The sequence below is a fragment of the Cibotium barometz genome, chromosome 24 (genome assembly GCF_041138505.1).
Source record: "Cibotium barometz isolate CiBa-2024 chromosome 24, ASM4113850v1, whole genome shotgun sequence".
NCBI lineage: Eukaryota > Viridiplantae > Streptophyta > Polypodiopsida > Cyatheales > Cibotiaceae > Cibotium > Cibotium barometz.
Genome location: NC_141069.1, coordinates 15,580,966 through 15,725,144, shown reverse-complemented (window position 1 = coordinate 15,725,144; position 144,179 = coordinate 15,580,966). Strand labels below are relative to the sequence as shown.

The 144,179-nt window shown below is 42.9% G+C and overlaps 1 protein-coding gene across 6 annotated transcripts; it reads right to left on the bottom strand.

The window, feature by feature from the left end:
- Positions 1–67,161: 67,161 nt before the first annotated feature.
- On the bottom strand, positions 67,162–141,452 carry LOC147624929 (ABSCISIC ACID-INSENSITIVE 5-like protein 2). 6 transcript variants are annotated; one of them, XM_086818168.1, is made up of 5 exons: positions 140,808–141,452; positions 140,400–140,723; positions 140,240–140,311; positions 68,631–68,798; positions 67,162–67,424 (listed from the first exon to the last, which is right to left on the bottom strand). In XM_086818168.1, the coding sequence occupies exons 1-5, from the start codon at positions 141,282–141,284 to the stop codon at positions 67,239–67,241; spliced, it is 1,227 nt and encodes a 408-aa protein (XP_086674294.1). In that variant the 5' UTR covers positions 141,285–141,452; the 3' UTR covers positions 67,162–67,238. The 6 variants fall into 6 exon arrangements, with proteins under 6 accessions (XP_086674294.1, XP_086674291.1, XP_086674292.1 ...); XM_086818165.1 differs by having other exon boundaries at positions 67,166–67,424; positions 140,400–141,451; XM_086818166.1 differs by having other exon boundaries at positions 67,173–67,420; positions 140,400–141,451.
- Positions 141,453–144,179: the final 2,727 nt, after the last annotated feature.

The following is a 144,179-nucleotide window of genomic DNA, read 5'->3' as shown; positions in this document are numbered from 1 at the left end:
CAAAAAACTTACCTCTTGATATGCCTTTGAATTCAGGTTTGAAATTTGTCAAAAGGTTGATCTTACTCTAATTCCAAATAAATTCTAAGAGTGGTCAAGAGTCTTGAGTTTTCGGTCAACTTTTTCAAGATTTTAAGCCACTTCAATTTTGCAGGGCATTGAAGAATCTTGCGGAATGCTTTAATCTGATGAGGAGCTTGTGAAGATCGCTTTTGAATTTTTTACTTTAATCCCCTTTGGTAGCTTATGAGAGAATTTTTAAAGCTTAATAGAGTATAAGCTTTTAAGCTTATTAAAGATATAAGATTTTAGGCATATAAAGCTTAAATTTCAACTTTTTAAATCTTTTACTTTATCTCCTTCCACCCACCGTGTTAACGAATATACATGGGCTGATTTGCCACACCCGAATCAAATGGAAACTCATGGTTCTCCATAGAAGGAGACTCTTCCACCACCTCCTCATGGTAATCCACACAAGCATCCTCTATCACATCATCATTTTCAACTATGTCATTGTTGTGGGAGGTTGACAGAAACCCAAATTAGTGATTTTGCAATAATATAAAATATCAAGAATACATAGAATAAGGAATTACTCAAGACACAATATTGGGTCCAATTTACCTCCACACAAGAGTGAGCCCATGCTTCCTCTTGGTGTACTTAAATATATTTCTTGAGATGGCTTTTGGGACAGCTCAAAATAGTGTGCTTTATAAATATGTTGACTTTTTCAAGAATAGCTTGCTTCAAAAGTAGCTTGCTTTAAAAATAGCTTTCTTGAGCATGCAAGCTAAACTACTTTTAAAAATAGATGTGAGTCTAAAACCATATAAAAGTGTACATATCTTGAAAAAGTAAATATGCACAAGGAAGCTTTCGCATGCCCTAAATAATATGTACATTGCTAATAAATATGAATGGTGTCCAAATAAATTAATGGTGCTTGTTGTCACAAAATCAAATTAGTAGACCATGCAGACAATGGTCAAGCAAGAACACGGAAAGCTAAGGTGTGGAAATCTCTAGACAGGCTATGTTTAAAAGTTCTGTGTGACAAGAAAGTGTGGATAAAGAAGGACCATGAGATATTTCAAACAGTGCTAGATGAGTTCAAGAGCAATGATTGATGCATGGACGGATCAACACATCACCCACTATATGGTATTAGATTGATTATGCATTGAACTAGTTTTTAAACTGTATATTAAAAATATACTAATTAATGTATTCTTTTATTCTCTTGAAGCATATTATATACCATCATACCCTTGGTTTGCAAAGAAGTATGATAGTTTATCAATATGGTCAACCTAGGGAATGGAGAAAACACATTATCAAGCATGCTCTCTGGGTATTTCAATCATACAAGACATGGTGGAGGAGCAGAAAAAGCTAACAGATTAGAGGAATTACATCAGTGGACACATAGGAAGCTTGTAGATAAAGCAAAAAAGAAGCAGCAATTCAAAGCATCCGAAATTAATCAAGCAGTAAAACTTGTGAATAAAGAAAGATAACAAGTATATGGAGGAGATCTAATGCAAGTATTAAGCATGCAGAATGGCGAGGAACAAAACAAAGAAATGGAAAGATTTGGATACCCATAGATCCATAATTAACATTTCAAATTCAGAAATGATCATATACAAAAGTGTCATGACATTACACGAGAGAGAATATTATTACACAAGATATAGGAATATACTACTACTAAGGCTACTAACATCCTCGGGTGCATAAAGCCTTGCCCTTTTTGAAGATGGCTCTGCAACATCCTGTAACTGTAAAATTGGAGGAAACCTCGGTTTTGTCAATCTGAGAAGCTCACTTTTGCCATAATCACTTAGCATATTGGGATCCTTAACCCCACATGCCAATCCATAAGCAGTATAGGATTCACGCTAACTACTTCTCCAAAAGCATGACTTTGTCTGCATTCCACTTGACGGGATATGCCCCAAGGTAGCGTTTGCCTGCTCCGCACCCAAGAAACTCATCCTCAAACACAACCAACTGCGAAACAATGTTGTCGATGAGCCAACACAACAAATAGAATAAGTTACTCTCAGCACGATAAAAAGTCATTAACAAGTAAGCACACCTTTTGATTTTCGTCATTAACAAGTAAATCATCTGTCCATATATTAATTGTTGAGTTGGGGTCCTGGACCGCATGAGGACGCCCCTTCCCTTCCCATGTGTGAAATATTAAGTCTTTGCTGAATAGTCTGAAAATCCTCTTCGGTGGGAAGGTTGGATTCATAGCTTTTTGCGTCCTTGTACATCAAGGATAATGTGTCGGCACAGCAGAATGGAACTCACTGTCCTTGACATTTGAATTTAATAAGAGATATTTATCCAAATCTGGATCCACAAAATCTTCATCTTCCTCAAGATTCTGTGCAATGATGGCCAGACAGTACTCTTCCCTTATGTCAAACATAGCTTGAATATCTGTAAATAACAAATATTCTTTGTCACCAATAGGAAATGTGGAAAGGAGTGGGGTTGGAATGTCCCGTACTTTCTCTATCGTAGAGGGCTACTCGTCACCTGTAAACCAGTAAGGTGTTTTCTCTTCTGAGCGCGTCAATATCCAACTGCTCACTTAAGTCCCTCTCTAGCCAAGTTTATCTCCTCTGTAATCTCTTGAACTTCATCTTCTACTCTTGGAGGTTCCTCTGCCTTCTCCTCAATTTCTTCATTTGTAACTTTTTCATCTCAAGCAGAACATGCAGGTCGCAGATAAATCCAGTGGTAGGTGACGAGACAACACTTGCGATTGTGAATGGGGCACTTACTGTGTGTCTTCTTCTTATCATCTGAAACCTTTAAAACATCCCTGTTTAACTTTTATCTTAGGGTTGTTGAAGGCTTAATATCATTCACGTGCATGTACTAAACGCCGTTAAACATGACTGTACCACTTGAAGTGATCTACTGAAATTGCTTCTCTTTCTCCTCAAGATACGAACGTGCAGAAACGATTATGTCTTCGATGGAGAAATTGAAATTAAACATGCGTGAGATTTCAAGATGGTGATGATGTTGTCGAACTTTACAAAGGAAGTCGAACAACTTTTCATCTGGGGTTTTGAAGGCCAGTATCAGACTCGACCTCAATCCCGAAGGGATCCATGTACAAGCGAGGAAATATGTTACGACGACGAAAGTTTTGTGTAAGATAATAAAGGATTAGGCAAGATCAATATAACGCAATAAGCGTGGGAGAACTCTCACCGAGATCTCTAGTCGTGTTGTAGTGATTTGATGAAATATTAGTGAGAAAATGAAAATGCAAAGATAAATGTGCCAAAATCACTACAATGCGATATGTGTGGGAGAATTCCCACCGAGGCCTCTCTTCACGTTATAGTGATTTCATGCAATATTTCAAAGGCAATGGCGATTGTAAGAAAAACCACTATAAGGACGACAATAGGACAAATCACTATAACACGATATGGGTGGGAGAGTTCTCACCGAGTTCCCTCTTCGCGTTGCAATGATTTGATCAAATATTTGTAAGAAACAAATCAATTTCTTAAAAATTAAGATGCCAAAATGTTTCAAAGAGCAAAAAAAGAACGACAGTAGAATAAATCACTATAACGTGATATGGTTGAGAGAGTTTGCACCAAGATCTCTTCTCGCGTTGTAGTGATTTGAAGAAATATATGCAAGAAAAATACGATTGTGTAGGCAAAATCATAATAACGCGATATAGGTATGATAGTTCTCACCGAGATCCCTCTTCGTGTTGTAGTAATTTGATGAAATATTTGTGAGAAATAAATTAATTTCTTAAAAATCTAAAAGCAAAAATCTTTGATGGAATATTTATAAAATAATTATACATTTTCGACCAAATTGAAACGCAAAAATTATTTGAAAACATACCGTGAAATTCACTAGGAGAGCAAGAAGCAACCAACAAAGTTGACTGTACGAGAGCAAGAAGCAACGTGCCGGTCACACGACTGTGAGAAAAATTGCAGGAGAGCAAGAAGCAACGAATAATGAATGTGGGTCAGTTTCATCCACGAAAACTAACGGTTTGTACACGTGGCAGACATGCATGATGGTAGACCACGTGCTCTGCGCACGTATGATGACACGTGTCAAAAATGGATTGATCATAATCAGCATCTATTTAATGAGTATGGCCCCACGTCCTCCTTTGCACATGTGTCGTACTTCTCCGCACGTGTGTCGTACTTGTCCTCGGTAAATGTGGTACTTGTCAGGTGTCCTTGTCTTTTACCCCCGTTTCGTTTTGCCTCCTTCAGTTGCGTATATTCCTTTGTTGTGCTTCATCTACGCCATCTCTGCGATTCATCAAGCAAGTGTACATCTGTTCAACATTTTCCTTGCACATGATTCTTTGGTGAGTTATCAAGCAATCACTACTGGTCTTCAAAGAATGAATTACGATTTTTTCTTATGTAGCCATATCGCGTTATAGTGTTTTGGATATACTTTCTTGTCCTATACATTATTTTGTGTTGTGTATATTATCTATGACTTATTTTCATGACTTACTTTGTGAAATGAAACGCTTTGTGAGAGAAGTCACTACAACGTAAGTAGGGTATGACATTAGGTCTGATGTACCTATATCACGTTGTAGGATTTGAAGTTATTTTATCATCATAGGTATTGTTCATGTGTTATTTTGTCAAATGAAAGGGTCTGTGTGAGAAATCACTACAAAGCGAGGAGTTGATGTAGATTTTGTCTAATGTGCCCATATCGTGTTGTAGTGATTTGAAGCTATTTTGTTATCCAAGTTAACTTTTTCAATAGTTTTTGTATTATTTTGTGTTTTGAAGCGCTAAGCATGATAAATCACTACAACACGAGGATTGTGTTGTGATTGTATCTAATATGCCCTAATCGCGTTGTAGTGATTTGTTGTTATTTTATTGCCTATGTGTCCTATGTATTTATGAGAAAACTTATCATGTAAAATTATGACTATTTTCAGATGGCGCGTACGAAGAAGACCACAAGGCTCTCATCTACAAATGATCCTAAAGTAGGTAAAGAAGCTAGTTCGGGAAAGAAAATGTCTGCACTACGCTTAATGAGGAGATGCAGATACGACCAACATGACCCGTCCTTCTTGAACTAAGGTGGAGAAATATATGCATTGCGCGGTTCCAAAGTTGCCATTTCTTGTGTGTAGTCAGGTCGATATGCAAAATTTTTGGCATTAATATGCGTTGGCAGGCCTCTGCCCTAGGATGTTTGTAAGAGGCTGTGGAAGAATGGCTTGTCGAGTTTTTTCAGAGGGATATCTATGTCCTTGTCGCACATGCACACAGAATCACTGTGACACCGAAAGACATGAACTCGCTTCGTTTGCTCAAGTTCAGATATGATAGTATGCTAGAGCTCTCGTACTACTTAGTGACAAAAGAATGAAGGGAATTTTAGAAATCCCTCCTTTGACGAAGAAAGTTAAGATCACAGAAGTGACAAAGCCTAGTCATTCTTGTGACACAAGGCTCAACATAAGGCTCAATGCACAAAGGACTGGAGACTAAGCCAGGATGCAGGAGCTCCAAGAATTGCGATCGAAGAAAGCAGCTATTCGAGAAATGCATAAGTCGAATGTTAGAGCTTTGAGTTATTTTTCCCCCTCGTTTCACGTTGACTTCTAATGCGAGGCACTGTGCAATTTTTCCCTTTCAAGCGGAGGAGATTGATGTTTTATCCAATGTTTTAAGGGAGGTCAATGATAGAATTATGATAGCAGTTCTAAGGTTTGCTACGTCCTTGTCATCATCTTGATTGTAAAGTGGTTTGCTTGTCCAAAGTAACTAATATAATGTAATTTTCTTGTGCAGTTTGATTATATCAAATCTCCCATTCGATGTTCAAAATCATGTATGTAGATTCCCTCCTTTCCTCGGTTGCACAACATACTTCATTGGTTAATGTATGTCCATGGTTTAGTCATATAAATTTCGATGTAGCTCAAATAATTCTAATGGCATACAATGAAGAGTAAGTGACATGCAATCTCATTTATAGTCTTAGTATTGTAACCTAAATTTACTTTATATTTTTTATGTTACTTTTGATACTCCTAATTGCATGTTGTAGTTCACACTGGAGTTTGATCCTTTACGATATGGAATCCAAGACTTGTTACGTGGCCAATTCAGGTGAAGAATTCCATGGCACCGTGAGATAGTAAGTCCACATAATCATTATATATTGTAATAATGAGTTGGGGAGAGAGAGAGAGAGAGAGAGAGAGAGAGAGAGAGAGAGAGAGAGAGAGAGAGAGAGAGAGAGAGAGAGAGAAGTAGTTAGAGAACTTTTAGTATTGACAACAGTAATGTTTCATGCAGATCAATTAGAAAGCTAATAACTGGTCTCGAGGCCATAATCCAGCACACACTGCTAGAACACACAAGGACTGTGAGATGCAGAGTCCCGTAGCAACAGGATGGCCATAGTTGCGGTTAGAGGGTGTGCTACAACGCAAAGTTGCTGCTACACTTAGTTCTCTCATTGCCTGCAGAAAATGTAGGCATGCTCTTTTTTTTAAAATATCTTACTTTCCTTCCTCATTCTTTGACGGTACATGTCTATTTTTTGGCTTTTTGTAGAATCCACGATTATCAGAATACTCTGATGTGGATTTAGGGTTGTTCACGGGAGGAAGAGACCATTGAGCATATTATTATCAACATTCATAGCAGGCCGCCTAATATCCCTATTACGTTTGTGTCTCCTCCACCATGGCTACGACCAGGAGCACCGCCGACAGTATCCCTGAACACAAGTCAACAGGTTAGTTGTCGAGCTTCCAGAATCTGATGGATCTGAAGACGTCGATTTGGAAGCTTCGAGTTCCCGACAATAGCAAACTACGCAAATTCAAGCTTCAACTCCGCAAACAACAATAGCAAGCTTCTGTTCTCCAGAAGAGCAAGCTTCCCGTCCCCAAAAGCAACCACCCCAAGAGCATCCCAAAGAGAAAGCACCCCCTCAATGACAAGCTTCACTGCCCCAACAACAAGAATCTTCCCACACCCAAGAGCACACTTCATAGGAAAAAAAAAGAACATGCTATCAATGTTTTAAACATCCAATAAGAAAATGTAGAATATTTATCTTAGTTTCTATTGCTCTGAGACATACAAAATGTTGTCATAATTGATGTAACTATATGCTGTCAAAAATACATTTATCTCATGACTATCCAAGGTTCTTGGAGTGCTCCGATACATACTTAAACTTTATAACTTTAAACTTGTCTTACTCTACCTCTTAATCATCTCAATTTCAAAATAGGTTTGGTAACCTTCGGACATCATGCATGTCTAATTTGTGCACCATCACTTGTTTTGGAAAGACCCTCTACACTAAAGAAGGTGGTGTATGACAAACATCATCAATTTCTCCCTTCTTCACATCCCAAGTATGTGCCACATGATGTCTCACCAATTGTGAGAGGTAGAGATTGGTTTGAGGCATGGAGAAGCACCCCAAATCCATCACTCGATCTCAATCTTCTTTCGACTTCCATATTGGTGTGAGTTAAAGATTAATCATCTCCTTAGACCCTCAAAGATTTTTCAAGTCTCTTGGTGCTTAAGAGGCCATGGAAAATCCGGGGCCTTCCCCATACCATCGTACCCAAACATGCTTTGATGGCAAGCATGTGGGAGGGGCCCACCCCCACATATTTGCAAAGTTTGGTCACAATCGGAGAAGTTTGGATTGGTAATTAGCGGGCAGTGTAGATTTTTCAAGTCTCTTGGTGCTTAAGAGGCCATGGAAAATCCCGGCCTTCCCCATCGTACCCAAACATACTCCAATTGGGACCAAACTTTGCAAGCATGTGGGGGGGACCCACCCCCATATGCTTGCAAAGTTTGGTCACAATCCGAGCATGTTTGAATTGGTAATTAGCGCCCAGTGCGGATTTTTCAAGTCTCTTGGTGCTTAAGAGGCCATGGAAAATCCGGGACTTCCCCATACCATCATACCCAAACATGCTCCGATGGGGACCAAACTTTGCAAGCATGTGGGGGGGACCCACCCCCATATACTTGTAAAGTTTGGTCATAATCGGAGCATGTTTGAATTGGTAATTAGTACCCAGTGTGGATTTTTCAAGTCTCTTAGTGCTTAAGAGGCCATGGAAAATCCAGGCCTTCCCCATACCATCATACCCAAACATGCTCCGATGGGAACCAAACTTTGCAAGCATATGGGAGGGGCCCACTCCCACATGTTTGCAAAGTTTGGTCACAAAATCAGAGCATGTTTGGATTGGTAATTAGTGCCAAGTGTGGATTTTTCAAGTCTCTTGGTGCTTAAGAGGCCATGAAAAATCCGGGCCTTCCCCATACCATCGTACCCAAACATGCTCCGATGGGGACCAAACTTTGCAAGCATATGGGGGTGGGCCCCTCCCACATGCTTGCAAAGTTTGGTCATGGGGCCACCCCCATATGCTTGCAAAGTTTGGTCATGATCATAGTATGTTCGGGCTAGTAATTAGCGCCCAGTGCGGATTTTTCAAGTCTCTTGGTGGTGCTTAAGAGGCCATGGAAAATCCGGGCCTTACCCATACCATCGTACCCAAACATGCTCCGATGGAAACCAAACTTTGCAAGCATGTGGAAGGGGCCCACCCCCACATGCTTGCAAAGTTTGGTCATAATCACAGCATGTTTGGATTGGTAATTAGTGCCCAATGCGAATTTTTCAAGTCTCTTGGTGCTTAAGAGGCCATGGAAAATCCGGGCCTTCCCCATACCATCGTACCCAAACATGCTCCGATGGAGACCAAACTTTGCAAGCATGTGGTGGTGGGCCTCTCCCATATGCTTGCAAAGTTTGGTCATGATCGGAGCATGTTCGGGTTAGTAATTAGTGCCCACTGCCGATTTTTCAAGTCTCGGTGTGCTTAAGGGGCCATGGAAAATCCGGGCCTTCTCCATACCATCGTACCCAAACATGCTCCGATGGGAACCAAACTTTGCAAGCATGTGGGAGGGGCGGCCCACCTCCCACATGCTTGCAAAGTTTGGTCACAATCAGAGCATATTTGGATTGGTATTGTATGAATGCGGATATGGATGTGGATATGGATGTGTATGTATGAATGTGGATATGGGATGTGGATGTATAAATGAGGATGTGAAAATGGAGATAAGCATGTAGATGTGGATGTATGGATGTGAATGTGGATGTGGATGTGGATGTATGGATGTGGATATGGATGTGAATATATGATATGTGATGTGAAGGAATCTGAAGTGAAGAGATGGAAAATGATGTGATTGGATGAGTACACATATAAATGAAATGTGGAATAAGTAATGTGGATTGTATGAGGGATAATGTGGAAAAATGAGAGTTAATATAGAAATTGTATTTGTAAGCTGTTTGTAAATGCTGTTTGTAAATGGCTGTTTTATGTCAAGAATGCTGGGAAAGCATTTTGACCGTCTTGTGATTAAGGTCGTGGAGACCTAACTGATAAAGTTGCAACTGCTGACGGAGAGTCAATGGAGGACGTCTCGCGTAGCAAGGTCGGCCGAGGTCTTGACCAGCCTCGGTTCGATTAAAATGGTGAGCTTCCGGTACGGTGGATGAGGGACCAAGGAAGCGGCCTATGAGTGAAGCGCTAGGTCACCTGCGAAGGATCCTAGAGGGTGCTGACCATACGGTGCTCGGGCTCTGGGTCGCCCAGGATACCCACGCGTGCGTCGAGGAAGATATTGGAACAAGGAGTAAGAGTTGTTTTGTGAAATCGGGCATGGATCGGGTTGATTGACCTTGCTGGTCTTCAATGGATGAGTCCATGGCTCTTTATATGGATCTGTTGGTTGATCTTGCTGATCTTCAACGAGAGTCTATCTTGATTTTTATAAGTGATTATATTGCCGAGTATTATGGGCTAGGAACTATTGAAAAGGCCCCTGTGTGGACAGGTGGTGAGCGTTCTAGTTGCCAATGATGCCATAGATACTCTGATGAAGGAATGATTGGAAATTATGAATCAACCGGATAAATTGGAAGATTATGATCAGTGGTACTATGGTTTCATTAAAGGATTGTTTTAAGCTGATGCTAAGAAAAAGGCAATTTCATATTGGGTGTGTAAGTGGTGTGGCTAGTTTTATGTTTGCATGAACTTCCGGCTAGGGGGTCTTGGAACTCTTTTCCTTGGTACCCGGGACAAAACCTAACCAAATTCCAAAATTGGATCCCATCACTACAGTGGTTGGGCGGTTGGCTAACCCATGGGATCGGATGGGGTTAGGCTGGACTGATGGATCTGTAAATCGAGACTCAATTTCTGTTATTACGATAGATGAAGTAAGTCCCGGATAGTAATTGTTCTATGGATAGGAATCAACGGCTGTGCCTCTTAATGGGAAAAAAAGCGTTGATCCCAATGATCCAAGTGCAAGTTTCTTCCTTGATCTGACCGAGTATCTTTATAGGTGCAGTCGGATCAGTTTGATCACTATTAATGGTCTTGACTACGTTAGAGTAAAAAGTTATCCTAGTGGAATCGCCCGTGCTTTCCGGGTAAGGGAAGTTTTTCCGGGTTTGGTTTTGGAAAAACTGACGGATTAGTCTCTTGTCCGGATATCCGTGGACGAGGCCCCGAGTGTGGGACCCTGCCCCGCGCATGAAGTGCTACTTCCGCTGCTAGTACCCTGAATCCATTGCGCGGTGGGGACAGGGACCTCACAGTTGGTATCAGAGCGAATTGGTTAATAAAGATCAACTGAGAAGCCAAATATGTCAAAAATTTATCAAGAAGCACAAAAAGGTTGTAATTGTGTGATATAATTCATACAATTTGATATTCAAACTGAAATTCGTAATTTGGTAATTGGGTCTTCAGATGGAAGTACCGTAATTATATAGAATCCCTAACTTGCTTGAGGCCTAGACATGATGGTGTTTACCTTATAATTCCAAGGGCCGTGACTACCCGTATATACCGAGAGTATACTGCAGCTCTTTACTGACAGTATATACGAGTAAATCTAAGACTTGAAATTATAAGCGTTAATGCTATCCAGAGGATGATTTCGAATGTGGTTGATATGATTTTTAATTCTGTTTGAGAATTGATGAATTTATTTGGATTCTGATTGAAAAATGATGATCCCTGAAATTTGGTTGAAATGTAATAAGCTGAGCGAAACCTCAATGAGGATGAATGGGACAAGTCCCTGTGATGATATTCATAATTGGAATGATGATAATGATTTCAGCAAATCACTATGAGATTAGTGGATTGTGCTGTCAGATTGCTACTATTAATACTTGACCGTTAGATCAAGTTAAGGGATGACAAATTGAGAACTTACTTGACTGAAATTCTCGTGGAGGAATGTTCAGAAGGAAATTTTTCGGTCTAATGGACCATTATCATGTTAAAGATATGAATGATATGATCTGAATGAATTGTTGATGAGTTCTAAGGGATATTTATCCCAGTATTCTGTTGGGTTGACCAGAATATAAGGAACCCCAGAATAAAATTGGATCTTAAGAAAAAGAGTTATCCTCTACCTTACCTAAAAATGGTCAAAAATTCACCAAACTGATTTGGAAAATTCTAGAATCAGTTTGTTTGGTTAGGAGCTCAATTTTTCCTATAAATAGAAGCCTCCCCCTTGTTGAAAAATAGATAGTGTTTATGCATCGTTACTCTACTCCACCTAAGCCAAGAACTGTGAATTCATTTAATAATTCACTAGTTTTTGGAGCTTCCCTCTTTCTTCAATCCCCATTAGTGGCTCCATCAACATACTTAACCAATTGATTGGTTGGGGGCCTCTACCGTGAACAAAGAATCAAGCAATTTGTAAGGTAATTAGTGAATATTGATCTTTTCTATAATTTCTCAATGTTTCTCTCTTCTCAACCCCTCTCAAGCTTGAGAAGCTTAATTGGTATGGTTTTTTAAATGCTATTAAAGTTAATTGGTGAATAGTAGTGAAGAGTTACATAATTTAATAAATGCTATTGAAGTTAATTTTTATTTATGTTTAAATTCTAATGGTTTTTATGTAATTTCTCTCTCTCACTCAAGAAATGGTCATACTCATGACCCATTCTCAATCCAAATGAAGCTTTTTATAAAGCTTTTCCTTAATCCAAGATTAAGCTATGCTTGAGGCCAAATTAATGGCTTTTTTCTATGCTTTTAGTTTATGCATATTGATGATTCAATCCATTATAGATTAATGATCCAATTAGAGATCATTTTAATTATTTTCTTAATGATAAGCTTTATCCCTTAGAAAAAATTGAGATTTATCAGTCATAGCAGCGGAGCTATGGCAAAATTTTTATGAAAATTATGCATAAAATAATTTCATTCAAAGCATAAAAAGAGGACTTCCTACCATATTCTAGGAATTATCATCCTAGATTAATTGAAAGAATTTCATTATAATCATGGAGAAATTGAATTTTAATATCATGCATAAAGGATAATTTTTTTATATCAAAAGTGTTACTTTTATCATTTTTAATTTTCATGCATAGAAGTATGCATAAAGGAAAATTTTTTATATCAAAAGTGTTACTTTTATCATTTTTAATTTTCATGCATAGAAGTATGTATAAAGGATAATTTTTTTTTATATTAAAAGTGTTACTTTTATCATTTTGGATTTCATGCATAGAGGTATGCATAAAAGTTGAATATTTTATTATAAAAGTGTTACTTTTAGCATAATTGAATTTCATGCATAGAGGTATGCATAAAAGATATGGGAATTGATAAGATATGATAAGATACATGTGGATGTGGAAACGGATGTGTATGTATGAATGTGGATATGGGATGTGGATGTATAAATGAGGATGTGAAAATGGAGATAAGCATGTAGATGTGGATGTATGGATGTGAATGTGGATGTGGATGTGGATGTATGGATGTATGAATGTGGATGTATGGATGTGAATGAGGATGTAGATGTGGATGCATGGATGTAAATGTGGATGTGGATGTATGGATGTATGCATGTAGATGTGGATGCATGAATGTGGATGTATGGATGTGAATGAGCATATAGATGTGGATGTATGGATGTGAATGTGCATGTAGATATGGATGTATATATGTGAATGGGAATGTGAATGTGGATGTATGAATGTGGATGTGGATATGGATGTATGTATGCATGTGGATGTGGATATGGATGTGTATGTATGAATGTGGATATGGGATGTGGATGTATAAATGAGGATGTGAAAATGGAGATAAACATGTAGATGTGGATGCATGAATGTGGATGTATGGATGTGAATGAGGATATAGATGTGGATGTATGGATGTGAATGTGCATGTAGATATGGATGTATATATGTGAATGGGAATGAGGATGTGGATGTATGTATGCATGTGGATGTGGATATGGATGTGTATGTATGAATGTGGATATGGGATGTGGATGTATAAATGAGGATGTGAAAATGGAGATAAGCATGTAGATGTGGATGTATGGATGTGAATGTGGATGTGGATGTGGATGTATGGATGTGGATGTATGGATGTGGATGTATGGATGTGAATGAGGATGTGGATGTGGATGCATGGATGTAAATGTGGATGTGTATGTATGGATGTATGCATGTAGATGTGGATGCATGAATGTGGATGTATGGATGTGAATGAAGATATAGATGTGGATGTATGTATGTATGTGGATGTGGATGTATGAATGAGGACGTGATAATGAATGTATGCATGTGGATGTGGATATGGATGTGTGTATAAATGCGGATATGGATGTGGATATGGATGTGTATGTATGAATGTGGATATGGGATGTGGATGTATAAATGAGGATGTGAAAATGGAGATAAGCATGTAGATGTGGATGTATGGATGTGAATGTGGATGTGGATGTGGATGTATGGATGTGGATATGGATGTGAATATATGATATGTGATGTGAAGGAATCTGAAGTGAAGAGATGGAAAATGATGTGATTGGATGAGTACACATATAAATGAAATGTGGAATAAGTAATGTGGATTGTATGAGGGATAATGTGGAAAAATGAGAGTTAATATAGAAATTGTATTTGTAAGCTGTTTGTAAATGCTGTTTGTAAATGGCTGTTTTATGTCAAGAATGCTGGGAAAGCATTTTGACCGTCTTGTGATTAAGGTCGTGGAGACCTAACTGATAAAGTTGCAACTGCTGACGGAGAGTCAATGGAGGACGTCTCGCGTAGCAAGGTCGGCCGAGGTCTTGACCAGCCTCGGTTCGATTAAAATGGTGAGCTTCCGGTACGGTGGATGAGGGACCAAGGAAGCAGCCTATGAGTGAAGCGCTAGGTCACCTGCGAAGGATCCTAGAGGGTGCTGACCATACGGTGCTCGGGCTCTGGGTCGCCCAGGATACCCACGCGTGCGTCGAGGAAGATATTGGAACAAGGAGTAAGAGTTGTTTTGTGAAACCGGGCATGGATCTGGTTGATTGACCTTGCTGGTCTTCAATGGATGAGTCCATGGCTCTTTATATGGATCTGTTGGTTGATCTTGCTGATCTTCAACGAGAGTCCATCTTGATTTTTATAAGTGATTATATTGCCGAGTATTATGGGCTAGGAACTATTGAAAAGGCCCCTGTGTGGACAGGTGGTGAGCGTTCTAGTTGCCAATGATGCCATAGATACTCTGATGAAGGAATGATTGGAAATTATGAATCAACCGGATAAATTGGAAGATTATGATCAGTGGTACTATGGTTTCATTAAAGGATTGTTTTAAGCTGATGCTAAGAAAAAGGCAATTTCATATTGGGTGTGTAAGTGGTGTGGCTAGTTTTATGTTTGCATGAACTTCCGGCTAGGGGGTCTTGGAACTCTTTTCCTTGGTACCCGGGACAAAACCTAACCAAATTCCAAAATTGGATCCCATCACTACAGTGGTTGGGCGGTTGGCTAACCCATGGGATCGGATGGGGTTAGGCTGGACTGATGGATCTGTAAATCGAGACTCAATTTCTGTTATTACGATAGATGAAGTAAGTCCCGGATAGTAATTGTTCTATGGATAGGAATCAACGGCTGTGCCTCTTAATGGGAAAAAAAGCGTTGATCCCAATGATCCAAGTGCAAGTTTCTTCCTTGATCTGACCGAGTATCTTTATAGGTGCAGTCGGATCAGTTTGATCACTATTAATGGTCTTGACTACGTTAGAGTAAAAAGTTATCCTGGTGGAATCGCCCGTGCTTTCCGGGTAAGGGAAGTTTTTCCGGGTTTGGTTTTGGAAAAACCGACGGATTAGTCTCTTGTCCGGATATCCGTGGACGAGGCCCCGAGTGTGGGACCCTGCCCCGCGCATGAAGTGCTACTTCCGTTGCTAGTACCCTGAATCCATTGCGCGGTGGGGACAGGGACCTCACAGATTACATCCATGTATCTCAATCAAGATATGTGAACAATTGAGATCCTTGCCGCGTATCTCGATCGAGATATATGAACGGTTGAGATTGCATCATAGTAACTCGATCGAGATATGTCAAGTCGACATCACATTTTCATATCTTGTTTGAGATACATGGACAGTGAGATGGCATTAAAGTATCTCGTTGAGATATTTTTTAAACGGTTAGGATCATGAGGGGCATGGCTACATTGCATAGCATCACAGTACATGCTCAATGTACATCCAAGTGGGCAGTTATGCATTTGTCGATCGAGATCCCTTCTTGTGGCATTAACGTGGATCCCAATTGACTTAGTATCTTGATCGAGATATCCAAGTTGTGGGGTGGTGACATGTTTTAGTGATGTGGACTGGACTGTGATCGATATTCTAAGGTTGCTGGCATGCCAGTGGTTGGAATCTCGACATCTTGTTGATGCTATGTACCTACCTTGGACTTTACATACTTTTTCTATTTTATGTGATTTATATAATTTCTTAGTTTTTTGTGAATACCTTGCTTACATCGGTATTAGAGCCTTGATTTGATCAAGAGCAAGGAGAAAATGATAAAAATTTGAGTGATTTCACATGTTTTTTCCATAAATTCTTGAATCTGTGCACACAATTTTGGATTTCTTTAATTTTTAAATGAGAGTGCACCATTCCTTTTAAATTTTTGCTTGGCTTGAGGAAATTATGCATGATACGGGGTGTTATACTCCTTTTTGGGGAGTGTAGGAGGCTATGGTTTAAGCAAAGTTTTGGGAAAAAGGGAGGGAAAAATGTTTTCTTCCATTTTTAGGTTTTTTTCAAAAAAATGAGGAAAACTAAGTGTTTTGCTTCTTCCCCTTTTCCCCCTTTTGAAGCTTCCATGGTGGAGACCTTGAATGTGTGCTCTCTACTACCCATTTTACTCTTTCTTCTTTATGAGTATGGAAGCAATGAATCATTCTTTTCAAGAGCTACTCATAGGAACTCTGTCGATGAGAGGTGATTTTATGTTGGTAGGCTGCCTGCATGTGTGTCATGTTGAGAAAAAGCACATGGGAGGTCAACTACATGCCAAACTACAGGACATGGAAACTTTCTATCTACATGTAAGCTTCACTTTGATCTCTTCAATGCTTCATTTGGGGTTGACTTTAGGTCTGCTCCAAAATTAGGGTTTTGTGTCCATAATTTCTTAAAATCGATTAGCTTCTTCTTCTCCATCTCTCCCTCTTCTAATACATATGCTAGATCTTCAAGTTTTGGGCATGAGAAGCTCGGATTCTTGCCTTCTTTAGGGTTTCTTGCTTTCTTCCAAAAAATTAGGGTTTCCTGAAATTACCGTAGGCTTCTTTACACTCTCATGTACCCATCCAAGGATTGCTCATGGAAACTTACAAAGTGCATTATGGTTTTTTGAAGATTCTTGATTTTTGGCAAGAAATTGGGGTTTTAAGTCATTCTCACCAAATGAAGCCAAATTCTTTCATAATGGGATCAAGTTTATTTATATTAGCCCTAATCTATGCTTATGAGTGCAAAACTCCATTAATTTCTTTGAGAATTCAAGGCTTCTAAAAAATTGTGGTTTCAAGGATTTCTTTCAATAAGCTTTCCATATAAGCATTTCTTTGGGAATTTATGGTTTCTAAACAATTATGGTTTTAGGGATTCCTTTCAAATAAGCTTTCCATATAAGAATCTCTCATAGAGTCTAAATGGACTTAATCCATGCTTATGTGCTAAAGCTCTCATCATTTTCATCAAAAAATTAGGTTTTCTTAAAAATTAGGGTTTTTAAAATTTATGTTCATGATTGTCTTACTCAAGATTTTTCATCATGCTTCATTACATCCATGTCTTGAGTATTGTGGGAAAATTGCAAGTGGAAGATCTTGTTACATGATTTTGAATTGGTGGGAGAAGAGGAGATTGTTTGGGGTTCACTATCAATTTCTTTTGCATTGGTTGAATCCTCTCCATGGCCAACCAGCAAGCCAAAGGAGAGGCCAAGAAAGGTTTTCGACTCCATGGAAGACATGGATTATTTGAGTCCTCTCCATGGTGGGCAAGCCAAAGGGGAGGCCAAGAAAGGTTTCCCACTCCATTGGAAGACATGGAAGGTGAGGGAATGTAAGATCAAGAGCAAAACACCATGGAGTATGCTATGGATGCATTAGAAGAGCATGGTGATGCTTTGGGACAAGAAATTATCAAGAGAGCACGATGAAGAAGTTTATTTGCGAGGTGCTCAAAAGTCTACTTCTCGGAAGGACAATCCTCTTCCAACTATTTCCAAAGAATAAGGAGGATAGCCCCTTACTATTTCAAGGTGTTTGCATCCTCGTATATGGTGGCACATATCTATAGTCGATATGTTGTCACATATGGGAGAATGCCAAACAACCACCAAATCCCCATCTACTTTGCAAAGCAATTATACGTAGAGTTTGTCTTGGGAGAGTAGCTTGACTACATCAGCCACCATCAACCCACACGGTAGTGGTGCTGATCAAGGTCATCTCCATGACCGGGGGAGGCGGCCTCCACCAGCAGCCCTAAATACAGTTATTACATGTAAACCCACCATTTACACCTTTGTCTACTGTCAAGGTGCACTAGGCGCTCAAGTGGGGATTGACGTGCGCAGTACCACTTAGAGTGCATCTTTTTTCACGATCAATGCCGACCAACAGATGTTAAGGTATTTATACATATTCATTGCTTCTATAGGTTTTTCATAGTTGTTTGTTTTTTCTTTTACATCTTTATGTATACTTTTCTATATTTTTAAATTAATGGTGGTTGATTGTGTTATGTAAGCTCCCACATCGACAAGCGAGAGACTCATCAAGGATAGAGATTGATCGTCTTAGAGCAGCATTGCAAACGATAAAGGCAACCACTTACAGAGGTACGTTGGTGGGCGAGAGATATTGACATCAAGATAATAGGTCTCTCTTTTTGTAATTAAAATATTTATAATTAAGGTCTAAACTTATAAATTTCTTAAGTTATACCTAATTAGAGAGAATAATCAAATTTTTATATACTTTACTTTTTGAGCATGCTAGGCCAGAGGCAAAGAGTGTTAGATTTGAGGCAGAGTAGCATCGGATTATGGAGAGGATTGCCTAGCATAGGGCGGGGCAATTGATCTTGCATATCGGAGAGTTCCATAGGTCTCCTAACGTGGCAATGCCTTACCTGCCTTTATATTCACAGCCCGTTTTACGAAGGTTTTTTGTCTACCTATCTCTTGAGATGCACCATCATTTCTCTGTGAGGCTTGTTGCACTCTATGCCTCAAGGATATGGATGCGACTAGTGGATATGCTCTCGAATGTGGACATTTTTTCCATTTTTCCTACATCACTTAGGAGCTAGTACATTTTCTCGGCATGTCCCCATTATTGACATGGTGACATACAAAGTTCTCGGCATTGATGACCTCCACTGAGGCTTCACTTGTGTTGATGCTAGGATTGGCAGGCCTTTGGATTTTACATTAGGATTTGATGCCATGCAAGGATAGAGTTCAAGAGCCTGAGGTACCTCCAAAGATTGAATGGAGTACATATAAGTTTGATGGATATACCAAAGAGTACTTCAAGAAATCAAGCTCACAGCACACAATCATGTGGGTGGTGCTAGCCCAGCACCTCGGGCAATGGTGGTGGAAATAGTGCTACTTCACATGAGTTGCATGTCCTTACAATAGCAGAGGATCTTAAATGCACAGAGTGGTAGGCACGTACCGTAGTTGATTACAGATTTTGGGTTTATAGACAATCACCATTATTTATTGTACCTTGCATATATCCAACACAACTTAAAGATTATGAGTGTGTGTATTACATGGGCTCCCCAATGAGTTCCAAGACCTTTGCATTTAACAAGCATCATGATTTTGCCACATGAAAGAGTTTTGGCTAAGGGAAATAATACCTTTACTGATGAATAACATGCTAACCAAAGAAAAACAATACAAACTAATAAACATGTAACCATAATTCTTCTCCTTTCATAATTGAGCTACTGTCACTGGTTGATGTGCTTGTGTCTAATATAAAGATTAGTGAAGAGAAAAATGATTTTAAGTTCAAAATGTCGCTTAAAAATCAAATTACTCCATGTCATCCTTCTTACTCTCTTCAGGCTCATCTCCTATAGTAGGGATTTCTTGATTCTAAAGAATGTTTCAACCATTAATACACAAAATGGCGGGAAATGAGGAAACTAAGATTACAATTGAAAGATAGAGATGTTATAAGCAACAAAAAGAACATTACTCAAATTTTCAAATTTAAAATTCAAACAGAAGGGAAACTAGTTTTTACAAAAAAAACTTAAAAGAAATTGGAAAAGACTTACAAAAAGATTCTAAGAGAATAAATAATCTTTGGATAAAAGGAATTTCAAAACTTCTAAAATTTTTAAAATTCTAGATCCTGCGGACGTGAGAGGCAGCACTCCCAAATCCATAGCCACCATAGCCTCTTCCTAGCCACCTTAGCGGTGATGGATCTATGTGCCACAATCCCGTGCCCAAAAATTGATCACCCTCACCCTCTGCAAGATGCAGCCTCTAAAATCCTCCAAGGGAAGCTCTGATCTCTCTAGTCTGGCATGGGATCCAATAGAAAAAGTGAGCAGATCACTATCCTCATCTGCTCCGTGGACCGCCCGCCCGAGGATATCGTGTCTAGTAAACACTCCTAACCACACTAGCAGGTCAGTTTTGGAATAGTAGGCATCAATCACTCTTGAGGCCCTAGCTGAGTCAATGTCGATTATGAGCCTATCTCGACCCGAATCCCTGTTAGGCTCGCTCCTGCTCCTCCAGGGGTAACTGCCTGCAATCCAATCTCCAAGGGACCTGGCTGGTCCCATGCTCAAGGCTCCCCAAGATACATGCGATCAAGTCCCTAGCATGTAAACAAATCAAGGGGTTCTAGACCAAAGGCTATCGAGAGCCGCTCCTCTGAGAGGCAACATGAACTATCTGTCTGAGAGCTGGCCTGTGATGATCCCAAAGCTAGGCTAAAACCACGGGCTCGCATCTCTATGAATATACTCAGGTACTCTGCGGCCCCACGGGCCCCCAAGCCTCGAAGTGCGGGCTGAGATTCGGGCCAATAAGAAATCCTTCCAAGGCTCACCTCCCAGAAGGAGTCCTCTGACAATCAACTTGCCCAACAAGGCACGACTCTGAATAGCAGGATTGATGAGGCCAAGCCCCCCTTTGCTACATTGAATGATCACTCGCCCCACCATGCCGCCTTGGCTGGCCTCCCATCACTTCCGGCCCATAAAAAGTTTCAGATCAATCGTTGTACCTGGCCAATGCATGCCTGAGAAAAGGCCCAGCACAAAGTGATGTACCACATGGTGTCTAGAAGTACCTGTTCGCCCCACCACCACTCTGCCTGCTAGGGAGAGCCTCGTCGAGCTCCAATATAAAAGCTTCTTCCAAATACTCAGAAGAAGCAGAGTGAGCTATTGCTCGGGAGAGATATCAATGCCAACCTAGCAACCAAGATAGCAAATTGGAGTGCTCCTCGAGATCCACTGGAAAGCCTCAACTGGTCACCAAGTCGGGGGGCGGGTGCTGAACCTACCCAAAAACCACATGACTTGCCAGTATGCGCTCCTGATGCACACGGTAGAAAATCTCAATCGCCTTCATGAATCTCTAGAGATTCCCAACATCTCCTGAAAGGAAGGGTGTTGTGTCATTTGCAAACTCTGAATCAAGCAACTCTTGCGTATGGAGGGGAAGACGCAATCCATGGAGCCCAGGCTCTTGGGCAGAGAGAAAACTGCTCATAGCCTCGGTGACGAAAAGGAAGAGGTAAGGTGCCAATGGACATCGCTATCGAACCAAGTGAAAAAGGGGAAATTTTTCACCTCGGGCTCCTTGAATGAGGACCTAGCTATGCGAGGTTGAGTAGAGTCCTAAAATCCCATGAATGAGGACCTAGCTATGCGAGGTTGAGTAGAGTCCTAAAATCCCATGAATCCACTCCACAGGGAATCCCATCCGCTCATCGTGCCCTCCAAAAAGCTCCAATCCACGCTATCATATGCTTTCTCAAAATCTAGGAGAAGCACAATGAGATCCTACTGCTGCATTTGGCCGAAGCTGTCGCCTCCCAGAAGGTAAATATGTTGTCCATGATGCTCCTATCTTGAACAAAGCCAGTATGAGTGTAATGTATCAAGTCTAGGAGAAAAGGCTGAAGTCTCCTGTTGATGGCCTTGGCCAATATCTTCTAAGTTGTCCTCCTCCCAAGGAGAGTGATGGGTCTCCACTGCCGGATCTCCAATCTATCCCCACCCTCCTTAGGAATCAAGTGAATCAAGCCCTCTCTCTGACATGGTACCTGTAATCATAATTTCATTGAAGGCATCTTGAAATCCACCATCCATGAGGTCCTATGGGCGAAGAAAGAAGGAGATTGGAAGCCCGTCTGCCCTTGGGCATTTACCCCCCCTGGGAAGTGTCGTTAATGCCTTCGCGAGCTCCTCAGTAGAGTAAATAGTGAAAATTTTGGGGCACCAGTGAGAGGAGGGATCAAAAAAAGTATGTGGCGATGGCTCTCACCTAGGGGGAATCTGAAACAATAGCTTCATCTTGGCCATGCAACCTGCGAATACCATCTCTCCTTCTATGGGGTCCAGCTATCTCAAAGAAGTCCCTTATGACTCTATCGCCTGCCTTGTCCAGAAAGAGGCCCTAGCATGATACCTGTACTCCACCCTCCTCTCCTATATGGGTCTAATCTCTTTGGGTAGAGCGACGACGACCTGACTCTCGATCCACTAGCTATCCGGGGACCTCTCCTGAAGCCGCTGTAAAGAGGCAAGACGACTCCTCAAACTCCTCTCGGGCGGTTGCAAGATGAGGGTACTCACTTTCGTTCACTCTCTCTAAAATTGGGACATCCATGCATCTTGGGCGGAGTACCTCGATCGTGATATTGCCATCAATTAAAACACGACACGTGTCTCCCAAGCCTAAAACGACATATCTCGAACGAGATACCAACTAATGCCATGCTAGCAGGTCCGGGTTTCCAGTCATCATCCATGTCACCAATACAGGTCACTGCCACCACCACACTATTTCGATCGAGATATTCATGTTGCCACTCGGATCCACATCAATGCCACGGTGTATCCCCCTAGGCATATTTGACCAGCCCATCTCCACCATCAACATATCTCGAACGAGATATTGAAATAAAATCTCGACCATTCATTGAAATACCTCGTTTGAGGTATAGAGATGCAATCTCCACCGTCCACATATCTCGAATGAGATATTGAAATAAAATCTTGACCATTGAAATACCTCGTTCGAGGTATAGAGATGCAATCTCCACCGTTCACATATCTCGTTCAAGGTATAGAGATGCAATCTCCACCGTCCATTCACGCACATTGGAAGATGCAATCCCAGTCGTTTAAATATTTTGATCAAGGTATTAAATGAATCTCGACCGTCAAACATACCTCGATCGTGGTAATGACTTAAAATCTAAGCCGTCCATGTACCTCGAACGAGATACTAATTTCAAATCTCAGCCGCCATCGATCCTTCACCAACCCTAAAATTAAGTGTGTATCTTGGCCATTTGTCTCACTAACCCTAAAATCCAGAGCGTACATCTTGCAAACCCTAAAGTGCATGATGCCACCAAACCTTGTTTTTGAGGTTATAAAACGAGAAAACTTTTTTTTTGCCTCATTGTCAGAAGTCGTTTTCACTCTCCTTACTCTCTTGATTTGGATTAGCATTAGTGGGCCCATTAGCATTGTTTTATAGCTTCATTAGTGTTACTTAGCACTAAGCATTGGACCTTTCACATTGGACCTTTGTGTTAGGCTTAGGTTTTAGCATGGAGTCACGCGAGGAGGGCCGCTCGTCTATTGTGGACCTCATTGCGGAGATAGACCGTGAGTTAGCGGCTATCCGTAGGAGTGCTAGAGACACATCGTCTACATTACATATCGTGGCAGACTTGGAGGGCAATGCTTTTGTTCCTTCGTAGCCTTCACGATATTGTTTATGTAGATGAGTGGATAGCCCACCATCGCACTGCTCCTATGTCACATGGCCTGACATATCGTCAGGTCTGTGATCTTGGTCCGATTAGAGATGGAGCCTACTTAGATCTTTTCCTCGATAGTCGTGGGATGAGGCCTGGGGCGGGCAAGCCCCTTACTATTTCGCGATGTTCGCATCCTCGTATGGCGGCACATATCTATAGTCGATATGTTGCCGCATATGGGAGGATGTCGAACAACCGCCAGATTCCCATATACTTCACAAAGCAATTATATGCGGAGTTTGTCTTAGGGGAGGAGGTGGATTACACTAGCCATTGGCCGGGTGGTGATGCTGGCCGAGGCCGTCTCCAGGACCAGGGTAGGCGGCCTTCTCCAGCCCTTCGTGTAGCTCCTACAGATCCTTCATTTGTGCCTATGTTGACAGTCGAGGCTCTTGGCACCCAGGTTGGCATCGACGTACGCAGTACCACACGAAGAGCATCCAGCACGTGGTGCGCTTGTTCTCACGATCGATACCGATGACAGATGTCGAGGTATTTACATATTTATTACTTCTTAAGTTTTTTTAGTCATTTATTTACATGTTTATATGTACTTTTCTATATTTTTACATGAGCAGCATGGTTGATTGTGTCACGTAGGGTCCCACACCTACCACTAAGAGACTCACTCATCAGGAGTTGGTAGAGGCGAAAGCGGAGATTGACCGCCTTTGAGCTGCATTACAGCGGCAGAGGAGGCAGCTACTACAGAGGCACGTCATGTGAGAGAGTCTGACGTCCAGCAAGTAGGTTTCTCTTGCACGTAAAAGAGTTATAATTAAGGTCCTAAGTTATAAATTTCTTTAAGTAATACCTAATGAGAGAGACTAATCAATTATTTTTATGCTTTACTTTTTTGCGTAGGCTCAGAGTGAGGTAGAGAGTTCTAGAGCTGAGGCGCAGCATCACATGATTATGGAGTGGATTGCATAGCATAGGGCAGAGCAGTTGATGCTGCATGTTTGAGAGATTCGCAGATCCTCAGACGTGACAGTGCCCTACTTGCCTTTATATCCACGACCTACAGAGGTTTTTCGACGATCTCTCCCTCAGGATGTACCACCATTCCTCCGTGATGCCTGCTGCACTCTCTGTATATCGAGGACATTGACAGTACTGGTGGGTATGCTCTAGGATGTGGACATTTTTTCCATTTATCTTGCATCACCCACCACGAGCTAGTACGCTTCTCAGCATGTCCCTCCCTCTTGCCGTGCACGCGTCAACCTAGCGACATACAGCGACATACAGAGTTTTGGGCATTGATGATCTTCACCCAGGCTTTGCTCGAGTAGATGATGCTAGGACTGGCAGGCCTCTTGATTTTACCTTAGCTATTGACTTGGGACTCGACGCCGCGCCGATGATAGAGATCAGGAGCCTAAGATGCCTCTAGAGATTGACTGGAGTGCACATGAGTTTGATGCATACCAGAGAGTCCTTCACGAGAGCCGGATCATAGCATACGAGCGTGTGGGTGGTACTGGTCCTAGTGGCACCTCGGGTGATGGTGCTAGCAGCAGTGCTGCTTCTCATGAGCAGCGTCGTGTCCTTAAAGCAAAGGAGCTTACACGAGTAGAGTGGCAGACACGTACCATTGCTGATTATAGATTTTGGGTTTACAGAGACAGAGACGTCTTGCAATAGCACGACGTAGAGAGAGGAAGAGGCTATAGCAACTTATGGGACTCGTGAGCTCCCGAGTACACCGGCACCAGCTCATGATCCTGCCTTTGAGGCAGACCTCCCCGTAGATATTCGACGACCCCCGCAGGCGGCACAGTCTCCTCGACGTGCACAGCAGCCTCGATGCGCATGTCGACCAGCAGTCAGAGATGACGATTTTGATTGGGTTGCCGTTGACTAAACTCAGACTAGTTGGGTTAGCTTACTTACATTGTACTTAGATTTATGGATAGTGATTAGCCTCAGACTAGCTGGGGTTTCATTATTGAGTATCATTACATTTTAGTTTTGATGTTCTTGATTTTTTTAAAATTTTTAACACTTTGGCTATCATATTGTTTGTTGAAAATCTCCATGCCATCGTACCCAAACATGCTCCGATGGGGGGGACCAAACTTTGCAAGCATGTAGGGGGGAGCCATCCCACATGCTTGCAAAGTTTGGTCATGATCGGAGCATGTTTGGGTTAGTAATTAGCGCCCAGTGTGGATTTTTCAAGTCTCTTGGTGCTTAAGAGGCCATGGAAAATCCAGGCCTTCTCCATACCATCGTACCCAAACATGCTCCGATATATGGAAACCAAACTTTGCAAGCATGTGGGGGGAGCCCACCCCCACATGCATGCAAAGTTTGGTCATAATCGAAGCATGTTTGGATTGGTAATTAGTGCCCAGTGCAGACTTTTCAAGTCTCTTGGTGCTTAAGAGGCCATGGAAAATCCGGGCCTTCCCCATACCATCGTACCCAAACATGCTCCGATGGGAACCAAACTTTGCAAGCATGTGGGAGGGGCCCACCCCACATATTTGCAAAGTTTGGTCACAATCAGAGAAGTGTGGATTGGTAATTAGCGGGCAGTGTGGATTTTTCAAGTCTCTTGGTGCTTAAGAGGCCATGGAAAATCTGGGCCTTCCCCATACCATCGTACCCAAACATACTCCAATTGGGACCAAACTTTGCAAGCATGTGGGGGGGACCCACCCCCACATGCTTGCAAAGTTTGGTCACAATCCGAGTATGTTTGAATTGGTAATTAGCGCCCAGTGCGGATTTTTCAAGTCTCTTGGTGCTTAAGAGGCCATGGAAAATCCGGGACTTCCCCATACCATCATACCCAAACATGCTCCGATGGGGACCAAACTTTGCAAGCATGTGGGGGGGACCCACCCCCATATACTTGTAAAGTTTGGTCATAATTGGAGCATGTTTGAATTGGTAATTAGTGCCCAGTGTGGATTTTTCAAGTCTCTTAGTGCTTAAGAGGCCATCGAAAATCCAGGCCTTCCCCATACCATCATACCCAAACATGCTCCGATGGGAACCAAACTTTGCAAGCATATGGGAGGGGCCCACTCCCACATGTTTGCAAAGTTTGGTCACAATCAGAGCATGTTTGGATTAGTAATTAGTGCCAAGTGTGGATTTTTCAAGTCTCTTGGTGCTTAAGAGGCCATGAAAAATCCGGGCCTTCCCCATACCATCGTACCCAAACATGCTCCGATGGGGACCAAACTTTGCAAGCATATGGGGGTGGGCCCCTCCCACATGCTTGCAAAGTTTGGTCATGGGCCCACCCCCATATGCTTGCAAAGTTTGGTCATGATCGGAGTATGTTCGGGTTAGTAATTAGCGCCCAGTGCGGATTTTTCAAGTCTCTTGGTGGTGCTTAAGAGGCCATGGAAAATCCGGGCCTTACCCATACCATCGTACCCAAACATGCTCCGATGGGAACCAAACTCTGCAAGCATGTGGAAGGGGCCCACCCCCACATGCTTGCAAAGTTTGGTCACAATCGCAGCATGTTTGGATTGGTAATTAGTGCCCAATGCGGATTTTTCAAGGCCATGGAAAATCCGGGCCTTCCCCATACCATCGTACCCAAACATGCTCCGATAGAGACCAAACTTTGCAAGCATGTGGGGGTGGGCCTCTCCCATATGCTTGCAAAGTTTGGTCATGATCGGAGCATGTTCGGGTTAGTAATTAGTGCCCACTGCCGATTTTTCAAGTCTCGGTGTGCTTAAGAGGCCATGGAAAATCCGGGCCTTCCCCTTACCATCGTACCCAAACATGCTCCGATGGGAACCAAACTTTGCAAGCATGTGGGAGGGGCCCATCCCCACATGCTTGCAAAGTTTGGTCACAATCGAAGCATGTTTGGATTGGTAATTAGCACCCAGTGCGGATTTTTCAAGTCTCTTGGTCTTTAAGAGGCCATGAAAAATCCGGGCCATCCCCATACCATCGTACCCAAACATGCTCCGATGGTGGGGACCAAACTTTGCAAGCATGTGAGGGTGGGTCTCTCCCACATTCTTGCAAAGTTTGGTCATGATTGGAGTATGTTTGGGTTAGTAATTAGCGTCGAGTGCGGATTTTTCAAGTCTCTTGGTGCTTAAGAGGCCGTGGAAAATCCGGGCCTTCCCCATACCATCGTACCCAAACATGCTCCGATGGTGGGAAGAACCAAACTTTGCAAGCATGTGGGAGGGACCCACCCCCACATTCCTGCAAAGTTTGGTCATAATCGGAGTATGTTTGAATTGGTAATTAGCACCCAACCAGTGCGGATTTTTCAAGTCTCTTGGTGCTTAGAGGCCATGGAAAATCCGGGCCTTTCCCATACCATCGTATCCAAACATGCTCCAATGGGGACCAAACATTGTAATAATGTGGGGGGAACCCACATTATTACAATGTGGGGGGAACCCACCCCCACATGCTTGTAAAGTTTGGTCACAATCGGAGCATGTTTGGATTAGTAATTAGTGCGCCCAGTGTGGATTTTTCAAGTCTCTTGGTGCTTAAGAGGCCATGGAAAATCCGGGCGGCCTTCCCCATACCATCATACCCAAACATGCTCCCATGGGGACCAAGCTTTGCAAGCGTGGCGAGGGGACCCACCCCCACATTCTTGTAAATGGTAACATGGTCGTACCAAAGGCACCATAGGTATTAACCAAGAAGGAGCACAATAAGGTGAAAAGTGTGATTGCCTCTTTTCGTACACTAATGGTGGGAGTAATGTATTCATTGAAGAGTGCCTTCACAAAGACCAAAACTAAAGGAGAGGTACAGTTATATGGCCTCAAGACACATGATTGGCACAAGATATTATAGGTATTCAAATATTCTTTTATTTATTTTCTCTTTATGGAACATAATTTGTGGGCTCATATACCAACTTCCATTTTTTTCTATGCATAGTTTATTCTTCCAATAGCTATAGTTAGTTGTGAAGACAAGAAGGTGAGAGAGGCTATTTACAAAATGGGAAGCTTGGTGGAGTTATGAATCTTCTCTTGAATTCACTATTTAAGTTATATTTAATATTTGGTATTCTCATGCAATCACAAGTTATGTATAATAAATAATACACATGAGTGCTATGTATGTAGGTACATATCCTTAAAGAGGAGGTAGATCCTGCATTTATTGAGATGGCTCATCTCAATGCTATTGAGGTAGTGTGTATGATAAAGGAAAACTTATCTAGAACAATTAGCCAATTTTATCTTGTGGTGCATTTGGTTGATGAAGTGGCACTTTGTGGTATTTTTCATGTTTGATGGCTGTTTTTTCTTGAAAGGTTCATGAAAACCTTAAAGGACTTTATGAGAAAAAGAGCAAGGCCAGAAGCAAGCATACTAGAGGGATGGTTGATGTAAGAGTCTCTTGTGTATATCTCAAAACATCTCCCTCACATAGATCCTTCCATGCCATGATTGTGGAGCAATGAGGAGGATGACCAACATATCACTAATGTGCTACAAGGAAAAGGAAGGTAACGAAGACTGGATGAAGCATTATTCCAAAAGGTGAATACATTCTGCATTCTAAATAGTCCCATCATGTAGAAGTGGATTGGGAGATACAAGGATGCAATCAATAGACGAAAGGATGAGAGAAGAGCTTTCAGAAGAGAGAATAGACGCTTGCCATTCCTGCCCGGCTTAGAACCTCTACTAAATGTGATCAATATAGAATGGCTTTGTAAGGAAATATCAATGGCATCAAAAAATAGAGAGATAATCATAAGAGAAGAGCATGAGTATGCACAAGGATGTGACCCCCCTCAAATAAGTATATTCTTCATCTCTGTCTCATGCTTCGATTGTTATATACCTTGTTTAATGCAATTTACTAAATATCATGCTTTTGTTTAATGTTAGTACAAATTATATAATGAAATATGGTCATAGGGAAGGCACTTTTGCATGGAGCGTGTGGATTCTAAAAGAAATACATTTGATTATGGTGTGATGGCAACTTTTGAACAAGAAAGTCGAGCTGGTAGACATGATACCAATAGAGGACAATCTTGAGTATTGTGGAACTATTTAAGCTATTCTTGAGGTTGGGTTTAGAGCATTTAGTCTATTCATCTTTGATGTCAAATGGTTCAAGGTGATATATAGAGGTGCTCAAGCAATCGTGAAGAAACATCCAAATGGGTTTTTTCAAATTGATTCCACCAAGTTTTGGAATGATGAGAAAGATACTTTTGTACTACCTCAGCACTGTCAACCAACAAATTAGTAACCCAACCAATCACCAATAAATCTTGATGTAGTATAATAAAAGTGTAACCCCTTTGCTTTGTGATTTTAGGTTGTGTTTCACACCGATTGAATCGATCCAAAGTGGTGGTATGTTATACAAGTTTCCCCTTGTTCAAAATATATCTTTCAACATCAAGATGTTGAGGCCAAATCTCTTGATGAGGTGCAAGTATTATCTCTAATTGACTCATTTTTTTAAGAAGACGATGATGAAAATGAAGAAAACAATTTAGAGAAGGCCGACCAAGAGCATGAGCAACATCAATCCCGAAGAAGATAATGATGGTGACACTGATCTAAGCAAAAGAGAAACCTATCACGTTTCTTCTTATTACTGTTGGATTTCCATCTAATTCCTCTTTCTCTCTCTCTCCAACTAGATTATAATCCTCCATTTTTCAGATATGTTTGACACTTAATGTACTGGCTCACCTCAGCCTCAGTCAGTTTCCCAATTTGTCTTCTCTTTTATAAGAATTCTAGCTACTCTCCCCAAATCCCTCTCCCTGCCTTTTCTCTTCAACTCTTAATTTTCCCACTCTCCTAATAATGCCTTGAATTTCATTGGCAAAGATCTCTAGGAACCATCCCTACCCCCTTTCCTTTTCAATCTACCAATAGCCTCTTCTACGCAAGAGATAAACAGTTCATCCTTAAGCAAAAGGTTATTCACTCTCAATTTCCTAATGGGGAACATGACATCCCCATTTCAATGACATATGATCAAATAAAGTAGAGCAAAGATAAAATAAAGCAGAGCAAGGATCGATTTCCACATTCAGAGTAGTGTGGGGAATCCAAGAAGCCTATTGGCTGAAAAAGGTCTTGTCAATTCTCGAGGAGGACCCAAAATGTTGTCGACTAAAGTAGGTGTGACTAGGTTCAGAGCCCCAGGTTCCCAACTTCCTTCTAATATTTTACCATTTCTTATTCTCTTGCCCCATCAAAACAGTATTCTCCCCACATCTATCCACCTATCTCTCAATCTTATTGAAATCTCCTAGAAGTGTGCAAGGACATTGAATATCCAATTTGGCAATCCACTCCTACATCTCTCCTCTCACGTTATAGTTATGGGCCCCATATATATATGGGCCCCATATATATTAACCACCCACACTCTCTCCTCTTCTATTTGAATCTCAACTACCAAAATCCTACCATTCGGGTGATTAGCTATTATGCTCGGGTTTAAAATTTTTTTAATAATAGTCCAACATCCCACTATACCCTGAACTCACCATTCCATACAAAACCACCCAGTCCCAAAATCTATCCTTCTTATAGCAACTCTGGTAAAAAAAGATTATGTTCTTGAATAGCCATAATTCACATCTCCCATTCCCTGACTAGACCCCAAAACATTGCATTCTTCCTCTTATCCCTAAGCCCCTTCACATTCCATGTGCAACCTTTCATATCACTTTTCTTATTTATCCTAAGGCAGTCTTGGGGACCATATCCACCTCTTTCTCTCCTTCAACCTCTGGAGTCCCGTGTTGAATGTCCTTCCACGTTGTTTCCACTTGCCAATTAAATTTCCCCATAGAGGAAGTCTCACTATTATCCCCTCCTAATGGATTGAAAGGATTTAAGGATACCAATGGGCTTGAGTTACTCAGGGATTTGCTACCCCCAACTTCTTTGTGCAAAGGTTTGCTTTACATCCTTATGGCTTCCTCCTTAATTTGTCTAAGGCTAGCTCTCCCCTTGGCCCTATTAATAACTTTGGTCCAACCCCCTTCCCCTATATACATCAATGAGAAGAGAGGGTTTCATCATATGTAGAAGACAATGGTAGGGTCTCCAAAAGTAGCCATGTTGAAGTAGTATGAACCCTACATAGATTCTATGAATCCATAGCATGAGCAATGTAGAACTAGATTGTTATGTGACAGCCAATGTCAATGTCAAAACCACTTGCAAATCTCTTATGAAAACACTTCAAAATGAGCCCCAAATGACATGTGCATGATGCCAAAGCTTCTGCATATCATAAAGTACCATCATAGTGACCATTAGAGCCCAAAAAATTCCCAAAAGTGCCTCTGCACCAAATTTGTCTAGAAAATTCCATAATGCACATCTTCCATTATATGAGTCATAAAAGCCCATATAAGGCATTGCAAATGGTCAAACCACATCCTCCCATGACTCTTTTTTACTTTCCCTTTAAAACCAAAACAACAAAAAAAAAACCAAAACTAATTCTACTCTCTCTCTCCCTCCTCTTTTTCTCTGTCGTCCTTCTCCTCTCTTTTTTTCCCCTTGAAAAAAGGCTCATTTTTATCTTTCCCATTTAAAACAAAACAAAACAAAATACCTTTAAAATTATCTCTCTCTCTCTCTCTCTCTCTCTCTCTCTCTCTCTCTCTCTCTCTCTCTCTCTCTCTCTCTCTCTAACTCTAACTCTAACTCTCGTGAACTCTATGTAATGCTCTCTCTATCTCACTATAACTATACCTCTAACTCTCTATCTTTCTTTCTCTCTAACTCTATGTAATGCTCTCTCTATCTCACTCAGTAGGGAAAATTCGAGCTCCAAATGGCCCCTTTAAGGGCCTTCTCTCTCTTCATAGAATCTAAGAAAAGTGCAAAAATAATATTATTATATTGGGTTTCTCTCTCTTCTTTTAGAATCTAAATTCACCTTTTTCTATATTTTCTAAAGAGATTCAATACTTATTTTATTTTAATGTGTGAAAGAATGGTTGTAAAACAGAAAAACAGCAAATAGATCTTGCAAAGAAGCATATGTGCAAAAGAACTGAAGTAGAAGAGCACGAGGGCTGCCCGTAGGTGCATACAACCAACAGCAGTAGCTCAAAAAATGATGTGCTAATGATGCAAACCCAAGCCACCTATATAAAGGTTGGACAAGAGCTGGTCGGCTAGTATAAAAACAGTGGGTTGGTCGATTATGCAAAAAATACTAAAATAATGTCTTAAAAATAGACAAAAATAGTAGAAAAATATCTAAAATAAGATGAATGCATGGCCTCATAAATCTAGCCAGATACAGCATGAAATATGCACATATATGCCCAATATGGAGATGACAATGCCAACACCTCCTCTTCAGTGCCCAGATGACTCCAACATGCTGAAGAAAGACCTCCAAAGAGTCTTAAAGGAACAACCTCCTCATAACAGGCACAAACCTCATGAAGATATGGTACATGTGAATACCGAGAAGGTCTTCGGAAGAAGCCACGAGAAGATTGAGAAGATATCAAAGACGAAATAATAGGATTAATTTGAAGAGAGAAGCCCTCAGGAGATGGAACCATAGATGGTACCTCCTCTGCATCTGCAAAACAAGTATTGGGACCGAAGTAGACTTCTCCTCTGAAGAAGAAGGAAATGAAACAACCATTGGAACAAACTGATCATTAATGATAGTAGAAGTTGTCAGGTTCAAAGTAGGGACAGGCTCCAAGATAGTGGAAGATACCTCCTCTGAAACATAGGAAGGAGAAGAAACTACCAAAGTAGGAAGCTCGAGAATATGTGAGGTCTCGGCAAAATCATCCACTTGCCCAGTAGAAGAACCACTATCCTCCTCTGAAAGAGACGAGAGAAAATCTGCAATAATAGCATCAACATGAAACAACACAAGGGAAGGGAGATACTCATCCAAAGGCATTAGAGGAACTGATAAGGTCTCTATCAGAAACTTCTGTAAATAATCCTCTATTGTGGATAGGGCACTGACTTCTGAATCAAAAGTCTCCTCTATGACCACCAAGATGGACTCATCCTGCTCCTATGAAGATGAAAGAATAGGGGGATCATAGACAGCAAGAAAAGCCATCTTAGCAGCATGAGACTTCGTATCCTCCTCTGTTGTTGGTGAAGTATCTGAACCATCTGTCGTGGGTGAAGTGTCTGAGCCATCGGAGGAGGACTCCTGCTTGATTACAACAAATTTATCAGCATAAAATCACCAGAAATTACACTAAATCAAGGGTAACCAATTTGTACGGGATGGTTGGAGTATCAAACCAACTCCGATTTGCAAGCTGAAGCTATAGGGATCTGTATCAGATACCTAATGGTTAATTTGAACCCTCAATTGCACCAAAATATAGTGATTAGCATTGATTAATCACTGATTAGCAAATTAATGCTCTGTTTTGTATGCAGAAAATAGAGTATGCGGGGAGTCCAGATTTGGTGCCTTACACTTCAAATGAGCTCAAATGCTTTCAAAGGCATCAATAGCAATGAGTCTAGTAGAGGATTAAGCCAAGAAACATAAGATTTGACCAAATATTGAAAGCTTAATCTCTGTTTTACCAAAGTCACATGCAGATTTGATGAAGAGCTTGGATCTCAATGTAGACTTGATGAAATTGAATTCTGTCTTCACCAGAATATAAGCACTTCCCACCAGCTTAACCAATGGAGAAGGAAGAGAATCATAAGAAGAAGAAGAAGTCATCTAGGAGAAAAATTAGCCAATATGATTTTCCTCTTGGACAAGGATCCCTTAGCTATGATCTTCTCACCAACTTAAGGGATCAAAATGCTCATATCACATTTGGCCAACTCTTTGCACTTTCCCTAAGGCTTAGAAAGGAGTGGGGGAGATCAGAAAGCACAAGAGAAGGAAAGAGAAATAAGAAGAAGGGTGATGAGACTGCAGAGGCCAAGGCAAATGGTGGACTTGAAGAAGGTGAAATTCAGCCATCCATGATAGAAGAGCTCAAGGTTATCAAGGAACAAGTATGGGCAATTAAGGAATAAGAGAAGCAAAACGAAGCAAAGACTTCCTCATGGGAAGAGGTGGAGAGAATCAGGCAAAAGGTGGAGATATTCAGGGAGTGAATCATGGAGAAATCAATGGGATTTGATGCTTGATGTTTTTTGACCGTAACTGGTCAGTCTTCAACGGGACTGCGATCTTCGCGTAGTCCTTCACATACTGTTGATAGAACCCCGACATGCCAAGAAAAATCTGCAGTTCCTCGAGATTCTTCGGCGCTGGCCATTTAAGAATAGCCTCTACTTTTTCTGGCTCCATCTGCGTACCATCGGCGGATATAATATGGCCAAGGTAGTGAATTTTTGTTTCAAAAAATTCACATTTGCTCTTCTTTGCAAATAGTTTGTGCTCTCGCAACAACTCGAACACTAGACGCAAATGCTCTATGTGTTCTTTCTGTGTCTTACTGTACACAAGAACATCATCTAGGAAAACTACTACGAATTTTCCCAGATATGGACGTAAAATGCTGTCCATCAACGTCATAAATGTCGTTGGAGCATTGGTTAGCCCAAATGGCATAACCAAAAACTCAAAATGCTCGAAACGGGTCCTAAATGTTGTCTTCGCAACATCGTCTGCTTTAATTCTAACCTCATGATACCCTGATCTCAAGTCTACTTTTGTAAAGTATCTCGATCCATAGAGTTGATCAAACAACTCATCCATGCGTGGCATCGGATACTTGTTCTTAATCGTTATTTGATTAAGAGCCCTATAGTCTATGCACATCCGCATAGATCCGTCTTTCTTCTTTACCAGAAGAATAGGCGATGCCCACGGACTTGAACTAGGCCGAATGAAGCCTTTGTTCAAAGTCCACCTCCTGTGCCTCGGAGGCTTAATCTATAAGCAGGTTTGCTTATAGGTTTTGATCCTAGCATAACTTCGATGCCATGGTCTACTTCTCTAGATGGTGGTAAACCATCTGGCAAATCATCACGAAAAACATCCTGAAATTCCTCTAATAAATTCATTAAAGTATCTACGTACTTTTTCTTTAATGTCTCTTTCACCTTGGATTTTTTCTTGTTTGAATCACATGCATGCCAAACAGGGTTTTCAAACAGTGAGTCTCGTCCAAGGCTATTTTGTTTTCCTTGTTTGTCTACGCAAACATCATTTACAGTTTCATCTACGAAAACAGAATTTAAAAGAGGGTAACAAGCATATACCTCTGCTATCTGGTCTCTGCGGACCGCTGTACACAGCTCCATGGAGGAAATAAGTGGTGTGGCGGGGACAGTACGGTCGCCCTGCAAGGTAATGGCTCTACCTCTATGCTCAAAACATAGCGTATTATGTAAGTAATTCCGAGCTAGACTAGGGCCCAAGCCATACATCCACTCCCTGCCTAGATATATGTTTGCTCTGGCTAAGTGCATGACCTGAAAGTCAAGCGGAGCCTCGTAGTCCTGCATAGATAATGGGACCCCCAATACTACGGTATTCCATACCGTTTTGTCATACCCATTGGCTAGGCCAATAGTATACTCATCATGATCACTCCGGGTCTCAGTCAACCCCATTTTCTTGACTAAGAGTATGTATTGAATGTTGGGTTAGATACGACAGGTTTAATGCACAAATGTGTATATATGTGCAGATATGTAATTTGTGTGAACAAGATAGAGATTGATGGTTTGGAACTGTTGTTACAAAGAATGCAGATTAGCATCAACAACTGATTGTTGCCTAGGTTGGGAACCCCTCTGGCATACTAGTAGGGAAAGCTAATTTGAAGTTATTATGATTGTAAGTTTCTTTGGATGTGAAGCCCAAACAACTGAGGTTTGGACCCAAGACTAAAAGATGGTATTTGAAAGAGAAGCCGATAAGACATACTTTTGTGGCCTTCATAAAGATCCCAGTGGGGGGACAAGACCCACTATCAAGACTTGGTCAGGTAAGGGAGAGGTGTTGGAAAAGCAGACCCCTAGAGGGTGTACCACAGAAGCATTAATGGAGGCTTGTATATTGTTGGACTACAAAGTGTCTTGGGAGCAATCCTCTTTTGTTAATGAGGATGATAGATGGAATCTATTATGTAATTTGTTAAGCAATGAGGAATAGAGATGTGGGATGAAGTGATAAATAGGTGACACCCACCGGGCTTTATTTTGATGTAATGAATTTTTTGATGTTTTATATATATAATTATTGGTTTTTAAAAAAAGAATGGCCAAGTATTTTGGTGTGAAGGGTAGGGAAAAGGAATTGTAAAAGGCCTTTTTAAAAAACCCAAGTTTTAATGTTCTTGGATTTTTTTAAAGCTCAAAACTTTTCACGTTGCTATCCCTCTAAAATTTTTTCTGTGTTTTTTTAAAATCTTCTTCCTCTCCTGCTCTGCACACACTGGCAGCCAAAATGCTAAGAGCCCAGAGAGCTTTAGGATGTTGTGCTGCACTGAAGAAGCAAAGAGGTGTTGGTTTGTTTGTTTGTTTTTTTTTTCTACTGCGCTGCAGAGACGATCAAGTATTTTGTTGTTGTTTTTATTATTATGATTATGATAATTTTTAAATTAACTATGCTACTGAACTAAGTCTGCTACGCTGCGAGAGAGAAAGAATGCCTGTCGATGATGCGCTGCTGAGGCAAAATGAGACGATGCTAGCTTTATTATGCTGTGGTGAGAAGAGAGTCTGAATATGTGCTAATCGCTTTTCATAATTTTACTCTCTCTAGCTATATAGCCGCGGCCGCCGATGAAGTTGCTGGGCTTGTTGCCCAAGCTACTGTAGCTGCTGCTGCGAAGTACTGTCATTTTGTATGATGATACTGCTGCTCAGCTCATGAGAAGCTCCCCAAGCCAAAAGTTGCACAAAGGTACCACCTGATCACTACTGATGGACGTTTGAGGCGAAGAAGCATGTCTCTGCTCTTTGCTTTGCTGCTGCGATGGATGGATGGATGGATGTCCGCTGTTTGCTTTGCCTTTGGTTGATGAGCTAATTGTTGTGATGCGTGTTGCCTAATGGCTCAACATGTTCAGCAACACCACACACACACAGGTGTTAGCACATATATGGCAGTCTAGATCTGCTGCATGAGCATGAGGCCTAAATTACTGCCAAGGTGATCATATCATCAGTGGTGTGAGTGGCTTCACAACCCAGCCACCATCATGCCAGCCGTGGTGTGAGTGCTTCCACATCTCTTTCCACACCATGTGTTGAACAATAGTTCCCAACACTCTTAACCCCACACCTAACCTAGAGACATCATGGAGGTTTGCTTAAACATTTGCATGAGGCCTGAGCTGTTGCTAAGGTGAGTCCCACTAGGCCTTTAACCCCCTTCCACAAAGGAAAACTTGGATAAGATTATGGTAGCTGGCTTGCAAGCAAACTGCACCAAGATCTTCAAGGAATGCTTCATGTATGTCCCATTTGGCCTCCCATGAGCATTGGTATGCTAGAAATGCAACCATTGCTCATAGTCAAGCTTGTGAATCACATTGGAAGGATCAAATTGGTTGAGCTCAACTTCCAAAAATGGCCTGAAACTCTGAAATGACTTGCAAAAGTCTTGCACTAGGTGAATCACAACACTTGCATCATGTGTTTTGTAGGTTAGGGAACCTTGTGGTGTATGGTGCACACTGGCTCACTCCAGTGGATTGGGTACAATTCCTAGCATTAAGGCCATACTTGCAAACCCACTTGTTAGTAACTAACTTTTTGAATTTTTACACTTAAAATTGTTAAGCTTACACACTTTTGCATCAAATATTTATTAACATGCTCTCTGCATAGCACTGATTTCTAGATCTGTAATAGAGCAACATGCTATAGATTTTCTTGATGAAAAATGTACTAAAATATTGTAATCCTCAATGTGTTCTCACAAACAATGTTTTCTCAACACTTTTCTTGATGTCTTTTCTTATAGTATATCGAGATTTACACGAATCTATGTAGATTTGTACTAATCCAATAGATTTATAATCTTTGTCTAACTTCTTTCCAAGAAAGTAACAAGATTAGAAAGATTTTGATCAAGAATCACTTACTATTTTGGTTCTACATCAAGATTCTTCAAAGCTTCACTCTACTCAATAAATTTTTCATCAACATGCTCTCTGCATAACACTAATGCCTAGATCTGTAATAGAGTAGCATGCTATACATTTTCTTGATGAAAAATGTACTAAAATACCATAATCCACAATGTATTCTTATAAACAGTGTTTTCTCAACACTTTTCTTGATGTCTTTACTTATAGTACATTAAGATTTACACGAATCTATGTAGATTTATACTGATCCGATAGATTTGTAATCTTTGTCCAACTTCTTTCCAAGACTCTACTCAATAATTTTTTCATAGTATCTACTCCAACCTGAATTCTGCTTAGAATCATCACAATTTTGCAACATAAACTTGTTCAAATCTGTAACATAATTGTAAATCTGCATAATGGCTGTGCAATAATCTGCACAGAACTATAATTTGTATAGAACTATAATTTGAACAATAACTATACACTGATCTTGAATTCTATACTCAATTCTATAATAAACTACAATAAATCTTTAATCTATTAACTTCTGTTGAAAATTGCATCAAAATCTACAGTATTTGCAATCTGTCTCTAATATCTTTGATAATGAGCACCTTTCTTGATAAATCTTTCACCAAAACTGTATAGTAATCCAAGAACCTCCACAAGAATATAAAGACTCAAACGATCTTGCAAAAGATAGCATGAAACTAGGGTTTGTGTGAAGATTTGATGAAACTAGGGTTTGTGTGAAGATTTGACTTGGAAAACGGAGTTTCAATTTTGTAAGCATTATCCTTAGTTTGTCATCGCAGTTTATCATTGAGGAGATGATGATTCCTAAAAGAGGGAAAGAATGTTACGACCCTTACACGTGGCAACATATGGGATGTGTACACACACTGATATGTTAAGTTTACACACCAGTAATACACAAGACACATGGGAAAACCAATCGTATAAAATAGCAATGTCGCACACAAGTGCAGATAACTAATATGTATAATCATTTGGCTCAAGGCCAGCTCAAGGCCAACCAAAAATAATAATGTTCATGTGTGAAGAATACTAGCACCAAAAACAAAACAAAAAATCGCGTGCAGAGAATACTAGCACCAAATAATCATTTGGCTCAAGGCCAACCAAAAATAATAATGTTCACGTGTGGAGAATACTCATGCCAACAAAATCCATGCAACACCTCAATCGGTGACCCTCGTATAGTGAGACGCCTCGATCAGTGGACCCTCATACTATTCATAACCTATGCGACACCTCAGTCACACATGTGCAACACCTCAGTCAATATCCTCACACATATCACCTAAATCCATAATAAAAATCAAATCATGCTAGGTGATAATACACCAAAATACACTTCCATCATATCAACGCGAAAAATATCACTTGCAATACATAGTCACTAGTCTGGCCCTGCTACGCATATGATGTGAATAACACTAACACATTAGTATTTTTATTGGTGAAATCACTCACCATACCAATAAGTTAGCATGACACAATGGCTTCTCAAGCATCCCCAATCAGCCACATAGAGGGCATTTTAAGGTCTTAAAAGGGCTCAAGCAGTACATTGGGACTGATGCCAAAGTCCAACAACCCTCAAATCTTAAAGAGGCTATGTTGTTGGAGTGTTATGATAATTAATTTATCGTTGGGTGACCCAATAATTGAAAAGAATATCTTGGGTAACCCCAGTGTGATTAAAGAATTAATTGGTTGAGTGTTACGATAATTAATTTATCGTTGGGTGACCCAATAATTGAAAAGAATATCTTGGGTAACCCCAGTGTGATTAAAGAATTAATTGGTTGTGAGTGAATCCAACCAACTGTGACATGTGTGACACATGTAATTAATGTGGGAGTTTGATTGTGAGTTAATCCAATCAACTTCAAGACACATGTGACACGTGTAAAGGTTGTGTGAGTTTAATCGTGAGAGAATCCGATCAACTCTAAGACACGTGTGAGGCATGTAAAAGACATTGTGAGTGAATCCAATGTGGGAACAATTAATGTGTTTAAATCTCCTATGTGTGCTGAGGGATAGTTACAACCGAGGACGGTTGTCTTCTCAAATGGAGGGACTATCACATGAGTGAGATTTTTCAAAATATTTTATCATGGGAGTGAATCCAATTAATTATGCGTGATGCATGGTTTATGTGTGAAGCATGGTAGTAAATGATTTTCATTTATCGGAATTATTTTTGTGAGTGATTCCAAAGTAATTATGATCTAACATTGTGAACTATGTTGAGTATATAGATCATGAGTTCGGAACAACCAAGGTGGACATTGGACGAGATTATCTAGCGGAGCACATGTGTGCTAAATATTTGATTTTGTATGGTTTGGCCCATTGTACATATGTTGGGCAAGGTTTATTTTTTGTGAGATACTTTAAAAGCATGGACTATGGTTCAATTTTGTAAAAGCCCAATTTTGAAAAAAGCTATGCTATTCATGGCTCCAAGGGCTAAATTTATGATTATATGATTTAAATACCGCATGTGGGAGTGGAGCCACACACGTCGCGAGGGAGATTGCACCCAATCTTGTGTTCTTTGATTTTTATGCTCTTGATTTATGGTATGGTGTTTATGGTTTATTTTTTCTATTATTCAATTTGTAGAATATTCTAATCTCCATGTACCATGTTCCTGATAACAGTGGTATTAGAGCACGGCAAATTCAAGTATTGAATTTGGGTCATGGAGACTTGAAGTTTTCAAGAAATTGATTTTTTCTCAAGGGGAGCGAATTTGAAGGCTTTTCTACAAATTCAAAGTATTTGCATGGGAAGAGGAGAATCTGCAGCAAAGAAGGGGACCAGGGCTTTAGACAAAGAGAGGGTTTATTCAAAAATTAAAGGCTTGAAAGGTTTCAAGCTTTTACCCAAAGGGTAATAACCACAAGGTAAAAGAAGGTGGAATACCACTAGTGGATTTGCAGGAACCTACCTCTTCATCAAAAAGCGGTTTTCTGAATCTCTCGACCTCTCCCTAATCCAATCGTACCGATGCAACCAGCAAGAGGAGGAGCATTAAAACCCGCAAAGATTGCTAAACCAGTAGCAGTGTCTAAATCCCATAATTGACGGTGTGGAGGACTCCTGATTATCTATTTTCATTTCTTCAATGCGAAATCGTTGAAGCGCGACTTGGGAGAATTAAAGCCAAATTTATATATATATATATATATATTAATTCCTGCTCCCCTCTCCCTCTAATTCAGCAATTCACTTATTAATTTCTCTCTAATTCGCGTTGCGCGCGAAGGGCCGGTTTCCTTCTGTGCAGACCACATGTGCACTGTCAGAGTAGGCCCTTTATAAATCTTTAATAAGCTTACTCAAGCTTAATATAATTTAAGCTTTATAATTTTTTATTTTTTTAAAAAAAGAGGCAACAGTTTTCTTTTAATGCGATGGGCGCCTAGTTCGCAGTCGTGTAGAAGCCTTTTTTTTTAAATGGTTAGCAAATTTCTTATCTCTTCTCCATAGTGGCAGGCAGTACACAGGCTATGTTCTTCTTCTTTTACCACTATACACTAGGCAATGGATTCCTTGCTGAAGAGGAAAATTGTCTTGGCTGTGGTGGTAAGCTTTATTAAAAGCTTAATGTTATAGGCTTACATTATAAGTTTATTAAAAAAAAAGCTTATAATATTGATAAGCTTAATTTCAAAAGCTTTTCAGGGTTTCAAAGAAGAAAAGGGGCACAACTCAAAGAAAAAAATTCAAAATTTCCAAGGTAAAAAATTACAAATCAACAGAGGCAAAGGTAAATCCTTTCCTCAAGGATAGTTACAAGCTAAAATCACAGTCACATCGCGAGCAAGTCTGCACAGACAAGGAAGGCGACAAGCCAAAGAAAAAGATCAAATGCAATTATTGTAGAAAACCTGGTCACTACATTAATGAGCGTAGGAAGTGAAAATGCAGAAGGAGAAAAAGAAAGACTCAGGTATATGGTTGTAGAGGTGATGCATCAACATCTAATTGCAGAAAACAAAGAATCTACAAACTATGCAAATGATGATTGGGCTTTCATTGTACAATGCAGTTTTGACCCTTCGTATAAGGATGTATGCATGGCTATTTACTTCATAGTTTGTTCTCATCACCTAAATCTAGTCAACAGGGAAACATTGTTACATGTGCAAACAAGTCCTCTCATATCATGTAAAAGGACTTGGTAAAAAATTTTGCACTACTGCGAATGGTTGAACAATCACGCTCTCGGATGTAATATATATACTAGGGATCAAGAAGAACTTATTATCTGTCTCTGCCACCATTACTAAGGTTGGCTTTGTGGTTCAATTTGTGGATGACACATGTATTATTCATGACCGCAATGGTTACTTTTGGTACTTTGTATCATGGCCTTTACAAACTAGATGCATATGAAAGACAAAAGCATGTTATATGTATAGTCTCTGCCCCACAAAGGCAATGGGTGATGCTAAGCTATGGCGTGCATGCTTTGGTCACTTGAACTTTGGTAGTTTGTTGCATTTGCATAAGCATGACATGGTGTCTGTGCTGCCACATCTTGAAGCCTATATTCTTGGAAAAATGTAACGGGGGCATCATTTCCCAAAGATGGTTCAACTAGAGCTATCCAAAAATTATAGCTCATACACAGTGATGTATATGGTCCTATGAGGATACCATCTATTGGGGGATACCAAAAGATTGCTACCCTGCATATTGATTGAGGGGGAGAGGGGAGAGTATATGTCTAAGGAGATTCATGCATACATGGCTGATTATGGGATAAAACACCAATGTATTGTGCCATATACACCTCAGCAAAACGATGTAGCAGAATGCAAAAACAAGTCTCTCATGGATATGGCACGTTGTATGGTCAAAAGTCAGGAATTATCTCATGGTTTCTAGCTAGGAATTATCTCATGGTTTCTAACTAGAAGTAGTCATGTGTGAAACATATGTTTTGGACAGGTGTCCTATAAAGGCATTGCATACAATTATACCTTTTAAAGCTTGGAATGCTAGAAAGCCCTTTGTGGCTCACTTATGCATTTTTTGTTGTCTTGCTTATGTACTTGTGTGCCTGACCAAATTTGCACAGTAAGCTTGACGATAAGGTTGTTAAATGTACTTTTGTGGGGTATGTCTCGAAAAGTAAAGGTTATTGTTACTATCATCCTACAACCAGTGGATTCTCGTGAGTAGAGATGTTGTATTTATGGAAGATGCAATTCAGCCCTTGCTTTCATGTAAAAAATAGCCAAATGTATATTTGCAAGGCATATTCAACACTCTCCTTCCATTATTCAATGTAGAACAGATTGATGTAGAGCATTTGGGTAATCAAAGGAATGCTAAAATCAACCCACACAGGTAAAAAAAATCAGCTTGTTTTTCAGCCCACAAACCAACCTATTGATGAAAATTGTGGATAATGTAGTTGATGAGAAAAGAAGTAAAATTTAGGAGTCAAAAAGTATGTCAAAATGGCTTTGCAAACACTACGTGTGATAGTAAATTAGCCACTCATTTGCCTAGCAGAACAGGTGCACGTTCTCATCACATATCTCATGTTGACGCAGGTCATGCTCTTTTTACCAGTTTATGTAATGAAGAACCTGTCTCCTTTGATGAAGCAAAGGAATCAGAATAATCGTGCTATACAATATGAATATGATGCTTTACTCAAAAATGGTACTTGGGAGTTGTCTGATTTGCCTTACTCGCCTGCAAACAGGAAGGCCATTGGCATGAAATGGGTTTAGAAGCTTAAACGCATTGCATTGAAGCATATTATATGCAAGAGGAGGTCTATGTATCTCAGCCTTGTGGTTTTTCTAGAAAGGTCAGGAATCAAAATATGCACATTAAAAAAAGCTTTGTATGGCCTTAAGCAGGCTCCTAGAGCATGGTATGAGAAGATACATGTATACTTGGCTGCACAAGTACATTAAGAGGACTAAATATGATTTTTTGGTCATCATCCTATACATTGATGACATGCTACTATGCACAGGCCTTGATGATGATCATATTTTAGCTTTTATAGCTTATAGAGATTTTTTGAAATGTCAGATCTTGGCCCGTTGCACTATTATTCGTGCATTGAGTTTCGATAGCGTAATGATGGCATTCTTATGCTGCAGACACAATACATTGAGGCATTGTTAAAGAGGTTCAATCTTGGAGACTACAAACCTATTGCTACACCTATGGAACCTCGTTTGTGACTTAGTCTTGAAGATGCAGGTGACCCTTTTGATGATGGCCTATATCAAGAAGCTGTTGGATGCCTTATCTTCTTATCTAACACTAGGCTTGACATTCATAGCCCAGGTACAAAGCATTGGTAGTCTAAACGGGTGTTTCATTACCTAAAGGGTACCAAGCACTTTGGGTTGTTTTATCCCAAGTGGGGTAGATGTTTATGACACCACGAGTGGTTTTTTATTTCACCTTGGTGATTCGTGTATATCATGTCTTAGCAAGAAGAAACCCAGTATAGCTGTGAAGCTAAGTACAGGGCAACATTTACATCTACATTTGAGTGTGTTTATCTCTAACGCCTTATTGGCTGATTTGGGTATTGGTGAGTCCTTAGCCACACTACCATCTTTACTAACAATCAAAGCATTATGGCAATTGTGAGGAATCCAGTTTTAATGCTTGCACAAAGCCCATTGAGGTGCATTATCATTATGTCAGGGAGAGATGCTTCACAGGGACAAGTCGCTTGGATTATGTGCCAACATAGGACAACATGGCATATTTATTCACGAAGGCTCTCTCACGAGAGTAGTTAAAAGCTTTTTACAAAGCTTTGAACTTAGTTCCCTTTGGAGATTAGTCTGGGTTCCCTCTCACAGTCCAAAGATCTTGGCACGTTTCTAAACTTTTAGTGCCAGCTCACCCCTTGTTCACATCATCACTCCCATAGGGAGAATTTATAGCCATATTTGGTAGTGATGTGTGTGAGCACACTAGGACTAGCCGGGGTACTTTTTCTCTCTTTAGAAGTTTTTCTCCCCTGTGCTAATATACACCCATCTTGGGGTATACTTATATCTTTGCACAGCACACATTCAGTATCTATATATCATCTCATTGTGTGCTCCCTTGAGCTTCTCCACTATCTGTGTCTGTGTGTGTGTGTGTGTGTGTGCATTCATGTAGCCCTGTTTCCACTATCTGTGTGTGTGTGTGTGTGTGTGTGTGTGCATTCATGTAGCCCTGTTTCCAACACACACACACACACAGTGTGTGTGTGTCTGTGTGCGCGCGCGCGCGTGTGTATTCCTACAGTCCTATTTCCAACAATTTATACTGATAAATTTAACCCAAATTTTAGCTTTTTTATAGTAAACAAATACTAACATTTGATATATATTGCACATCATACATTATAAACACGACACTTTATTATATAGCTTTCTTGAAAAGACAATGTAGAAATGTTTTAAAGAAAAAGGTATTATATATGAATGATTACGTAACGTTAGCAAAAAAAATTCTTAATGCTCAAGAAATGAGTGCATAACTAGCTTCATTTTGAAGATAAAGGTAACGTATATGAGAGCGATTACACAAAGTTAGTAATATATTTCTTAACGCTTAAGGAATGAGTGCACAACTAGCTTTATTTTTAGTTTTATCACTTTCTCTATTTAAAGAACAACACGTCTTCTCTCTTTTTTCAAGGGTACACATAATATTATATTTTCTCTATAGAAGGTTTTTTGGATCTTTGTGGTGGTTGCAATCAGCATAGCATATTATAGTTAGTTATTTCTTTCTTTTGATTGTCTAATTTATTGTTTTATAACGTGAAACAAACTCCACAAGATGAATGTTTTATAGAGAGTTGATATTCTTTGTAAATGTGTATCTACTTTTTTTGATATAGATACATATTTTTTCTTTTGACTGTCTAATTTATTGTTTTATAATGTGAAACAAATTCCATAAGACAAATGTTTTATAGAGAGTTGATATTCTTTGTAAATATGTATCTACATTTTTCGACTTGCATGTTATGTCTAATGAGTTCTCATCCTATTTTTTTCTACTGATTATTTCTTTTAAGGAGAAAATTTCTTCAATTGGAGATGTGTTTATAAAAATAAACTCTAGTCTTACTCTTTAACACTCTACATGGAAAATTGCATATGAAGCAGAAATAAACAAAATCACAAAGAATTTATCTATTTTTCACATGTTTTATAAATTCACAGATGATGATTTAGAAAACCATGAAGATTAGAGTGAAACAACTCCAATAAAACAACCAAAAGAAAATGATGGAATACACGATATAGTCGTATAAAAATACCTAAAAATACAACAAAAAAGAAAATAAATACACTAATTATTTCTATCCAAAATCAAAATTTCATACAATAAGACATATTTTATGAAACGCTATAAGGAAGACAAATCATACAATGACTATTATTTGATTATATTTAATGAATCAAAAATGACAAAATCGAAATGAGAGAATTCTGGACCATCATGTGCATTCATGTTCACTATGAGTGTGCTATGAGTGTGGTCATTTTCTATTGGTTCATCCTCATGCATGATATCTTGCTCTTCAACCATTTGGACATTAGCACTTTCATCTTGTAACCTTTGGTTGCATTTAAGCTTTACTTGGATGACCCCAATTACCCATAATTGAGTATTTTTTTCAAGTTGACCAAGCTTCCAAATTCTATATTGAGTGATCTCTCACTTGTTAGGAAGGTATTGAAGAGTGCTTCCCAACTATGTGAACACTTTTGGTTCAATCCAAGTGCTATACCTCTCTATTTTAACTTTTATGAACTACTTGTATCGGTTGAACTAGTTCCCGATCTCTAAATAGGGTGTGCTCCAGCTTGTACTTTCCAACCATGTAATCCATTTTGGTTTAGTCCACCCTAAAGACCTCTCTATTTTGACTTTTTTTGAAAAGTCAACTATGCACGTTTGTTGACCACCCAAATGATGTCCAAATCAAATGTTTGACAGCTTGAAATGTAGCCTTTAGATAGCTCTATCAAGCTATATAAACACCTTTAATTCGCTCCTAAACGGTTCAGACTAAATTAGGGTTTTACATTTCTACAAAAAGCATTCAAATGCCCCAAAAATGGTGATTTCATCAATCCAAATGCATCAATAATGGCTTAAATAGGTTCAATGGCATGTCCCGCATCAATTTGGCACATATATAGGCATCTAGTATCCAAAAGCCTCATATGTGTGACCCATGCATTGCCATTGTCATGCTTCAAACATTCTTGCCATGGTTGCCCATTCATTGCAATGCATTACCACTTCATTGCCAAATACATTGTTCAATTCTTGGTCTTTTATAAGACCTATTTCAAGATAAGAATAAGGGCTTTTCCTTCCCCAAATTTTTTCAATGATTAAGAAGCCTTCTCAAATCTCAATTTTTTGTCCTCCTTAATGTTAAACATTTTGAGGAGTGGTTTCTTGGTTTAACCAAAGTTTCTTTTGGTCAATTTAACACTGGAGAAAATTTTATATATTTTTGGTGATTCTTGTATTTAGATGTGGTGTAGATATGTATTTATTACTTATGTAAGTATAGTTATTGTTCATAACAAAAAGTCGATCAAGCAAAGCAAGGGTGGAAGAATATTCAGCAAAATGCTATCCTTAGTCAGCACAATTGGCAAAATTGGCCTTTTGTTTGTACATCAAAAAGGATTTACAGAGTCCCATGGGTTAGCCAACCGCCCAACCACTATAGTGATGGGATCCAATTTAGAATTTGGTTAGGTTTTGTCCCGGGTACCAATTTTTTTAGTTTAAAATTTTTGCATTTGATGCAAAACATATTTTAATCAGTATTTGAAATGGATCTAGACCAAGAATCTAGAAATCAACACATTAAAGTCCAATTCCAGCATCCATTCGATGGGTAGTAAACACACATGAGAAATACATGAGATTATGAAGAAAATAGAGAAAATCCATATGCACATGTAGCAAAGGAGGTATGTGCATAAGGCCTAGGTGATTTAACCTCTCACCACCATAAGGATGGCTATCACGCTTGCCATGAGCCCTAGACCATGAATGGCCATCTCCAAGAAAGGAGTCATGATGAGTACATGTTGATGTTCAAGTGTTCAAATGACTAAAAGATCCCTACCATGAACCCAAGGCCATATTTATAGTACCCTTATTCATGGGCCATTATTTACATATTTTGACCTTAGCTTGTGCTTCATTATAAACCATCCCTTCCCAAAGATTTGTCCTCAAACTCATACAAGATATCTACAATTCAACATAGCCTCAAATGAAATCAAAGGGAAGTGGTGAAAGTCCCAAATATGCTCTCCAAATGTAAGGAAGTCCATGAGACTTCATCTCCAATGCATGTGTGGAACTGTTTATGGCAGTCCTTAATATAGATGAAATCCTTTGAAACTTTATCTCCAATGCATATGTGTGGAACTGTTATGGCAGTCCTTAATGTAGATGAAATCCTTTGAAAAATTCTTCATGAAAACTCCATGAAATAGGCCGCAAATGATGCATACACTTAGCCAAGCATGTCCCGCATCATATTCTTCCATTATCTGTTGGACTTTATCTCCAATGCATATGTGTGGAGCTGTTATGGCAGTCCTTAATGTAGATGAAATCCTTTGAAAAATTCTTCATGAAAACTCCATGAAATAGGCCGCAAATGATGCATACACTTAGCCAAGCATGTCCCGCATCATATTCTTCCATTATCATGACCATTGAAGCTTGTTGGAGTAGAGCAACGACCCCAATAATGGACCTCACCCCAAAACTGTCCAGAAATTACAGCATGCTTATAATCCCAAGTATTGCCCATTTTCTCCATACAAATCATGCCACTTGGTCAAGCAACACCTTCCTCAAGTAGGCCATATTGTTGCACATATCCCAAATATTTTCAAATAGCCTCATCCATGAGCAATGTAGAACTAGATCCTCCAATCATGAAAGAAGTGCTCTTGAAGCATAGTGGACTGTTATGTAGGCCATAATGTTGCACATATCCCATATTGAAGCAACACCTTCCTCAAGTAGGCCATATTGTTGCACATATCCCAAATATTTTCAAATAGCCTTATCCATGAGCAATGTAGAACTAGATCCTCCAATCATGAAAGAAGTGCTCTTGAAGCATAGTGGACTGTTATGACAGTCCTTGTCTATGTCGAAATCACTTGCAAATCTCTCATGAAAACACTTCAAAATGAGCCCCAAATGACATGTGCATGATGCCAAAGCATCTACATATCATAAACTACCATCCGTAGTAACCATTAGAACTCATTGAGATCACACCAAGACTCCAAAAAGTGCCTCTACCAAATCTGTCCAGAAAATTTCAGAATACACATCTTCAATTGTAGGAGTCATAAAAGCTCATATAATGCATATCAAATGGCCAAACCACATCCTCCCATAATAAAGCTTGTTGTTACACCTAAGGAAGTGGTTGTGATGCATCCTCATCCACAAGTAAATCCACTAAAGTGTGAACATCTCTCTCATAGATGAATCCCACCACCGAGGTCAAATGGAAATGTATCCTTTTGAAACACCTTGTCACCCATAATGTGACCATTATTCCAACCACCGGGTCAAATGGAAATGCATCACCCTCTTTTATGAAAGATTGATCCTCATGTGACTCTTCAACTTGTGTTCCTTCATTACAGTCCTTAAACTCTTCAACTTCATGAAACTCCTTGCTATCCGCTTCTCCATCCATGAGAATCATGGTGGCTATAACCTTCTTACCTTTGCATACATGCCCAGGTGACCATGTCTCTTTGCACTTGTTGAAGCATAAGTCTTTGCTTCTTAACTCGTTAATCTTTGGGTCATCCATCCTTTGAGTCTTGCTGAAGGTTTAAAGTCTTCTTGACAAAACCATTGCCTTTCTTTACAGCATTTTGAACTCCACTCTTGGGATGTCCACCCCCATAAATGGTAGGAAATCCAAAAATGGAAGAGGGTGGTATAGAAAGAGAGGTAATACCCTTTTTATTAGAAGAAATAATTGGGTGGCTTAGATGAGTCATTCATGAGTAAAGTGAGCTGTGATTTTCTGTATTTGGGCTCATTAAGCTCCGCCAACCTCATAGCCTCTGTAAGACTAGGTTGTCTTTGAGCTAACACATTCGCTTTGATGAAGGAATCCAACCCATGTATAAACTTCTTCATCTTCATTTTCTCATTAATCCCTTCCACATACATAGATAACTTCATAAAGCTTTTTATGTACTCCCTTACTACCATGCCCTTTCAAGAAAGCTCATACCATTGCTTATGGTATCTATCACGCACCAAAGGTGAGATAAAAGTCAAGTTCATCTCCCTTTTCAAATCATCCCATGAGTGTGGTACATTCCCATGCTTAACCATATGTCTCCACCATTGGTGAGCATAATCTTCCAAGTGTAAAGAGGAAGATTGCACTTTATCTTGCTCACTCTTATGGTAGAGCTGGAAATAAGTGTCTAGTTTAGTCATCCACTCCTCCAACTCATGCAAAGCGGAACCATCACCCTTGAACTTGGAGACGGACACCTTGTCCTTGATATCTTTAGAAGCATTGGAAGTAGGATTCTCATGACGTGGCTTGCCCTTTTGTGATTGCATATAAGAATTGGCAAATTGAGCAAAGTCTTTGTACTCCTCCTTAATAAAAAAAAGGCAATTCCATCCAGCTATCATGAGCTTCCACTTGTCTTTATGAAAAAGACATGTGCTCCCAATCATGATCAGCCCCATCTTCATCCCCAAGCATCTCCTCATCTACCATGATGGACTGATTTGATTTTGAATAAGATAGTATCCTCATCTACCATGATGGACTGATTTGATTTTGAATAAGATAGTATCCTCTTGGCATCTCCATAGCATGAATCCATAGGCTTGAATGAATCTTGTGGCGGGTTTCTATTCACTTGAGAAATACCGAGCTGAAATGGAGAAGGCCCCAAATCCTTTATGAGAGGTTTCCTAGAATCCATCATAGATCCAAATGAAGGAGCCTTCATAGAAGCCTCTTACATAGCTTGTTTACCTCCCTTGTGACCACCATAATGAACTTCATGCATAGGTTGCTTTTCCTCATAGATCCCACCAATTCTATCCACATTAGCTTCTTCATGGTGTTGATTCATAGATTGACCCAATTGATCTTCAATGGCTCCCATTTTAGTAGTCATAGACTCAAACTTTGAATTCAAGGTTTGGTACGATATCCAATCTATCCATGAGTGGCTTAAAATCAAATTTATTCACAAGAAATTCCAAGAGTGTATCATTTGAAATGGCTTACGAACTTTGAGAGGTATGCTTATGGGCACTTCCCACATTAGCATCCGCTCTTCAACTTCCTTTGAAGGTTGACCATGGATTGAGAGACATTTCTATAAGTGCTTTCCCCAACGATTTTCTCTTCAAGATCTTCCATTGTGTCCATAGTGGACTATTCCATCAACTCCTCCCCTTCCATATCCTCCATTGTCCCGACGAAGGTCTACCTCTCGCGGTGTACCGGCCATAGGACTATTTTGGCAAATTTGCAATAGGATGATGTAGGAGTGTTGTATTTGGGTGTTCTAGGGCTCTATAGGAAGGTATTCGGATAAGGAGTAAGTCTATGATCTCACTTTTGGTTCAGTCAACCCTCTATATGTCTCTATTTTGACTTTTGCCCGCAAGTAAAAAAGTGATAGTTTGGCCCACCGCTTGCACTCTCCAATGCTCCAAATGAGTTGAAACTTAGTGGTTAAGATATTTAGCAAGTGAAGAACACAATGGAGAAGTCAAATTTACGATCCGAGACTTGGTTCAAATTCTATCCAAACAGTGTATGCAGTAGAGAAATGGGTGTAACTCCTTAACCTGGAAATTAAACGAGGTGGTTGAGGGCTCTATGGGAATCCCTAATGATGTGGAATAACCCCCAATATTCAATTTAGGTTCTTTCCAAAACCCCTCGGACTGAATCACACTTTTCTGGAAACTACAGATTATGTCAACCGCAAGCAACCAACTTGCAAATCAATGCATGTTTGCATCCCGGCATATCCAAAGCATTAAAATGCATCCAATTAGCATCCAGTCAAGGCATTTTGATCAGATTTTGGTAAAATTTTGACATGACCTTAACACATTTATGAGCCAATCTCAATCTTTATATATCAATACCAATGTGCCCAATAATGCCAACTATGCATCCTTGCAAAATCCCATTAATTGTCAATTGCATTTCAAATCACTTAAGTGTATGCATAAACCATTTCCCATTTGATTCGATGACGTAGCAAGTCGATGAAGAGCTTTTGCTTTGCCGATCTCCCGGCCAAGCCTTCTCATCTCCTTACCAAAGTTTGAAATCCAATGGTAAAAGTTGAGACCATGTCTTGAACACCATATACTTAATCCCCCTCCTTGTCGCTTTTCCAAAAGCACGACAAGGAGAGTTCAAACAATGCTCTCCCTTGGCCTCTCCACCAATGCCAAGGGTACCCTCTCAACATGCTAGATTCTAGTACTTGATTGAATTGAACTTGTATTTGATTGAGAATCTAACAATGTAAAGAGAGTAGAGTGTTTGATGGCTTACAATTCCAAGCATGTACTCATACCCATGAACGTTCCAACTTTAGCAAGTGATCATGCTTGCATTATGCTCCTTGTACACTTGCTTCATCAAAATTTTTTGCTCCAAAGCTTGCAATAGTCACCCAACCAAAGAGAAACAACAATGCTTCCACCAAAGAAACCAAAGAGAAGCAAGCAATGGCCTCACCAAGGCATAACAAATGCACGAAGCATCAATGATTGCATACTCTTCTCAAATGATAGCTAATGATGGCACAACACATCCCATTAGCTTGAAATCATGCATGTATCATTTTCAATAGCATGTATGGCACCATTGAAACCTTCTAATACTTGTTATAGATTGTGATGGCTCCAAAACCGTAACCTATTGATCTATGGTTTGATCAATAGAAAATTAAAGCCATTTCACATGCATAAGATCCATAATGTGGTTTCCATGATTTTCTTGGCAAGTCGATTAGCATGTAATCAAGGCTTAATCCATGAGATTAAGATTTCTTCAAAGAAATCCCTACATCTTGATAATGGATTCAAGCAACTCAAGAAATCCACCTACTAATACAAGAAAGTGTGTAGCAATTAACTAATGATTACCATGGAGTGTGTTGATGAAGAAAAAGCCTCTTCCTTGTGTAGATTTGTGAAGCCCAATCTCTAGTTTAGTCCTCTTCAAGAAAGCTCCATGAACTCCAAAATCTCCATAAAAAACTCCAAAAATGTCTTCTTTGAGCTTCCAATACCATTGCTAAGCCATGGAAGCCTTAATATCTTGCACCAAGTGATTGATTGAAAAGCAAAAAAAAAAATCCTCACAAGTTGAAATTGCTGCCAGCCCCCTAGGGTCTTTGGAAGCAGAACACACCAACTACTCTCAAGAATAAGCTCTAATGCTAGTAGATAGTGCGTATGATGGATCTTGAATCCTATAGAGTCTTGAAATCACTATTTTTCAGGTTTCTTGAACTCATGGGAAGAGGGAGAAAAATCAAAAAATCCATGCTTCAAAAATACCTCAAAATGGTGCTCTATGTGTTGCTAAAAATGTCCCCGACCAAATCTCCAAGGTTGTGTGTGGAAACAGCTACTGTGTGATGAACCCTAGCCATGGAAAACTTGAAGAAAAGTGGAAGAGAAAGTAAAAACTTAATTATCAAAAAATTATCACTAATCACTCCCACTTACTTCAAATTTGGTCCACAGCCTTTTAAAATTTGATCATGTGCTCAGATTTGGTCTAAGAAATTGGTCCAAGATCCCAAATATGCTCAAAAATTTGATTCTATGCCCAAAGCTTGCCCAACCTTTCTACCTAGGGGCACAGTCTTGGTCCCATGCAACTTCTTGCCAACTCCTCCCCTCAGAGTTACTCCACAAGAAGCCCCTGAACAACTTTTCTACTTTGTTCCAATTAGTATGGCTGAATGGGCATAAGGATGCTATCAAAACCATATATGATGTGCATATGTGTTCGAGAATCACCAGTCTCCCAGCAAATGAAAGCTAGGTTTTATCCCAGTATCTATCTTTGTTATGGGAATATATTTTAAGCCCTCTTAAAAATATTAAAATACCCTCTTATATAATTTGGGGACGGTTGGATTATCTTTGTGTCAAGCCAAATTATGTTAAATCATGGGTGATGCCATTATAAATATTAATACGTTTAGTGGATATTGACTGGATCTCCAATGTTTGTTTCGTATGGAGGGGTGATTCCCAGGTTACTTACGCCTGGCAAACATGTGTGTGGCTATGGTTTGTATGCTTATGGAATATTTATTTCACCAATTTATTTTTGGTTATTTTATAGGTGAAGAGGATTCCGAAGATTGAGGAGGAATTGCACAAATTTATTACTTGGCACACCATTTTTGTAAACAAGCTTGTGTATACATGTGCTAGCTTGTGCACATTTTGATTTATTTGGAAAAGCCTTAGTTTATCAAGCATAGACTTGATCCTTAATATTTTTGTAAAGTATCATATGCTTTAAACCCAAGCCTCAATTTATGGGCACTCTATTTTTGAAGATAAGAGAGTGTCGTACAAGAAAAGCACCTTTTTGTATTTTTGGAGGTTGTGGCCTAAATTGGAATAAAGTGTCTCGTAAATACTCATGTGTTGAGGAAATAGGCCATACACACATGAGGGGGGATGATTGCACCCAATCTTGGAGTCGTTCTTTGTGAGCTAAGTTTTTTTTTCTCTCTCTCAATTATTGAATATATTGAACATGTGGTGTTTAATGAATTATTTGAATTAAACCAATTCTTGCAAGTTTCTCTAAATTCTATCTCCCTAGAAAATTAGATCCATGTGACAGTGGTATCAGAGCTAGATCTAGGAAGATGGAGACAAGAAATTGAAGGCTAAAAAGCTTAATTCAAAGGTTTTTGGAAGGGTTGCATCTATTATCCAAGGGGCAAAGATCAAAGGATAAGGGGAGGGTGGCAAACCACTTTGCAAAAAACCACAAAACCACTTTCTCTATGAAAAGTGATTTTTCCAAATTCTTAGCCTCTTCAACCACTTTCTCTATGAAAAGTGATTTTTCCAAATTCTTAGCCTCTTCTTGATCCATCCTTATGGATGAAAAAGGATGGATCAAATCGACAATTGAAGGGAAATTCGGCTTAGCTTTTAGATTGCTAAACCAATGCTAGAGAGAGAAATCTAAAATGGCTTCCATAAATCAATTTATGGAGATGATTAATTTAATCCTTTGTTACAATTGATTTTTCTCTTTAATTAAAAGCTTAAATTTTCTTCTCCCCCTTCTCTTCAATCGGGCAGCACAGCAAACCCTTTTCTCCTTTTCCTCCTTCCCCACCACGGCGGCAGCGCGGCGCTCTTTTGTCTTTTTTTCCCCCTCAACAGCGCAGCCGATGGCAGTTTCCAGAGTGAGAGAAGGCGCCATTTATTTTAAAGCTTATAAGCTTTTCTTAATAGTATAAGCTTTGAAAAATAGAAGCTTTTTTTTAAGCTTTGCATAAAGCTAATAGTAAAGTTTTCTTTTTCTTTTTTTTAAGAGAAGAAGAAGATTGGCTCTCTTCTTTCTTTTCTCCAAACGTTGCACCACAGCCGTTTCCAGAGACAAACGTTTCTTTTGAAAAAAAAAAACTTATAAGCTTAGTATATTAAAAACTTTAAAACTTTATAGCTCAAAAATAAAGCTTTAAAAACATAAGCTTATAAAAGCTTATCTTCAAAAAGGTTTTTCAAAGGGGCCTAAGAGGAAAGGGAACTAAACAAAAGTGAAAATTCAACAAATTCAAAAAAAAAATTTAATCTGCAAAAAATTTCAAAAGAAGCCCTCTTTTCTTTGAAAGCCTCTTACTCTTAAATTTTTTGGCATCAAGAAAATATATTGTTTCTCAAAATTCTTGGAGGATGAATTCAAGGCCAACCATTTCACGACAAATTCAAGAGCTAAATTCTTCGTCTTTGTTTAATTGCAATGGCTACTTTATTACCCGTACCACTCACGGTGCAAGAACAAATCTTAGCACTTCAAGAACAAATTACTAGCGAATGAGAACTTCGACGCAAATTACAGCATCAATTGAAGCGTTCCAAACGCAAACGTGATTCTTCCAATTCTTCTGACTCGGACGAGGAGGAAAGTGATCATGTTAGACACACTGTTTAAAGCTACCTTGCGTGCTCAAAATTCTCAGAAAGACTCACAATTAGCCGAAAGGCATTCACTTTCCAAAATTATGATGGCAAGAAGGATGCACAAGTTCTCATTGCATGGATTAGCTAACTAGATAACTATTTCTATAGCGAAAAGTTCTCAGAAAAGGATAAAATTAAATGTGCTTGTAATCATTTGATCGAAAGTGCTACCTTATGGTGGAAGGTGGTCAAACAAGGTAAACATAAACCTTCAACATGGAAAGAGTTCCAAAAACTCTTAAAGAAACATTTTCTACTATCGCAGTACAAAGCTAAAGCACGTCAACGATGGGACACTCTATGCCAGATTGAGAAAAAGAATGTCCAAGCTTATATTGACAAATTTTGGGATATTCTTTTAGTAATTGAAAAAGTCAAGGAAAAAGAGCAACGTAGAAAATTCATTTTTAGACTTAAGTTCTACCATTAGGGCTGACATTAACATGTTTCATCCACATGACCTTAGTTCTTCTATGGACCTTGCCTTAAATTCAGAACGTAAAACGTCTATATCTAGAGATTTCAGGATGCATGATAAATCTTTTACAAAGTCTACTAAACCTTCTTTCCCTTCTATTACTTTTGATAAATCTAGGTTGCAAAACGGTAAAGATGTAACTAAAGGAGATGCTCGAAAGGACAACAACAACAACAAACCTTCAAATGGTCAACCAAAGAATCGAATCTTCAAATGTTACAAATGTCACAAGGAAAGACACCTCGCGCAAGACTGCCCTGACAAAAAGAAGAATTCCGTATCAATGGCTCGACTCAATATTATTGAAGAAGATGACAAAGATTCTTTCAAGCAAGAGGGTAACTCTGACCCGACAATTCAGATGAAGGTAAGTTTTCAATTCATGCTTTATTGAGAATTCAAGAAAAAATAAAAGAAAAATCAATTTCTATATTGCATGATGATGGTAGTTTGCATGATTTCATTTCTGAAAAAGCATTGAAAGCACTATACTTAGATGCATCATACTCTAGTTACAAAGTAAAAGCTGCATTTCAAGGTACTAAGTACAACTATACAAAGGAGATTAAAGATTTAGAATTGCAAATGGGCTCACTAAAAGAAAAGAGAACATTCCTAGTGGCACCTCTGCAAGGTGTAGATGTCATCTTAGGTATGCGCCATGGAGATATGAGCATAATCCCCAAATTGACTATGATACCCATACCATGTGGTTAATGAAAAAGGTGACCAAGAAATTTGTCTTCAATGTCAGACCAAAGGTGAATTAGGCTCATTCTTGACTCATACTCAAGCAAAAAGAGCTATACGAAAAAAGGAGAAGATATTTTTTATTTTTGTCAACCAGCTTACTGCCCAGGATGACTCCAAATCAAATGTGTCTCCATGACCCTTTCATCTCTAAGTTCTCTAATTACTTCATAGATGACTTACCACCTAGCTTATCAAGACCTCGTCCAAAAGACCATAGAATTGAGATAATTCCTAGTAGCTCATCGCCATGTAAAGCTCCTTATAGAGTCAACATGCTTGAGCAAAAGGAGATCCAAAGCCAAGTCCAAGAACTATTAGATAAAGAATTGATTAGATTCTTATCAAGACCATAGAATTGAGATAATTCCTAGTAGCTCATCGCCATGTAAAGCTCCTTATAGAGTCAACATGCTTGAGCAAAAGGAGATCCAAAGACAAGTCCAAGAACTATTAGATAAAGAATTGATTAGATCCATTAGTTCTCCATTTGGTGCTCCAATTCTTCTCGTTAAAAAGAAGAATGGGATATAGATTGTGAATCGATTATCGTTCACTAAACAAGATCACTATTAAGAATCGATACCCAATACCTCAAGTGGATGACTTGCTAGATAAGCTTAAGGAAGCTCAAGTCTTTAGCAAGATTGACCTAAAGTCCGGTTATCATCATAATCGAATGGACGAAGGAGATATCTTCAAGACTGCCTTTAGAACCCAAACTGGTCATTATGAGTTTTTAAGTATGTCGTTTGGTTTGACTAAAGCTTCGACTACTTTCAACAGAATAGAATATTCTTGAAATATCAAAATTTTATTATAGTGTTTTTTTATGATATCTTAGTTTTCAGTAAGAATCGTCAAGAGCACGAATAACATTTAGAAAAAGTATTCTCACTTCTTCAAGAAAATCAACTCTGTGTCAATTATAAAAAGAGCAAATTCTTTCAAGAAAAAATTGAATATCTAAGACACATTGTTTCTGCTGATGGTATTCGAGTAGATCCTAAAAAGATTGAAAGTATTGCCAATTGGCCTAGACCACGTGGTATTCACGAACTCCAATCTTTACTTGGACTATGTAGCTACTACACAGGAAGTTCGTTAGAAATTTTGCATATAACTGAACTTCTTAAGAAAGCTAGACATTTTTATTGGACTAGTAGACAAGATCATTCCTTCGCAGAACTTAAGAAAGCATTGACCCATGCACCAATTCTTACACTACCAGATTTTCAACGACCATTCTTCGTTGTAGTTATTGATGCAAGCAGGCAAGGCTTGGGTGATGTGTTGCCATATATATAGGCAGTGATGTGTGTGAACACACTTAGAACCGCCGGGGTACTTTTTCCCTCTTTAGGAGGTTTTTTCCCCCGGCTTGTATATACGCCCATCATTCTAGGGCTAACTTATCTTTGTACATTGACACAATCTAATATACTTTGTGTTGTGTGCATTATTATTTCTTCTTCTCCAAGCTTTGTGTGCTTTTCTGCAACCCTAATTCCAACAATTGGTATCAGAGCAGGCATCGGCTCCTAGGGCTACACCACCAGCACCCTCCGACTCATGTTCTCCGATTGAGGTGAGCTTTCACGAGCGCTTCCAGGGCCCTATACTCTGCAAATAGGCCCGTTGGGATTTGCGTTCTCTAAAATTGCATCTGAGATCATTTCGGGCTCCGTTTTTGCATTTCAAGTTCTGCACAGGTGTTTTCGTCATTTTGAACACAAATTTCGACAGTGCAGTTTTCTGTAAAACAGGCATACGTATTCTATTGTGGGCCGTGCTACATAGCACGAGTTGTTTTCTGTTCAGTCTTTGCTTCATTTTACAGGTAGCTTTTGCATCAGTTTCAGTCAGTGGCCATGGCTGATAACAACAATGATGTATTTCGCATGTTATCTGCTGATGAGAAATTGGATGGAGACAGCAACTACCCACTTTGGGCATACATGATGCAGCATGTTTTGGTTGCAAAAGGAGTGTTAAACATTGTGCAGGGTATGGATGTACATCCAGGTTCTGTGGATGTAGGATCTGTTGAGGATGTTGCAGGTTCTAGCAGCTCTATTGTTGTTGCTGTTTTACCCACTACTGAACAAGCTCGTTGGGATGGTAAAGATGCGTAGGCTCATGCCTTGATTGCACTTTCTGTCAAACGTAACATCACCCCACATATTCGTTTAGCTAAAACAGCAAAACAGGCTTGGGATATTCTAGCTGGTTTGTATGCAGGTCGTAATGAGGCAAAAATCTCTTACCTGCGTAAAGAGCTAGAATCGAAGATTATGCAGGAAGATGATGACATGAATTTTTTTCTTGCTGAGATTAAAGATCTCAAGGAACAGTTGATTTCTGCAAGTGAGATTATTCCTGATCATTCTCTTGTGCAGACTGTTCTTGATGCTTTACCTGAGTCATATAAGACTTTTGCTTCCACGTGGAGACTTGCTATTACTGAGGATAGACCTGATGTTGTCAAGTATGATACTTTAGTCAACAAGCTCTTGCAAGAAGCGCAGTCCAGGCAAAACAGGGCTAGGCAACGTGCAGTTGATCAGGCATTTGCTGCCCAGCAGAGAAGAAGTGGTAAGGCAGTCCCTTCCACTGTTTCTTCTCCTATTAGTAGGTCTGCAACTTCTTCTCCTTCCACAGGTAGCAACAATAAATCTGAGAAGGCTCTTGATAAAGGCAAGAAAAAAATGAGGTGTAACTATTGTAAGACAACTGATCATCATGTCATTAAGAATTGCCCTAAGCTAAAGGCTAAAGAGGCAAAGAAGAAAGAGTCAAATGCAGCCACAATAGCGGATGCTTCTACAAATGCAGATTGTGCAAATGTTGTGCAGGATACAGAATGGGCGTTTAGCGTGTATTGCCAGTATGATCCATCTGTACATGATGCATGTTTGATAGTTTCTGTTGACTCTCATGTATGGTATTTTGACAGTGGTGCTACAAAGCACATTACCTCGCATCATGAAATGTTCACTTGTCTTGAGGCTGTCCCTAATGGAAATACTGTCACATGTGCCAATAATGCTTCTTACCCAGTGAAGGGCATTGGAAAAATTATGCTTACTGCTGCAAATGGCAGTGCTTTCACACTTTCAGATGCTTTGTATGTGCCAGGGATAAAGAAGAATCTTTTGTCTATCTTTGCGCTTGCTAAACTTGGACTTGTAGTCAAATTTGTGGATGACAGATGTACTGTTCATGATTTGACTTCTGGTGATACGATTATTGTATCTCGCACCTTGTTTTGTGGGCTGTATAGGCTCAATTCCTATGACAAGTGTGTGGAAGATTCAGCAAATGCAGTTTCTGATGAAAAGGCAGTTTCAAATGCAAAACTATGGCATGCTCGTTTTGGTCATCTGAACTTTGCTAGTTTGCTGCGTTTGCAGAAATTTGATATAGTTGCTTCATTGCCTCCTCTTGAGGCACCATTGAAACATGTTTGTGAAGGCTGTATTTTGGGCAAAATGCAGCGTTCTGCATTTCCAAAGGATGGTTCTATGCGGGCCACTCGCAAATTGTAACTTGTACATAGTGATGTATGTGGACCTATGCAAACTCCGTCATTTGGTAAACACTTGTACTTCGTGACTTTCATTGATGATTACTCAAGGCATGCATGGGTATATCCACTGAAGGCAAAGTCCGAAGTGTTTTTGTGCTTCAAACAGTTTTTGCTTATGGTTAAAAATGTATCCAATTGTACTGTGAGCACTCTCCGTTCTGATCGAGGGGGAGAGTACATGTCTAAAGAGTTTGATGACTTTCTGGCTAGTCGTGGGATAAAACACCAATGTACAGTGCCGTATACCCCTCAGCAAAATGGTGTTGCTGAGAGAAAAAACAGGTCACTTATGGAGATAGCACGATATATGGTCAAGAGCCAAGCTTTGCCACATGCGTTTTGGCTTGAGACTGTCATGTGTGCTGCATATGTACTCAACAGGTGTCCCACTAAGGCCTTGCAGTCTATTACTCCGTGCTTGGCATGGCAGGAAGCCTTTTATTGGTCACTTGCGTGTCTTTGGTTGCTTGGCCTATGCTTTAGTGCCTGTGTAACAATGCAAAAAATTGGATGATAAGACTGTCAAATGCATTTTTGTTGGTTACAGTACTGAGAGCAAGGGTTACAGATTGTATCATCCGCAGTCAAAGCGTATCTTAATTAGTCGAGATGTTTTTGTGGAAGATGCTGTGCAGCCTTTGTTATCATGTACCAAAGAGACAGGTGTGAGCTCAAGGGATGTATTTGATACGTTGTTGCCTCTCTTTACAGGTGGGAATTCAAATGTAAGTCCTAAATGAGGCAAATATTCAGCCTATGCAAATTCCAAACGACATCATAGATCAGCCTATTTCTGATGCAGATTTACAGGATGTAATTCATGAGGATAGGGTTGAAAATGAGCAAGCTAGAGGTATGCCTAAATGGCTGGTGCAAACCTTGCGTGATAGTAAAATTGATGCACCTATTTCTAGTCGTACTCGTTCAGGTTTGCAGCATGCCTCTTATGCATCAGATTGTTATGCTTTGGCTGTGTCTAGTATGTGTGAAGAGGAAGAACCTTTTTCATTTGATGAGACACAAAAATTAGAAAATTGGTTGGCTGCAATGCAAAGTGAATATGATGCTATAATGAAGAATGGTACATGGTCTTTGTGTGATTTGCCTATTGGTAAAAAGGCCATTGGATGTAAGTGGGTTTTTAAGTTGAAACGAAAGCCAGATGGCAATGTTAATCGCTATAAGGCTAGACTTGTTGCAAAGGGTTATGCTCAAGAAAAGGACATTGATTTTGATGAGACCTTTGCTCCCACTTGTCGTATGACTACCATTCGTAGCATTTGTGCATTGGCAGCTCATAATGGTTGGAATGTACATCAGTTGGACATAAAGACTGCATTCTTAAATGGAGATTTGCATGAGGAGGTGTATGTAACGCAGCCTCGTGGTTTTGTTCAAAGAGGGCAGGAAAACAAAGTGTGCAGGTTGAAAAAGGCTTTATATGGTTTAAAGCAAGCTCCACGAGCTTAGTATGAAAAGATACATGCATATTTGACTACACATGGTTTTCAGAATAGTCCAACAGAAAGCACTTCGTATGTTAAACGTGTGGATGATGTACATCTAATCATTGCTCTCTATGTTAATGACATGCTGCTCTCACAGGACCAAATGAGAGTCATATTGCTGATTTTAAGGCTGATTTGAATGCCTCTTTTGAGATGTCAGATTTGGGACATTTGCATCATTATTTGGGAATAAAATTTAAGCAGTGTGATGGAGGTATTGCTTTGTGTCAGACAAAGTATATTGAGACATTGTTGAGGAGATTTGGCCTTGAAGACTGCAAGCCTATTGCTACTCCAATATAGACAGGTTTGAAGTTGAGTCTTCATGATGCTAGAGATCACTTTCATGTCACACTCTATCAGACAGCTGTTGGTTGCCTCATTTATGTATGCATTACGAGGCCGGACATTCAGTTTGCAGTCTCACAGGTGAGCAGGTTTATGCATAGCCCAGGGTCTCAGCATTGGAAGGCAGTTAAACGTATCTTTCGCTACTTGAGTGGCACCATACATCTTGGGTTGTTTTATCCCAAGGGGAGATCGTTGCCGCCAGATTTACATGCTTTTTCGAACTGAGATTGGGCTGGTTGCTATGACACAAGAGTGTCCACAAGTGGTTTTTGTTTCATGCTCGGTAGCTCATGCATATCTTGGTTAAGCAAGAAGCAACCTACTGTGGCCACTTCTAGTTGTAAAGCTGAGTACAGGGCAGCTTTCACAGCTACGGTTGAGTGTATGTGGCTCAGACGGCTTATGGCTGACTTGGGTGTTGGACAGGAGTCTGCCACCTCTATCTTCAAACTCTATCTTCACTGACAGTCAGAGCGCATTGGCAGTTGCGAAACCTAGTTTTTCATGCTCGTACAAAGCACATTGAGGTGCATTATCACTATGTCAGGGAGAGACTCTCAGCTTGGCTTATGTGCCAACACAGGACAACCTCGTCGATCTTTTTACAAAGGCGCTTCCTCGTGAGAAGTTCGAAGCTTTCCGCAAAGCTTTGGGCTTGCTCCCCTTTGTGGACTGATCTACTTCGGGCATGGCACTTCCCTATACATAAGTGCCAACTCTTGTTCACACCATCACTCCTCCCAGGGGAGATTTGTTGCCATATATATAGGCAGTGATGTGTGTGAACACACTTAGGACCGCCGAGATACTTTTTCCCTCTTTAGGAGGTTTTTTCCCCCGGCTTGTATATACGCCCATCATTCTAGGGCTAACTTATCTTTGTACATTGACACAATCTAATATACTTTGTGTTGTGTGCATTATTGCTTCTTCTTCTCCAAGCTTTGTGTGCTTTCCTGCAACCCTAATTCCAACATGATGTTCTTATGCAAGATGAATATCCCATTGCTTATGAAAGTCGTAAGCTTAAACCAACATAAAGAAATTATAACATATAACAAAGAATTAGTTGCGGTTATTCATGCTTTTAAGACTTTGAAAACAGTATTTAATGGGATCTGAATTCTTAATAAAGATAAAGCAACAAAGCATTTGTCATTTGTTGACCCAACCATTGATCTCTGATCGACATATCAAATAGGATTCATTCATCCAAAGTTTTCAATCCATGATTCAATATCAACCAAGCAAAGAAAATGTTGTGGTAGATACTTTAAGTAGACGTCCTAGTGTTCACAATATTTCTATAATTCAAAGTCAACCATTGAGTCCTATGAGAGAATCCTATCATACATACCCAAATTTTACTAAAGTTTGGAGTAAACTTAGAGACAATAATTGGAACCCTATTGGTGATTATTCATGCCATGATGGTTATCTTTTCTTCCAAAATAGATTGTGTATTACATAACCTTTCAAACAATTCATACTAGAGGAAATGCATCAACCACCATATATAGGTCATCTAGGTGTTTCAGTTACTCTACAATTGGTCTCTAGAGATTTCTTTTGACCTCATCTTAAACAAGATATAGCATAATTTGTGGTTAAATGTTCTGTTTGTCAGAAAATTAAAAACTACAAAGGTAAAACCCAAGGACTCCTTACTCCTCTACCAATTCCTAACGATACTTGGGAACAAATATCTATGGATTTCATTACAGGTTTGTCTACGACATCGAGTCATAATGATATGATTTAGATTATAGTTGACCGTTTAAGTAAGCAAGCATATTTCTTACCTTGTAAGAAAACTTTGACTTCTCAACAAGCTACGAATATGTTTATCAAATAAATCTTTGTACATCACGGATTACCAAAAGTCATTGTTTCTGATAGAGACTCGAGATTTTGTAGTAACTTTTAGACCACGCTATTCTCCAAGTTAGGCACTAAAGTAGATTTTTCTACAGCTTTCCATCCGGAAATGAATGGACAAACTGAAGTTACTAATAGTACTATCTTGGATCTACTCAGAGCCTATGTTGCCCAACAACCTAATTCATGGGATAAGTACATTCGAATATCTTCTCCAGTTTGCTTACAATAATACTCCTCATTCAGCTATTGGTCAAGTACCTTTCAAAACTGTGTATGAAAAACCTTTACCCATTCCGGCAACTAGACTTTCCCACAAAATCGAAGCTGCGATCAATTCACTATCGATTTTAGTAGCATTTTGAATAATGTAAAACAATCTATTACTCATGCTCAAGAAAAATATATTAAGAAAGTAAGCCGTAAATGTAAAGCCATATCTTTTGAACTCGGAGATCATATACTTTTGAGAATTGAAAAGCATCGACTAAAGAGTGTTGAAAAATTCCCAGCTAGTAAGCTTGTCCCAAGATTTTATGGACCTTTTAAGGTGATTCACAAATGTAATGATGTTGCATATAAACTTCAATTACCTTCTCATTCGCACATTTATAATTCATTTCATGTTAGCTTGTTAAAACCTTTCAAAGGACCACCTTCCCACTCATCCAGTATATGAAGAACCACCTCTTATTGAAGGTGAGGAAGAAATTTTACTCCCAAACACTATCATTGATCATGAGATTACATCAACTCAAACTGGAAACCAATGTAACAAATATTTAGTGACTTTCTAAAATCATCCTCGTGAAGATGCAAGTTGAGAAATATTTATGTGCTTTCCCTGAGATCCTTCATTCTTTTCAACAAATCGAAAATTGAGAGCAATTGTAAACTCAAGCAAAAGGAAATGTTATGAGAATATAAGCTCTCTTAAAAAATATTAATCTACCCTCTTAGATAATTCAGGGACGCTTGGATTATCTTTACATCAAGCCAAATTATGTTAATATCATGAGTGATGTCATTATAAATATTAATACGTTTGGTGAATATTGACAAGGTCTCCAATGTTTGTTTCAGTTGGTTCGTATATGAAGAGGTGATTCCCAAGTTACTTACGCCTGGCAAGCATGTGTGGCTATGGTTTGTATGCTTATGGAATATTTATTTCATACCAATTTATTATTGGTTATTTTATAGATAGAGAGGATTCCGAAGATTGAGGAGGAATTGCACAAATTTATTACTTAGCACACCATTTTTGTAAACAAGCTTGTATATACATGTGCTAGCTTGAGCACATTTTGATTTATTTGGAAAAGCCTTAGTTTATCAAGCATAGACTTGATCCTTAATATTTTTGTAAAGCGTGATATGCTTTAAACCCAAGCCTCAATTTATTGGCACTCCTTTTTTGAAGATAAGAGAGTGTCGTGCAAGAAAATCACATTTTTGTATTTTTGGAGGCTAAGGGCTACATTGGGATAAAGTATCTCGTAAATACTCGTGTGTGGAGAAATAGACCATACACACAAGGGGGGATGATTGCACCCAATCTTGGAGTCGTACTTTGTGAGCTAAGTATTTTTATTTGTTTTTCTCTCAATTATTGGATATGTTGAGCATGTGGTGTTTGATGAATTATTTCAATTAAATCAATTCTTGCAAGTTTCTCTAAATTCTACCTCCCTAGAAAATTAGACCCGTGACAATCTTTCCTTGGAGCTTGGGATATAACCATCGAATCTCTACTTGTTGCTTACATATGTTCTAATGGGGCACCTTAACAAACTGGGCAGCATCGTACCATGGGGAATCCACTTAAAGCCATACTTATGATCCCATTGTTCACAGTGTCCTTGATCCAATAGGAGGGCTTTTGCTTTCTCAGTGCTATTAATTGACTCGGATAATTGACAGAACTCGTCAACTACCTACAAGAAAGTAACCACATTAGACTCCTCATAACCAAGGATCGAGCTATTATGATCAGCATAGAACTGAGTGGTCATCTCTTGATCAGCTTCCAGAAGGGGGAGGCCTTTAAGAAGCCCTCATTCTTTGAAGTACTGCACATTAGCAAGCAAGGGTTCTGTTACCACTGAGAATAGCAGGTGCCAGAGGGCATCCCTAACGGACCAACCTTTGAAATGAGAATTCCCCATTGGCAACCTTACTTATAATGACCTCTGAATTGGCATTCCCAAGCAAGGCTATGACCATCTATATCAAGTCTCTTCCAAACCTCATTCTGTCAAGTACTGCCAGCATGAAGTTCCATCTAACCCTATCATATACTTTGTCTAGATCCAGGTTAAGCAGCATGCAGGGTCTGTTAAGGGCTAGAGCATAAGCAATGCCACATTGTATATTGAGCACTGCCTCATGGATTCGTATGCCATGTACAAACCCAAATTGATTGGGGTCCACCACCCTTGGTAGAATGTACTTTATATGAAGGCCAATGACCTTGGCAAATATCTTGTACAAGGTGTTACCCTAAATCGATTCGCTTTCTTCGCGATAAGTTTGATGTGGCCCCTATTCACTTCATGAGTGAGTTCACCACTGTGGCACATATAATATTGCATAGAGCACAGGTCATGACTGGATGAGCAGCCAGGAATGCCAGTAGAATTCGATGGGAAGCCCATCACGTCCAGGAGTCTTTTCCTTACCCATCTTGCCGGCATTGAATTTGAGTTCATTTATTGTGTATGCTCTGCTCAACACCCTTTCTGGTAATCCATGAAAAGGAATTATCCAGTATCCAATCTCCACCAAGGGGGCAGAGCCACTGATCAAAGAAAGAGCACTAAACTGTGTGGCAATCTCCCTCTACAATGCCGTCAGCCTATCGTACCTTGCTAATCTGCTCTTGCTGTTCAATTCACACATCTGTTTAGTATCTACCCAAAGGCACAGCTGGGCGAACTTCTACCATGCATCCTTTTCCGCCTGACTCGTGTCCGATCAGGGGTGGGAGCGATCTTCCATCATCTCTGTCATGTTGAAGTCCCCCACAAGGATGGCATCCTCCCCTCCAAAACGAACTCAAGTGGTCCTAGAGGGCCGCTCTCCAGCAGAGTCATTTGGGGCATAAACGAGCAAATATTCAGATTGATAGATGAATTTCTTACCTTAAGGATAAGGGCATGACCATTTTCTTCATTGTAATGCTGCATGCATCTCCACTCAGCCCTGAGCAAGATGGTCATTCCTCCAGACCGGTTCCGAGGAGCGTTAATGAAGAAACAATTTTCACCCTTCCTGAGATTGAGAGGGCAGCCTCCTCCGATCTTCAACTCCTGCATATTAAAAAAAATCAGCTTGCCATTTATCAAACAAAGATAAGGCATCTCTTCTCTTTCTGGCTACACATAGCCCTCTGATATTCCAGGATAGAACTTTATTTGGTATATGCAGGGGCATATTAACCAACATTAATGGTATCATGGGGCATATCCAGGTCCATGGGCTCAAGGACTATTAGAGCTTCATACTTGTTCCCCAAAATGAGCGCTTGTCCTTTGGCTCGGACTTCCTTTTTAAGAGATCCTTTTCCTTGGCCTTGGGGGGGATATTTGTTTGGGTTGGAGTGGGGTGTGGGATAGTGTAGGCTTACCTCCTGAAACAGAGTCCTGTTCTCACTTGGCTTCACGCTTTCTCTTGTGTGAGGGTTTTGTTGTCGTTGTCTGTGCGGCTAGCATGGCAATAGGTTCCGAGGGGTCCGAGGGCATTTCTGAACGGCTTCGGGAAGCCTTCCTTGCAAGAGATCTCGACGCCGTCCCAACGGAGCTGGAAGTGCAGCCTTATCGGGGGCAGTCTTTGGCAAAGTTTCCTGCTTGCTTAAACTTATAGCAAGAATCCGGGAAGGAAATTCGATATCTTCTGGGATCGACAGGGAGAGGATGTCTGTGTTTGGGCTGTCATCCCGCCTGCAGCAACGCCGTGGCCCTCGGCCTTTGTTATACTCCCGTGGAGGGGCAAGAACACTAGCCACCATGGTACTTCTACCCATAAGTAGTATGGGAGGTTCGGGAAACTAACCCATACTGGGCACTCGTTTTTGCAGCAAGTGCTCTGGCTTGAAGGCCGGGTAGTACCAAGGCATGAGATGGGCCAAGTCTTCGTTGTAACTAGGGACCATAGCGCAGCTGAGCAAGGGATTCCACCAGGACCTAGAAGAATCCTTTGCCCGTAAAGTGAAAGCAGACAAGAGCGACTTTGCCTTGGAACGCCGATGCAGCACCATCTTTTAAAATTCTTCAGTACACTCCCGCTCCGGTTGAAATTACCAAAAGTTCGTAGTTTTTTTTTGGGGGATTTTGAAGAGTAGAATAATGATATGGATTAGGAAATGGCCACTCTAGTTTCCCAATAAAGCAGCTTTCCATGGACTCCATATTTACAAGATGTCCTGGTTTTTGTATAGCATTGACACCCGCGCACTTTAAGCTTTCATAGGTGGCCCTGGCCCCTCTCAACCCCGTAAGGAGCAACCCATTTCCATTTTTGGAAAGACCGTTGCCTCGCGTCTTGACTTTGAGTGGCTGTGGATGAATCGTCTTCAAGCAACCAGTGACCTTGACGATATTGCCTTGCTTGATTGACAAAAGAAGCAATTTTTGTGAGCTTTGTTTCTCCATCCATGGAAAGGTAGTCTAATGCCCTTCTTAAGAAACGTGGCCAACTGTGTCATGTTTCAAAATAGACACATCAAAAGTGGTGGAATCGTTGAGCAATTTGCTTTCACCCAAAAGGGTGAGGTAAAGTAAGTGTGCTTTCCTCCCTTTTTTTCTTTTTTCTTTTTTGGAAGTAATAACTATCACGACATACAATCATTTCTAAAACTCCACTCATTGTGGCTCTCAAAATATCATCATCGACATTTTAGTGCATAGATTAAAGAAGCTTTTGAAATCCTGTGTGTTCCCTTAGCCTAAACAAACAAGAAAAGAAGAGCAGATGGCCACATCTTTGATGAACTCTAATGTGAATATTTTTTTATTGGTCTCACTGCATTGAAAGGAGGTTATCACCACAACACCTCTTTTAGTAACTATAAAATTAATGTTCTATACATAACATCTCTCTGTGCGCATCAATGCTAGCTAATCGTAATAACTAGATACATGTACATGCAAACACAGCCGTTATGGTATAAAAATTGATATATAGCAAAATCAAAGGCTTTTCCTAAAGGGATCTATGGTGGGCCAGGCTTTAAATTTGGCACCCGTACGGGAGCCTTTCACAATTTCAAGTGCCAAATGGCACCTCCGTTTTCTGGTAAAAGTGCCAACGTGGTACTTTGAAAAAACAAGGGAAGTGCCCAATGGCACCTAGCCTTAGGGGTCTAAGTGACCAGGGGTATATATCCTATATAATATATATAATATAGTAAATATATATAATATAGTACACAATACATAATAAATATGGAAAGTCTTCAATAACTTGAAAGTCTTCAATAATTTATGATGCCTTTAAAAATTCTCTTGCTATAATGTATTTTGTGTGATGAGAAGACGTCTATTGAATTGTGAAAGCTTAATGCACTTACAAAACTAATATGTTTTCATTACTCAAAGTAAAGTGGTTTGTTATTAAAAGGGGCACTCAAAATTTTAGCCAAAGGTGACATTTTGGCACCCATGGTTGATGGCAAAAGTGCCACTAGATTTTCTATGGCACTTAGACTTAGGTGCCAAATTTAAAGCCCGTGGTGGGCTGAAATGGCTAGAATATTTTAGCCTCTTATGGCTCCTGGATCCACGCTCTTTCTTCAAACTTTGATATCCTGACACACGCTAAAGGACTTAGAAATGGTGGTGCCTTTAAGCTTTAAAGCTTTTGAAAATAGAGCGATGTTAAGGATTGGGTGCATTCAGATGTGGTGGATTCAAATCTTTTAAGGTTCTTGATATGACTGAAGGCATGAATCTGCTTTCTTCCTTTAAAATCGGCATTGCATTCTTCCTTCAAAATTCTTAATTTGACGGCATTCGAGAAGGGACTCAAGGTTAGTATTTCAAACAGAAGATATGTTAGACATAGGCCATATTTTGACACCAATTTCCAAAGATAATGTAAGGAGCATTTTCATTAGCATACAAAATTCTCATGGCAAAGAGAACAATAACAGAGAGAAACCATGGGGCCAACTAGTACATGGTAGGTATGTAAGCCATCACGATAGTTGTCCTGTGTTGACTCTATAGCTGATATTTTTCTGTTTTTGAAAGATTACTAGCATAGGCAAGCTGCAACAGCGTTGCAGCTGCAGTCGGCAAAGTTTTAACCCCAAGCAACCCCCTAGGTCAAAACCCTTACAACTAAACGAGTAACTTCTAGATGAGAATACAACCATCTCGATTCTGGTAGCGATTATATTCTTTGCTGCAATACAGAGTTTTTTAACTTCCTCTTCCCACTTCAGTTCAGGCCGTCTGTCTGTCTCAATTATGCAACATTATTTCAACCCTTAAAGAAATGCATCATCTGCAACAACCTTAGCGAATCTTAACCCATCTAAATTTTGCCGCTCCAAAAAACACACGAGGCTACAGACGCCCTTTGCCCTTTTACTCTTCCAATGAAATTACAAGCGAGGCAAGACGGTTGCTTGTTGGAATTTTCGTCTCAAATGCACGAGGAAGAAAAATGAGGTGTCCATGTAAACAAGCAGAATCCATAGAACTGCAACCAGGGGTTCTAAAGTAATCGTAACCACTACAAATTTGTGACCAATTTACTGAAGCTAGCCAATTCTTTGCTCTGATAATAATCATGCATTCCAGAGGCACAGAAAATATAACCAAAAGTGATGATAATAAGATTTTAAGGTGGACGAATATCTACACAATCTCGATCGCATAAGAAAACCCACTGGATTGGTATCATGATGGCATAATCAATTGTAAGAATTGAAGGCCGCGAGGAAGAAGTTTGAAGGATATGCCAGCTACTACAACACCAAAAAGAATTAAAGAATTCCCACAAAAAGCAAGTAGCATTGAAACTGAAAAGCTAGTTGTCAGCTTATTTTGTTGACCCATGCCAATTGGGGGTTAAAGGACCAGCAGGTAATTTGGCACCTCGGCCACACCTATTACTACAATACATGATAAGACAAAAGACAACATATGCCAAACCTCTGTACATATATTTAAAAGGGAGGCCTCAAAGGCAACGAGCAACATGAACCATGTTATTCAAAGATGCCCCCCCATTTCCAGACCATAATATGCAGTTGAGACTCTCAGAGAGCATTTTATATGCCAAATCACTTAATCCAAGTAGGTCATGTCAATCAATACCTCGAAATCCTCCCAAGGGTTCCGAGGTTAAAAACTCGAATCTCAATTCCAAATGTGACCTCCAAGGAGGGCTGAAATGCTTCTTACTAATTAACCTCACTTTGATTGCCATTTAACTGCCATTTTGAGCACCAGCACGTACCAGAGTCAAGGTTATAATGCATATTTTAATGGGTTACTTTCAATGACCAGCACAACTGAGGAGACCCTTGATGGACAAAGCTGCACCATCAGGGTGTGACTTCACCAAGATCGAGTTCTTTGAAGAACACAAATTGGTTGAACTGAATCAGTCATTTTCCAAGAACAACTCTCCAAATCCTGAAAGAAACAAAGGGAATGGGCAACTCCCATCAGTAAAATTTGCTGAAATTTTGATAGCAAATGCATCAGATTTGTCATGTAACCAACACATGATATGCTATTCAGAACTGAAATTTTCTATGAGCTATTGTTATCTTACAGTTGCGGACAACTACTTATGAGAAGAGGGAAATGTCACCATTTGTTCCACCCTTATGGTTTGGACAATGTCCGGTGAGCCCGGACTTATACTATAAAGGATGTCAATGGGGAATTTTTCCAAGGTATGATGGGTTGCCAGGCAATCTACAACTCTTATGAACTATGATTTCACACATACATAGTATGGTGTGCACAAGTACATGCTCATATTTATGAGATATGGACATTTGCCATGAAAGAGGACACCTGTGGAGTGACGTCAGGATTTGATGTGGAGTGACGTCACGATTTGATGTGGAGTTTTTACAGAGTAGCTGTCAGCTAGCTGTACCTGTCACATGCACCCTGCACTGGAGTGCTATGTGACAAACTGGCTCTACATCAGTGCACCATTCATCAGTAGGAATTACCCTTTTAGGAATATTTTGTCGTATGTTGTGGCCCCATTGTGAGCCCTCAGTCCAAGGACAGTCAGGCACGAGCTACGTAGGTCAATCTCTTAGCCTTAGAGGTCAGTCAAGTGTCAGTCCTCTTAACCCACTGGGAGAATCTATCACATAGTGCATGTAGAAGTCCAACCATAGCTGTAGAGTTGCATTAGGGCATTTAGTTGCATAGTATACAGGCCTATGGGCTAGCCAAAGGCCAGCCCATGGCCACAAGGACTCAGCCGACAACAGTAGCACACCTGACCATGACTAGGACTCATCCAACAGCTTCTGAAGCTTCATTGCTACAGTCGGCCAACATAAGGTGTGGCTCATCAGGTGGTCGGGCAGCCCCTTCAGTCAGTTGGCATCAAAACGCAGCATTTATAATAAGCGAAGCATTTTATATAGCATTTAATGTTAATAAATGTCCAGAAATAACCGGCCGACCAGCAGCTTGGAGGCATATAAATGCAAGCGCTTCATTTCCCAATCGATCATTCAGGTATTCAGAATAAAATCAGCAGCCAGGACCCAAGCATTGCCAAAGCTCCACAAAGGGTTAACTTCAGCATTCAACCAGCATATGTGCATCCCTCAGTTTTGGGGTTGCATAGTGGTCATTGAAGTGCCATTCAAAGGAGCTTGGACAGCATCTGGATCAGCCTCCGTTGGGTCTATACATCATCCTTGCATTGGCAGTCCTCAGTCATCCTTCATTCTCATTGTAAGTTCTCTAAAGATTAATATAAACAACTACTACTTGCGGGGGGCGCGCGCGGGGGGGGGGGGGGGGGGGGGGGGGGGGGGGGGGGGGCGCCTTTTAGTGGGTAAATTGGGACCCAATACTATGTCGATTCTTATCCACTTTCTCTCTCTTCTACTCTCTCTAAGTGAAATTGCACAGACTCACAGGTATAAAGAAGGCTTTGTTGCGTGTTACGACGATCAACCTCTTGCATGCTACATTGGTATCAGAGCTGCAGGTTGTAACCCAACTTGGCTACCCTAAAGTGAGAGCATTCCGTGGATGGTAAAACTACGGTCGGGAATGTCAGGAGAGACATCATCACCAAGTTACAAGGAAGATATTGAAGAGGAGTTCTACAAGGAAGACACCGCCTACGGATATGCTTCTGCCAAGCAATGAAGATTTCATCAAATTGCTCCTGGAGCGAAACAGGTTGCTAAGGCAGCAAATTGAAGCCAAAGAAGAAGTGGCACAAGAAAAAAAAATCTAAAGAAGAGGCTAAAAAAGCCAAAGCAGCTGCTGAAAAAGCTAAAGAAGAAGCAGAAAAGCCTGAAGAGCTCTCAGAATTGGAAAATTTATTTCTTCTCATGGAGCAGCAACCGCACAAAGAACGGCTGCTCAAGCAGCCAAAGCCTCTGCCTCCACAGTAGCAACTGCAACAGCTACAGCTACACCTCCCGCATCGGCCACAATTGCAATCCAACTCTTGCCCGCCTTAAACGCCGTACCCACAGTGGTATTTGATGATATGCAGGAGGGCAAGGTTGAAGAGCAAAAGAAAGCCCTCATTCGTGCTTATGGCACAGCAAAGGGACAACATTTCATTGTTCTCTTTGATTTGGGCAGCTCTAAGGATGTCATTTCTCCTCAATTGGCTAAAAAGATGAGTTGAACTCTTTTACCCCATCATCTGGACATAGACGGGTTCACACCCGATCTTCGCACACACATCTCTCATAAGGCTCAACAATTCTCATTCATGGTTCAAAAGGCCACATTTCAGCTAGACTTTATTGTCTCACCTCTTTTGGGGTGTGATATGATCCTCGGCATTCGGTAGTTTGAGGGAGTATGCACCCAAACCTGATTGCAGGAAGGACACTTTCACAATTGTTGATGGTGTTCCTGAGCCTGTCCTAATTCGCGGTGATTGGAGCATTCCAAGCATTCCCCTAATTTCACACAGCCAGGCGCAACGAGCTATCAGAAAAGGAGCCGAGTGTGCATTGATCTATGTCCGTAGCCAACAGTCTGATGTTCAGTCAGCAACCCCATTAACGCTAAAGTTGGATGGTCTCCTAGCACAGTTTCAAGACGTCATGCTAAAGAATGATCTTCCACAGCTCCCACCCAATCATCCATTGCATTGAGTTGGTCCCCTAGTCAGAACCACCCAATAAGTTTCCCTATCGTCTTTCTAAGGCACTAAGAGCGAACTGGAGCAACAGCTTTCTCAGCTACTTCACACTGGATTTATCCGGCTGTCATCCTCGCCCTTTGCTGCACCTATCTTGTTTGTGCAAAAGAAAGACAAGTCCGCACGATTATGCATGGACTACAGTACAGGGCTCTTAACAAGCTCACAGCCAATGCCCAAGATTGAGTATATCCTTGAGCGACTCAACGGTGCAAAGTTCTTTTCAAAGATAGATCTCAAAAGTGGCTATCAGCAGGTTCGGATCTTTACGGCTGACATTCAAAAAATAACCTTCAAGACTGAACGCGACCATTACAAGTTTGTGGTGATGCCATTCGGTCTCACCAATGCACCTACGATGTTTAACAAGATTATGTCTCGAGTATTTGTGGAGCTCATAGGAAAGTGCGTGTTCATCTTTTTAGATGATTTACTCATTTTTTTTGCAACTGCAAAGCACCATGTGCAGGATGTCGAAAATGTCCTGCAACTTTTGCGAGACAATGCGTCAATGCAAAAAAGAGAAAATTTCGGGTAGAAGAAATCCATTATCTAGGACATGTCATCAGTTCAGACGGGATTAGCCTAGACCCTAAGGTAAGGGCAATTCTCGAATGGGATGTTCCAAAGAATGCGCAAGAGATCCACTCTTTGTGGGTCTCTGTATGGACAAATTTTTCGACCTCTCACCGATCTCCTCAAGGACGTGAAGACGCGTCGTCAAAAAGTGTCCGTCACGGGCAAGCACTCCAGGCATTTCATGCCATGAAAAAAGTGGCCTCAGAATTCTCAAATTGGCTTCTTGGGATGATCCTTTCGAGGTAATCACCGGTGCCAATAATTTAGCCATAGGAGCTATCCTCCAACAGTAAGAAGGGCGCCCAGTGGCTTATTTACAGCCGGAAATTAAATGATGCAGAGAAGAATTATTCTATGTATGACAAGGAGTTATTGGGGGTGATGACATCACTTAAACATTGGAAACACTTCCTATATGGAAGAGAATTTACCGTTAAGACAGATCACCAAGCACTGAAGTGGTTACAGACCATGCCTAGTGTCCAATGGTGTGACTAACAGGCTAGATGGAGTCAGATCTTCCAACAATTTGGAGGTATGATTGAATACATCCTAGCTCTAATAATCCCGTTGCCGATGCTCTCAATCAAAAAGGCACAATTCAAAATTTGCAAGAATCCATTGTGTCACCATTTTGGACATCTCCAGAATTCATGTGTGTGGAAGGACTTTGGATGCCCAAAAGATCAAGAATGTACAAGCTTTGGGAATGGGAGATTATCCAGTACAGAGGACCAAGCGTTCGTAGCATGGTCTAGGTACTCAAGACGGTTTCTTGGACACAAAAATGGGTTTTGAAACTCAAGTGTCAAGTGGAAAGTATGTATGGCCAACTCTTGAGGATTTGTGGGAGATCGAGTGTCATGACCCTGTGAAATTGGTGCAGCATAAGTGTGAGCATGGTGGTCAATGAGTAAGTTCTATATTTAAATGTTCATACTTGGGTGCCCAGACAAAAAGGAAACATGTGTGGACAACCCCAAGTGTGAAGGGGACAAAAGAATTAAAACTTAAAAGGTTTTATAACCTTTGGGAAGGTTTTAAAACCTTAAGTGGCCCCTAGGCTATTTATGGGGGGCCTACTCTACTTTTGGAGCACACGCCTCTCTCTCTCTCTATCTCTATCTCTTGCTTTTGGGGAAAGACTGTAGGCGTGCAGCGCTGAATTCAGGCCTGGATAAAAAACAGAGGGAGCTCTACGTTGCAGGTCACAGGTGGCTTTTTGGAAGGGCTGCAGGCGGGCTGTACTACTGAGGCTATAGGGGCAGCCTAATACTCCTTTACGCATGCTGTTAGGAGACTGAAGCTGGCTGTTGTGCTGCGCTACAGGGCAGAAACACAGGCCATATTATCTCTCTCTTTCTTTGGTCTTTGGAGGACAGAACTGGCTGTTGTGCTGCAGAGAAAACAGGCGCCTACAGAAGCTTCTTCTCTCTCTTTTGCTTTTGGCAAGAAGCTGTCTGTTAGCTGAGAAGCGTGGGCTAAAGGAGGGGAATACGGGGCTGGACAACAAGTTCACGCACGGGTGTTCTCTCTCCCGGCTGCAAGACAAGAGGGCAGGACAGAACGGGGCTTTTCCTCGCGTCTCTTCTCTCTTGTGAAAAGCGACACAAAGACGTCATATGGAGTCTCTCTTTTCACTGGCTCGTGACTGTTCCGGAGTTGTTCTCTTTGGCCCTTTGTGAGAAGAAGGGTTTGGCAGTTCAGAGGGTGGAAACAGGACAAGATTGTGGACTGATTTGGAAGTGTTTGTGGACTGTTTTCATGGCTGACTTTGTGGCTATGTGCATGGTTCAGTTAGATGCATATTCAAGGCCTCATGGATGCACTGACTTAGCAGATTAGAGGAGATAACAGTGTGGTGTTCTTGGGAAGCAAAGCTGTGTGTAACCTCTATGCTAAGAGGTCCAAAGGATTGGCAAATTGGACTTGTAGACTATCACATGCACTCTGCACTGTAGTGCATGGTGACAAACTGGCTCATCATCAGCAGTGCAACATTTGTACAGTATTAGTTCCATTCAGGATGATATTTGTTGTATGTCGTGACCCCATTGTATATCCTCAGTCCAGGATAAGTCAGGCACGAGCTACGTAGGTCATTCTCAGCCATAGTCAGTCAGTCAATCAATCAATCTAAGTCCCTTAACCCACTTAAAGAGACACATTCATGCATATACAGTCAGTAGAAACCTTAGGGTTTGCATCAGAAAGCATCCTACATATTGCACATCATTCATGCATAACATCTAGACCATTGCAGGAACCTCAGATAGCATCCAGGATTTATCTAGGATTTTTCTGGTAATTTTCCGAGCATTTTTAGCATTTTATACATCATTGAGACATTTTATTAGGACATGTGCAATCGGCCAGCTCTGTAGCCAGTCGACTGGCACATCTTGTCCATATAAATAGAGGCTTGGCATAATCATTTAGTCATTCATCATATTCAGCAAGAGAGCCATCAAGCGCTTACCATCCTCAGCCCCAAGAGCATAGGCGATCGCAGTTTTCAGCCATCTCTCTTCAGCATTTGTCTCCTACAGCCCTAGGCGCCTCAAACGCATGAGCATTCAGCCATCTACATCAGTAAAACGCAGCAGTTCAGCATTCCGCCTTCAGTCCATCTTGCGTTTTCTGCATCCATACAGTTTTCAGCAATCATTCATTCATCGTTTTGCTCCAGCCACTTGGTGAAGGTAAAACGCAGCATTCTCATTCATTTACAGCATTCATATTCAATCTAGAACAGTCCCAAACAACCCCTCTCTCAGCCCTAGCTTTGAATCCCTCCCTCATACCATTGGGAAGAGTGCAAAGACTCGAGATTGGACATCTTTGGTACTCTACAGCAGTGCACAGATCAACCCAACACTTGGTCTTCAGAGGTCTTGCGTTTGGCTTATCGTCAGTCACACCGTCAGTCTCTTTAAAAATAATAAAGCAAATACTATCTCAGTAACGGGATAGGGGGCCCTTCAGTGGGTAATTCAGGACCCCATACGGTGTACAGTTCTCGTCTCTCTCTCATATCTCTCTAAAGTTTGAAGTATTAAAGTGGATTGCTAAACTCACGAAACTCAACATACAGAAGACGGTGTGAGCATTTGTGTTATAGGATCCTCCAATACGAAGACTTCCGCTGCATATTACATTGGTATCCGATTCAGCTTGTACACACACACACCGTATCCTAGCGTGAGGGCATCCTTGGATGGTCACATTGCGTTCCGGCACGACCACCGACTTCAGCATCATGTCTACAGAGGAGAGTAGTCATCAGCCAGAAGACGTCTCCCCCGAAGGAGACCTTGCTCTTCCGTCTACCGCAGACACCATAGCTCTTCTTAGAGCTCAGAACCAGTTGCTCATGGAGCGTCTCCAACTCTTGGAGGTGGCAGCAGCACGTCCTCCTCCGCCTCCAACAGCACCCGACTACATTTCCCTCAAGAAAAAGCAGAAAGACGGGACTATGATGAAGCCCAACGCAGGATCGACGAAGACCGGCATCAGGCTGAACTCGCCGCTCGGGAGCACCAACGAGAGCTCGATCGAGAACGTATGTTACTCGAGCACCAAAGGGAAAAGGAGGCCATTCATCTTAGATACCAGCACCTCTCTTCAGCATCCCCAATCTCAGGTGCCACCAACCAGCAGTCCGCAGCATCAACTACCATCATTCGAAGTCAACCTAATTTCAGTAAGTATGATGGTAAGTGTGATCATTTAGCAGTAAATCAGTTTATTCATTAATTTACTGCTCATTTTCCATTAGCTAGGATCACAGATCCTCAGGATAGAGTCCACGTAGTAGCGGCTCCCCATCTCATTGGTGATGGCAGTCACTTGGTGGCAGCATTGGTCTAATCTCTATACAGACCAGACCACAGGTGTCATAGGTTTCAGCTGGGATACCTTTGTCCATGACCTGAAGACCAGATTCCTCCCGCCCCAGTACATGACCGGTCTGGTAGATGAGTTCTATGGACTCAGACAAAACGGATCCCTAGTGCTTCAGTTTTCCGGCAAGGTTATCACTTTAGCACAGCACTTAGGGTTATCTGCACAGGCCAAGATGGAGCAATTCATTCGTGGATTGGATCCTAACATTCGGTTCACTGTTCGTAACTTTGAACCCAGTACATATGACCGGGCTTTGACTCTCGCTCAGAATGAAGAAATGAAGATGAACGGAGGCAAGCCCAAGCAGTCATCTCAGTCCAGTATACCAAACCCGAACAGCAGCAATCCACTGCACAGCTAGGGAAAGGTAACGCATCTTCTAAAGATGCTAAGAAGGACGGCAGTAATAGCTCGAGTTCAGGGGGTAAGAAAGACAAAGAATGTAAGCCTAAGAAAACCCCCGATGAAAAGGCTAAAGCAGGCATTACTGGAGATTATCTTCCTCCAGAGGAGCAAAAGAAGTATCAGTCAGAAAATAGATGTTTTTTCTGTCACATCATAGAGCATGGTAAGAGGGATTGCCACAAATGGCAAGCGGAACAAGCCGCTAAAGCCCCTTCTGCCACAATTGCCAAAGCCTCCCCAGTTCCTCCAACCCCGCCTACTACCACCAATGCGGCCTAGCGCTTCACTCATAGGCCGCTTCCTTGTTGGTCCCTCATCCACCGTACCGAAAGCTCACCGTTTGCCTTTGAAGTTCAAAAGGCCTCATTCCAACGAGATTTCATCGTCTCGCCTCTGCTGGGGTGTGACATGATCTTAGGAATTCACTGGTTCCGTCAGTATGAGCCTATTCCCAATTGGGAGCAGGACACTTTTACTATCTGTAAAGGTTTTCATGAGCCTGTCATGATTCGTGGGGATAGAAGCATTCTTGGCATCCCATTGATTTCGCATCTCCAGGCCAGACGAGCTATCCGCAAGGGAGCAGAAGGAGCCCTACTTTATGTTCGTGCTCAAACAGCCTCTACCTCATTGGTAGCATCCATTTCATCTTCGGTCCCTCAGTTAGCAAACCTCCTGTCCACACATCAGGACATTATGCTCAGGGACGATCTCCCGCCCAGTCTCCCACGCTCTCGCCCTGAGGACCATCACATTCATTTGGTCCCTGGATCAGATCCTCCTAGCAGGTTTCTCTATCGTCTTTCCAAGACTTTAGAGGGCGAGTTAGAAAAGCAATTATCTGAGCTTCTCCGAGCCGGATTCATTCGGCCTTCTTCCTCCCCATTTGCTGCACCTATCCTATTTGTCCAAAAGAAGGACAAGTTTGCACGCCTTTGTGTCAATTACAGGGCATTAAACAAACTCACTATCAAGAATAAGTTTCCTATGCCAAGGATAGAGTACATTTTGGAGCGTTTAGACGGTGCTAAGTTTTTCACTAAGATCGACCTCAAGAGTGGTTACCATCAGGTCCGCATTTTTGAAGCTGACATTCCAAAAACAGCTTTTCGGACAGAGCGTGGTCACTACGAGTTCGTAGTCACGTCTTTTGGGCTTACAAATGCACCCGCAACCTTCAATAAGATGATGTCTAGGATTTTCGCAGTCCACATTGGGAAGTGTGTTTTCATATTCCTTGATGACATACTAGTCTTCTCAGCGACTGCGGAGCACCATGAGAAAGATGTGGAGAAAGTCTTGAAACTTTTGCGAGATAATCAGCTCTACATAAACGCCAAAAAGTCTGTCTTTGGTGTTAAGGAAGTTCAGTATTTGGGCTACATCATCAGTTCCGATGGGATTAGACTGGATCCATCAAAGGTTCACGAGATCTTAGATTGGGACATTCCTAAGACCGCCCAAGAAATCCACTCATTCGTACGTCTTTGTCAGGCCTATAGTACCCATGTCCATCAGTTTCCAACCTTGCAGCACCTCTTACCGACTTGTTCAAGGAGGTGAAGACTCGCAAGCAGAAAGTCTCAGTTACAGGCAAGGCGCTTGATGCATTCCGTGCACTCCAGAAAGCTGCCTCAGAAGCACCTGTATTAAAGTTAGCATCATGGGACGAACCTTTCGAGGTCATCACCGATGCCAGCAATGTAGCTACCACCAAGCACTTAAGTGGCTTCAAACTATGCCCAGTGCCTAGTGGAGTGATCGACAGGCCAGGTGGAGTCTGTTGAAAATACAAGTGAATAGGGTGTGTGTGGGAACAAGCTCTTGGATAGAGGCTGTAAAAGAGAAGATGTAATTGTGAAAGAACCTGTGAAAAGGTGAGAAGAATCTACTGGGAGAGAATAAAGGGTAGCATGAGAGAATTTAGGAGTGTGGAGTTATTCTGGGAGATATTCAGGGAAAAGAGAAGAGGTGGAGAGAATCAAGCAAAAGGTGGAGATATTCTGGGAGTGAATCATGGAGAAATCAATGGGATTTGATGCTTGATGTAAACTCTATAAATTGAGGCATAGCCCTAATGAGAATTTGCTGGTTTTTGAGTATCCATGCCTACATTAATCTATCTGCTAATTATTCACTAATTACGTCTTAATCACTTTGTTAATGATGTTGATTCTAGTGTATGATCCACCATAGCTCATCATTATGCTCAAATTTCAACATGGTATCAGAGCCATGCCTAGAATCAATCAGATTTATGAGCCCATTAGTGAATTAATTAGGATTAGTAGGTAATTAGCAAAAAAAAAATCAATTTTTAGTGAGTTTTTCATCTTCCCCTTCACCCCCAGTCAGTGGAGGACTCCATTCTCTTTGCACACATAACATTAGGCTAAGCCCTTTTAGGCACTTATAGTAGACTCATAGGGCTACACTCAACTCAATTCTTGTGGGCCAATTCAACGCAGAAATGCAGATTTTCGCAGAATGAAGGGCGCCGTTTTTCTGAGGGATTTTTGCCATTGCTACTTGCTCAAATCAAATTGCTTCAATTCCTCCTAGCCCAAGGGGTAATCAAGCATGCTCTACAAGCTGGTGAAGACAGAAATTAATTTCATCAAGTCTACAGTGAGATCCAAGCTCTTCATCAAATCTGCAGGTGACTTTGGTAAAACAGAGATTAAGCTTTCATTATTTAGTCAAATCTTGTGTTTCTTGGCTTAATCCTCTACTAGACTCATTGCTATTGATGCCTTTGAAAGCATTTGAGCTCATTTGAAGTGGAAGGCACCAGATCTGGACTCCCCGCATACTGTGTTTTCTGCACACAAACCAGAGCATTAATTTGCTAATCAGTGATTAATCAGTGCTAATCACTGTACTTTGGTGCAATTGAGAGTTCAAATTAACCATTAGGTATCTGATACAGATCCCTATAACTTCAGATTTCAAATCGGAGTTGGTTTGATACTACAACCATCCCGTACAAATTGGTTACCCTTAATTTAATGTAATTTCTGGTAAAATTGTGCTGATAAAATTGTGAAAATCATCATTTTGCATTTAACCCTTGGTTAATGCCTGTAAATCTCATGATAAAATTGTGAAAATCATCATTTTGCATTTAACCCTTGGTTAATGCCTGTAAATCTCACTCAAAATCAAGATTATTCACAGCCAGAGTTGCATTTGGAATGTGCATGAGAATGAATGCTATACGCATTATGTATTGGGCACATTGCATCAGTGTAAAAATGGGAACAGACACTGCCCTTGTCCAGAATAAGGCAAGAGGTAAGACCTCCCGCATAAATTTGGGTTTGCATTGCATAATGATACAAAATAAACATAAAAAGCCCAAGGAACTGTCAGCAAAACATTGAAACATGTTGCTCACATGGAGCAAAATGACCTGACGGACGAGCTCATGGCCCCAGCCATGGAAGAAGAAGAATATCTCTTTCCAAGAAGAGGATCCACACCGAGAAGAAGATCTGAAGGAAGACATGGACACGAGAAGAGAAGCTGCCACAAGAAGAGAAGCTGCCCCGAGAAGACTGAAAGAAGAGACGGACGCGTGGAGAGATGCTGCCACGAGAAGAAGACTGAAGACAAGAGAAGATGTGAGGCTCCAAAGAGTGAGGAGCCATGTGAAAATCTCTGTGAGAGAGAGAGAGAGAGAGAGACCACACAACCCAATGTAACCTGCCCCAACAAAGTAAAACCACCTCTGAGCCACCGATGATGTAGGCCACGTGGTAGATGTATGTGTGAGCACTTTAGTCAAGGTCGCAGGCAACTATAGTAAGCCTTGGACACATAGAGAGAGAGAGTGTCAAGGACTATGAGTTTAGGGACCTGAGGCACTGGTCGCAGGCTATCAAGTAAGAGAGAAACTTGATATAGGGTCCAGGTGTGCTGAGATAACTTGAGGGGAGGAGTAGACACTGGTCGCGGACTACCAAGTAAGGGGAGGCAAACTTGGTATAGGGTCTAGGTGTTCTAGGAGTATTCACTTGAAGGGAGGTGTTGAAAATACAAGTGAATAGGGTGTGTGTGGGAACAAGCTCTTGGATAGAGGCTGTAAAAGAGAAGATGTAATTGTGAAAGAACCTGTGAAAAGGTGAGAAGAATCTACTGGGAGAGAATAAAGGGTAGCATGAGAGAATTTAGGAGTGTGGAGTTATTCTGGGAGATATTCAGGGAAAAGAGAAGAGGTGGAGAGAATCAGGCAAAAGGTGGAGATATTCTGGGAGTGAATCATGGAGAAATCAATGGGATTTGATGCTTGATGTAAACTCTATAAATTGAGGCATAGCCCTAATGAGAATTTGCTGGTTTTTGAGTATCCATGCCTACATTAATCTATCTGCTAATTATTCACTAATTACGTCTTAATCATTTCTTAATCACTTTGTTAATGATGTTGATTCTAGTGTATGATCCACCATAGCTCATCATTATGCTCAAATTTCAACAGAGTCAACTCTTCCAACAGTTTGGAGGAATGATTGAAAATATCCCTGGTAAAGCATAACCCAGTAGCAGATGCTCTTAGTCGAAAGGCCAGCATCCAGGCAGTCCAAGAATCTACCATTCTCGAAATCACGGGGAAGGACTTAGATAGTATGAAAGACCAATATGTCGACTCCCCTGAGTTTGGTACTCAGTACAAATTTATAACCAGTTGGCCTTTGATGTTCTGAAGTCATACTGTCATGATGACCAGCAGTCCAAATGGAAACATTATCTTCCATTGGTCCAAGCTATCTTGAACGACACTCATTCATCCAGTGTCGGACGGACTCCATATGAAGCAACCTTTGGTCGTCGTTTCTCTTCTCTTTTGACAAGATTGGTGTCTCCATCTCAAGAGGCTAATAAAACCACAGAAGCATTTTCCGAAATCATTGAGTCAGTCAAGGACCGTTCCACTTCAAGGAAGGGGATTGGGTCTATCTAAGTATCATGAAACAAAGATCGAAACAAGTGGGCAAACGTTGTCCCAAGCTTTCATTCCGTAGTTTTGGCCCTTTTCCAATAGTTAAGAAGTTAAGTGATGTCTAAAGTTGCCTACCAGTTGGACAATGCATGATGTTTTCCATGTTTCTTGGCTAAAACCATATATTGGTCCAGAAGTGTTTGATGTTTCAGATGAACAGCAGCCAGACGTGGTAGACGAAGCAGAAGTCGTGAGCCCAAGCAAATCCTCCTTCATCGTTGGAAGTATGGTTCCGGTCGACGGATACATCAGTTCTATACGAAATTCCGAGATCGAGGTACCCACAAAGCCGTATGGCTAGACGAGGAGTTCTTTCAAGAGTACCCCCAGTTGTTGGCGGACTACTTGGAAGCCATGAACTCGCCGCCAAGCTAAGCAAGAGGGAATGTCACATGCACTCTGCACTGTAGTGCATGGTGACAAACTGGCTCATCATCAGCAATGCAACATTTGTACAGTATTAGTTCCATTCAGGATGATATTTGTCGTACGCCGTGACCCCATTGTATATCCTCAATCCAAGATAAGTCAGGCACGAGCTACGTAGGTCATTCTCAGCCATAGTCAGTCAGTCAGTCAATCTAAGTCCCTTAGCCCACTTAAAGAGACGCATTCATACATATACAGTCAGTAGAAACCTTAGGGTTTGCATCAGAAAGCATCCTGCATATTGCACATCATTCATGCATAACATCTAGACCATTGCAGGAACCTCAAATAGCATCCAAGATTTTTCTGGTAAATTTTTCAACATTTTTAGCATTTTATACATCATTGAGACATTTTATTTGGACATGTGCAATCGGCGAGCTCTGTAGCCAGCCGACTGGCACATCTTGTCCATATAAATAGAGGCTTGGCATAATCATTTAGTCATTCATCATATTTAGCAAGAGAGCCATCAAGCGCTTACCATCCTCAGTCCCAGGAGCATAGGCGATTGCAGCTTTCAGCCATCTCTCTTCAGCGTTTGTCTCCTACAGCCCTACCAGAGGCCGGTTTCATCGAGCAATGAAACAGGTTTCTACATGGTGCTTACATGTATTTCTCATGTGGTGGAACACAAAGACATCTCTTAAATTTTAGAAAAAGTTGCTATTTTTGGCAATCTCCGATGGAATTTCCGTTCGCGTCATTACCTCCAGAATTGGACAGAGATCGAGTATTGCCAAAGCGCCGATGTGAAATTAGCTATCATCTGGGATATTTTTAGAGCTGAAGATTGTGGAATTTTTGCCCTTTGGATTTGGGACATGTGACAAATAAGAGGATAAAAGTGAGACAAGTGTCAATTCAACTAGCATTGTAGCATTTTCTTGCTTACTTGAACATGAGAGAGTTATCTCTTGGGCGAGTTTGAGCTTCAAGCAAGTTTTTGGAGGGTGAAAACTCTGATTTTTCTCCATTTCTCTTCATTTCTAAGCCCACCATAGTCATATCCAGCTTGGGGAAGATGATTTTCACTATTCTACACCATCTTGCACACCCCAGATGGCTGTTTTTCAGCAAAAAAATCCCTAAAGCTTGCTGATATTTCGGGTTTTATGCGATATACAAGTTGGTATACTAGTTTATGCGCTCATGGATGAGTCACATGGGCTGGTTTATAGGTTTTGGCACTCATGGATACGACATGCAGGCTGTTATACAAGTTTATGAGCTCATGAATGAGCCACATGAGCTAGTTTACAGGTTTAGAAGTTCATGGATGAACCACATGGACTAGTTTACGTGCTTATGGAAGAGCCATATGGGCTATCATACAATTTTATGCACGTATGGAAGAGCCATGTGGGCTGTTATACATGTTTGTGCGCCTATGGAAGGACATGTCGGATAGCCATATTGGATGAAGGACAAGTTTATGATTGTATATGGATAATCGGGCATCTCCCATGGGGAGCCTCAAAGCTTGTACATGTTATATTTCTCAGTGGATAATGAAATACTCCAAGGGGGGGGAGGGAGGTCGGCCCATTTCGTCTCTATGTGGTGTCAGTTGTGCAACTTTTTATTTTCAGCTTTGTGGATTGTTTAATGGCTGTGATTAAATGCCGAAATCTTTAATTGTGCTCATGGTCAAAGCGATGCACATCCACTCCCGTGCTTCCCAAGCGAGTTACATTGGTATCATAGCATAAGGCTTTCTCTCATTCTTATGCGAGAACGATCTTATGAAGGTGCATACTATGGCCATTGGTAGGGTTATACATGGTAAGGTCTCATAGGAGGGTCCCTCCCACTCACATCCAATGCGGTTGATTGCCCTCATGGCTTTTTTCCATTGTGGTGTGCGCACAATGTGAAAACACAGCGCGCATTGGATGAAAAGCCTAGTGAGTTCCCTAGTTGCATCTTTAATTGCCTGCTTTTGCACGCTTGCTTGAATGCTTGCTCTCTTTAGAGAGGCTCTAGGTGCTAGGCAAAGGGGTTCGTGGTGTTGTGGGAGTGGAACTACCAGCACCCCCGAATCCTACTTGGCTCTATGCATCCTCCTCTGAACCCAACCGTGTTCTTTTTGATGCATCACCTGCATCCTCACTAGCCTCAATATCCTCAGGCAAAGGCCCACAACCGTGTCCTACCAGTTGCTGTCTTTTCCATTCTTGTAGCCGGTCTTTGATGTTTGCACGCACCTGTTTGCATGTGTCACCATTTGGTCCACATCCATTTCTGGAGCCACTTCTATGGGACTGTCACTCCATAGAGCGGCCAGATTTGTACCATATTCACATGTGGCCAGGCCAGTGTCCCATGTGAAAGGGTCAGTCATTTGGTGTCACATGGACGGAAACCAGCTGTGTGCCACCCGTGTGTGGCTAGTATTGTGCCATATGCACAGGAGTCTGTTTGCTGCCACCCGTGTATGACCAAGATTGCGTCTTATCCATGGGACTGTCACTCCATGGCAGGACTGATATTTGTGCCGACCTTGTCTATGGGATTGTCACTCCATAGAAAGGCCCGTGCCAGGACTTGTGTTTTGCCTATGGAACTGTCACTCCATAGGAAAACCAGGACTTCACATTTCTATCACGCCAGTTTTGTACCCAACAAGAAATCTTTGTACAAGTTTCATGAAAGGGAGATTTCGTCCATTACATGTGCACATGCACTTATGTTTGCATGCATAAACTTGTTTTCGCATGACTTGTTCTCGTGTGTTTGCCTGCTATGTCGTGCCAGTACACTAGACGCAGACGCCCCCAGTGTACCGTGGGTGTGCTGTTTGCTGATGAGTTGGTGTGGCGTGTGAGCAGGTGGTAAGTATTACCCTTTTTGGCCTTTTCAAATGTAAAATCCCTTAAGTAATGTCAACCTTAATAATTATAAGGTTGGATGTTCACACACATTTAAACTTTAGCTGGACATTTGCTCTAATGTGGGTGCCCAACATAATTAATAACATTTATAGTTATTATTGCATGAAGTAATTCTTCTTCCCCCACACGTGGATGGTTGGTGGGAGTGTGATTGAAGGAAAGTACCCGAGTGCATCTGCTTATATCCGCCTCTGATTTGTAACCAGCACCCCGCATTTGCCTACCAGCTTGTACCCGCCTCTGTCTAGCCTGTACCTACTATACTTGCTGTACCAGCCTGACCTGTTGTACCCGATTGTACCTATTGTACTGGTTGTATCCGACCGTACCAACCTGTACCTGTTGTACCTACTGTACCGGCTATACCCGATTGTACTCGGCTATACCTGTTGTACTAGCCTATACCTGTTGTACCTGCTGTACCAACCTATACTTGGTTGTACCAACCTGTACTTGACTATACCCGACTGTACCTGCTGATATACTTGCTGCTGGGGTATCCAATTGTACCAGCTGCTATCCAACATCTACTGTTGCCAGGACCTGCCTACAATTTGGTAGTGCAATAAAAAGGGGATGAGCTTCTCTCCTGAGAATTGAATTTGAATATTTGTAAGCTATTTATCTTTGTATTTTCAGATTCAGTAATTATTAAAATTAAATGTTGTTTGAACAAGTTTTGTCAAGAAAAATATCACACCATGTTGCCTTCATTAAGTAAGGCCATCAGGACGGTGACTTTTTCCCATGATTACCCTGACTGCGCCCTCACATTTTGGAGGAGCCAATGAAGGTTCATTTGGGATATGAGGAAAACTGGGAGAAAAGCTGATTCAGGAGCACCAAGTATTGCTCCCTCCGCGATGTTTCACCTTGCTAGGCATTAGTACGGGCATGCCTGTTAGTGCACAATCCCGGAAGACCAGTGAGGGCAGGTGTTCACCCAGTGAAGGTGGGAGATTACCTGTGACTTGGTCTACTCCGACAACTGATTCTTCACCGACATCTTATTGTTTACCAGTTGTATTCACTCCTTGTTATGGAGAAATCTGGCCTAGGGCCCGTAAACACTTCTACAAATAAATACTCCAAGAAATACAACAGTATTGAGGGAGGGGGGGAGAGGGAGGGGGGGGAGGGGGGAGGGGGAGGGGGGGCCTTTTCCGGCCCCAGTGATGGTGTCAAGTATTCTTTGTTATTTTCGGTTTTAATATTGCAAGTGTTGTCCATTGTTTGAATTAGTTAAGTGATCTAAAATATGTGTATTTTATCTTCCGATTTGTCAAGCCTCCTGTAGGGAGCGGTTACATTGGTATCAGAGCCCAGTCGTCTCCCTTTCTCAAGAAGAGACACGGTGTTTTGAGATCGGAAGCAAATACAGACATTTGACTCAATGGACAGCCAAGGCAACCCTTTGGAAGTGCCAAATTCAAGAGGCTAATCCAGTGCTTCTCGTGATTCCAATGCATTGCTTGGAAGGCACAAGCCTCTTGAGAGAGGTTATGACAGTGCATTCATGGGATAGACATCCCGTGGAAAAGAGCCTGTGCATGAGGATGAGCCCAATGCATTGAGGGCTGAATTGGAGCACATGAAGAAGCTTTTGCAGGCAAAGGAGCAAGAGCTGAAATTCTTGCATGAAGATCCCCATGTACAAAGTGCCATTGAAGCAAGGAAAGCTGATGCCATGGTGTGACATGTGAGAGGTTAAGACCGTCGTAAACACAACCTTAGTCTGACTAAACTGCACTTAATGATGTTTAAGAGATAGACAAATGTGTGTCAATGCAATGCAGCTATATTAGATGATGAATGCGGTTACAATGAGATCCAAATGGATCTGTACTGCTGAATATGCTACCTATATGCTGAATATGCGGGATGAACTGCTGTCCACTCTTTCCCTTGTCTCCTGGGAAGGAAACGTTGAAGGGAGGCTTTGGAACAGATGCTGAATGCTGATGGGATGATGAAACGCAGACCTGATGGCTGAACTGAGCTGAATGTTGCTGCGTTTGCTGAAGATGAAGGCTGATGCTGATGCGTTACTGGATGCTTGATGCGTTGGCTGGTTCTGCTGCTCCCAAGGCTTCCTGGAGGAGATGCGTTGGAGCACAATGGGCTGAATGCTTCAATGATGAACTTGCTATCCTGAATGGGGAGTGGACTGAATATATATGCAAACATACTACTGGTCGGCCAGCATAAGGGCTGTCGGCCAGATGCCATGTCCACAAAATGCTGTCGGCTGCCTCATAAATGCCAGTAAAATACCTATAAAATTGCATAAATGCCTGAATAATGCCTGATGATGCTAATGATGCCATAGAATGATGCCATGTCACTGTACACCTGACTGGTGTGCACGTGACATTCCCCGCTGCTAAACTGTTGCTGGGTGATAAACCTGGCAACCTTCGACTCCTCTGTGATCCTTCTCCTCCGAACCACTGCCCCCTTCTGTCTTCTGCTGCCGGGACTGAGGCCGTCTGCAGGAGTGAAATCCTTTGAGCCAAGACTCTATGTACTGCGGGAACTGAATGGCAAATACCTGAGTCACCCCTGACCTGCCTCTGGAAACCTTTCACCTACCATCTCCGTCGTACCTGAAGCTCTGAACCTCCTGAGGCGATGTTGGAGCAAACTTCCGTCTTCTGTGGAAGAGAAACCCCCTGCTCCTGCCAGTTGAAGTCCAAACTTATGTCCTCCTTTGATGATGGATGTCCTTCTTCCCTGAGAGTTCATGGGTAACATGTATGCAAGACTGACTGCTAAGATGACTACTATGCAAGCCATGTGCAACCCTATATGCTATGCAAGAATGCAGATGGATGGGTTACTGATGTAGACCTAAGGGAAAATCCCTAAGGGTGGCTTGCAAAATTTTGAGAACTGGGTTTAACTGTGCGGAAGCGATAAAAATGATGACTGATTGAATGACTGATGAACTGAACATGCTCTAAGGCTGGCTACCCTGTAACGCTCTGATACCAATGTGACATGTGAGAGGTTAAGACCGTCGTAAATACAACCTTAGTCTGACTAAACTGCACTTAATGATGTTTAAGAGATAGACAAATATGTGTCAATGCAATGCAGCTATATTAGATGATGAATGCGGTTACAATGAGATCCAAATGGATCTGTACTGCTGAATATGCTGCCTATATGCTGAATATGCGGGATGAACTGCTGTCCACTCTTTCCCTTGTCTCCTGGGAAGGAAACGTTGAAGGGAGGCTTTGGAACAGATGCTGAATGCTGATGGGATGATGAAACGCAGACCTGATGGCTGAACTGAGCTGAATGTTGCTGCGTTTGCTGAAGATGAAGGCTGATGCTGATGCGTTACTGGATGCTTGATGCGTTGGCTGGTTCTGCTGCTCCCAAGGCTTCCTGGAGGAGATGCGTTGGAGCACAATGGGCTGAATGCTTCAATGATGAACTTGCTATCCTGAATGGGGAGTGGACTGAATATATATGCAAACATACTGCTGGTCGGCCAGCATAAGGGCTGTCGGCCAGATGCCATGTCCACAAAATGCTGTCGGCTGCCTCATAAATGCCAGTAAAATACCTATAAAATTGCATAAATGCCTGAATAATGCCTGATGACTCCTGATGATGCTAATGATGCCATAGAATGATGCCATGTCACTGTACACCTGACTGGTATGCACGTGACACATGGTGGATATGACCAAGTCTATGGCTAGTAGTGGGCAAGAAGCCAAGGGAGTTGACACTCTCCTATCTTATCCGCAAGGGTGATCTCAAAGAAGGAGAGGATGGAGAGTTAGTATTCAAGAATCCACCTCGTTTGAAGCAGGGAGACCCAGCATCTCAACGGTTGAGGTCTTTTATACACAAGGAAGAGGTATGAGTCACTTCTCGCCATGCATCTACTCCTTATGGGACAGGAGGCAACAAGTATGTGCATGTTGGAGCTAGTGGGCAACATGATGCCCTTATGGATTCAAAGGATGTATATCATGGAGAGCGTGGTCAGCATGCAAGCCGAAAGACTTTGCCCATTGAGTTGTCTCGTGGTAAGATATTGCATCATTTGGGGAGGTCACATGCATCTGGGCCACAGATTCATAATGCACATGTCACCGTGCCACATGAAACATCTTTGGTTGCCCATGAGCCCATGCAGAGAGGGCTACCCCATTGGATAAGGGGAAGAGAAAGAGAGAAGAACATGAATCACATCCCAAAAAGCACAAGGAGTTCAAGGCAAGGGACAAGTCCGTGAAATTTGATGCCTTTCATGGAGAGTATGATGCCTCCAAGGTGCTTGCTTTTGTGGCACAGTTTGACATTGCTTTTAGTGATGAGGACTTCACTGAGAAGTCTAAAATTCGTCATGCAAGCATGTTTTTGAAGGGGACAGCTGCCTATTGGTGGATCACTGAAAAGACCACCAAAGATCCCATTTGCACTTGGAAAGAGTTCAAGGACAGATTTTATGCACAATTTTTGCCTCCCAATGCGGAGCAAACTCTCACACAAAAGTGGGATAGACTTGAGCAAAAAGACAATGAAAGTGTGCAACAGTATGTAAACAAATTTTGAAAAGTCTTGCTTGAGGTAACTACCTTTATGCAACTCTCTGAAGATGAAAGGAAGAGGAAGTTTCGCTCCGGATTGCAACCAGCTTATCGTTCAGGTATCAAATTGCACCCGAAACACACTCTTCAACAGCTCATAGCATCTGCTCTTGCTACGAAGCAATTGGTGCTTAAAATTAAGCAGGATCAGAGAGGTTCTAAGGGCAAAGAGAGGGCTGTCCCAAACCTGCAAAAAGGTGGACAACCACCTAAAAGAGCTTTCGAGAAGCCCAAAAGGATGGTAAAGCTGAAAGTACCCCATCCAAAGACATTGCACCAAAGAAGAATAAGTTTGGCTTGACCCCCGAGCAAAGGGAGCAATATGCCAAAGAGGGGAAATGCTTTTCTTGTGGTAGTAAAGAGCACATGTTTAGGCAATGCCCTACCTGCAAGCAAAAGCATGAGGACAAGCCACCCAAGACAAATATGCATGCCATACCCAATGTGCAGGGTAACACTGAGCATGATAGTAAAGAGAGAGTGGTACGCAAAGCTTGGGAACAAATCAAGGATCAGCCCGCCTTATTCATGTTTGATGATTGTGCAACAGATAACTTCATCTAGTAATGTGAATGTGGATGTATCGACTCAAGAAAGGCTGAATTTTCTTAATGCTTATAAAGATTGTTTTGCCGATGCATTGCCAGGAGAGCTACCTCCTGAGAGACCCGAGAATCATCGCATAGATCTTGTGCCAGGTAGTTTCCCACCTAACAAACCTACATATCGTGTGAGTGCCGCACAACAAGAGGAGATCATGAAGCAAGTTAATGAAATTTTAGAGAAGGGTTTGATTCAGCCAAGCTCCTCACCCTTTTGTTCTCCTATGCTTCTTGTGCAAAAGAAGGATGGATCTTTCCACATGTGTGTCGATTATCAAACTCTAAACAAGCTCACCATCAAGAACAGGTTCCCAATCCCACGCATAGATGACACCTTGGATAAGCTTGATGGCTCGGCTTGTTTCAGCCGTATAGATTTGAAGAGTGGTTACCACCAGATTTGAAGAGTGGTTACCACCAGATTCGTGTGGTATCCCATGATGTCCATAAAACTGCATTTAAGACAGCTTTTGGATTGTATGAGTTCTTAGTGATGCCTTTTGGCCTTACCAATGCCCCGGCAACATTCAACCGTATGATGGATAGGATATTTCGACCCCATCGTAAGTTTACAGGTGTATTCTTTGATAATATCTTGGTAATGCTCTTAGAAAGGGTATTTAATCATTTATTATGATTTCTAGCCATTGTACTTGTTGTACCAGCCCTTGTACTTGTTGTACCAACCACTGTAATGATTGTACAAGCCCTTGTACCTGCTGTACCAACCCTTGTACTTGTTGTACTTACTGTACCATCCATTGTACCGGCTGTACCACCCACTGTACCTGTTGTACCATCCACTGTACCTGCTGTACTAGTCATTGTACATGCTGTACCAACATTTGTACTTATTGTACCTGCTGTACCAGCCACCATACCTGTTGTACCAGCCTTTGTACCTGTTGTACCGGCTGAATGGAGAGTTGTACTTGCTGTACCAGCTCTATTGCATGAAGACCCGTGATTTTTGGGGAAGAATCAGTACCCACACTGAGGTATATGGATTATGTTGTTGGCTCGGCATTTCTACAGCCTATGTTCCGGCTTGGTTGCCTCATGTTGGGCTATGTTATGGCATTTGTATATGGATAATCCGGCATCTCTTGTGGGGAGAGTAAGGCCCTCAAAGCTTGTACATGAAATTATTCTCCTTGGGTAATAAAATACTCCAAGGGGGGGGTCGGCCCATTCCGGCCTCTATACGGTGTCACACGTGCAAGCTCCATTTTCAGCATTTGTGGATGTTTTGTCCAACTTTTATATTTTATGCAAAGTGATGATGGATATGTATTAAGGTTGTGGCCATGTTTAAATGTTTTAATATGCACTGATGGTATCAACAAGTGTGTCAAAGGCCCTAGTCTCTCGGGCACCGCTGCGAGTTTCATTGGTATCAGAGCATAGGCTTTCTTGGAAGCGGAGGCTTCCTTTTATCAATAAGGAAGAGAAAAGATCTCAAGTGGGGACCACACTTACCATCATTGCTATTAAGCATGGCCAGCCACTTCATAGCCTATGAAGCAAGAGCATGAGCAGTAGACAGCTTGTTGATCTAAGGATTTATGAATTCACAAATTTTATCTTGGAAGTGTGGAGTTGGCTTTATGTGCACACGTTTCGCACTCTTTCCATATGGATATTGTGGATTATATTATCAAGCTTACAGGCAAGCTATATGGAGATATATCTCGGGATATCTTAAGGATATGGTGACGAGATATTTCTTTTGGCTTCATGACCAACCTGGCAAAGAAAAGCTAAGTATACTTTGAGTTTGCAAAGTTGGTGCTTTGGCTATTTACTATGAAGTGTTTTTGATGTTCACTAACCCTTGTATAGCCATGCAAAGAGAAAGGTGGTGTTGTTTGCCTTGAGATGATTCAGGGAAACATTGTTTATGGCTCCCTTTATTGGGATGGACTAAATCTATGGAGATTTCTTTCTTGGACGAGATTTATATAGATATTGGGCTTCACAAGCAATTTCTATGGACGAATCTGTCCGAGTTTATAGAGAAGAAATCTTTGGATATCTCATGGATATGATGCTTTTATGGATAAAAGTCCACCTCTACTCCAAGGTGTGTGGTTAGCACGGAGTATGTGGCAAGAGTTATGGTATACAGGTCTATGGAATCCTCGACTTCTTTTCTAGTGATTTGGATCTATCCTCAGGTTTATGAATTATTCTTTTTGGCTCCCTTTATTTGGGATGCATTGGACTTATGAAACTCATGGTTCACATACCTTGTGTAGTGTTCTCTTGTCCTACGTGCTCTCTTGAAGATTGTTTCTACCATGTGTGGGTGGAACAATAGAGAGCAGATGGAAGGGAACACGGGCACTTCAGAGGGTAGTGTCGAGCACAACATGCTCTGTGTAGTGTTCTCTTGTCCTACGTGCTCTCTTGAAGATTGTTTCTACCATACCTGGGTGAAACAATAGAGAGCAGATGGAAGGGAACATGGGCACTTGAGAGGGTAGTGTGAGTTGGTGGCCGAAATGCCTACAAACTATTGGTGGCCGAAATGCCTATAAACTATGTGTAGCAGAAATGCTTATGGAACACCAGGCTATTTATGCCTGCGAGTGATTGTTTTATCTTGTTACTTGAGCCCACCTCTCATCCAAGGTGTGTGGTCAAAGTACCAACACGGAGTGCAAGTGGTAAAGTGGACATGATACCTAGTTGGCAAGGGACTTATGTGTACGCCAAGGGTCATGTGGATTGGCAAATGTTTGTGTGCTTTGAGCTTGGATTATGATATCTGGACTTATGGGACTGATTTGTCTCGCCCATTTACTTGGGACATAACTATGACATCTGGACTTATTGGAATCACTATCTCCCCATACAGAGGCCAAGAGGTCCATTGTTCATCTCACCATGCATGTGGATTCATGTTGGGATTGTGAGAGGACAATTCAATGAACCATACACGTGGATTCGTGTTGCGATTGTGGAGTGAGTGTTTCATTGTTTCCACACCATGCTTGTTGATCAGAGTTGGGATTGTATGGGAGAACATGGGAACTGTTGGGATTGGGAGAAAGAATTGCCAGAACTATGGAGAACCAGCTTTTCTGTCACCATGGTTTGTGCTCTTGAATGGCACCAGTTTGTGTGCATAGCACATGTTTCTGTGCGAGGCACTAGTTTCTTGTGCATGGCACTTATTTAAGTGTCTTAGCACCTGGTTGGTGATTTTCATTGGCATATGATTATCTCATTGATATTGGTGATTGACACACAATTGGCTCTTGTGCCTATGTCTAGCATATCTTCCACGGAATTCTTGCCCATTTATTTTGGGACATGATTTTGATATTTGTATTATGGAGACTTATTTAGTCTCACCCATTTCTTTGGAACATGGATTCTTCAGTTATATTGGATTTTTGAGACTGTCTCGTCTCACCCACTCGATGGGACATGATTATATCTTGAATATATGGCTTGAAGCTTAAAGTTGCGGACAACTTTTAAGAAGTTGGGGAGGATGTCACCAGCCTAGACATTTCTCAGTATGAAAGGAGTCTGGTGGACTCTAGGATGTCTGAATATTTGGAAAGTGGGATTATCCTAGAATACAAAGGACCACACTCCTAAAATTTAGGAGAGTTGCTATTTTTGGCCCGACTCTGATGGAAATTCTATTCGCGTCATTACATCTGGAATTGAGCAGATACCAAGAGTTGGCAAAGTACCTATGACAGAATGTCTACCAGTTGGGATATTTTTAGAGATAAAGTTTATGGAAGGACCCATCTCTTAGATTGGGACATGTGGCAAGAAAGTGGACCGTAGTGAGACAAGTGGCCTGACACTTGTTAGAAAGTGGATCAAAGTGAGACAAGTGGCCTCACACTTGTCACTTCAACTATTGTGTGGCTCTCCACTTATCATTGTAGCCTTCTCTTGCCATTTTAGCTCATGGGAGGCCCAAATCTATAAATTGGAGCCCTCTCTCTTCATTAATAGAGGCTCTCTTGCTGCACACTAGCCTCTACCACCGTTGAAGGCTTCCCTAATGATGGCTACTCTCTTTCTCTCTCTCTTGAAGGCTGCTCATGAAGAATACCGACTGTCGGGGACTGTTTTGGAGGCTTCCATCGCGAAGAAATACTGAAGGCAAGGGTATTTAATCATTTATTATGATTTCTAGCCATTGTACTTGTTGTACCAGCCCCTGTACTTGCTGTACCAGCCACTGTAATGGCTATAATGGCTATACAAAGCCCTTGTACCTGCTATACCAGCCACTATACTGGCTGTACCAGCCCTTCTACTTGTTGTACTTACTGTACCACCCATTGTACCGGCTGTACCGACTGTACCAGCTTCTGTACTTGCTGTACCAACCACTGTACCTACTGTACTAGTCACTTTACATGTTGTACCAACATTTGTACTTGATGTACCTACTGTACCAACCACTGTACCTGTCGTACCGGCTGAATGGAGAGTTATACTTGCTGTACCAGCTCTATTGCATGAAGACCCGTGGTTTTTGGGGAAGAATCAGTACCCACACGGAGGTATATGGATTATGTTGTTGGCTCGGCATTTCTACAGCCTATGTTCCGGCTTGGTTGCCTCATGTTGGGCTGTGTTATGGCATTTGTATATGGATAATCCGGCATCTCCCGTGGGGAAAGTAAGGCCCTCAAAGCTTGTACATGAAATTATTCTCCTTGGGTAATAAAATACTCCAAGGGGGGGGTCGGCCCATTCCGGCCTCTATGCGGTGTCACACGTGCAAGCTCCATTTTCAGCATTTGTGGATGTTTTGTCCAGCTTTTATGTTTTATGCAAAGTGATGATGGATATGTGTTAAGGTTGTGGCCATGTTTAAATGTTTTAATATGCATTGATGGTATCAACAAGTGTGTCAAAGGCCCTAGTCTTCCGGGCACCGCCGCGAGTTTCACTATTTGGGACGCATCATATCCAAAGAGGGTGTAAGAATGGATCTTGCTAAGATTGAAACCATTCGGAATTGGCCAGAGTTGCAAAATGTACATGAAGTGCGTAGCTTTCTTGGGTTGTGTTCATACTATAGGCGATTCATAAGGCATTTTGCCAAGATTGCCTCGCCATTGCATGATCTTACAAAGAAGAAAGCCACTTTTCAATGGACTTCGAATGAGCAAGATGCCTTCTTACAACTCAAAAATGCTATCATCTGTGGACCCGTTTTGATTGTTCCCGACTTGCAAAAGCCATTCACGGTAGAATGTGATGCATGTGGGAATTGTATAGGAGCTGTCTTAAATCAAGAGGGTCATGCAATTGCTTATGAGAGCCGTCGATTGCATGATGCCGAGATCCATTTGGACATTTATGAAAAAGAGTTCTTGGCTGTAATTCGTGTCTTAAAAATATGGAAACAGTATCTTCTTGGGACTGAATTTGTAGTCAAGACAGATCACCAAAGCGTGATATTTTCTATCTCAAACAAAGCTCTCGGAGAAGCAAATGAGAATGGCCAACTTTCTTTCCATATTTCATTTTCAGATTGTACACACTCCTGGAAAGAAGAATCTAGTGGCAGATGCTTTGTCCAGGAAGCCTTATATAGCTGCAGTTTCTGTGGCCTCTCATGGGGACTTATCTGCTATGCGTGATTTGTATCATTTGGATGCTGATTTTTTCCATATATGGACTGATTTGATGGCTGGTCACTCACATACCTCTTATGTGATCAAAGAGGCTTATCTTATGAAGGAAAATTGCCTATGTGTGGTGAATGCATCCAAAGGTTATGGAGGAATGTCACGCTCCACCTTATGCTGGTCATAGAGGTATTTTACCCACCACACGCATGATAGAAAGATATTTCTTTTGGCCAAGCATGCGTAAAGACATTGAGGCTTATGTACGCGCATGTGTTACTTGTCAAAAGGTGAAATTCGATAGGCAAAAGCCTCCCGATTTCCTTCAGCCATTGCCTATTCCCTCGCATCCATGGGAAAGCATTACTATGGACTTCATTATGGATTTGCCTAGATCCCAGCATGGGAATGATGCTATTTGGACCATAGTTGAAAGGTTTAGCAAGCAAGCTCACTTCTTGCCCGTCAAGAAAACCATTAAAGTTGATCATATGGTGACGCTTTTCCTTGCTCACATACTCCTTGCTCACATATTCCTTGCTCACATATTCAAGCATCATGGTATGCCTAAGTCCATTGTTGGGGATAGAGATCCCAGGACTAGGAGCCTCTTTTGGAGGGCTTTATTTGATAACATGGGCACTAAGCTTGAGTTCTCATCTGCTTATCACCCCCAAACCGATGGTCAAAGTGAGGCTGCAATTTCTGCTGTGTTGGATTTATTGAAGTGTTATGTAGGAGATCAAAAGAATGCCTGGGAGAAGTATCTTCCACTTGTAGAGTTTGTCAACAATAACACAGTACATACCCACTTGGAGAATCTATCAGATAGTCAGTGTAGTTAGGAAACGTGTTTCATTCTAGGAAATGAAACGTTGAAACGTTTTCCTTTTGGGAAACGTGTTTCTTTCACACTTGTTTTATAACATTTTTTTTTCCCCAAAATCCAACGTCAACATCACGCGGCGAGTGGTTCAATAATATTTTCTCTGGTTTCCGTGTGCCGCCTTCCCCTCCTCGTCATCAGCGAATACAAGCGCTGCCCGGCCTGCCCCAAACCTCCACGTTTCCTCCCTCGAGTCGCGTGTCTACAGCCAGGTGTGTTTTTTAAGCCAGGTGATCAATCTTGCTTGGTAATTTTAGCCAATTTGGGGCAAGATGGAGATGCTGCAAAATGGGAGTTTTCTTCACAAAGACCCCATTAAGCCTCCAATGTTTGCCTTAGACTTTGCCCAAGGGTCTTAAGCAGCTATGAAATCCATTACATGGCTGATTTTTCTCAATTGAAGTGTTTTGAAAATTGGGGGTTTCTCTGCAGGCACACGTGTTCCTTCAACAAAATGCCTCGCACAAGAGATGATATGTGGACCCATGTGATCGAATCGGCCTCCTACAAGGGTGGAGGTGCTTCCAAATGGCAGTGCAAGTATTGTGGTTTGCAGTCCGATGGCAGCATAGACTGGGTGAAGGCCCATTTCACAGGTTTAGCGAGGAAGGGAGTTAGCTCTTGTCCACTTGTGCCGGATGCTATCAAGGCATCATTACGAGAGTGGAAGAGAGCAAAATTATTAGAGCAAATGAAGTTACCGACAGAAAAGGAGAGGAATGAAGATGAGGAGGAAGATGTGGATGTGTCAACTACAGGTAGTACAAGTGTATTCAAGAAACAAAAGGTTTCAGAAGATAGCTTTGCACCATAGGCACAAAGGACTCCCATCCCCATTGCCAAGGCCTTGCAAAGAGGGAGCATCAAAGACAATCTACAGATGCAGATTCAGGCACAGCAAGAGGCCACCCGAGAGCTGACAAAGCTCTTCATACAATGTGCTTTGTCTTTCAATATTGTGCGCACCGCACGATGGAAAAAGGCCGCATAGGATGTGAGTGGAAGGGGCCCTCTTATGCAGCCTTGCGCACACGGGAGCTCAAAAGGGAGAGACAAGCTGTGGAGATGGAGGTAGAGCCTCTCAAGGAAACATGGAAAAAATATGGATGCACTCTTCTATGTGATGGATGGTTAGAAAAAGGAATGTTTATAACATCCTCGTCTCATCAAGCAAGGACACAATGTTCTTGCGTGCCATATATGCATCATGGCAGGCACAGTGGTGACAGGTGAGTACATTTGGCGACACATTCGAGGGGCTGTCATGGAGATTGGGCCACAGAATAAGGTGATCACTGATAATGGCTCAAACTGTGTCTCCATGGGAAGGATGCTTGAGGAGGAGTTTCCTGCCATTCTTTGGACTCCATGTGCTGCTCATAGCTTGGACCTTCTCATCGAGGATGTGGCAAAGATAGGTTAGGTGTCAGACATCTTTGAGACCTCTCGCATGATGGTAATGTTTGTGACAAAGAGGACAAACGTGCTTGCTATGTATCGGGCACACAGTGACTTAGAGCTTCTCAAACCTTCTACCACTAGATTTGCATACACATTCATTGTGGTTGAGAGGTTGGTGAGAGTCCGCCATGGACTCCTACGCACAGTGGTTTCCAAGGAGTGGATGGCTTGGGATGATCGTGATAGTCCCAAGTCCATTGCATTTGTACGTGTTGTCATGAGAGACACTTGGTGGCAAGAGGGTGAAGCTCTCATAAAGGCCATTCAGCCTATTTATAGTGTTCTTCGCATCATGGACATGGAGGGCAGCACTCTAGGACTCTTGTACGAGTTCATGGATAGAATTGGTGAAGCTTTCAACCGCTGCACTGTCTTATCAACAGAGAGGTATGCTGCATTATGTATGCACTCTTAGTCTCTTTGATTCTTCAATCTTGTATAATATCATGTTTATGAGTCATGACTCATGACATTATACTGTATACATTTCATGGCTGTTTTTTAGGGTTCAGGACATCCGAGCCATGTGTAACACACGATGGAATTGGTTTCATAGACCAAGACCAATCCATGCAGTTGCTCACATATTGCATCCTCTTTGGAGAAATGAGAAGCAATACAATAATGAGGAGCTTGAGGATGGATGGCAGCAGTACATCCAGAGATACACAGGAGGGGATGTGGACCTGCTAAGGCAGCTGGAGGATGAGCTACTTATTTTCCGAAATGGTAGCTTTAAATTTGGTTCAGTGACGGCCAAAATGCAGGAGACACAGCTACAACCAATGTCATGGTGGGAGAAATATGGCATCAGCACCCCTCACTTGGTGAGTCTTGACTCTTGGTTCTTGAATCTTGCATAAGAATCCACTTGTAGTATACTTATAAGTTATTTCTAATAAGGGCTTCAACTTCTTTTGTTGCATGAATTATGATAGAAATCCCTCGCCATTTGAGTCCTATCACAAGATGTAGCTCGGGTCCTTGCGAGAGGAATTGGAGCACTTGGACCCACTTCCATACAAAGAAGAGGAATCGGTTGTCCACTCCTCAATTAGAGCGGTTGGTATTTTGTCATTGCAACCTCTGCCTAATTGAGCATGTAGGCAATCCCATCGTGTAACTCGCGGCGGTGCCCGGGGGACTAGGGCCTTTGTCACACTTGTTGATACCATCAATGCATATTAAAACACTTAAACATAGCCCCAACCTTAACACATATCCATCATCACTTTGCATAAAACATAACAGCTGGACAAAACATCCACAAATGCTAAAAATGGAGCTTGCACATGTGACACCACATAGAGGCCGGAATGCCCCCCCTCCCCCCCCTCCCCCCCCTCCCCCCCCTCCCTTCCCTTGGAGTATTTTATTACCCAAGGAGAATAATACCATGTACAAGCTTTGAGGGCCTTACTCTCCCCAAGGGAGATGCCGGATTATCCATATATAAATGCCATAATACAGCCCAACACGAGGCTACCAAGCCGGAACACAGTCTGTAGAAATGCCAAGCCAACAATATAATCCATATACCTCCGTGTGGGTACTCATTCTTCCCCAAAAACCACGGGACTTCATGCAATAGAGCTGGTACAACAGGTTCAGCTCTCCATTCAGCCGGTACAATAGGTACAGTGGTTGGTACAGTAGGTACAGTGGTTGGTACAGCAGGTACAGTGGCTGGTACAACTAGTACAATGGTTGGTACTGTTGGTACAACAAGTACAAGGGCTGGTACAGCCAGTACAATGGCTGGTACAATAGGTACAAGGGCTTGTACAGTCAGTCCAGTGGCTGGTACAGCAAGTACAAGAGCTGGTACAACAAGTACAATGGCTAGAAATCATAATAAATGATTAAATACCCTTGCCTTCAGTATTTCTTCGCGATGGAAGCCTCCAAAACAGTCCCCGACAGTCGGTATTCTTCATGAGCAGCCTTCAAGAGAGAGAGAAAGAGAGTAGCCATCATTAGGGAAGCCTTCAACGGTGGTAGAGGCTAGTGTGCAACAAGAGAGCCTCTATTAATGAAGAGAGAGGGCTCCAATTTATAGATTTGGGTCTCCCATGAGCTAAAATGGCAAGAGAAGGCTACAATGACAAGTGGAGAGCCACACAATAGCTGAAGTGACAAGTGTGAGGCCACTTGTCTCACTTTGATCCACTTTCTAACAAGTGTCAGGCCACTTGTCTCACTTCGGTCCACTTTCTTGCCACATGTCCCAATCTAAGAGATGGGTCCTTCCATAAACTTTATCTCTAAAAATATCCCAACTGGTAGACATTCTGTCATAGGCACTTTGCCAACTCTTGGTATCTGCTCAATTCCAGATGTAATGACGCGAACAGAATTTCCATCAAGAGTCGGGCCAAAAATAGCAACTCTCCTAAATTTTAGGAGTGTGGTCCTTTGTATTCTAGGATAATCCCCCTTCCCAAAGCTCAGCATATGTGCATCCCTCAATTTTGGGGTTGCAGTGGTTCCATTCAAAGGAGCTTGGACAGCATCTGGATCAGCCTGCGTTGGGTCTACATCGTCCTTGCATTGGCAGTCCTCAGACATCCTTCATTCTCATTGTCAGGACCAGTTCCAAGCATTACCAGCATATGTGCATCCCTCAGTTTTGGGGTTGCATAGTGGTCATTGAAGTGCCATTCAAAGGAGCTTGACAGCATCTGGATCAACCTGCGTTGGGTCTACATCGTCCTTGCGTTCGCAGTCCTCGGTCATCCTTCATTCTCATCGTAAGTTCTCCAAAGATTAATATAAGCAAATACTTGGGGGGGGAGGGGGAGCGCTTTCAGTGGGTAAATTGGGACCCAATACTGTGTCGATTCTTATCTGCTCTCTCTCTCTCTCTCTCTCTCTCTCTCTCTCTCTCTCTCTCTCTCTCTCTCTAGAGTGGAATTGCACAGACTCACAAGTATAAAGAAGGCTTTGTTGCGTGTTACGACGATCAACCTCTTGCATGCTATAGTACCCGACTGCCACATCATCAATGCCACATGTCACTTGCGTTGTCCGACACTGTCCGTCCACTGCTATCTGATGTCTAGCTTTGCCTTGCATACTCGTAGATGTGTCCACATTCTCCTCTACTTGCATAGCAGTTGTACTCAGCTGCACAATGTCCATATAAAGTGTCCTTCCATAAAAAGAAAAGATCCAAGCAAAGCTCATCCAAGATACCCAAGATCCTGAACACTACAAAGCCACTTTGCGTCCACTGCAAAGGCTCACGTTCCATCCTTGTTGCGTCAGCACGAAGACCTTCAGAGACCCATGCTGCAGCTCGACTCCCTCTAAGATAAGCATAAAGGCCACGATTATCCCCTAAAAAGGGTTCTTTTATTTTTAAAGGCTTTTAAACCTTTGTCCCTTCCAAAACCCTTTGTCCCCATGGGTTATGAGAGAAGACTTTTATTCACTTGGCCCCCTTCACACTTGGGGTTGTCCACACATGGGTTTACTTTTTTTTTGACTCCAACCTGATGCCATTCACACTGTCCACCATGTCCCCGTGCACACCTGCATATTGTCCAGAGAAAAACACAGGGTCGTGACAGGTGTGTTCCAATTTCCCTCCTTTCACCAAGTGTCTCCACCATTGGTGTGCATAGTCTTCCATATGCAATGAAGCAAATTGAACCTTATCCCCTTCACTTTTTGGGTAAAGCTGAAAATAAATCTTCATAGTCCACTCCTCCAACTAATTAAAGGCTGAACCATTTCCCTTGAATTTGGATAGGATGACCTTGTCTTTCAGATCCTTTGGAGTGTTGGAAGAGGGATCATCTTTGTTGTTGAGAAACTTGTGCTTTTGCCATTGGTTGTAAGAAGCTAGGAATTGAGCAAAATACTTGTTTTCATTCTTGATGTAAGGGGGAAGCCCCACCCAACGAGCATAAGCAACTCTTTGCATGTGAATATGTTCATTAGATTGCAACACATCAATCCCCATGGCATCTTCTTCCACATGTATGGGCTGAATTGAATTGGGTGGCACTGGAACCCTCCTAGCATCACCAAAACCCATGCTCATTGATTCATTGGAAACAATATGAGGTTTCCCATGCATGTGTGAAGAACCGGGTTGAGTTGGAAAGCTTTTTGGTACTTCCTCGTGAGGTCTTCTTGCATCCGCCATAAAGCTTACATGTGGTATATGATAGAATGTGCAGTGGAAGAAGGGAAAGTGGAAACACAGGAGAGAGAGTGAGAGAGAGAGAGATGGAGAGGAAACACAGGTGAGAACCTGCTCTCAATATCATCACCAAAAGGAATACATGCCCCAAGCAAGAGGAGAGAACCTCGTATGTGAGGGACTGCAGCTAGACAAGCTAGGCAAGCAATGCAAGCAGTGAAATATGAGGGAGGCATACCGGCTATATATACTCCTACATGTAGGCAGCTGACTGGTGATAAATATCTTCACGACTGGGAAAAATACCCAGGACCATAAATGGGGAATAAATATGGGTAAAATATAAGTGAGGGGTGACCAACCCTCAGACTAACATGGTCAGCCCTAGAGGCTAAAATACGACACCAAATAGGAAGCCAACAGGAAGGGGATGATGTCTAACACCCCCTCTCAGCACCGGATGCTGAGCGAACTCCAACAAACCAAAGACACCATCCTTGATCAAAGATGAAAGACTGCAGAAACAGGTACCAAGAAAGCTCCACAAGCAATCTCCTCAGCAACTCAGCTACAAAAGCAACAGAACAAGCTGCCAGGTACACCACTCCTCTGGAAGAAAACAACCATATAGGCTGCGACGTGCTGCTCCAAATAATGGTTCCAAACCCAAGTGTGAGAACACTCTGCGAAGTCAAATGTCGTCTATCCAGCCTGGAGAAGGTATGAAAAACCTCAAAACCAACCAAGATCAGATCCTCTATATAATCAATCCTAGGAGAAGCAGACTGCTCCTCACTCGAACCCTCAAAAGAAATAGAGTCAATCTGCTCCAACTCTGTACCAAGAGTAGCCAAATGCTGTACAAAAGCATCCTCAGAAAAGGTCAGCATCGCAAGATGTAAAGACTCTATAGAAAAGATAGGATTTGTCACCAATTGGCCGACCATTTGGTCCATCTCCAGATTTGTGTCTCGTTCACTTGAGGCCGGGCCAGTGTCTCATGTGAAGGGACCAGTATTTTTGCATAACATGGACGGGAGCCAGACTGGTGCCACCCGTGTGTTAGCAGGATGGTGTCGTATGGACGGGAGCCAGACTGGTGCCACCCGTGTATGACCTGGATTGTGTTCTATCCATGGGATTGTCACGCCATGGAAGAGCCAGTTTTTGTGCCGTGTCTTGCCTATGGGACTGTCACTCCATAGGGAGGCTCGTGCCTGGATCTGTGTCTTACCTATGGGACTGTCACTCCATAGGAAAACCGGGATTTATGTTTTTTGTCGTACCATTTTTGTGCCCGACACATGTTTTGTACTTGTTCCATGAACAGGAGATATGTCCATGATACTATTTGCACATGCATTCATGTTTTGCATGTTTGGAACTGTTTTCGCATGACTTGTATTCTTGTGTTTGCCTGTTTGACGTGCCACTTACTGAGCGAGGACGCCTGCCAGTGAGTCGTGAAGTTTGCTCTGTCTTCTGACGAGTTTTGTTGCGTGTGAACAGGTGGTAAGTGTATTGCACTTGTTTATTTAATAGCTTTCTTTCTAACCTTTATTTTTATAAGGTTGTGAGTTCACATTCATTTAAAAGTGGGCACCCATTATGGGCACCCACGTATGGGCCAAGGTGGGGAGGGAAACCCCACTCTTAACCCTTTATGTGTGGGGCCACCTACCCACACCCCACCTTGAAACTAGCCGCCCCCATGCAAGCTAGGGGAGCCGGCCAGCTGTGGGTCATGTGCTTCCTCTCCAACCCCTACAAAGAGGCGATCATCCTATCATCCTTCACGGGACTTGGCAGGCGACCATCCTTCATGCTCCATAGGCGGTTGCGCACTTTCCACAGTAGGCTGCACTCCTCTCCATAGGCGGCTGCTCCCTCTACCCTGCAGGCGGCTGTAGCCAGGCGGTTTCTGCTCTCATCAGGCGGCTGCGCCACCCCACAAGCGGCTGCAGCCAGGCGGCTTCTGCACCCCTCAGGCGGCTGTGCTCTCCCAGCAGGCTGCACTCCTCTCCTTAGGCAACTGCTCCCTCTACCCCTCGGGTGGTTGCGCACGCCTCCCACAGGCTGCTACTGGTGGCTGCGCCCCCTCCTCCTCCACACTAGGCGGCTTCGCCCTACACAGCAGGCGGTTGCGCCTCCCTTCCATAGGCGGCTACAGGCGGCTCTGCACCTCCCCTCTTCAGGCGGCTACAGGCGGCTCTACACAGGCAGCTGCTGCTGCTCCTCCTCGACAGGCTTCTGCGCCTTGGTGTCCATCTCTAGTAGCTACACATAGACGCCTCGGTATTTGTCTTCCATTTGCGAGCTACAAGTAAGTGGATTGAGATTTAATTAAAGGACTTTAATGTAAATCTGAAAAGGGATACTCTCTATCGCTAACACCCGTTCGGTGCCGGGTAGTCCAAGCTTCTGGAGAACCGCGGTCCGAGGGTGCCGAGATCGGGAGAGCCAGGCGTTAGTACGGGAGCGCCTGTTTGTGCGTGGTCCTGGAACACCTTCGCGGATTCCAGTGAAGGCACAGGACCGTAGAGACTTGACCACTCAAGTGGGTCGCTCTCCTTCGCATCTACTTCGAGTCTCTTGTTTGGTACTATATTTATCTCAGTTGTACATGGACATCATCTGGTTCTTTGAACCCATGGAGCATTGTATCTTTTAAATACTCCCAATAATATATCATATATTGAGGGGGGGGTCGGCCCGTTCCGGCCCCAATGCTAGTGTCCATTGATCAACATTTCATTTCATTTCAATTTTCAGTTGTTATTAAGTTGTCCATTCAAATTGTGATATTTAAGTTGTGCTATTACGCGTGTGGGTGTCCAACGGAGTCTATTCCCACTTGACGGGATCGGTTTCATTGGTATCAGAGCACAGTTATTTCCCTCTTCTTAGTGGGGAAACGACCTGTGAATTGGACACCCCGCTTCTAGCACACTTAACACAATGGACAGCCAAGGCAACCCTTTGGAAGTGCCTAATTCGAGGGGCCCATCAAGTGCCTTGCATGGTTCTGATGCTTTACAAGGAAGGCACAAGCCCCTTGAAAGGGTAAATGATAGTGATTCAAGGGGACAATTGTCTCGAGGAAAGACAGTCATGCAAGAAGAAGAGCCTGATGCAATGAGGGCTGAATTGGAGCATATGAGAAAGCTTTTGCAGACACAAGAGCAAGAGCTGAAATTTTTGCATGAAGATCCCCATGTGCAAAGTGCCATTGAAGCAAGGAAAGCCGATGCAATGGTAGATGTGACTTTTGAGTCCATGGCACGGGAAGTGGGTAAGAAGCCAAGGGAGTTGGCACTTTCCTACCTCCTCCGCAAAGGTGACATCAAAGATGGAGAGCTGAAATTGAGAAATCCACCTCGCTTGAAGCATGGAGATCCCGCATCTCATAGGTTGAGGTCATTTATGCAAAGGGAAGAGGTGACAGTCACCTCTCGTCATGCATCTTCTCCACAAGGCACAAAGCCTGACAGGTATATGTATGCTAGTGCTCATGGAGGGCATGATGGTCACATGCATTCAAGACATGTATCCCATGGAAGGGGTGACAGGTCTGCCACTAGAAGAGCTTTGCCTACTGAGTTGTCTCATGGAGAGACATTGCCTTATGCAGGAAGGTCACATGCATCTGATTCTCAGGTTCGTGGAGCACATGCCACCGTGCTTCATGAAACTTCCATGATGGCCCATGGAGCCCATGCAGATAGGGCTGCCCCGTTGGATAAGGGGAAAAGAAAAAGAGAGGACCATGAGCCTCATGCCAGAAAGCTCAAGGAATTTAAAGCAGGTGACAAGTCCGTTAAGTTTTGTTGGGTTTTATGTTGTGTATGCACCCAGAGGAGTGCTAGTGATCATCAGTAGATTACTGGGGCACTTTTTACTTCAGCTAGTGGAGGTTTTTTCCCCCAGTTTAGCTTAGTTTCACTTATAAACAGTTTATAAGTGTTTTGGTCCACCCGGCACATTTTATGGCCGGACATGTGAACACATCTTTTAGGTCACTTTATTATGTGGCTATTGTACTTCACATTATTAACTGAATACACAACAAGAGTCGTGTTCTCTCTCTGCTTCCCCACGTTTGTGTTTGCAGTACCTCCTAACCCTAACAGCTGAAAGCCTTCATTTGGTATCAGAGCTACCAGAGTGGCCTGCCCTTGCCCTGCCCGTACTGTTCAACACCACCAACCGTACTGTTCATTAGCTTCGCCTGTATCCTTCAGCTGCTCGTACAACTTCGCCGACAGCTACAAAGCACTGTACATGCTACAGTACCTGTTCCGTACACTGTGCCTGCAACGTGCTGGTCCACGCCATCACCTGCAGCTGTACCTGCTCATTCCGCCATCACCTGCAGCAGTACTGTCCTGCGCAGACAGTCGTACAGGCGACCTGCTGTGTACCTACTGTTTTCGTACAGGCGACCTGTGGTTGTACTCGTTCAGTACCACGACTGTACTTGCTGTTTCCGTACAGGCGACCTTGTGGTTGTACTCGTTCAGTACCACGACTGTACCTGCTGCGCACATCTGAAGTCAACAGTCGACTGCAATTTCGCTTCTTGCTTCCGTACTGCACCTGCTCGCCCTGCTTCCGTACAGTACCACGACTGTACCTGTTGTGTACCTGCACAGTACAATCAACTGTACTTGTTCATTACAAATACAGTTTTGGTAAGCATTACAAGTTTTGAATTTTGGGTATTTTTCTCTGTGAAAATCTTCTGGCAGGTACAAGCAGACTTTCTTGCAAAGAAATCTCTACAGGTTTCTTGCAAGGTTTTGGGTGCAGTAACTTTGGGCAATTTTTAGGCATTTTGGCACTGTGTAAGCCATTTTTGCTGCTCTACTCAGTCAGTGGTGCATTGTGTTGCACATTCAGAGCATTGAGAGTGCAGGCATATTTGGCTTAACTGTATTCAGTGGAGTACAGTTGCTTTCAGAGTTCTTGCTATTGGGTTTTTTGATACACAGGTACAACATTGTGCATTGGCATAATGGCAAATCAACAGTAGAGTGATGTATTCACGTATTTGTCTAAGGAAGACAAATTGGACGGCACGAACTACTCCTTGTGGAGTTTTATGCTGAAAAATGTGCTCGTGGCAAAAGGTCTTTGGGATTTTGTTAGTGGTGATGAACCACGTCCATATGCGCTACCTGCCCAATCAGCATCTGTGTAGCCATGTATGTCCAAGCTTTTACCACTCTCATAAAATAGACCATAATGTGCTGTGGTCTTCACATATCTCATGATGCGTCTCACTGCATCCAAATGTGGTTTCCTGGGGCTCTGCATAAACTGGCTGACTAGCCCCACAGCATAACTCAAATCCGGGCGTGTGATAGTCATATATATGAGACTACCAACCATCTTCCTGTACATCGAAGGATCTTCCAATTCCTTGCCATAATCAGCCCGCAACTTCACATTTTGCTCCAATGGTGTACTCATAGGCTTACACCCTCTCATGCCATACTTTGCCAACATATCCAATGCATATTGGCGCTGTACTAACCAGCAACTCATCAATGTGGATGAGATTATTCCTGAGACACAGCTTGTGTCCACCATCTTGCACTCTTTGCCAAGATCTTACTTGGCTTTTCATACCTCTTTGAACCTCAGCATGAGGAATGCTGTTGAACCCCTCAAGTATCAGGAACTTGTTGCTCTCTTGCTACAAGAAGAGCAAATGAGGAAGAATATGAATATGAACACAAGTGCTGAACAAGCATTTACTACAGGTCAAAAGGGGAAACGCAAATCTCAGCCAAAGAGTTCAAATCAGAATTCAGGTGATGGTGGTTCATCTCAGGATACCAAGAAAAGTGATGGACAGCCCAAGAAGAAGGGCAAATGTCATTACTGTAAGAAGCCAGGTCACTACATCACAGAGTGTAGAAAGAGGATTGCCAAAGAGAAGGCAAAGGAATCTAGGATGTCTGTAAATGATGCCTCTAAAGCTCCTCCACAGACTGCTTCTTTTGTTGAGGACAGGGATTACTGTTTCTATACATGCAGCTATGATGCCTCTTGGTCTTCACAGGCACTCAGTATGACAGAGCATGTATGTACTTGGTATTTTGATAGTGGTGCTTCAAAGCATATCACATCTCGCAGGGATTTGTTTTGTCATGTAGGCCCTGCCCCTGTTGGCAAAACTGTTCAGTGTGCCAACAATGCTTCATATCCAGTTCGTGGCATTGGGGAGATTCAACTCACAGCCATTGATGGCTCTATTCTTCGCCTTACAGATGCCTTATATGTACCAGGGATAAAGAAGAATTTGTTGTCCATTTCTTCTTTAGCACATTGTGGTATGCAAGTCCACTTTGATGATGACAAATGCATGGTCAGAGACAAAGCTAATGCTTTGACCTTGATGCTTACTGGTACATTATGTCATGGACTTTATCAGTTGGATGCATTTCAACCAGTGGATCAGTCTGCTTATAATGCATTCACTCTTACTACAGCTATGGTTGATGCGGAGTTATGGCATGCTCGCATGGGGCATGTAAATTTTGGTAGTCTTATGCTTATGCAGCGACATAACATGTTTACAGACCTAGGCCTAAAACAAAAATTGCTCGCTGAAGCTCCCGCCGCCCCTGCCCGTGGTTCTGCATCGCGCCTGTCGCCCCCACCTACCTGCTCGCCCTCCCGCCTGCCCATCGCTCCTTCCCCCCCTCCGCCTTCATTGCCCGCCGCCGGGTTTTTTTTTTAGCCCCCCCTCGCCTGCTTCCGCTGTCGCGCGCCCCCCCCCCCCCCCCCCCCCCCCCCCCGTTTTTTTCTGTTCCGCCTCGCTTCCTCTCCTCGCGCCTCCCCCTTGTCTTCACGCCCCCCCTCCACTCTGCTGCACCTCTTCTCCCATTCAATTGGTCGTGGTGGCAAAAGGTAGCCAACAGCCAGTTGTAGGCTTGCAGCAAAGCAGTGAAGTGCAAGCAGGCTTGCTCGTGTGAATGTGGTGAGGCGTTCATCAGCCAGCGAACACAAGCAAAGGCAGTCGGAGTAGTCAGGCGCCTACAACAACTGAAGCGCAAGGACACGACAAGAGCACCACACAGGCTGCGCCCAACAGGAGAAGAACCAGCAGGCAGCGCAGCAGGTAGTCTACGCTGCCCAACAGTCACAGCAGCCAAAGCAGCATAGCGGGGCGTCCATCGAGTACTAGTCTTAGTACTAGGCGAAACAGGCGGCATCGCAGCAACGGAGCGAACAACCAGAGTCGTCGACTGCAAGTGTAGGCGCTAGGCGAAACTGAAGCGAAAGCGTAAAAGCCATACAACTAGGTGAAGGCTTTCGATCGTAGGCTGGCGGGCGTTGAGCCATTGGCGAAGGCGTGTTAATCACCATCAGCGCGTGGCCCATACTAGTTGCCCAGAGCCGCCCTCGCTTCAGCCATCTGTTGCCCAGCTTCTTGTTGCCGCCGACTGGACCCCTCGCTTCACCCACTGCAGTCCAACAGAAGGAGATGGAGTAGGAGATCTTAACCTATGGACTCGTTAGCCTCGTGCTTCAATGGAATTCTGTAGAAGAAGCAACAAGCAGGAGCAACAGCATCAACATCAGCAAGAATTGCCCCCCTCTCCTGCAACAACATCTGCAAATTGAAGAAAAATCAGAAATTACAAGGTATTTGCCTCGATTTTTTTTGGGATTTGCAATTGAGCAAGTACAATCAACAATTGAGCAAGTACAGGTGTCCAATTGCTCAATTTTTGAGCAAAATTGGCAAAATTGGGTGACATTGGTCACAATCAGGATAAATTTGCAGGAAATTGGTAAAATCAGGATCAATTTGCAGGAAATTGAATGTCAAAATTTGGGGCTTTTGATGTAATTGTGCAATTAAGCACTCATACATGCTGTATGATGTGAAAAATCGCACATTTGGGCCAAATTGCAGCAAATTGCAGTGCAAATCAAGGGGCTTTTGTGCCGATTTGGTTGATTTGCATGCAGGCAATCGCGTTTGATGCTGTGGATAATGTGTTGATGCCTTACAAGCACTCAATGTGCCTGTAAATCAAAGGGCTTTCATGTATTTGATGTATATGTGGCCAGGGGGAAGCATCGTGAACACTCTGGATGCCTTCATGTGCGTCAATGTACCATGTATGATCAGCAATTGATCTTAAATCAAGGGGCTTTTCAAGTTTGTATGCTTGTTGAGCTTGGCAAAGCAGCAGGCAAGACATTTATGCCTTGAATCCTCAAAAATCAGCTTGCAGTCAAGGGGCTTTTGCCCAATTTCTGTTCGGAACTGTTGTATGCAGTGTACAGGACTGTAAAAGTATGATTTTCGCTCATTTGGACAGCCAGGAGAGCATTTATTGCTATTGTACCTGCTGGTACAGATTTGGCACAACTTTGTGCAAGTTTTGGCATGGCTGTACACTGTTTTGAGTGACCAAAAGGTTCAATTTCAGCTGCTGTACTTGCCGGTACAGGTTTGGTACATCACAGGTGAGCACTTGGTACTGCTGTACAGTACTTTGGAAGGGCAAAAGCGCACATTTAAGGTGCTGTCCAAAATCTGCAGCAACCAGATTTTGGTGTTTTCATCACATACAGTGGGAGAAAAGTTGCATTCTTGCTTCCGCAGTGGGAGATAAACTTTGGGAGAATAACTGTGAGCACTTTGTGTGCTTTTGGTGCATCGTTTTCACACTTGCAGGGAGTCAGGCATTGACAGGTTGCATATTGCTATGGCAACCACAGGTGAGAGCTCTTCATTGCTTCACATCAAGAAGCTTGAAGGCTCGCATAATTATGATATTTGGCAAACCCAGTGCTACAATGTGTTGCTCCAGAAAAAGCAGCACAAGCCTATCAAAGAAAGGGGTGTGATGCCCGCTTCTCTTACTGCTGAAGAGTGGGAAGATATGGATGAGCTGGCAAGATCTACTATCATGTTGTCTGTGTCAGACTCATTACTTTTCAGCATTCGTGAAGAGAAGACAGCTTGGGGAATGTGGCAGAGATTGCAGGACTTGTATGCCCAACAAAGTGCCTCAAGCAAAGTGTATTGGTTGAAGAAACTCATAGGCCTTCAGATGAAGGAAGGGGCGTCTATGACAGCCCATCTAAATGAGTTTAATGGTATTGTCAGCCAGGTCATTAATCAAAAGTTGGCGATGGACGATGAGTTCAAAGCCACTTTTCTCTTATGCACTTTGCCAGAGAGTTGGGACACATTCAGGACAGCCACTAGCAATTCGCATGCAATGCTGTCATATGCAGATGTTGAGGGTGCTCTTCTTCAAGAAGAGATGAACAGGAAAAACAACTCTGTTGGAAAGTCCAATGCAATGAATGCACGTGGGAGATCCCAGCAAAGGGGGAAAAGCCAAGAAAGGGGAAGGAGCAAGTCTCGCTCCAAAAAGGATTTGGAATGCCATTATTGTGGCAAGAAGGGACACATTAAAAAGCAATGCTACAAATGGAAAAATGATCAAAAAGAAAAGGGAAAAGGCAAAGACAAAGAAAAGGATGAAGCCAAAGATGTAAAGCCAAAGGGCAAAAGTGGAGTCAAGATTGAAGAAATCAATGTGTCACATGCAGGTGGCAGTGAGGATGAGGTCCTATTTACTTCTTCACTTGATGCCCATTCACTTCTTACAGGTGGTCATGGTATGCACTCATGGATCATTGATTCAGGTGCCTCCTTTCATGTCACAGGTTGCAGAGACTTGTTTGTCAGGTAATACTGCTGGCAATGAAGGAGTGGTTTATTTGGGTGATAACCATGCATGCAAGATTCTTGGCAGAGGTGATGTGAGGCTTGTATTTTCAGATGGCTCACAGCTTATGCTCCATGATGTCAGGCATGTGCCTGAGATCAAGAAGAATCTGCTTTCTACTGGACAGCTTGATGATGCTGATTATGTTACCACATTTGGTAGTGGAAAGTGGAAAAATTAGTAAGGGCTCACTGGTTGTTGCCAGAGGCTCTAAGGTGGACACTCTTTACTTTATGCATGCAGGTGTTTGTCACCATGCTAATGTAAATGCAACCGAGCTGCCGGAAATCTCTATGTGGCATAGCCGGTTGGGACACATGAGTGTCAAAGGAATGGAGCAATTGTCTCGTTTGGGTTACTTGCCTTCTCTAAAGTTTTCAAGTTTTCAGTTTTGTGAGCATTGTATATATGGTAGGCAACTACAGTGCCCCCACAAGAAAGCTCTTGGACAGAAAGATGCTCAGTTAGAGCTTGTGCATACAGATGTATGTGAGATGCCTCAGCTTTCTTTGGGAGGGGCAAAATATTTTGTGTCATTTATAGATGATGCCACACGCAAGGTGTGGGTTTATCCTCTTCGTTTGAAGAGTGATACATTCTCAGTGTTTCAGAAGTTTGTTGCTCTTGTTGAGAATCAAACTGGCAAAACACTGAAGGCTTTGCGTTCCGACAATGGTGGAGAGTATATGTCCAAACAGTTTCAGGACTTTTGTGATGCTAAAGGCATCAAGAGGGAGCTCTCTACTCCTTATGATCCTCCACAAAACGGGACAGCAGAGAGGATGAACAGGACCATTCAGGAGAAGGTCCGTTCTATGTTGTCACATGCTGCATTACCTCATGGTTTTTGGGCTGAAGCTGTTATGACAGCCGTTCACCTTATAAACAGGTCACCTAACACGAGGCTTGGTGGGAAAGTGCCAGAAGAAGTATGGACAGGGAAGCCTCCGTCATACAAGCACTTGAGAGTGTTTGGTTGCGTTGCGTACGTGCACATACACAGGGAAATGCGCACCAAACTTGATCCTAAGTCTCATAAATGCATATTCCTAGGATATGGTGACAGAGGTGAAATGGGGTATAGACTTTGGGATCCCATGAATAGAAAGATCATACGCAGCAATGATGTCATTTTTGATGAAACATGCATGTATAAGGAGCCTGCAAGGCAACAGGAGCCTGGCAGAGTCATCTTTGATGATGATGGACATCATGGACAACAACAAAGGGCTGTAAATCAGCCATTACAGCAAGAAAACCAGCCCTTAAATGGTGCTGAAAATGGTCCAAATGGACAGCCAGAGATGGCAGAAGATATCCCTATGGATATACCACAGTTAGAGGATATACCGGGCATGATTTTTCAACCTTATGGCATGGAACAGGAGCCACCAATGGGTGATATGCAGGCTGGACAGCAACCTGCAAATGATGGTCATTGGGTACGGAGGTCCACAAGACCCTCCAGAGCCCCTGACAGGTTTGTTCCAGGGGTTGACTACTTGATGCTTACTGACTGTGGGGAGCCCTCATGTTATAAAGAGGCTTTACAGAGGGCAGACAAGGCTCTTTGGGAGCGTGCCATGAAGTCAGAGATGGATTCTCTGCATAAAAATGAAACATGGAAGTTGGTGCATTTGCCTGCAGGCAAGAAGGTTTTGCCATGCAAGTGGGTTTACAGGCTCAAAGTTGCACCAGATGCAAAGCCAAGATACAAAGCCAGGTTAGTGGCTAAGGGCTTCAAGCAGGAATATGGTGTGGACTTTGATGAGATCTTCTCTCCAGTGGTCAAAATGACCACACTTAGAGCTGTGTTGGCTTTGGTTGCGCATGATGATCTGGACTTGATTCAGATGGATGTGAAGACTGCTTTTCTTCACGGTGATCTCCATGAGGAGATATATATGCAGCAGCCAGAGGGTTATGCAGTAAGTGGAAAGGAGAAGCTTGTATGCAAACTGAAAAAGAGTCTTTATGGGCTCAAACAGGCACCAAGGGAATGGTATCATAAATTTGATACATTCATGAAATCTCAGAAATTCAGGAGAAGTGACATAGATCACTGCTTGTACACCAAGAAAGCTTTGGATGGCAGTCTATTGATCCTCATCTTGTATGTTGATGATATGTTGATTGCCGGGAAATCTCGTAAGGAGATGGATGCCTTGAAGCAGAGGCTGCATCAAACCTTTGATATGAAGGATTTGGGTGATGCAAATCACATTTTGGGTATGCGGATACTTTGGGACAGAAATCAGCATGTGTTGTATTTGTCTCAGAAGGAATACATTGGCAAAGTCTTGCAGAGGTTCAATATGGATGGGGGGAAGAAAGCTAGTACTCCTTTGCCTCCATATGTGAAACTCAGTGCTATGGACAGCCCACAGTCAGATAGAGACAGGGCTGATATGGCCAAGATTCCGTATGCTTCAGCTTGTGGCAGTCTCATGTATGCCATGGTTGCTACTAGGCCGGACATTGCATTTGCAGTGGGAGTGGTTTCTAGATACATGGCCAACCCTGGCAAGAAGCATTGGGAAGCAGTGAAAGGTGTCATGAGATACCTGAAGGGCACACAGGATTTGTGCATTTGCTTTGGCAAACAGGATGCATTAGTGCATGGTTACACGGATTCGGATTATGCCGGTCATCCAGATAACCGGAAGTCTACTACCGGTTATGTATTTACATTCACAAGAGGTGCTGTGTCATGGATATCCAGGATGCAGAAGTGCACTGCCTTATCTACTACAGAGGCCGAGTATATTGCAGCCACAGAGGCTTGCAAGGAGGCATTATGGCTATCTCGGTTAGTGGTTGATTTGGGCTATACAGGGGATATTCCATTGTTGCATTGTGACAGTCAGAGTGCCATCCAGTTGGCAAAGAACCCTGTCTTTCATGCAAAGACGAAGCATGTGGATGTGAAGTATCACTTCATCAGAGAGGTGATAGAGAACAAGCAAATTCAGCTTGTTAAGATTCATACGGATGACAACCCGGCTGATCTATTGACAAAGAGTTTGCCTCCGGAGCGGTTTGCTCATTGCAGACACTTGATGGGCATTGGATGAGGCCATTTTCAGCCTTGATATGGCCTTGTATATTATCATGTACATGCTGATTTTTTCTTTTCCTTTACTTAAGGGCACTTTGCCTTTAAGTGGGAGGTTGTTGGGGTAAAGGCGTTATGCCCACCCTTATAGTGTGTACAAGCCCATAAGTTATAGTACATAGTACACTTAGTACTTTGTACTAAGTGCACTATGTGTACTAGTGCAATATACATGTGTGATAGGGGAGTCACACACTCACACTTGATGAGTTGACTTATCCCCACAACTCTCTCTCTCTCTCTCTCCCTTGTTTCTCTGTGTATGTCTCCCACATGACCTAACCCTGTTTCTCCCATCAGCTTCCGCCCCCCCTTGGGGTTTTGTTTCTCTTTTTCGCTCCGTATCCCGCCTCTCTGTGTGCAGTTCGGTTCCAGCAGGTTCCCGCCTTCGCCTCGCCTTCGCCGCAGCTTCAGACTCTGATGGAGGCTCCTCCCGCCCCGCCTCAGAGGGACTCATCCGCAGCCCCCTCGCCCGCCCCCGAGGTCACCCCCATCAGGCTTTCTCTTTCGCCGGAAGAGGAAGCGAGCCTCAACGCAGAGGTGGAACGCCTCCAGGCTCATTCCACCATCTGCCGTATAGTCGGCACTCGCCCCAGCAGAGGGGAGATCAGGGATCTTCTTCAGGCCCGCCTTCTTGCAGATGTGGGCAAGATCCTGGATGTACAGCTTCTGGGCCAGGGACATTATCAGATCGAGTTCGAGGCCGCCCAGAGCGTTGCCAAGGTCCTTGCCATGAGTCCCCTTGACATCAGGGGTGCTCGGGCTTTCTTTAGACCTTGGCAGCATGGATTTGACCCAGCAGCGGCGGAGCAGGGAGAGCGCCTCTTCCATGTTACAGTTTGTTTCCCTGGTCTCCGCCGGGAGTATCTTTCGCTCCTCTCCAGGCTCGGAGCATTGGTGGGCTCGGTACTAGAGACGGGCCCCTCAGCAGCTTCAGTGGTGGCCAGAGCAGCGGGGCTACCTTCGGTCAGAGTGTTGGTGTCTGACATCTCCTCCCTTCCTAAGGTCATTCAGCTACCTAGGATAGGGGGGGAGTGGATAGATCAGAGAGTGGAGTTCTCGGGGCTCCCGAACCAGTGCTTCATTTGCAGGCAGGTCGGTCATCTGGCCAAGGCCTGCCCTCGCAGGAGACCTCGTCCCGCACCACAGCAGCAGGCTACTGATGGCCCGCCCACAGATTCGGCTCGGCAGGCTGCCTCCGGGACACCTGCTCAGGCCACAGAGACCTCGGAGTGGCAGCCTGGACAGGGGCGCCGCCGAGGGAGACAGCCACAGCAGCACGCCCAGAGACCGCTGCAGCAGCAGCCACAGTCTCAGCCTCACTGGGTTCCCGTGAGGAACAGCTTTGCTCCCCTACAGGAGGAGACCCCTGCAGCGCGACTGAGGACCAGGAGATGCCAGCTCCCCCTCCTTCACCCCCCCACCCCCGTCCCCTCCCTCCACCTCGCTTCCACCATCGCCTCCTCCCGCCCCCGCTCCGGCTTCGGCAGCGGCTCCCTCTCCACCTCCCTCGCCTCCCCCTCCTCACCCTCCGCCCGCCTCACCTTCCCGAGAGGCCCTGGCAGTTCCCTGGCGCTCACCTGCAGTCCGGAGAGCGCTGAGCACTGACCTCGCTCGAGCATCAGAGAGGAGACCTATGCCGATTAGGGCCTCACGGATTTCATCTATCCGCAGTCGGCTGAGTCGCCTTGGCATTAGACAGCGCTCGGAGGCTTTCGATTATACCTTCACACGGCTTTTTGGAGCAGAGGGCCCCCATGAGCCAGCACCCATTCGCGTTCATGTAGTGATACCTCCGGCCCGCGGGGAGGAGGCACTAGACTCAGCGGTGGCCTTCTCGTTCCCTCTTTGTGGACCTTGTGACCGGGAGTGGACTCTAGAGCTCGCTCTCAGCACTTTGAAGACTCAGGCAGTTGAGTTTTCGCATCACATGAGCGATCTGGAGGTGACAGATGTGATAGGCCGACTTTGGGAGTTGGCTCATTTTTTCTTGGATCCCGGGAGTGTGGATACCTCAGGGATTCGTCATTTGGTCGTGCGCATAGTGGCAGACTTGGCACGCCACCCTGGATATGTGAGTATACACGAGGTTGCTCTGTCAGAGCAGGAGGCAGTCGCCATGGGCCACAGCCCACCACTGGCGCCTGATCCGGGATTCTTGCAGTACACCGGGTGGGCAGATTCGCAGCCGTTCGGATGGGGACTACTCTCCATCCAAGCCGCTTGCGAAGACCCGCCGTACGGCTGAGACAGCATCCACCTCAGCAGGGCATCCATGAGGATCATCTCATGGAATGTACAGGGCCTTGGCGGAGCACACTTTGTACGCTATCGAGGTTGCTTGAGGCAGGAGCTTCAGAGATGCCTAGTTGGTGGCAGCATTGACATTTTGATGATGCGGGAGCACCACTTGGGTGAGAGCAGGATCCGGAGATATGGTTCGGTGATGCCTGGTAGATGGGACACTTTTTGGTCTGCAGGGTTTGGTCCTTTGGGTGGACAGGGAGGAGTATGCATGGTTATTGCAGATGTATGGCGGCAGGCCCCATTGTGGATCGAGGGATCATTGTGCCTGGTAGAGCACAGTATGTCATTCTGAGGATGCATGATGAGCTATTGGGTGTGCTCAACATCTATGCGCCCAATCATGCTAGTGCCAGAGCAGAGTTCTGGACTCAGGTTACAGATGCATTGCCAGAGGCCGCACATTGGTGTGTTGGGGGAGACTTCAACATGCTTGAGGACCAGGCAGATAGGGTGGGAGGCAGTCATGTTACAGTTCACGGCACGGAGCTTGCAGCTTGGGACCGGTTTTGCATGTCACTGAGGATCACTGATGCATGGCAGCATGGGGCTTTCTCCCGGTCTCAGGACAGTCTTAGTTTCTCTCGGTCGGATCGCCAGCAGGGAGGGACTAATCTATCACGGATTGATCGCTTTTATGTGGGCGACTGGTTAGGGGAGCGAGGGGGCTCCGTCGGCATTCTCGCTGGCACCTCATTTTCAGATCATGCGCCAGTTATATTGGCATTGGAGGAGGGGACCCGGGAGCCCAGCTTGCAGTTGAGGATTCCAGAGAGGGTACTTACAGATCCCAGTCTCGCTGAGGACATTGAGAGGATCTGGCATGATAGTCAGTGCTCTGACCAGGATGCAGCGGGCCAGTGTGCCCAGGGACTCATTGATCTTAGCTCTTTTCTACGCGCTGCAGCTTTGACACGACTGGGAGAGATTCGCGAGCGGGAGCAACAGCTGAGACGTAGCCTTGCTTCGCTACAGCGCCTTCAGGAGCAGCAGCCTGCATGTGAGTGGGTGGCGTCCCAGCTGAGCCAGGCACGCCAGGAGGTTAGAGAGGTAGAGGAGCAGAGACATGAGTTTTACTATCGTCGTCAGGCCTCTCAGTGGACGCAGCTTGGTGATAGAGTGACTGGAGAGTTTTTTGAGATCACTGGACCCCGTCATGCGCGAGCAGGAGTCCGCCAGCTTGGTAGACCGGATGGATCGGTAGCTACTGAGCTCGGGGAGATCAGAGCCATTGCTACTGCATTTTATAGTGACCTGCTTTCAGCGGAGCCAGCCACTGAGGATCGAGATGTTTGCAGACAGACTGTGTGGGCCCATGTGCAGAGGAGGGTCACATACCATATGCGTACAGTTTTAGGTGCGCCTCTGTCAGAGATTGAGCTTGCCGAGGCCTTGAGGGTCCTGCCGCGACATAGTTGCCCAGGGGAGGACGGACTGACGCCGGCCTTTTTTATGCGCTATTGGGACCTTTTGGGGCCAGGCCTCCGCAGGGGCTTTCAGCATGTTTTGGACACTGGGGTGATGCCGCACAGCTTTTCAGAGGGCTTGATCTATCTTATCCCCAAGGGGGAGGGAGAATCAGATGACATTAGGCATTGGAGGCCTATTACGATCCTCATTACTGTCTACAAGGTCTTGGCAAAGGCCTTGAGTTTGAGGATCCAGCCCTTCCTGGGGGAGTTGATTCATGCTACTCAGATAGGATTTGTCAAGGAGCGCAGTATCCTTGACAACATCTTTACTTTCTGGGAGGCGACGGCCCGAGCTAGATTTCTTGGCGAGGACTTGGTCGTGATGCTTCTCGATTTTGAGAAGGCATACGATAGAGTTGATTGGGGTTTCTTAGAGGGCACTATGCTTCGCCTGGGCTTTGAGCCAGGATGGATCAGAGGGGTGGCAGCTCTGTATTCCACAGCTCGCAGCCAGGTGCTGATTGCAGGAGGACGGGGGCCGAGTTTTGAGCTGACCAGATCAGTCCGTCAGGGGTGTCCTCTCGCCCCTTTCCTTTTTCTCTTCTTTGCGGAGGCTATGAGTATGTATTTGACGGCAGAAGAGGTTGGTTTGAGAGGACTGCAGCTCCCAATCCGGGGGGAGGACCTGCTTGATGCTGAGTTTGCAGACAACACGGGCTTATTTTTGCATGGCCATGAGGCCAATCTTATTCGGGCTGAGCAGTCGCTCCAGGTTTTTAATGCAGCTTCGGGAGCACTGATCAATTGGCGCAAGACAGTGGCCTTTTGGATCAGTAGTGCTCCCACTCCGGCATGGAGCCCGGACCCCGGTTTTAGATGGATTCCTCCAGGCACAGCAGTGCGGTATTTGGGATGCCAGATTGGCCTTGATTTGTCACCTGAGCAGCAGATTGCCCCGCTTCTTCTGAGCATTCGGAAGAAGCTATTGTATTGGAGTACAGCTCGACTATCCTTGGCTGGGAGGGTGGTGGTGGCAAATCAGGTGCTATTAGCGACCATGTGGTACATTACGTCTTGCTGGATTTTCTCGAGCTCTTGCATCAGCCAGGTACAGAGGCTGATCAGGAACTTTCTGTGGTCCGGGAAGGACGGTCAGCCAGCTCGGGCAAAGGTTGCATGGGCAGTTATTACACTTCCGCTGGCTCAGGGCGGTTTGGGCATTATAGATCCAGTCGATCAGAGTAGAGCTTTATTGGGGAAGCTTATTGTTCGGGGGTTGCTTCCAGGCGCTGAGCCTTGGAAAGAGCTCCTCTTGCAGCGACTACAGGCTCGGGCGCCCCCAGCAGGGGGTACTTGGGCACCAGAGATTCGCTGGATCTTCATAGAGATGAGGAGGACAGGCCTCAGTAGAGGATGGGAGGACAGATTTGCTTTGAGCATCCTGAGAGCTTGGGAGCTGCTGAGACCGGGGCTCTCTCAGCGGCCTCCTTGTGTTGAGGAGCGGGCCAGACAGCCGCTCATCTGGAGCCCAGCGGTTCGCACGGAGCAGGGTCATATGCTGGGTTCTCGGCCTCGTCTAGCCTGGGGACCTTTAGCGGCAGGCCCAGCTCGTAGTTTTGGAGACTGGCAGGCTTTCTGCAGTCTACCAGAGGAGATCCAGGTGGAGAGGCTGAGTCACTTCAGAGGGGGGTTGATTATGAGGGATGATATACAGGAGGCACTCACAGAGGAGTGGTTCACGCCTCTCGAGCCAGTGGCCCCACGGTGGATGGGAGCCTTTACACAGTTGGAGATCCTGATTGCTGTCAGAGCTAGCACTGAGGATGGCAGATGCCTCTACTATGAGATTCACGATGAGGGCAGACTCCAGAGAGTGGAGGTGGAGTCGCCTTTGGTTGTAGAGTGCACCTTTCAGAGGATTCGGGTAGTGGCCGCCGCTTCTCGGAAGTGGCATATTGACCCCGACCCTGCTGATGTGCTCCCGGATTGGCGCATATGGGCATATGCAGCGCGCCCCTTGGCCCGGCTACAGTGGGACCCCAGGGAGTACGAGTGGCATGATCCTTATGCATCCCTTGAGGCCACAGAGATCACCTTTTTCCAGTATACTGTTCGGCTGGGGCGGCATATTTTGACGGCGAGGAGGACGGTTTCTCCAGCGGCAGCGGGGCATTGGCGACTACAGGGACTCTCACAGGAGTTCCTGGAGGATTTCTGGGCTCGGCTCTGGGCTAGTCGGCAAGCCCGCAGGATCTCGGCTTTTCAATGGCTAGTCGCCCACAGGGGCTCAGCAGTTGGCACTTGGCTTGTTTACAGCGGTCTTCCGGCGGCCTGCGTCCGATGCGGCCACCCTATGGAGACACAGAGACATTGCCTTTGGGACTGCCCTCAGGCACAGCAGATTTGGCTGCGGATGCTGCGTATTCTGGCCTCCCTCTCTCCAGAGGGCATGTTTACGTGGGGTGCCGCTGCTTGGTCGACTTCGTCAGGGCCTGCTATGGGCTATGAGATGGAGCAGGGCAGTCAGGCCATCAGATTTATTAGGGGCCAGCCTCGCCTGGTTCCGGCACCGGATTTCTCGTCCGCCAGCTGGACACAGGAGAGGGATTTACGATGGGAGCTCCTCAGCAGCCTCACCATCTGGTTCACGTGGAGGGCCCGGTGCTTTACGGCCTTTGAGGGGAGATTGGAGCCACCAGCAGAGACTGTACGGGGGATTTGGCAGGAGTTGATTCACACCCTGCGAGGACAGTACGACCGCATCCGGGGAGACTCGGATGAGGCGATCTTACGGCGCCAGGCCTTTCACACCACTTGGCACTGTGGCCCTTTCTACACCTTACACACGGGATCCCCCCGCTGGCACTACAGGCCACCTGTTTGGCTTTTCCCCCCCCCTTATTGTATGATTTAGCCGCTCAGTTCTTTGTACTGATGCTTGTATTTTGCAGCACCTAGGGAGAGTCTCCCGGGCCCCGGGCTGCCCTGATGTATTCGCTGCTCTATCTCTCTTAGGAGCAGGAGAGATCTTTTGTAGCCCTACGGGCGTTTTTATATAACTAATGAAAGGATCTTTTCTCGGAAAAAAAAAAACATGTTTACAGACCTACCTCTCATGGAGAGGCCTCCAGATCACATTTGTGAAGGATGTATTTTGGGAAAAATGCATAGGTTTTCCTTCCCACATGATCAGGCTCTACGAGCAACTGCAAAGTTGCAGCTTATACACAGTGATCTTTGTGGTCCCATGCAGACGAAGTCATTAGGAGGTGCTTCTATTTTGCTACATTTATTGATGACTTCTCTCGTATATGTTGGGTCTATCCTTTGACACAGAAATCACAGGTATATGATGCATTTTTGGCCTTTGTAGCACTTGCTGAAACAGAGTCAGGATGCAAGGTTAAGACTCTCCGTTCTGACCGAGGGGGGGAATATATGTCACACATGTTGAATTCCTTTCTTGAGAGTAGAGGTATAAAACATCAGTATACTACTCCTTATACTCCACAGCAGAATGGGGTTGCAGAAAGGAAGAATCGGTCACTCATGGAGATGGCCAGATGTATGCTAAAGGCAAAGAAGCTACCACATATCTTTTGGGTGGAAGCTGTCATGTGTGCTTGTCATATTTTGAATCGATGTCCCACAAAGGCATTCGTTTCCATTACTTCTTTTGAGGCTTGGCATGGCCGCAAGCCTTCGGTATCACATTTTCGTATTTTTGGGTGTCTTGCATATGCACACATACCCAAAGAGTTGAGGAGGAAGTTGGATGATAAAGCCACAAATTGCATTTTTGTTGGGTATAGCCGTGAGAGCAAGGGCTACCAGTTATATGACCCACTATCCAGGAAGATATTCACTAGTCAGGATGTGATTTTTGATGAAAAATCAGAAATATCCATGGCTGGTTATGATGCAAATCAGGCTGAAAATGATGTGTTTGAAGGTCTACTACCTATGGAGTTTCATTCCACAGTTGGTGATCCAACTCATGAGGGTACAGGACAGCCAGCAAATCATGAAGGTGGTGCAGAAATTCAGCAGCAAATTGAGCCAGAAGCTGAACCAAATATGGGGCAGCAGGCACCACAGGTCAGACACATACCTAGATGGTATTTGAGGACATTACACGACAGCCATCTAGAGGGTCCTCTTGCTGGCTGTACTCGTAGGGAGACACAGACCAATGAGCATGCACACATCATGGATTTGAATATGGTTATGGCAGCCAGTTTACAGGATGATGATGAGCCTGATTCATTTGTGGATGCACGAGACAATGTGCATTGGAACAAAGCCATGCAGGATGAGCTTGATTCTATTAAAAGGAATCAAACATGGGATTTGGTTGATCTGCCCAAAGGCAAGAAAGCAATTGGTACTAAGTGGGTCTATAAGTTGAAAAGACATGCAGATGGATCCATTGACAGGTACAAAGCCCGTCTAGTTGCAAAGGGCTATGCACAGAAGAAGGGCATTGATTATGAGGAGACATTTGCTCCTACATCCCGTATGTCAACACTTAGGTGTGTCATTGCATTGGCTGCACATCGTGGTTGGGTTGTTCACCAGTTGGACATAAAGACTGCTTTCCTACATGGGGACCTCGAGGAGGAAGTTTATGTATATCAGCCCATAGGCTTTGCAGAACATGGTCATGAAGGGAAAGTATGCAGGCTGAAAAAGGCCTTGTATGGTTTGAAACAAGCTCCACGAGCTTGGTATGCAAAGATAGATGCTTTCCTACTCACTCAAGGATTTGTGAACAGTCCATCAGAAGCCACCTTGTATGTAAAGAAAGAAGAGAAAGATCTGCTGGTCATCAGTCTTTATGCAGATGATCTTTTGCTCATGGGATCAAATGATGACAAAATTGCAGCTTTTAAAGAGATACTGCAACATGCAACAGACATTTGACATGTCTGATTTGGGGCTCGTACACTACTATTTGGGCATACAGTTTGTGCAGGATAACAGAGGCATTGGGTTGTTGCAATCTCGTTATGTTGCTAAACTTCTGGAGAAGTTTAAATTTCAGGATTGCAAGCCTATTAGCACTCCTATGGAGCCTGGGATAAAACTGTCACTACAAGATGACAGTATTTCCTTTGATGCCACTACATATGCTCAGGCTGTTGGGTGCCTTATTTATTTGTGTACTACACGGCCAGATATTCAGTATGCCGTATCTCAGTTGAGCAGATTCATGCACAGCCTGCGGTTCACAGTCACATGGGAACGCCGTTCCATTGGTGTGGAACGGGGGAACGTGGAGGAATGGAACTTGGGAACGGCGGAACGTGGAGGAACGCTTTTTCTATTTTTTTTTCCCTGAATTCGCGAAACGGCACCCTTAACGTTTTTTTTTTCCACGTTCTGGCCGCCCGGCGCCGGCAGCGTAATAGCGTATCGTTCTTTTTTTTTTTTGAGTAGAAGGGTTACGGGTGCCCAAAACGTTTTGGGCACCCTTTGTATTAAAAAAAAAACGGATACCTGCAAGTAGCGCCGCCGCCGACCCCTAAAAAAAAAGCATGGAAAAAAAAAGAAGATTATGCAACGTTTTTTTTAACGTTGAAAGACTACCTGCCAGGCTGCCCTGCAACGTTCAAAAAAAAAACGTCAATATCAACATTTTAAAAAAAACGTACCTCTCTGAGAACTTATAAAAACCTGCAGACTTCAGAGTGCAGCTGCAAGTACAGTGTGCATAGCCAAGTACAATCTCTCTCTCTCATTATTCATAGCCAAGTACATTGTACAATCTCTCTCTCAATTGTACATTGTTCAATTGTATATTTGTCTCTTTTTACCTGCTTTTAATTGTATATTTGTCTACTCATGTGTATTGAAATATGATAACGTGTCGCTCCGGATCCCGTTCCGGATTGCAAGGGGTCCCGTTCCCGTTCCGGATTGGCCCCTCATTCCCATATCCGTTCCCGTTCCCTGGTGACTATGCTGCGGTTGTCACATTGGCAAGCTGTGAAGCGTGTATTCCGGTATTTGCAGGGTACCTTGTCTCTTGGATTGCTTTATCCTGAGGGGGGTGACATGCAGTTATACGCTTACAGTGATTCAGATTGGGCTGGTGATTTTGATACCAGACATTCCACTAGTGGAAATTGTTTCTTTCTTGGCTCTTCATGCATTTCTTGGCTAAGCAAGAAACGGACCATAGTGGCCACTTCGTCTTGTGAGGCAGAGTACAGAGCAGCCTACACTACTACTGTTGAGTGTGTTTGGCTGCGTCGTCTCATGACTGATATGGATATTTCAGTGGAGGAGCCTACACCTATCTATACTCATAGTCAGAGTGCCATTGCTGTGGCCAGGAATCCTGTGTTTCATGCTCGCACGAAACACATTGAGATTCACTATCATTTTGTTCGAGAGAGACTCCAGGCAGGTGATATCAGTCTGATCTACTGTCCTACAGATCAGAATGTGGCAGACATCTTCACCAAGGCATTACCACGTCCGAAATTCGAAGCATTCCGCACTGCTTTGAATTTGTTTCCTTTTGGTGGATGATGTACAGTGATCACATATCACTCCGGGGGGGTTTGTTGGGTTATATGCTGTGTATGCACCCAGAGGAGTGCTAGTGATCATCAGTAGATTACTGGGACACTTTTTACTTCAGCTAGTGGAGGTTTTTTCCCCCAGTTTAGCTTAGTTTCACTTATAAACAGTTTATAAGTGTTTTGGTCCACCCGGCACATTTTATGGCCGGACATGTGAACACGTCTTTTAGGTCACTTTATTATGTGGCTATTGTACTTCACATTATTAACTGAATACACAACAAGAGTCGTGTTCTCTCTCTGCTTCCCCACGTTTGTGTTTGCAGTACCTCCAAACCCTAACCCTAACAGCTGAAAGCCTTCAAGTTTGATGTTTTTCATGGAGAGCATGATGCTTCCAAAGTGTTAGCATTTGTGGCACAGTTTGACATTGCTTTTAGCGATGAGGACTTCACTGAGAAGTCTAAAGTACGCCATGCTAGAATGTTTTTGAAGGGGACCGCTGCTCATTGGTGGATCACTAAAAAGATCACCAAAGATCCCATTTGCACCTGGAAAGAGTTTAAGGACAGATTTTATGCTCAGTTCTTGCCACCAAATGCGGAGCAAACTCTCACCCAAAAGTGGGATAGACTTGAGCAAAGAGATAATGAAAGTGTGCAACAGTATGTCAATAAGTTTTGGAAAGTGTTGCTTGAGGTAACTCCTTTTATGCAAATCACTGAGGATGAAAGAAAGAGGAAGTTTCGCTCCGGATTGCAACCAGCTTATCGTTCGGGCATTGAATTGCACCCGAAACATACTTTGCAACAGCTTACAGCCTCTACTCTTGCTACGGAGCAATTGGTGCTCAAAATTAAGCAAGATCAAGGCGGTTCAAAGGGGAAAGACAAGGCTGTCCCAAATCTGCAAAAAGGTGGACAGCCACCTAGAAAGAACTTCCGGGAGACCCACAAGGGAGGTAAAGCTGAAAATACCTCATCTAAAGATCAGGGCCCAAAGAATAACAAATTTGGCTTGACCCCCGAGCAAAGGGAGCAATATGCCAAGGAGGGAAAATGTTTTTCTTGTGGCAGCAAAGAGCACATGTTTCGACAATGCCCTGACCGCAAACCAAAGCATGAAGATAAGCAAACCAAGGCTAATGTACATGCAATTCCCGATGTGCAGGGAAACACAAAACATGATGCAAAAGAGCGGATGGTATGCAAAGCTTGGGGTCAAATCAAGGATCAGCCCGCTTTATTCATGTTTGATGACTGTGCAACCGATAACTTCATCTCTATACAAACGGCAGCTGCCTTGGGTATTGAGGTTGAGAACATGGGACCTCAGATTGAAGCAGAAGCTGCCTTTGTTGGTAAAGAGGTGCAAGTTACCCCACTGATAGGGAAGTTGCGCATACATATCCAAGGCTACCTTGATAATGAACATTTCTTAGTTGCACCACTAAATGGATGTGATGTATTGCTGGACAAGCCATGGCATCATAGGCTTGAGCCCCACAAAGAGTACAAGACCAACATGATTTCTTTTATGCATAGAGGCCGCATGCATTTCATTGATGCCGGCAAAGAAGGGGATTCCATCCCACCTGTATCTCACATCCAGATTAATAAAGCAATGAAAAAGAGTCTTTCTGCGTACTTGGTTTTTGTTCGTGATAGCATTGTACCAAGTAATCAAAATGTGGATACTATGACTTACGATAGGCTGAATTTTCTTCATGCATTCAACGACTGTTTTGCTGATGCATTGCCAAGTGAATTACCTCCCCAAAGGCCCGAGGATCATCGCATAGATCTTGTGCCAGGTAGTTCTCCACCTAACAAACCCACATACCGTGTGAGTGCCGCACAACAAGAAGAGATCATGAAGCAGGTAAATGAGCTTTTAGAGAAAGGTTTGGTTCAGCCTAGTTCATCACCTTATTGCTCTCCTGTGCTTCTTGTTCAAAGAAAGACGGGACATTCCGCATGTGTGTGGACTATAGAGCTTTAAATAAGCTTACCATCAAGAATAGATTCCCAATTCCGCGAATTGATGACATTTTGGATAAGCTTGATGGTTCGGCTTGTTTCAACCGTCTTGATTTGAAGAGTGGTTATCACCAAATACGAGTGGTGCCACAAGATGTCCATAAAACTGCATTCAGACAGCTTTTGGATTATATGAATTTTTGGTGATGCCTTTTGGTCTCACCAATGCTACAGCCACGTTTAATCGTATGATGGTTAGGATATTCCGACCCCATCGCAAATTCACAGGTGTATTCTTTGATAACATCTTGGTTTTCTCCAAGAATGAGCAGGAACATAGAACTCATTCGGTCACAGTGTTCGAAGAGTTGCAGAAGCATTAGCTTTTCATTAATGCCAAGAAAAGTGAGTTCTTCCTTTCAGAGATACATTATTTGGGTCACATTGTATCCAAGGATGGAGTAACAATGGATCCTGCAAAGATAGAAACCATTCGGAATTGGCCAGAATTGCAAAACGTACATCAAGTACGTAGTTTTCTAGGATTATGTTCATATTATAGGCGTTTCATAAGGCATTTTGCTATGATAGCCACCCCTCTACATGATCTCACAAAGAAGAAAACCACTTTCAAATGGACTCCAAAAGAACAGGACGCTTTCTTGCAGCTCAAGCATGCTATCATATGTGGACCCGTATTGATTGTTCCTGACTTGCAAAGGTCATTCGTAGTGGAATGTGATGCTTGTGGCGATTGTATAGGGACTGTCCTAAATCAAGAAGGGCATGCAGTTGCATATGAGAGCCGTCGTTTGCATGATGCTGAGCTTCATATGGATATCTATAAGAAAGAGCTCTTGGCTGTAATTCATGCCTTAAAGATATGGAAACATTATCTTCTTGGGGCTGAATTTGTAGTCAAGACAGATCATCAAAGCTTGAGATATTTTCTATCTCAAACAAAGCTTTCGAAGAAGCAGATGAGAATGGCAAACTTTCTTTCCATGTTTCATTTTCAAATTGTGCATACTCCGGGAAAGAAAAATGTGATGGCAGATGCATTATCCGGGAGGCCTTATGTGGCTGCAGTTTCAGTGGCCTCTCATGGAGACTTATCTGCTATGTGAGATTTGTATCATTTGGATGCTGATTTTTGCCATATATGGACTGATTTGATGGCTGGTCACTCACATGTCTCTTATGTTATCAACGAGGGTTATCTTATGAAGGATAATTGCCTATGTGTAGTGAAGGATTTGCGTCCAAAGGTTATGGAGGAATGTCATGCTCCACCTTATGCTGGTCATAGAGGTATCATGCCCACTACACGCATGATTGAGAGAGATTTCTTTTGGCCAAGCATGCGTAAAGACATTGAGGCTTATGTACGTGCATGTATTACTTGCCAAAAGGTGAAATTTGACAGGCAAAAACCTCCAGGTTTGCTTCAGCCATTGCCTATTCCCTCGCAACCTTGGGAAAGTATTACTATGGATTTTATTATGGACTTGCCTAGATCCCAGCATGGGAATGATGCTATTTGGACCATTGTGGACAAGTTTAGCAAGCAAGCTCATTTCTTGCCCGTCAAGAAAACCATTAAAGTTGATCATATGATGGTAAAGCTTTTTCTTGCTAACATTTTCAAACATCATGGTATGCCTAAATCCATTGTTGGGGATAGAGATCCCAGGACTACGAGCCTCTTTTGGAGGGCTTTATTTGATAATATGGGCACTAAACAAGTAACTCCCATGCAGTTGAGTTTGCCTACAACAATACAATCCATGCCTCCACGGGAAAGGCCCCGTTTGAGATTATTTATGGCAGAGTAGTATTGCCACCCATCCTTCGTACAAAGGATGAGATTTTTGCAACTGATGAATATGTTCGTGACTTGGATGTAGCCTTTGCTCAAGTACGGACAGCCATTGCAAGATCACAAGATAAGCATAAAATGGCTACTAACAAGCATAGAAGGGACATGCAAGTCAAAGAAGGTGATTGGGTTTTGCTGAAATTTGAGAAGGCTAGGCTTCAGAAGAGGCCAGGACGAGAAGGATCATATCCTAAGCTTTCTCCTCGCTATTATGGACCCTTCAAGGTGATTCAAAAGATCAATGAAGTGTCATACAGGCTTGCTTTACCTAGTCATTGGAAAATTCACAACGCATTTCATGTGAGTCTTTTTCGGAAGTATATGGAGCCCGATCGTGACGAGCCTGTCACTCACAGAAGATCCGCCAGAGATTGATGAGCTTGAGGAGATCCTCTAGCCAAAACATATTGTTTTTCACAAAGAGCGAAAGCTACCTGCAGGAAAGCTTTCCACGAGATACCTTGTGAAGTTCAAAAATTATTTGCCCATTGATGCAAAGTGGGTAAATGAGGATTATTTTATTGACTACCCACAGTTGTTGCAGGCATATCTTGAGGCTTTCCAGTTGAGGACAACTCTTTAGAAGCCCGGGGGGATGTCACCAATTGACCGACCATTTGGTCCATCTCCAGATTTGTCTCTCGTTCACTTGAGGCCAGGCCAGTGTCTCATGTGAAGGGGCCAATATTTTTGCATAACATGGACGGGAGCCAGACTGGTGCCACCCGTGTTAGCAGGATGGTGTCGTATGGACGGGAGCCAGACTGGTGCCACCCGTGTATGACCTTGACTGTGTTCTATCCATGGGATTATCACGCCATGGAAGAGCCAGTTTTTGTGCCGTGTCTTGCCTATGGGACTGTCACTCCATAGGGAGGCTCGTGCCTGGATCTGTGTCTTACCTATGGGACTGACACTCCATAGGAAGACCGGGATTTATGTTTTCTGTCGTACCATTTTTGTGCCCGACAAATGTTTTGTACTTATTCCATGAACGGGAGATATGTCCATGATACTATTTGCACATGCATTCATGTTTTGCTTTGCATGTTTGGAACTGTTTTCGCATGACTTGTATTCTTGTGTTTGCCTATTTGACGTGCCACTTACTGAGCGGGGACGCCTGCCAGTGAGTCGTGAAGTTTGCTCTGTCTTCTGACAAGTTTTGTTGCGTGTGAACAGGTGGTAAGTGTATTGCACTTGTTTATTTAATAGCTTTCTTTCTAACCTTTATTTTTATAAGGTTGTAAGTTTACATTCATTTAAAAGTGGGCACCCATTATGGGCACCCACGTATGGGCCAAGGTGGGGAGGGAAACCCCACTCTTAACCCTTTATGTGTGGGGGTGGGTGCATGGCCACCTACCCACACCCCACCTTGAAACTCGCCGCCCCCATGCAAGCTAGGGGAGCCGGCCAACTGTGGGTCGTGTGCTTCCTCTCCAACACCTACAAAGAGGCGACCATCCTATCATCCTTCACGGGACTTGGCAGGCGACCATCCTTCATGCTCCATAGGCGGTTGCGCACTTTCCACAGCAGGCTGCACTCCTCTCCATAGGCGACCGCTCCCTCTACCCTGCAGGCGGCTGCGCCACCCCACAGGCAGCTGCAGCCAGGTAGTTTCTGCTCTCATCAGGCGACTGCGCCACCCCACAGACGGCTGCAGCTAGGCGGCTTCTGCACCCCTCATGCGGCTGTGCTCTCCCAACAGGCTGCACTCCTCTCCTTAGGCGGCTGCTCCCTCTACCCCTCAGGCGGTTGCACACACCTCCCATAGGCTGCTACTGGTGGCTGCACCGCCGCCGCCTCCTCCACAGTAGGCGGCTGCGCCCTGCACAGCAGGCGGTTGCGCCTCCCTTCCATAGGCGGCTACAAGCGGCTCTGCACCTCCCCTCTTCAGGCGGCTACACTTTCTAAACAGGCAGCTGCTGCTCCTCCTCCTCGACAGGCTTCTGCACCCTGGTGTCCATCTCTAGTAGCTGCACATAGTTGCCTCGGTATTTGTCTTCCATTTGCGAGCTACAAGTAGATTTAATTAAAGGACTTTAATGTAAATCTGAAAAGGGATACTCTCTATCGCTAACACCCGTTCGGTGCCGGATAGTCCAAGCTTCTGGAGAACCGCGGACCGAGGGTGCCGAGATCGGGAGAGCCAGGCGTTAGTACGGGAGCGCCTGCTTGTGCGTGGTCCTGGAACACCAGTGGGGCGCTCTCCGCGGATTCCAGTGAAGGTACAGGACCGTAGAGACTTGACCACTCAAGTGGGTCGCTCTCCTTCGAACGTCTACTTGGAGTCTCTTGTTTGGTACTGTATTCATCTCAGTTGTACATGGACATCATCTGGTTCTTTGAACCCATGGAGCATTGTATCTTTTAAATACTCCCAATAATATATCATATATTGAGGGGGGGGTCGGCCCGTTCTGGCCCCAGTGTTGGTGTCCATTGATCAACATTTCATTTCATTTCAATTTTCAGTTGTTATTAAGTTGTCCATTCAAATTGTGATATTTAAGTTGTGCTATTACGCGTGTGGGTGTCCAACGGAGTCTATTCCCACTTGACGCGATCGGTTTCAGGATCCATCTGCTCAAACTCCATAACATGAGTTGCCCAATGCTGTACATAAGTACATGCCACTGAGGTGGGCATCGCAAGATGAAAGGACTCCACATCCCCCTCTGAAAAAAGATATCGTCGGACTGATATAAGCCCAACCTAATTCTGATCCAAATCCAAAAAACTCTGGAAGTACCACTGTGCCCCAGGCACGGTTAGCAACCACAGATCCAAAGCATCCCACCGGGTCCAAAAAACCATCCTCCAAAACAACAAGCCTGCAGAACTGGCAGGGAGAGGGGCATCCTCAGAAGCATCACAAAGAGATGCAGAGATAGACTCCTCACAATGAGGAAGGAAAGCAGGAATATAAACTGCAGTGGTAACAAAGTCCTCAAAAGCTTCACAAATGGCAGAAGACTGTTCCAGAAGTAGAACCAAATCCCAAGAATCAGCAACAAATAAAGGATCCATGTGAAAGGATCACACCGCAAGGGCAAAAACACCCTCCTTGTTCTGCAAACACTGCAAAGAACACAAGCTCGGACAAAATAAACTCTGCTCAGGATCTCTGAAAAGGTCACTGCTCTCCTCCAAAAAACTGGAAACTCCTGTCACAAAAGAAAGTCTCCACAGATACAAAACAGCTTCCGAAACTGATCCTCAAGTGAAGTAGCTGGAGAAAGGCCCCCTCTGAGTGTAGAAAACTCCTGTGGGAAGCAAAACGCAGCCAAAACACTGCTATCCAGCAAAAAATAGCACTCCACCGCCAACAAAAGGTAAGGAACATGTAGAAACCGGGAAACTGTGCAAGCCAGGAACAAGACACAGGTATAGATGCTCCAAAATCAGCAAAACGCTGACTGAAATCTGAAATTAGAAATCCTCCTCAAGTACCAAACTGCGCCACAATCCAAACAAGAAACCCCCTCGGCAAGTGATATGTGTCCACTGGAGAAGAAAACGTAGCCAAACAAGGGCTACATGAAAATTCAGGTCAACCAGTGTCCACACCTCCTATGAGAAAAAACGTTGAAGAGAAGGTACCTTCGGGTCCAACAGAATAAACCCAGGTGAAGGTAGAGCTACCAGCAAGATCGGTTCAGAAAAACGCAACAACCATGGCTGCAAAGCTGAAAACACAGAGGTAAAAGGGGCTATAGAATAGGCTGAATATGAAAACGCTGAAGCCTCAGATCAAGAACTGCTGCAGAGAACAATCAGCGGGGGGAGGGATGGCACAAGATAACCACAAGGGACAGGCAAAAGGGAGCCCAGAGAGCTCCAAGATCAGGGCTAGGGAAAGCAAGCCCAAACAGGCCAAAAACGCAACCTGTTTGGGATAACTATGTTGCTGTCCAGACCTGAAAAAAAAATGCCTATGAACCCTGGAAGGTGCCGCCAAGAAAGACAGGTATGCTGTCCAAAAAAAACGCCCCTGTCAAGCTACCTAAAGGCTGAAGACTGACGCCCTAAAGAGGAGGAATTGCAGCCCACTGAAAGATGGATGAATCAGCCCTTGAAAATTTGAAACGCAAGCTTCATCTGGTGAAAAAACGCAGATCTGTCCATGGGTAGAAAAACGCAGATCTGAAGTGGTAGAGGAGGGAGCATCCAACGCTGACAATCACCGGTGCTCTGATGCCATGATAGAATGTGCAGCGGAAGAAGGGAAAGTGGAAACACAGGAGAGAGAGTGAGAGAGAGAGATGGAGAGGAAACACGAAACACATGTGAGAACCTACTCTCAATATCATCACCAAAAGGAATACATGTCCCGAGCAAGAGGAGAGAACCTCGTATGTGAGAGGGACTGCAGCTAAACAAGCTAGGCAAGCAATGCAAGCAGTGAAATATGAAGGAGGCATGCCGGCTATATATACTTCTACATCTAGGCAACCCACTGGTGATAAATATCTCCACAACTGGGAAAAATACCCAGGACCATAAATGGGGAATAAATATGGGTAAAATATAAGTGAGGGGTGACCAACCCCTAAGACTAACATGGTTAGCCCTAGAGACTAAAATAGGACACCAAATAGGAAGCCAACAGGAAGGGGATGATGTCTAACAGTACAGTCTTCATGGTGGCTTCATGAGGTTCCTTCATTGCTTGCTTGCCCGAGTAGATAGACCTTCTTGTGCATTCAATTTGCTCTCCATAGCCTCGAATTTGGTCACAATGTTGGCACCCATGGATTAAATGCTTTTAAATAAGGGCAACGAATTTATCCACAAGCATGTCATTGAAAATGATTGGGAGAGGATTGACCCCATAAGAAGTGGATTTTTCAGCACAGTACCCGTCATGGTTTCTTCTCTAACTTCTCTTGACGCTTGTCCCAAGGCATCATCATGATCCCCCAACGCATGCATAGTGTCTTTCATAATGCCTAGGTCTTGCTCATGCAATCCTTCACCTTCAACTTTATCCATAGAAAGAAAAGACTTTCTTGGTTTGCCTCTTGGCTTGCAGACCATAGAAATACTGTTTTTCAAGAAAATGGCAATAAGTGGAGCTAGGATTATCGGAATTAAACAAGCTAAGGCTCTTTAGAAAGGTAATGAGATGAGGAATAAGCCTATGTGATTAGTTTAGGTTCAGTTCGAGCCTTTGTTTCTAGAGACAATTTTCACTTTCCAAAAGAATCCCAATGCATCACATTTGTAGAAACCATTTGCTCACAAAGTACCCAAGCCAATGCAAGGCTAATCATGCATCACATTTCCAATACAAGTATCACTTTATGCATCAATTGTCCATTCCTTTGATTCGATGTAGCAAGTTGATGAAGAGCTTTTGCTTTGCCGATCTCCCGGCCAAGCCTTCTCACTCCCTTACCAAAGTTTGAAATCCAATGGCAGGGGTTGAGGCCATGTCTTGATCACCAAGTACCTAATCCCCCTCCTTGCCGCTTTTCCGAAAGCACTCACGACAAGGAGAGTTCAAGCCATGCTTCCCCTTGGCCTCTCCACCAATGCCAAGGGTATCCTCTCAACATGCTAGATTCTAGTGCTTGTTTGGAATGAACTTATACAATTTGATTGAAAATCCAACAATGTAAAGAGAGTAGAGTGTTTAATGGCTTACAATTCAAAGCATACTCATGCTCGTGTACATTAGAACTTTAGCATGTACTCATGCTTGCATTATGCTCCTTGTACACTTTCTTCACCAAAATGCTTTTCTCCAAGACTTACAATAGTCATCCAAGCAAAAAGAAGCAAACAATGCCCTCACCAAGGCATAACAAATGCAAGAAGCATTAATGATTATATACTCTTCTCCTCTTTCAATTTAATTGTTTGCTTCTTTGCATGTATAGGGTAAAAGTGATTGCGAAAATGTGTGGCAAGTAGAGGTTCAAGACAATGCAAGCAATATGCAAGGGAATGATAAGAATCCCATGATATGCAAGAATTTTACCCTAAACCTTGTTTTCTCCCAAAACCCTAATGTCCTTAGCCAAATTAATCAAGCAATGCATGATTGTGTAGAGGAGATCAAGACAAGAAAGATTATGGATTGAAAACTCAAGAAATCCCACCATAAACTCTAATTTTGAGACAATTTTCAAAACCCTGTTTCTCTCAAGAAACCCTAAAATTGTGATCATTATTGCAAATCAATGATATGAGAGGGTAGAGGAGAGATAGGGGAAGAGAACTAACATCCTAGATTGCAAAAATTTTAAGTGGAAACCCTAATTTTAGCAAGAAACCCCAAATAGAAGAAAAGATCAAGAAACCCTAATTCCATGATCTGAGAGTCAACCAAAAACATTAATGGATAGGGAAGAGCATGGAGAACAAGATTATGTGTTAATTTGTGCATAATCCATGAAAAAAACCCTAATTTTCATGAAACCCTAAATCTTGAAAAAACTCTTGAAATCTCACCAAAGAAGCTGGTAAACTCTTCCAACATGTCCCTTGCCTTGATTAGAAGCCACATTAACTTCTTGTTAAGCATGGAAAGCCTTCAATCACTACCATCTCTCCCACAAAATGGCACGCGAATTCCTCAATTTTTGGGAGTGCTCTCGTGTCATAATGCAACCCTAGAAAGGGGATAAACTCCACAAATATAAGCCCTCAATTTTTGGGGGTGCTCTCGTGTCATAATGCAACCCTAGAAAGGGGATAAATGCTTTTAAGTATCACAATCCCTAGGTTAGATAGGCATTAGCATCAGTCACGCTAAATAAAACTTTTAGTCTATGATAGATATTGGCATTGAGAAAAGGTCCTATTGGAATATATAGGGCACCTGTAGCTTCTTCAGTCTGGCGTTTTCCTCCTTCAGTTGTGTTACCTCGGCTTCTAACTCCACTGTATAAGCCTGAGATTCAAACATGCACGTGACAGAACTGAGTCAAGCGATTCATGCATATTCTAACTCTTCTTTACATAGTGCACAGTAGTTATACCTGTCTTCTGGCCCTGGATCTAGCTGCCGACTCTCTGTTCTTGATCATCCGCCGCTGCCGTCTCTCCAGAGACCTTTCATTTGCCACATCCGTTGGACCCCGCTTCCTGGAATGCTGCATGGAGCAATCTGGGAAGGGCAGCGCAAGGGCGAGGCTACCTGGATTGAACCTTGCATTATCGGAATATCCAGCAGGGTTACCTGATGGCAGCAGCAAGTTGGCCCCCCTTTTGACTGCCACGAGAACCTCCGCTTGTTGCAGCAGTTGCTGCTGCTGTTGGCAGCTGGGACCGAAACTCATCCAATTGGTTTGGGGGTTTGGAGCCTTCATGGCGGAGAACGGCAGGTTAGAAACGCAACCATCCGAAACGGAAGAGTAGAGAGAGAGCTCACCCTTGGCATCGGCTACCTCTGGAGTAATAGAACTTGCGTCCTCCTTCACGACTCCAGTCCTCACCAAGAAATCTTCAAGAGTCATTTCCCCCATGGTTCCCAGCCTGCGAGGTTGTGGTTGTGGTTGCTGCTGCTGCTGCTTCTCTGCAGAATTGGCCTCTGCCTTTAGCTGAATCTCGTTCCAGATATCCTCCGCCGTTTTGCCACTTATCGTTCGCAGTGACAGATTACTCTGCAGTAGCAAGCTCGGCTGCGGAGCGAGATCGGTTTGAGAAGGATGAGGTGCTATCGCCGCCGACATAGCCTGACCTTCTTCTGCGGCCCAAACGTTCTTCACAAAATCCTCCATGTTGATGCTGCCGAGGCTCTTCTCTGGTCCATTGCTCACAGACTTCCGAAGCTCCTGCAAGGTTACGGAATAGATAGAAGGCTGCCTCGAGAGGGGGGAAGAATTGCCACCAGTGGAGGAAGAGAGGACAATTTGCGATACCATGATTCATCAAGAAACACAATTGCAGGCAAGCATGCCCTGCTCAAACCGCTACTACTAAACCCATTGGGAATTGTAGCTGTAGCGCCACCAGCCTGAGTGCTTCCCCCAAGGGCTATTTTGTCCACGTGATACTGACCAAATCACCTTTGGTTTGAGCCGGCTACACAATTCGGGTGTATCTTATCTTTAAATAGGATTTTTGAAACTATAGAAATGGTATGGTGCTCAAAAATTTTACCATAAAAGCGGCCCGATCTAAAGATGGTATTATATTTTCACATGTTGACAATAATAATAATTATTGGGACCAAAATTCTTTTTTCATTAATTAATTACTTGAAGAGAGGGAACCTTAGATAGAAGGCTTAGATGTTAGACCTTAGGGTAATTTTTTATTTTATTTTTTTATCAAGTATCTGGAGTGTTTGCGAGAGAGAGAGAGAGAGAGAATCGACGTGGAGAGAGAGGATGCCATGATGCGAAAGCTTGCTGGGTCTTTTTTTTTTTCTATCGAAAGCTTGCTGGTTTAAACCTTTGACGCGGAGATTAATGGGTGTAGTCTAAATAGAGGGGGTAAAAAATAACTACTTGAGATTAGAGAGTTAATAGGGTTGCAAAGTTGTGAATATATAATTGACATAAAAAACTTTACCCGTTCAACATATCTAAAGATGGTGTTATCTTTTCACACATGGTTACAACAATTGACATAAATTTTGTAAGTGAGCATATTGAGGACATATAAAAATAACTACATGAGATTATAGAGTTAATAGGATTGTAAAGTTGTGAGTATACAATTGACATAAAAACTTTACCCGTTTAGCCTATCTAAAGATGGTATTATCTTTTCACACATGGTTACAAGAATTGACATAAATTTTGTAAGTGAGCATATTGAGGACATATTCACAAATCCATAAGTGTTGTGCATTAATTAATGCTGCCGGCACGATAGCAGCATAGCAACACTAATGCCCTTACCTTTCAACGCTTCCACCACATTCTGTTGCTACAAATGTCATCCCTGCTCACCCCACAACAAGAGACAAAGAGAGGTTAGCCACAGCACTCAACAAGAGAGAAAGAGAGGTTAGCCACAACGCACAATAGAGACAGAGGGGCATCGTTCTCTCCATCCTTTGAGGCATCACATCATGGGATTGTGGTGATCCCCTTGAGCTGTTTGGCAGTGCCAAGGAAGTGTGTGCTTGGCACCATGTGTGGCCCCTCCTATAAGAAAGAGAGAGACCACTCATGGTGTATGCCTCTCAAAGAGAGAGAGAGGGAGAGAGACGTATTCACCCAAAAGCTATCTTGGGCATTAATTAATGCCCGCTTATGCACCCAACCCCTTAGAGCCTTTGCCACGTGGCAAGAAATTCTAGCATGCCTCCTCTCCTGTCCTCCACAAGCTATACTCCTCCCTCCCAAGCTATCGTGATGTACCTCCACTACTTTGCAAACCGACAAACCGACAGGCTCCCTTTTGATGCACGCAAGACGACAAGGCAGCATTGGCCCTCCCCCCTTCCTCATGCATGTTACCTTGCTTCTAGGAGCCCCCAACCCCCCTCTACATACTCCAAAAGTCCTCCTCAAGCAAGACCTCTTCCCTTCCACCTCAGACCCACCTTTCATATCTATCAACACTTCATGGGAGAGGGCGACAGAGAGAGAGAGAGAGAGAGAGAGAGAGAGAGAGAGAGAGAGAGAGACGAGAGAGAGAGAGAGAGAGAGGGGGGGGGGGGCAATTTGGTCGCGCACGATAAAAGCCTACATGGGCATAAAAATGGGAGTAGTGCCTCAGAGTTGAGTATGCTAGATAGGATCTATGAGAGAGAGAGAGAGAGAGAGAGAGAGAGAGAGAGAGAGAGAGAGAGAGAGGTGTTGGCACACTAAACGGAAGCCTTCATATCAGCAGCAGTTACAGTTGAATTCTATGGCAAGTGAGGTGTTGGCTATTTCACGAATTCTGGAGTGGCCTAACAAACTTGTTGAGCGGCCAAAATTCAATAGAATGGCTCGATTGGGACTAGTGAGAATTATGGACGCTTTGTTGTCACGTAGAGGCCGCTTATTGTCTTTTCAAAAAATTTGTCAATATTTTCGGGTTTCACGTGGATATGTACAGTTATGGGAGAAGGTGAGGGCAGGCCTTACACCATTTGGTGATATTTCTCAGTTGGAGGATCAACAAGGTTGGTTAGATTGGGCATTTAAAAAGACTCGGGACATTGTCCAGTGTACAACAAATCAAGTGTACCATATGATGGTGGAAGATAAGCACTGGATCACTGAGAAGGATAATAGGGTATGGAACATCATGAAAAGTAGGGCTTGGTGGAAAGAAGTATAATCTTACAGGGCTGGTGGTCTAAGATTCCATATCAAGGGAAGGTGTTCCTATGGTGCATGCTAGTTGGAGGCCTACCATTGGGGGACCAATTTGCGAAATCGGCGAATTAGTAATTGTTTTGTACTACATGCTTGGAAAGATGCCCGTATCTTTTCATTTCATGTCCAGTGGCAAAGAAGGTGTGGGATTTCCTTTCTCGCGTATGGATTCCATTGACAGATAGGGCCGTAAAGATTAAAGACTAGATTTTTGGCAAGATTTCGAAGGCCGGATAACCCATAACATCCAGTTTTCTTTCATTTTTTCAGGTGGGCAGGGTTGTGGCATATCTGGTTAACTAGGAATGCCTTCATGTTTGATGCAAAAGTGGGTATTACAGCTCACATAGGTCATATAAAAGGGCTACTATTGTGGCAAGTCTCTTCCTTGCGGTCAACTCATTTGGTGGAGAATGGCACGGCTATATATATGATGAGGGTACTCTGAGCTACACCTGTGGTTCGGAGTAATTAGTGAGGGAAAGCTAATATATCACA

Coding starts and splice junctions, on each gene's coding strand:
- LOC147624929 (XM_086818165.1), bottom strand. CDS start 141,284: ATGGTATCGCAAATTGTCCTCTCTTCCTCCACTGGTGGCAATTCTTCC. Junction 140,312..140,399: donor GATCCAGGGCCAGAAGACAG/GTATAACTACTG, acceptor TTTGAATCTCAG/GCTTATACAGTGGAGTTAGA. Junction 67,425..68,630: donor GTCATGCCCTTATCCTTAAG/GTAAGAAATTCA, acceptor ACTTTCTTGTAG/GTAGTTGACGAGTTCTGTCA.